The following is a 144,179-nucleotide window of genomic DNA, read 5'->3' as shown; positions in this document are numbered from 1 at the left end:
GGAATAACTTAATATTAGGGATATGATTTCCTGTATAAAAAGCAATATTTTTTGCAACCTCATCAAATAAAAGCAGTTTTATTTGAGTATATTTACATAATATATTAAGAACATTCTTCAGACATCAAATTATTTTTACGTAAAGCGTTTGAAAGTTTACAACTAGACAGACTCGGCGGTGGAGTTTAATTTAAAGAGAAAGACAAAAAAGAAAATAATGTCATAAATTCGCGTTTTAATTTGATAAAACATTTTTGTTAAAATGACCTGAATGACACTTCAACATATTTCATTATGTCAAAGTGTTTACGGTATGTTAGTTTTAACACTGAAATCCTACTAACTGTTAAATTTAGCCATTTAAAGGTTAGTAGGATTTTGCAACATTCTTCTTTTTAAAGAAATGACATCGTAACTATGGCAACAAATTACACTAATCCACGTTTTATTTAACGTATATTAAATGTATAATTCAGATAAAACCAATATTTACGCACTTAAAATTACCTACCCAGTTGCACAATACCTAAACCCATTCTAAAACATTTTCAAAAAGAATTCATTAATTTCTTTTAAATCCATTAGAAAATCTACATTCAAATAGCAAAAATATACACATCTAAAACAAATACATTGAATTGAATAAAAGTTTAAAATACATTTCTGGTTCCCTTTAGTACGAATTCAAACGTAAAAGTGGAATTTTTCCTTCAAGAAAAGAGTGTACAAATTCTTAAAAGGCCGGCAACGCACTCGCGAGCCCTCTATCATCGAGAGGGTCCATGGGCGGTGGTATCACTTAACATCAGGTGAGCCTCCTGCCCGTTTGCCCCCTGTAAAAAAAATTATACCCAACTTAAATCACACTGTCTACTAAACTGAGTAAACTATTTCTTTATATACTAGCAATGCCTTGCGGTTACACTCGCGTAGATACCGAGCTCGTGGAAGTAGAAAGTCGGAAAATAGATATTTTTCTTATCATTAAAAGTTTTATTTTACTTATTTTCCTTTTCAATATCAGTCCAGTACTTTTTGTGCGAAAACATTACTAATTTTTGTATATATATAAAAATATAAATATTTTTCACTGTTGGCAAGGTCCTGAAGCTTATGATTCTTATACCAGACGTCTTAGCCATATTTAAACATTATATATATGTGCGCATTAAACACTGGCTCTTACGGTGAACATCGTGAGGAAAGCGGAATGCTTTAACTAACTTTTACTTAAGTCAAGGACGTGTGTCAGGCATGGAAGGCTTACCTATTCAAAATAATAGCAGATACATAATTCTAGGCTAAGATCAATGGCTCTAGTGCCAGTGTTTTTCTTTAACAGTTTTTGCGCAAACATTATTTTTACATTATAAGCTTTCACCGGTAGCTTCGAGGAATAACTTAATATTAGGGATATGATTTCCTGTATAAAAAGCAATATTTTTTGCAACCTCATCAAATAAAAGCAGTTTTATTTGAGTATATTTACATAATATATTAAGAACATTCTTCAGACATCAAATTATTTTTACGTAAAGCGTTTGAAAGTTTACAACTAGACAGACTCGGCGGTGGAGTTTAATTTAAAGAGAAAGACAAAAAAGAAAATAATGTCATAAATTCGCGTTTTAATTTGATAAAACATTTTTGTTAAAATGACCTGAATGACACTTCAACATATTTCATTATGTCAAAGTGTTTACGGTATGTTAGTTTTAACACTGAAATCCTACTAACTGTTAAATTTAGCCATTTAAAGGTTAGTAGGATTTTGCAACATTCTTCTTTTTAAAGAAATGACATCGTAACTATGGCAACAAATTACACTAATCCACGTTTTATTTAACGTATATTAAATGTATAATTCAGATAAAACCAATATTTACGCACTTAAAATTACCTACCCAGTTGCACAATACCTAAACCCATTCTAAAACATTTTCAAAAAGAATTCATTAATTTCTTTTAAATCCATTAGAAAATCTACATTCAAATAGCAAAAATATACACATCTAAAACAAATACATTGAATTGAATAAAAGTTTAAAATACATTTCTGGTTCCCTTTAGTACGAATTCAAACGTAAAAGTGGAATTTTTCCTTCAAACTGCAAATTGGAATGTACATTGGTGCATTGTCTTTGCTCGCTCCACAAAAGATTACACAAAGGACAAAGGGATAACGAATACTTTTCTAATCTATGGAATTATAGGTTTCCTATTCTTTTGACTGCTGACTTTTCCATTTTTATTTACACGTTATTTAACCTTTATATTTATTTAATGTGACTACCACGCATTGTTTATTAAATATATACATTTAGTGATTATGTAGGGTAAATTAATTGATATATCGTTTGCATTTAAGATATTTAACAATCAGATTGATTTTCCCCCAACTTTTTAACTAAATTTAAATTTCGTGTACACTCTAGATACCATCCCATCATCCCATTGGTCCCGTTTGAACGCGTTTTCGCCAAAACTCGCCGATATTCAGATTGACCGTCTTGAAATCCCTCTGCTACCCTCACACTTTAAAATCAATTGTCCATTTTTTTTATCACTACGTGTCTACGTTTGCCTACACATTATATATATTGCTTGCTTGTCACATTTAGGGCCTGTTTCACAATGTCCGGATAAGTTCCAAATAAGCTGTTTATTACTTATTGCTAGGATAAACTCGTCTTTGTTGCGTTTCACGACTGTCAGGTAGCGCTATTCGTCATGAAACGCGAAGTATCTTATTCGGAACTTTTATCTTCCAAATAATTTATATGTTGCATAGCTATTTGGTACTTTATCCATACATTGTGAAACAGGCCCTAATAAATATTGTATTTTATTTATCTTGTACCAATATATCAGTACGCCCAGCGTTGGCAAGTTTTTATACTTAAATAAATATATAAATATTACAGGTTGGTTGGCAAGTCACTCGTTAAATACAGTTTATATTCCTTAGAGAATTGCTTCTGTAAAGTATAATAAAAATAAATCATAGATGCTGCCTTTGAAAATACTCCGACTTTATAAAGAGTTAACAGCTTCTTAAACCATTTATTACACATTTAAATAAGTTCTAGCTAGGTTGTAATATATTTAAATGTTTAGCTATTTGTGCATATAATTTTCGTAACTGGCACCGTACTTATAAATAATCAGTTAATAGAATATATCGGTTGACTCTGAAGGTAAGATTAGAAACTTCACTCTCGTAAGTCACACTTCAATACCTTTTTATCGTACTCGTACGTATCGTATTCTTAGCGTTAATTAAATCTCTCAACTCAGAAACAGTGACAGAATTTAGACACTAAAATATTCTGCTAAAAATATTATTAGTATCTTTTTGTGTGTCTAGAATCATTTCGTTTTGTATTCAACAGTTTGCGTTGTGTATGCATATCACACGATAGCGAAACGTTGTCATTAAAAGTAACATTTGATATTGTTGATGAAGTTTTTTCTAGAAGTGTGACAAGCGACTACCCGCGATGGCCGATGGTTCGACTCTTCCGAGGTGCCTTACTTCAAACTTCGCTTACTCCAGTGAGTTTACGTCCTACCTAGTACTACGGCTATGGCCACACTCTTGTTCTAGGAGTGGTAAAAAGCCGCCATTTCTGGCAGGGGTAAGCGTGATATACCTGCCTGAGCTGCCAACAGATCCGATTCAATATAGTAATATAACTAGTGTCTCTCTCACAATAAGGGCCAGTATATACTGATCTCGTGGTAGTGGAAAGTAGTTTCCTTCGTTTTTCATTACGTTCGTTTAGATTTTCAGATACACACTTACATTTGTAATCTTTTTTAGAAGTCCAACGAATTATGCCCGAGATACACGAGGAGCAAGCAGGTTCTGTCCTAGCTGGAACTTGCTAGTTCTGTTTACATGAGGCTTGGATTATTATAAGCTAGTACTATTGCAGTGACTGAGGCACGCAACAATACTGTCTATCCCACCAATAAGTAATAGATAGCCTATTTATCCGGACATTGTGAAACAGACCCTAAAATAATCCAGTCATTTTTAAACTAAAAAGTTAAATTTAACTAATGCATAAACACTCGAAGTTTCAAACGTACAAATTTAAAAAGCGTTTTGAATAAGTAAACGCGTCCTTTGAAATATCCATTCACGTCGTTAAAAATGTTCATATTGCTCAAAAGAGGAGGATTTAAACGGAATATGTGAATGTGTTTATTACATATTATTTATATAGTGGTATGCTATAATGGTAGTTATATCTGATATTGTTATGTATAATATTCTCAGCTGACTAAGCTGCTTTGGCTTATATGGGTGATATTAAGGGCCTGTTTCACAATGTATGGATAAAGTACCAAATAGCTATACAACACATAAACTATTCGAAAGATAAAAGTTTCTAATGACATACTTGGCGTTTCATGACGTATAGCGCTATCTGACAGTCGTGAAACGCAACAATACTGCATCCCACCAATAAGTAATACATAACTTATCCGGACATTGTGAAACAGGCCTTTATAGTCGAGACTTAACGCTAAGTGACTTATATATGTCATATATATAACATATTTATAACATAAGAAAGTCATACTTGGTGCTACGTGTCTCGATTCTAAATCTTGGAGCAGGAAAATGCCCATTATGCAGGAGATACTATTATACACAAATCATTTTTCTTTTCCCTAACTTTATACTGAACCATATGACAGTTATCACGACTATATATTTATAGCGAAATATAGTAAGGTTCTACCTGAGGTGAAATAATTCCACCCGTATCACCTCGACGTCCACCCGTTCCACAACTGCGCGTTTTTGCCACGCACCACCACCTTGTGGAACCAGCTGCCCAATTAAGTATTTCCGATCCAATTCGACTTAGGGTCCTTCGAGAAAAGAGCGTACCAATTCTTAAAAGGCCGGCAACGCACTCGCGAGCCCTCTGGCATCGAGAGTGTCCATGGGCGGCGGTATCACTTAACACCAGGCGAGCCTCCTGCCCGTTTGCTACCTGTTCTATAGAAAAAAACTTTTTGGGTCTCATGGCGATTTTCTCACGATGATTCATTTACCGGACCTGCGATTGTGCAATGCATACATATGTTTATGCATAGCCTGGGTTCATCTACGACATCCGGGATCCAACTGCTCAGCTAACATTACATTCAATCGCAAATTAATGATTCATTTGTAATTTTTATATAGAAATTCATATCGTTTACACACCGTGGAAGACGTAGATTGAACTTCACGTTCAAAAGTTCATGTTATTTCAGTTTCATTTTAATACTGGTGTATTTTTATACTCTTTTTAACACAAAGGCTCGTTTTCGTGTAATTTTTGACAGTTTTCGCTGTGCACACACCGAATACTTTGAAGTGAACTTTGCACGTGAAATAATATCAAACTGTAACATTCAAACACAGCTTAAAATACGTGCATTTTATAATAGGTTTTAATTAGATTTTGTTGTAATTGGGTTGTGTTTATAATTAACTATGTGTTAAACAGTACCTTCTCGTACGTTAAAGCAGTGAGCTAAATAAAAACTCTATTTGTTACGTGTTGGCTTCTGATTTCGATATAAATTAACTCAGACAATCTTAGTGTAGCAAAGATTGTAAGCTTGTAAACCCTTATTTTTCAAACAAATCACGTAGTCTGTACGTAAGCAGAAAACCACAACAAATAACATAGAACAAAAGGCAGAAATCGGAGATCCGATCCCAAATAAGCATTGATTGACTGCTAATTTATTTCAAATGAGAATCTGTTTCGAGATTTCTGTTAGAATTAAATATAATTTGGCTTCTATTGTTGCCCGATTTGGTTGGTGAACTATTTAATTAAATTAAAATAAAATAAATAAATCTGTGGTGCTACAACCTCTTTAGGTTTTGGCCTCAGATTTCTTTATCTGTTTCCTGATCATTTTTAAATCTAATATGCAAGTAGGTGATCAACCTCCAGTGCCTGACACCCACCGTCGACGTTTTGAGTCTAAGACAAGGTTCTTCACGATGTTTTCTTTCACCGTTCCAGCGAATGTTAAATGCGCACTTAGAAAGGTGCACAGCCAGGGATCAAACCTCACGACCTCAGGGTTGAGAGTCGCATGTTGAAGCCACTAGGTTAACACTGCTCACTGTTCCACTGTTATATTATTCAATAAACTTTTTAAAGTGCGTCAATAACATTAGTAAAGACGATAACATGCCGTTCTTCTACCATTTTCCATAGTGCATCATCAAGAAACGGCCTAAGGACCAAAAAATCGTTGTTGTGTGTCAGGCGTAAAAGGTTGATTCACTTGTTGCCCATTCTTCTTCTTAGAGTGCCGTCTTCTTTCGAATCTTCTTCTTTTTCCATCGTCATGGCTACTTTAATTTTGGATGCCGCGCTTTTACACACTTTGACTTTGGCCAGAGGCGGATTAGCAGACCTAGCCGCTCTAGGCCCCATGTGCCGCCACTTTCTCAACACCTTTAGACAAGGTACTATCGTATACTATGATATAGAAATCTTTAGAAATGGTATACTAGATCTTCATTAAACTGCGTATTGGTTGTCTAGTGTCGATAGGAAACAGTTTGTTGAAAGAACTACTAAGAGCAAAACAAAATTGTAGACATACATTTTACAAATATTAAAAAAAAATTGACATGTTTTGCCGTCCTAAGGCCCAGGTCAAAACCGTCTATGACTTTTGTGCCTTTCCTATTAGAAAAAACCAATGAACTGATACAGAAATCTGAGTAGCAGACCTAAAAGGAAGATTCGTCACTGGGTTCTTCTAGCTGCTGCCTAATATACTTCAACAATACGTTGAACGCATCTAAAACACACCTACAGTTAATTAAAAGTAAAAATCTAATCAATGTTTTGTTCTAAGTATGTCCATGAACCACTGTCCATACATTTATATACTGCGGAATATTGGATTGCAAGGGCTAATACTAATTAATTTCATTAATCTGAGAGTTTGACGATTCGTCACGCCTTTAGGATAAGATTAAAAGTCGAGACTTGCCCCCAAATAACACCCGTTTGCCAACGTATTGGATTATATTGAATATTAAGACTCTATAACCCAACTCTTATTGTTTGTATTTAATCCTAAATCAACCTAGGAGTTCAGGCACCTCTCATTCGAATAAACAGACTTATTCTCAATAAGTTCTTATAGAGAAAAATTAAAATGCGTTCTTAAAGAATTCCGCATTGTTAAAAACTAAACATTTTAGTTGGCACTATAATATTTTGACGTGACACTGTCTTATAATTCGATGGAGCCGGCTTCACCCACGAAAAAACATGACACATGCGGCGTTACCTCGCACTGAGGCGTTCCATTTAAGGCTTGCAGTGCAAGCGAGAGCGCGGAACGAGCGACAAATAGGCACAATCGCGTTCGTTTTCGCATTCATTAAAAAAAAATGATAAAATTGGATTTGTGCGTTGAAATAAATGTAACTTGAACAATTAATTGTGATTTCCATTTACCTCCTTCTCTATATCCATCCAAAATATCAACCATTTTTTTTTCTTATGACGTTATCACGTTCAACTATCGTAACAACCGACTTTACAGACAACCGATTTTTTTTATATAAAAATTATTACCAAAATTGTCATGTATATCTAGATTGTAACAAACTGTAGAGAATGCATTATATGCTGTGATGTAATAAATAATACGTAACCCAAATATTGAGAATGTACGTAACCTAAAAAATATGAAGAGTGGTGAAGAATTATAATTTGAAGTGGTATTAGATACAAACACTACAGGGCTTAGCAAAGTACACAATGTACACACAATCATAACTGTTTTTCGTAAGCATGTATGTACTTTAGTCGGCATATATGGAGGACAAACAAGTCGTTTACTCGTTTGTATTCGATCGTGTTTGCCGAGTCATTAGACCCGCTCTCGAGGCAAGACACTTCGAAGCCTTAACGACGGAAAACTGTATCGGTATTTTCGATACAAATTCACTGAGGCGTCTGAAATGTAATGAGCGTATAATCTAATTTCAAATTTGCAAATCGTTATACAAATAAGTATTTCCGACTTCGCCTTAATTAATTGCGTTTATTACGTGTTTAATTCACGCACAACGGACCTGCTAAGAGTCTAAGTGCGGAAAAGGAGTCTCTACATACATACGTGTTTAATTAGTAAGGTACTCCTTGTAAAACTGCTTAAAACACACAGAATTGGTGTGATCAGGGAAATATGGTTCGTTTTTTAAATACTTTTTGCCTTAATTAAGGGCCATTCGTATGTGTTTAATTACTAAGATACTATTTGAATTTTGCTAAAAACAGATACAGAATTGGTGTGAGCAATCAAATATGGTTCGTTTTTTGAATGTGAAGAGTGTAAGGTTATATATATTCAGTTATAAACATGAAAAGTTGCGTTTGGAAGTTCCTAGTTTCGAAGGTAAAGACACATCTTGACGCTAAACCAGCAGAATGAGTACTGAAAATGGAATAAATACAGAACACAAACGTGTGGTAAAACTGTTATGATGTATTAGTTAATTTTGTCTGTGAAATATTTTTTCATTATTTATTGTTGTATTCGAATTAATTTATTTAAACAAATACATTTTTCAGTTAGTAAAATTTAGGGTTATCAACATCATGTATTTATAAAAGACATTAGATTTTAAAGGTTACAAGTACAAAATGGAACTAGATTTATTCTTACTCCATTTTCTATTTCGAATTTTGCGGATCAATTCAGCGGGATTTGACAAAGCTCCTCTGTAGTAATGGAAAGCCCGTGACCGCTCACGACATTCATCAATTGTATTTTTTTCATTACAAAATATATATTTTTTCCTTTTGGACAGGGTTCGATAGTTCTTAACTATTGGCGTTGGCCCGGTGGGTTGTGGGTTTCCTCAAACTTATGGTCTGCGTTCAAAACTCGGCTGTGTGCAGTTTAAAGTTAATGTTAGGGTGATCCTAGTGATTGAGTTTTTTTATATTTTCATATATAATTTTTTTATTTGTTCAGGATACGTCTAAACTTTAATTAGCAATTGGGATTCACAGAATATAAACAAGCCAACAAATGTGTGTCCGCTAGGGAAGATAATTCGGAACTTCCTTATATGAATAAAAACTAATTAATCTCTTGATGGAAAATGCTGACTTCAGCAGAAAGTACAGGAAAATATTGTTAGCCCCAAGAATCAAGAGCTAATCGGACAGATAGATTTATTAAGAAAAAATATATCTAAGAACAGACAACAACAGAGAGGTTAGCATTATTTTTATACATGTATATACAATAATTTGATATTAATATTAAATCTATATTAAAATGTATGTCAATAAAACATATTGAATTTGAGAAAACAATGATTGTTTTATTATAAATAATATTTTTTGACTTTTAATGGAATCTATTTCTTTTTATCACAGCGTAAATGTATTAACCTGATAGTGTTATGATATACTTTGTGCCAAGAGAAGAAGAAAGCAAGAAAATCAATACTTTAAACATTATTTATTTGCAAAACTTACATAAGACTTATAAGGGTCATTGTAACCCTTACATTATAATAGGCTTAAGTCTTCTTTGATCTTTGATATCTTTAAGGAAATAAATGGAAGAATTAATGGCAGCATGTCTGGGTACACACATGCTTGTTCGAAACATGGTTTTAAAGTTAATAAAAAATATATTTTATATTGTGTCACGAAGAATTAATTGCTGAAAGTATTGCGTAAATACGCATATGATATATTTTTTAATTCTATCGTATAGTTAATAATATTAATATAGTAAACTAAAATTTGTCAGACTTAAGACATAAATAACATTTTTAAATGGTTTTTGTTGTTCAACTTGTGTATTAATATACATCAAATGCTTGCAAATTATAATATATATTATATTTATAACCTGAAAGAGATTTTTAAAATTCACCAATCAATATCGATTTCTGAGTCACATATATTTTAAGCATCATAGACAACTTGTATTGATTTATTGTCTATATTAGCTTTGGGCTCGGATAGAGCAAATTATAGCTAGATCTAATATTACACAGGTATTGCCACATCAAAGGTACAAAGGGCAGTTATGTCATATATGCAGATGTATGCATAATCTGTATAGATAACAATCCCTGTTTCATACATTTAATATATCGATGCTATACGAAAAATTTAAAATTGGAATACGAATTTTTGTGACACATATCATTCACTGTCTCAAATGTCAAGTACGAACAGTAAGGTTTTCATATTTCATCTCAATATTTTTTATTTCATTTTTCTTTAGAGAAATTTAATGTTTGATTATTAATATGTTTAATTATATCGATATGGATCTATAACGTTTTTAAGGAACTTGCTTTAATTTAAGCAATTTGAACTCTGACACTGCGGCAATAGAGTTTCCTATCCTACGGTCAAAGTCAACACCACGTGCCAGACCCAAAAATCGACGTTCGCTATATACAATAATTAAATAAAAACAAAAGAAATAGATACAATAGGTTAAGGCACATATTTGTAGAGCCAAAGGCTCTTTTTATTTTATAGTCACATTCCCGTTGATATGTTTTGTCACTATTGCTCCCGTGTCAATTAGAAAAATAAATAAAACATTTTTTATATATTCAAAGCATTTGAATGAAATCGTTATTTCTTCAACAGCCTAACTTTTAAACTTAAGTAATGACTCTCACAGTTATAAAATTTCGAGCTAGAAATTGAATATTTTATATGCCCCAATCAGCGACTCTGGTGACGACTAAAAGTTATTTTTTTATACAAATATTTGATGCCGACGAATTTTGCCTATGTTATAAATAAAAAATGTGCGTACGTACAAAGTACATGTCAGCTGTGAAACTTCTTTGTAAATTTATTATTACTGGTAAAAGTCCCAATAGATAATCACCTATTGAGACTGTTTACACAATGTATACGTACTAATGATAATATAATTAAATAAAATATCTACGTTTACCGCACAAGATGTTAGGCGACAGAATAACCATCAAAAGTTCTAATATGTAATTATGTAACTACTAATCGAATACATCAACAAATAGCGTGTTTTTCTCGTTCTCCCATTCTCAATCTCTCTCTCAGTCGGTCTCAATCGCTCTGTCCCTTTTCTTCGACAAAAACGCTGCACATATTCGTGACGTTTCATTGACAAATTACCCTATGCGCCTAAAGAAGTTTCACTTCAAAAATAAATAATAAAGAATTTAAGCTAGGCTTCAAGAAAGTTTCCTATTGTAAACAACAGGTAACAGATACAAACATTTCATTTGTGAATCATCGTTTAATATACATTAAAAGGCAGACAACGCGCTCGCGAGTCCTCTGGCTTTGAGAGTGTCCATGGGCGGTGGTATCACTTAACATCAGGTGAGCCTCCTGCCCGTTTGCCCCCTGTTCTATAAAAAAACTTCATTGGTTTAACGAGATAAAAATCTATAACGCATTATCTAGTTAAATAAAGTTTATGTAAATATCAAAAAACAACTAAAATGTATGGCTAACTTCAGGGTGTCGGATTTTTGTGAAATATTTTTTTTTATATAAGGCGTCTGACTGCCCAAAAAGGCAGTCATCGCAGCCCATAGACACCCATTTTTAGTGGGTGTGTTGCCGGCGTTTAAGGGAGGAGTACGCTGGAATTTAGTATTGCTGGAGGTCGTATCTCTCAGGGAGACCCCCGCCGGTAGTCGATTCCACAGTTCGCTAGTTCGCAAAAGAAAATGCCTTGTGAAACGAACTATGGAAGATTTCCAGCCATCAAGGTGATGTTGGTGAAATTTATTATTCTTACGGCTCGTACAATGCTGAAACGAGGCAGGTGGGATCATCCCAAACAATTCCTCAGAACACTCACCGTTGTACACTTTATAGAAAACGCAAAGAGACGCAGAGACATATCTATACGTAGAGACATGTGTGCACATCGTGATCATTTCCTCTCATCATTTTTCTCTAACGCGCCAAGAGAATATAAATATAAAATAAAATGCCCACCTAAGTAATATATCTCTTAGGAACAAAATTATCTAGCACCGCTACACGTAAACCTATTTATTTTAATTGGAACTAACAATATAATGAGGTCGTTAACGCGACGTTGAACTTTATTGATTTATATTTTACAGTTTCTTATTAGCGACAAATCGAATTATTTGACCTACGATGGTTGCACGTGTTAATGAAAACCACATTCAATTATAAATATTGAAATACAGAGGTATTATTTACATCCAGTTGCATAATATAAAATTTCTCTGATATATCATAGCAAGCAACTTGCTATAGAAGAGTTAGAAGATCTAGGTATATAAATATTTTAATGTATCGTTCTATCGTATTATCAGTATTTACTGTTAAGATAAAAACATTACCTGAAAGGTGGCGATAGGCAAATGGCTGGTAAGAAATGGTTGACGGTTTTTTTTTAAACGGATCCCCCAAGGCGTCTCTTTCAGATCTCCTCAAGCAACAAGACTAGCGCGGGCTTCGAGTTTCACCGAACATAATGTGAGATTTTTTTTTAATAAACTTGTTGAGGTAATGGATAGGTACAAATTTTAGCCAAAAGATGAATATGTATGATACAGAGGTGACCACAGTCCAAAATTTAGTAAGATTATACCTCAAAAAGGAACTAAACAGGTAGGTGCAGTAACTTCAGTAGAACGTAGAACATTAGTAACTGTTGCTATCGCGATTAATGCTCAAGGAGGACACATGCCAACTTTTTTCATATTAAACAAAGTTATATTAACATTTAATATTGTATTCATAACCAACCTCTTTTTTTAACTCTCTGTTATTGAAATTAAACACACCATAAAAATAAATTGAGCGACTAGTGTAAAGAACATAAACTGGATTTATATATGTTTATATTAATTTAATGTCCATCGATCCGACAGCTGGATCGATGGACATTAAATTACTAATTGGACATGAAACTGGACTGGACATATAATGAGAGCTAACACAGAAAAATGGACTAAGGATGTAATAAAGTGATATCCCAGGAACAGGAAAAGAAAACGAGAAGGTCAAATTAAAAGATGGGAGGACGATCTACCAAAAGGAAGGAGACGGTCTGCCAAGGATAGGGAGACATGGAAACAATTGGGGTAGGCTTATGTCGACAGACAACCTGACCAAAGCGGTCGAGAATAAATTATTATTTTCGCTATATAATTAGATTTAAGAATTTCTTTGATAAGAATACCATTTAAGCTAACATGGTCAGTGAATAAAGAGCTTTATTATTATTATTATATTAATTTAATGACAATATTAAAATCTAGCCAGAAATCAAGGTAAAAGTACAAAGTATTACTTTTAATCCTGTCTCCCCTACTATATGCTATGTGCCATCTATATGATATAAAGAATTATTAATGTATATATTATGTGGATTACCAATACCCTCTAATTAGGCTCCCATTCGCGCATTCATTAATTTCTTTATTCAATTAGGCCTCGTTCGGCTTGATTAATATTAATTTGCTCATTAATTCGTACAAGGCGTTAATGAAATGTGTGCGTGATCTTCCAGTGACCAATGTTAGTACATTTTTTATTAGAACCTTCATTATTACATACGTACTACATATACAATATATGGCTTCAATATACGTTTACAACAAAGGTCAAGGTCAAGAAGTTTAGCAATATATAAGACAAAACATCAACAGTAAGTAATACAACAAGTACATTTTTAGTTTGTTCAAGTTATTACATTTTTTATTAGAACCTTCATTATTACATACGTACTACATATACACTATATGGCTTCAGTATGCGTGTAAAACAAAGGTCAAGGTCAAGAAGTTTAGCAATATATAAGAGAAGACATTAACAGTTAGTAATACAACAAGATGTATTTCAAAGTCAAAGTCAAAAATAATTTATTCATACAGGTAACACAATGTACACTTATAATCGTCATAAAAAGAAATATACATTAAATGCTTCTAATTTTACATTTACTGCCAGTTCTCAAATTAAGGACGTATAACGGAAGAGAAGAACTGGCAATAAACTCTCCGCCACTCTTTTTAATCGCCAAGCTTTTGTTTCTCTTACACAACGTTTGTTTGAGCTGCAACCATTACATCATGTTCCACAGGACATTTTCAGTAATAATAATAATATAAATTGAAAACAAACATCTGTCCTCTATCAGCAGTAGGCATGGTGAAATAGGAGCACGCACTTACATTCTCGTTGGTACAACACGCAAATACATAGTCGGAATAACTAATATTTATATTTACATTTATAAACTCCTGTACCATTCAACAATTTTCTATTCTTTGCTATCTCCACCCATCTTTTTTCACCGTATATGCGAGTGTTAACTCCCCTAATGTGCACAGCCGGCGATTGAACCTACGACCTCCTCACGCTGCGACCATGAGTAGAGAGTTGCAATTTCATACATTTATTCAAATATAGCGTTTAAGGTACAGGCTAGGCCTAGTTTAAACGCTAGTGCTCATAGATGTATATTATATATAAGGTTGACCACAATGAATGTTGTAATATGTGCAATGTGGTATTTGTTTTGGGTCAAATAAAGAAACTTTTTATTTATTTATTTTATTTTTAAATGCCTTACGAATTGAACATAAGAAAGCGTTGAACGAAAGAATGAAACGCCTATCATTTCCTCGTGTGAGGGTTGTATTGTATTGACACCTCAATGGGTACCACTTACATACAGATGATAGCACCTGTATGAGAGGCATCAAACGAAAGGTGTTTGCATAATTTAATCTTCCCTAAACGGGGTCTATAGAAATCTCGCCACAATATAGTTGAACAACTTTGACAGGGAAATCACGGGGTTATCGAGTTTTGTACATATATAATAGGGATTCTATTTAGTTGCAATATTATCTAAATATATATATATATTATAATCTTATATGATTTTTAGAGAGCCTTTACAACATCCTACATCTTTCTTTCTTTAGAGCCATTATAATACAATCTAGAATCAAATGAAAGTTTGATTCATTTTAAATTATGTCGTATGACAGCATACAGAGTTAAAAGTACTAGTATTTTAGTATGCTAATAGTGCACAAATGTATAACATGAGTATTCATTTAGGACGTATACACGTAATATAATGAGTATTCATTTAGTAAGTAAATAAACAGAAATGAAAATTGCAAACGTTCGCCGCAAGCCTTAACATAACATTATTTATCTGTTTCTAAATGAACCTACGATTGTCCCCTCTTTGTTCGACACGTACAATGCGTGAGAATTGTATGGCGCGTGCGTATACTGTATTATTTTTAGAGCGGTCCGCACTCAGCTGGGCAAGAGTTTAGAATTGTATCATAAAGCAAGATTGACGTCAATGTTATTCACCTGAGTATAATAGAGGAAAATTTCTGTTTGATTATTATATTCTCAATAGCAGTGTTGGCCTAGTGGCTTCAGCGTGCGACTCTCATACCTGAGGTCGTAGGTTCGATCCTCGGCTGTGCACCAATGGACGTTCTCTCTATGTGCGCATTTAACATTTGCTCGAACGGTAAAGGAAAACATCGTGAGGAAACCGACATGTCTTAGACCCAAAAAGTCGACGACGTCTGTTAGGCACTGAAGGCTGATCACCTACTTGCCTATTAGAGTTAAAAATGATCATGAAACAGATTCAAAAATCTGGGGCCAAGAGCTAAAGAGGTTGTAGCACCACTGATTTTTTTAATATTCTCATAGAAATTCCATCATCTCATGGCGTTTCCGGTTTTGACGTTCGTGTTCTTTTTCTTTTTTGTGTTTAACGCCAAAACCGATATCCACCCTGATGGCTGGAAATCTTCCATAGTTCGTTTCACAAGGCATTTTCTTTTGCGAACTAGCGATCTGTGGAATCGACTACCGGTGGGGGTCTTCCCTGAGAGATACGACCTCCAACTATTCAAAATTCGATGTCTATGGACTGCGATGACTGCCCTTTTGGGCGTCCAGGCAAGCTCGTTTGCCCCCTACTGTATAAAAAATATCCAGATTGAGCATACAAATAAACGAGATCTGGTCCACAGTTGCTCACACGTTTATTTTCTCTTGGCGTTTATTATGCATTTAACAAGCACTTATAGGTGATTGTTACAATATTGTATTTTATTTTTCTTGTACCAATGTTTGAGTGTACTCGATGGCAAGCTTTCATAATTAATTAAGTTAATCATAGCAAATATTTGTAAATACATTTAATTTAATACATACAGTAAAATACAGTAATTATTGGTCCTAGTACACTCCACCCTTTTTTTTATTCGAGGTTTGCGCATCCCCTGCCATAGAAAGTTGGGTTGGTAGGGGACTGGGTGAACAACTCCCAGTTCTCATCACCTCTGCGCATTGTATGGCTGTGATAGCTGGAAAAAGCACTTATTTATATTTTTTTCGTGTGACTCTTCCTGAGGTCAAACCGCCCCCTAACCCGAAGAACAAAAGAGTTTTTTTCTATGTACTCATTAAACATTTGCTCAAACGGGAAGGAAAACATAGCGCAGAAACCGGCTTGCCTGAGACCGAAAAAGTAGACAGTGCGTGTCAGGCACAGGAGGCTGACATCCCAATTAGATTGACAAATAATCATGAAACAGATACAGATATCTGATTTTAATCTTGCATAAATACCTCATCAACAATCATCCATATAAAATTTTAAACTGATTTCGTTTGATTATACAAATACTCTCCAACAAATGAGCTACTGTGAAAATATTGATTCTTCATCGAACTCATTACATTGATTTTATATGTGTGTGCATTGAACAAAACTAATTATACTCGCACCTACATTTTCCTTACAAATGCGACTTTGCTATCGTTTAATTAATTTATGAATTTAAAATTGTTACTTGTTAGCGACGGACAGTAATTTTTTTTATAGAACAGGGAGCAAACGGGCAGGAGGCTCACTTGATGTTAAGACGCTAAGTTGAGTTGGTTCGGAAATACTTCAGCTGGTTCCACAAAGTGGTGGTGCGCGGCAAAAACTGCCTTGAAAAACGCGCAGTTGTGGAACGGCAGACGTCGAGGTGATATGTTTCTGGACGTTTTCTCTACATCCAGAAACATTAGGAAAAGTCTTGTCTCTGGTTGGAGAAGGGAACTAAACCTCTATTCACTGAACTGATCAAGTAAAGACCGTTTCAGGTTGAAACCTGAGAAGTAGCCCAATCTCTGAATCGGTGTACATAATCAGAAAAGAAGAGCGCGGCTCAAGAATTTCATAACCTTGATAGATTTACTTAATGTAACTCTTAGTTATAATTATTTACATTACAAACAATAAGAAAAGATAAATACATACAAATGCCCGGTGTTACTGTTAATTTCTCCAGACAACGCAGATGCATAAAAATAGATGAAAAACAATTTTAGTGGTACAATAATCTTAGTTAATTCTTATTTTATGTTATATATTATATATAATTAGTTAAAATATAAGTTTTAAATCTGTTCGACTCCTGGTCAACAGAATAACTGTGTATCTGTCGCAGCTTAATATTTACTACCATTTTTATTACCATACCATATTTATTACCATTCAATTAACCGCCTAGCCGTTTAACTAACGGCCTGAAAGATAGAAGAAAACCCGTAGCGTTTGTTACAACATTTAATAAACTGGCTGGCTATTGATTAGGCCATTCTTACGATAGACTCATTGATTGGCAGAAATAACAAAGACGTGACATATGACATACAAAATATTTATTTTAAATTAAATGGCGTGAGTCAAATTCATTCAGTAATATTGTCACAACACTCTTCCATTGTACCTGTTGTTTTTCATGAAACTTTGGAAATTTTCATCAAAGTTCTAGACGCCATTTTGAAGAATTTTGTTTCGAGTAAGAGTGGCAGAAAGTGGAATTATATTTAAATTAACAGTCGATCCAAGACATTTGCCTAGCTGTTTAATCAACTGGCTGAATTGAACGGCTAATTAAACTAGTTGGCTGCGTCATATCCACCACAATGTTGTATAGTTTTTTTTCTTATATTGTATACAATAAATAAATGTACACAATTAACACGCAAATTACAGACAGACGTCAGAGACGGCATGACCTTGATCCTGAAAATTACAAAAAAAATCAATAACCGATGAAGTACTAGTATTTTAGTAGCAGTTTTGACTGAAACCAGGCGTATGGGGAAAAGCAAACTAAACATCAGAAGTCTTATCTAATATATATATACAATTGTTTAGCATTTATGTTTTATTTTAAACTTCCTTTGTATAAAACCTGCCCCCGTTTAGTTCCGTTAAATATGTACAACGGATGAGTAAGTTCCTTGTTCATGCACTAGCCTATGTTCGAATAGCAACCATGTTGTTGTTTTCTATAATCTATAAACAAATAATTTTGGCAACCACTCGTGAGCCGACTGGCTTTTGCTTATCACTATCGGTTGAGCCATTTATGGATTGGTCGGTCCAATAACAATAATTGTATCTAGGCTGAGACTGATCTAGAGTTCTTATCAGAACTCTTCTCAGCCCAGTATCAGAATGCGCCGCCTTATTTTATTATTTTTAAAATTTAATAGTTTATAAAACATCACTTTCTCTTATGTATATTAGTAAGCAACGCTGCGAGTTTTTGCTGGCGGTGTGTGGAGCGCAAGTAACTTTTTACTCTTCTAAGTGCTGAAGACCTTTGCAGCTGCAGTTGGTATTATCCACATTCGGGAACATATGTATATGAAATATTAATACTATTCTATTAACTGCAACAAACCCCTTGGGCTTCTGGCACTCTTCTGCAAAGGTTTCTCCTAAATCAGAGGCATAAATTTGTTTTATTTTGGTCTCTTTACTTTGATTTTTTTCGAGGCTTTGGCAGATTTTTAATTCATTCCTCATCTAATTTGGATACTAAAATTTGCCATCTGCTTATAGGTCTAGTTCATCGTTCATTTAGTGTTTCGACTCGGTCTACTTGAAATATGCAGAGGATGATGCATAGCATCTGGCAAACACGCGATTTTAGCGCGCCCGCACCCCCCTAGGGCGTCACGCCCTAGGCTGCAGCCTAATTAGATAAAGGTTAATCAGGCCCTGTATCTAAGAGTAAATATTAGGGAGTTTCAATATATTATCGTTTGTAAGTGACTTTTAACCCATTCACAGCAGGCATGCATGGTGATGTAACTTTAATTAAAATACTAACTAATATTTAAGGTAATAACTCAGGTCTACTGGCAGTAAATGTAAAATAAGATTCATTTAATATATCTTTTTTTTTTGACGTTTATAAGTGTACATTATGTTACCTATATGAATAAATAATTTTTGACTTTGACTTTGACTACGATTTCGCCATATTCACACACATTATTGACAATTAACGTATGCCACTTGACATTGACAAGTTCGTTAAGAAATATTTCAACATCTGCTACGATAACTTAATCAAGATATATAAATAGCCTTCGAATTCCGGAAACAAATCCGTGTTAAACTCACTAAATAAACGTGTGTTACGCTATACACGCTTTTAAATGCTATTATTACCACGTATTGTAAACATTTCATAACTAGCGATTCAGTTTGAGGCATTTTGAATTGTGGTATCTGAATGTTTTGACACATGGCAGTTCAGTTAATGTTAATTAGCAGTCAATTGATTCACAGATTATATTCCATTTTCAGAGAAAACAGTTACTAAACGTGTTTATTATTACTAAATGAACTTGAAGATTGCCATATTTCAGATACAAGTAAGTTTCAATACTGAGATCGTGCGTCTGAACCCTGGTGCTTTTAATTACAACTTGCATACAGTAAAAAAGGCTTCTTCCAAACTAAACAGTTTCAAGAACTGTCAAACAAAATTATCTCATGTTTGACATATTTGACAGCGTTGAGGATGATTGTCACTTATGGATAGATATTGGATAAGAATAAACCTTAGATCCAAAATTTTACACACATACTGCTGATTAACTAATTAATAATAATTCCGAGAGCTTTGAGAGAGTTTATTGTACTCCTTAACTGTTTGAAAAACCACGTGACCAGCTAACACGATAATTCATACAAATAATATTTTTATTTGGTTTTTATATAACCCATTTCGTGCTTTCAACACTTTAAAAACGAGACAAAATACAATAATATTGTCGACTTTGGGGCAATTCCATATTATATAATATATAATTTATGTAATACAACGAAGTGTTAATAAATAAATAAAATAAATATATAATAAGACATAATTGCCGACACACAAAGGTAAACAAAAATACTACAAAAAAAGGTTGGTCCCTTTGGCAGTGTACATTAGCAGCAGTACATAGCTGTGTTGCTATACTTATTCGTTAAGCAAGCAAAACTCCAAGAGACCAGCTCTGGTGTCACCGGTCAACTACCAGGCGCCAACTTAAATCATTAATTAGCGCCAACCTCACAGCCTCTTGTCTCCTCTTGTAGTTCATTTATAAATAAAAAAAACATGGCTGTTCTAAATTGTATTTCATTTGTGTCTAGAGATTCATTTTATGTGTCAATAAAATCATATGATTTTAATAAAGGAATGTCTGTTCGCTATCAGCTCATATATGCAAAAGCGTATAATACACATCAACGCTTGGAGCACTGAAGCGATTTACATTACAACACTTTCCTTGCATATTCTACAATTACTATAATAATGTACTGAATTAAACTTCAAGTTTTAATAACTTCTTATGAAATTATCAAAACAAATCGATGTTTCGAGTACTTTAGCAATCGTATTCTTGTGTATTCCCTTTGGTGTTAAGGAGATATCTGGATGGTACTCTCGTAAACCAATGACAATTAACTTAATTGACTTAAGACTTAAGACTATTTTACTAGAATTCCACTGTTAATAAGATAAAATAAATAAAGCAATGAAATTCTTCCTAATCGAAATTCTTCCATTTGTCTCCCATCTTCTTTACTTTTCCAATATTTCCAAGCCACATTCTTTATTTCATGTTTCCAGGTGTCCCGTGGGCGTCCTCCCTTTTGTGTTCCCACTTAGCCATTCCAAGTAAAGGTCTTTTTGATAAACCTGTCATCACCAACGCGGGCGATGTGATCGACCCATTTTAAGTTTCACTTTCTTGAGTTGAACGACGTAAATTATCTTTGTAAGGCTTCGTATTATAATGTCTTATATACTATATGTGTCAATAAAATCATATGATTATAACTAGTATACATGAAAGAAGTAGTGTATTACTTTGTCTTTAATAATACAAGTTCTAGAAACAACTTTTTTTATCATATTGTAACATATAATAATATACTATTGTAAGGAAATATTTTTTTTAGATTGACATGCGGCATTTATTCCAGCATCTTTCTTTTTTACCAATAGATGGCGTGGTTAATGAAGTTGAAGAAAAAGTTACTATACTTTGGTTTTATGTAAAATAACTGAGGGTGCAATATCTTTCCGAAATACACGAAATCTTCGAAGGATGGCTTGTTAAAGAAACTCATACATATTATATAACAATGAAATTGAAGTAATAAACATATAATGTTAATTGTTAAGACTAGGAAGGAATTCAAGTATATTGCGAAATATTTGCACGCAACAATTATGCAGAAAATTTTCTTGGAAAATTTGTATTAAATATCTAACGTCCGTTTAAAGTAAAATGTAGCTGAAAGAATTCCTTAGGAAATTTTAAGTAAACATTAGTTAAATAAATGTAGTCATATTTTTGTATAATACTGATGCTACTTGAATCCTCTTAAAATAATATATCTGTATATATATAACACCAGCAAATTTGATGGCTCTGAGGAGTTATGTTTACAGAATTCTCTAGTTTTTATATTACAACTGATAATTGCACGACGCCATTGGACAATTTTATTATTTTTTAATTTTTATTCATTCTTAGGGTTGAAATGTGTACCTTTAAATGCCCTCTTAATATAAAATACGATAATGATTCGAATTTTTGGAGATTAGTTAATTGTACATTCACCGCACATACAAATAAACACTGAACTATTTAAATCAAACGGAAATATATTAAAGAGCATAGATCACAGAGTTTCGGAATATAAAGCCTATGTTATTATTATTAGTTAAACCACCACCACTCTCTCTACGTATAAAAAAACAAAATATACAATAGAGAAACATTTTCAGGCTGAGGTAAGCTCACCAAATCAGGCTGTGCTGAGCTCTAAAGGCCCTTAAGGCCAATAGCGAGATTCAATTTTAAAAAAATAGAGAAATGTTTCTATTTTTTAAATACCGTCATGGAGATAAATCAATGAAATAACATATTACTGCAACCATGTGTACCACCAACAATTTAATAAAGAATAAAATCAATTTAATTATCAATGTATATTTCTCCTTAACTTAATGAATGATGCCAAGTGTTAATTAATATGTATAAAAATAAGACAAATTTCCAATAATTGCTAACATTAGTTACCAGGGTTAATATATACATACTCCAGGAATGTATAGATATTAAAGACTACTGAATTAATTTTAAATAAATTTCCTGTTTTTTGAAGGGTTAATATATATAGACTACGACTATTTTAATCGATAAACGAACTTTTAGTCTGAGACATTTGTCTTCTAAATTACTGTAACTCAGTACTTGTACTAGGAATTCTAATTAGACTTGCTAAAATTCTAACACGTGTGGTAAACCCTATTTGTTGAAGACAAAAAAGACGTGTTATGGAACTGGCTATGTATGGCCTTCAACGTTCTTTGTAGTCGAACTTTTATCTCTAGACCTCATATTTGTCAACGATAAGGCAGAGTTCATGAGAAACTGTTTTTTAAACGGTTTTATTTGGCTCACTCCGTTTGTTTTATTCTTTCTTGGGTCAAATTTAGTAATTCAAATTTCACCCTCTTCCTGTCAACCGATTAATCTGAAATTTTATATACACTTTGGATTTTGGTGACAATACAATTGTTTATTCATTATCATTATAAATTCAAGATGGCCGCCGCTACAAAATGGCGGATAATTTATGTTTTATTAATCCCATCAATATGGGTATCAAATTAAAGGGCTCAACAAGCAGAATACAATATACTATAAGTAACGGGCAAGAAACCTTGCAATAATGAAGCACTAAATGAATTAAACAGAATGCGAAATAAAAACAAAACTAGAAAATAAAAATAGTTAAAAATCTTTTTAAGTTCAACGGTTTTATGTTAAACATACAAAAAAAGAATAAAGTCTGCGGGCCAACTGCCTATTTTAACGACGAATAAAACGATTCTTCTATCGCACATTAAGTCGATAATCTGTAGACAATTGACGTGCCCACGGTTTTAATTTATTATAGTCTATGCATATGTTTATAACTCCCACGACTGTATCTATTTTTTTATTTTGTGGTTTTTAGTACATTTATCTTAAACATTGCAATGTATGTTTAACATAAAACCGTTTAACTTAAAAAGTTTTTTTACCTATTTTTTGACCTACGGTTCATTTGCGGTTCGACAGGCACAAATAACGTGGCTTTGGTAATATTTCCAACATTGATTTATTAGATCCAGGGATTACACCATCACCGTACCAACTATACCGTTTTGTTACATTAGTATATACATTTATGTAGTATACATATATCCAATTATTTATAATATTAATGTTCCGATATTTTCTTTAAACCCTGTTATGTTTAGCAGTTGTACCCAGAGACTAAAATCCAATTGGTATTTATATGTAAAACTTATTTTGCTTCAGAGAATATCGGATGTAGACTGTCATACTGTCAATAGGCAAGTGGGGTAGGCTTTTATCTAGATTCTAGGGTACAACTACAAGGCCGAGAGCGTCGTGCCAATGCGAAATTATTTACCTACAGGAAAATAGAACGATTTTAAGGGCCTGTTTCACAATGTATGGATAAAGTGCCAAATAGCTATGCAACACATAAATTATTCGAAAGATAAAAGTTCCAAATAAGATACTTCGAATTTCATAACGTATAGCGAGCGCTATCTGACAGTCATGAAACGGAAAAATACTATTTATCCTACCAATAAGTAATAAATAGCTTATTTGGAACTTATCCGGACATTGTGAAACAGGCCCTTATATTTAAATAAATATTTTTATTTATTATTATTGATTTTTTTTATATTAGTTATAGTAACGTTTGTTATGAGTTTTTTGGTTTTTTTTGTGAATTGTTTTGTATTCTTTGTACTCTACCCTCTGTTGGTGTTTCTTTTTCGTTGTTTCTCATTAGGGTTGCCTAGAAGAAATCGCCTGTAAGCGATAAGACCGCCCTTTGCCTTATATCTTTTGTAAACTGTTTTTTATTTTTGTTATGCGATATAGGATAAATAAATAAATAGTAGCTTTTTACTAACCACCGGCACTGCCTTTTACGTATAGGCCTCTACTTTGTGTTTTTGTTTCGTGACCATATTTTTTTTAATAGTCAAGTGATCGGCCTCCTACGCCTGACCCGCGTTATCGCGGATAGATAGATAAGACATATCGGTTTTCTCACGGCTTTACGAGCTAAAGTAAAATGCGCTCAAAGACAGAAAGTCCATTGATGCACAGACGGGGTTCAAACCTCATGTCATGCAAAATCCGCTAGCACTGTTCATTACCCTTTTAAGCTTACCTCAAATTGCGTGTTTTTACAACAGTTTTCGCCCTCGCCGCTGAGCAATGTTGGCCTAGTGGTTTCAGCGTGCGACTCTCATACCTGAGGTGGTAGGTTCGATCCCCGGCTGTGCACCAATGGACTTTCTTTCTATGTGTGCATTTAACATTTGCTCGAACGGTGAAGGAAAACATCGTGAGGAAACCGACATGTCTTAGACCCAAAAAGTCGGTGACGTGTGTCAGGAACTGGAGGCTGATCATCTACTTGCCTATTAGATTTTAAAAAATGATCATGAAACAGATTCAAAAATCTGAGGCCAGGACCTAAAGAGGTTGTAGCGCCACTGTTTTTTTTAGCCCCCGCCACTATGTGGAATCAGTTTTCCACAGAAGTATTTTCGAACCAATTCGACATAGGCTACTTTAAAAAAACGTAACAGATGTTAAAAGGCCGCCAACGCACTAGCGCGCCCTTAAAAGTGTGCGAGCGGTATCAATTAATATCGTTAACCTCCTACGTGTTTTATAAAAAACCGTTTTCAACAAATATTTTCATTTCCATTGTCAAGTATAAAAAGCGAATTCATATTCACTGTTATTCCTTGGGTATTAAGAACTGACACCATAATATATTAGTTGCATGGAATATCCGACGTTCCTGTATGTAATCCTATTTTGCAGCGTTAAATTCTTGGATCAAACATCTGAATTTCCATGTTTTGCTATATATCTGACATTTATGAAATTCATTTGACTGTTGAATATATTATTTATTTTCTTTTAACTCTTACACATGCTTATCATTGCATCAGTCATTCGTAATATTTAAAGCTATGACCAAAGCAGCAGTGCGTTCCCTGGGGTTCCTCTCCCGGTTTGAGCAGCGATTGAATTTACTTTCTGCATACACTTTTAAGAAGAACTCGTACGCAAAAATGAAATGTCAAAACATGCTTTAGATGAAAAACTAATTTACGAGATAAATATCAGAAGATTGTTTCATTGGCACGATTTTCTTGAATATTAAGAAAGAAGAAATACATATTAAATGATTCTAATTTTACATTAACGCAAGTTCTGAAATCAAGGAGCAGAACCGCAGAACGGAAGAGAAGAACTGTGCAATAAACTCTCTGCCACTCTTTTTAATCGCCAAGTTTTTTGTTTTACATAATGTTTGTTAGGAGCGACAACCATTACACCATATTCAACATGTGGTATTAAGTAATTAATTATAAAAAAATTAAGAACAAAGATTTGTCCTCTATCAGCAGAAACTGATCGAGAGTTCTGACTGCCCTAGGCTATTTATCGGGATGCGCCCTCTTATCATTATTATTTTTTAAATTCAATAGTTTCTAAAAAATCAAATTCTATGCACATTAGCGAGGGCACCGTAAATTTTTGGCGGAGTGTGAAGTGCATGAACTTTTAACTCTTTTCGTGCTAAAAAAGACTTTTGAATATTGAGATGTCACAATGAGAAAAAGAAGAACGCTTGTAGTTTTTTTCTTATATTTTTCCCAAAATATTATGTATAAAGATTGATGCTTAAAATCAAAAATACGATTCATAATATCGCCACAGTACGACCGCGAACAAAGAGCCATAGAATATGAGTAGCAATATTGCAACGTGTCAACACTAACGAATGCGATACTGAGTGCTTGGGAAATGAAAAAAACATCTATTGAGGTTATTAAAACAGTACCGCAGCTTTGGTACCATAGACAATGATAGTCTTGAAGCACTATGGTATATTAATACCTGCAGCCGAGTTTCATCGGCGGACGTTGTTGAGGTAGAATACGAAATTCCACTATGACTTCGACATCTGTCGTTACACGACGTCTTTAAGGCAGTTTTTGCCTCTACGTGGCAGCTGCCCATGTATTTCCGAATCAATTTGACTTAGAGTTCGTCGAGGCCGGAAACGTACTCGCAAGACCTCTAGAGTGTCCATGGCAGTATCACTTAACATTGAATGAGTCTCCTGGTTTACCTCATGTTTTATAAAAACCCGTATAGATTGGCCTTAGAAATCTTTTGTTTTTGTTTTTCTGCTATAATAAACGTATCATCTTATTAAGCTCTTCATGCTTATCACTAATTTATTTATTATCACATCACCTCCTTTACACCACTCCCATAGATTTAAATAACGGAATGCGTTTATAGATTCCGCACGAACTGCAAGAAAAAGCAACGCGCGTCTTAAAACTATAATACATATTAAAACTTTTAAAATCAATGATTTTTTTGGATTTATACGAACGCAGCACCAGGATTCTGTATCTATAGCGATTAGAATGTCAAGTTTCATACGAACTCTTTGGTCTCCAAGATGACATCAATTGTTATGTTGAAAAAACTTAATCGATATTCCATACAAAACTTCGGAATTAATCACCATCGCTATTAAAAGGAAAGAGTATCAAAGGTAGTTCCCACGCATTTCTATTTCGAAGAGACCCATTCAAAATATTTTATAGATATTCATGTGATAAGTAATTGAGGCACCCACACTATATTCAACAAAAGACCGATATATCTCCATAGTTAGATATTCATACCTTAAATTAAATATCAATTTACATATAGAAAATCATAATTTTCCAGTAACACAATATCCAATTAACAAATAAATTTGCAATATGCTTTAAGCTTTTGCTACACATGATTGATATTACATTTATTTTATAATTTACTATTCCGTTATTTATATTTCTTAGAATAATATAATTAATTCTTACTAATGAAAACAACGTCACTGCTATAACTAAATAACTATTTCTTTTTCTGACAAATTATATTTACGCTCTAATGAGAACAGACATTTGTGTTATGTGGGAAAGGTGCAATTAAATACATTTATTGAAGTGAAACTTCTTTAGAATCGTTGTGATTTCAAACCGGATGCAACGAAAAAGCGACAGTAAAAAGAGACAGAAACATTAATTCATATGATTTAACGTGGGAGAAAATGAGATAGATAAACTTCTTTCGAATCGTCGTGATTTCAAACCGGATGCAGCGGTAAAGAGAGACAGAAACATCAATTCATCATATGATTTAACGTGGGAGAAAATGAGATAGGAGGCATTATACAGCCTCTATTTACTGCCGCTTTTTTTTTGATCGAATTTCAAACTTTCGTTGTTTTAGTTTTTGTCAAATTAAAGATTTATATTAAACTTATAAATTAAAATGTATAATTAAAATATACTGTTTTTAAAGAACACACACATTTAGATAGTGGAAAATGATTAATTTATATTTGTTTTTGAAGGTTTCACTTCTACCATGTGTGAATTGCACAAATGTTTTTTTTTATTAACAAGTATAATAGACCCTACATTAGCAAGAACCATATGAACAATTGATTTGTATAACAGATAATTAATGTAGGAACTAAAAAATAGAATCGGTGGTTAAGGTTCGTTTTCGAGTAGTTTTTGTATATTAAAAAAAAACATATGTGCAATTCACACGTGGTAGAAGTGAAACCTTCAAAAACAAAGTTTTTATAATTAATCATATATAAAACAAACATTTTTTACTTTCTAAATGTATTAAACTTTAAAAACGGTATATTTTCATGATAAACTTTAATTTATAGGTTTAATATAAAATTTGACAAAAACTAAAACAATGAAAGTTCGAAATTCGATTAAATGAAAAAGCGGCAGTAAAAAGAGGCTGTATAATGCCTCCTATCTCATTTTCTAAACGTTACATCTTATGAATATTCTTTTTCTGTCTCTTTTTACTGCCGCTTTTTCCATTAGGTACATCCGGTTTGAAATTACGATCCTAAAGAAGTTTCTCTATCTATCTCATTTTCCCCCACGTTAAATCTTATGAATATATGTTGCTGTCTCTTTTTACTGTCGCATTTTCCGTTGCATCTGGTTTGAAATCACATCGATTCTAAAGAGGGCTTTTTAAAGGTAAGGTAAGGACTCAATTTCCGCAACTAGACTCAAATTTGGTCCGTTTTGCGTAAAGTCCTGGCTAATTTAGCCAGCCTAGCTCCTTCCAGAAGCACAGAAGTCTCCCAGGCACTTTACAGGCTTCACGGAGTGACCTCACTGTTCCTAGGATTTCCGTTCGTGATGCTTAGACATTTGTATAACTCGTTTTGAGCGCTTTTCAGCAATCGTGGTCAGTCTTTAAAAAACGTGTTTCAATATCTGACTAACTCCCGTAAACCGAAAAATACTGTATACTATAACAAACTTCCGAGATGCATGGAGCTGATGTCCAAGTTAATGTCTTAAATAAAAATTAATCTTAGTTAAAATCCTAAACATTCGTACAGAATTGAAATTCTGATGTATATGTGGCAGCTTAGAGCCGAGTTGTTTTTAATTAAACTGATTAAGTTTTTTCTCTTCTTGTTTATGTTGCTATGATATATAATATCATGATCTTTCCTGTGTTCCTTAAAAAATTATATCTATTATAAGTTTTCGTCCTTAAGTATTCGTATTAAGGCAATATGTGATCGATTTCGTATTATTATTCCTTATTCTATATAAATTACTTATTGCAATTATATCATCTAAGTTGATGTGTAAAACAAAGACGGCTGGAACAATTCGAGTAGTTTTTAATCATTCCTTGAACTCTAAGGAAAGGTTTAATGGAGAAAAAAAATGGAAAAATAGTAAAAAATTACTACTTAGGTTTTTAATCCGCATAAGCGGATTTTCCGAATCCTAATAGTCTTTTGCAACAGGAAGATGTTCCATGTGTTAGTATGTCGCTACTAAAACGAAAGGCAAAGTAAAAAACCAGGCGAAACGAAATTCGTAGGAGCCGCTTATTTCATAATTATAAGTATATATATATATATATATACTATTTGAATGTATTGCAGCCTAGTTTGCCAGCCAAATGCGAAAACAGCACGCTTTCTATTAAAATGTATTACATAAAATATTTGATTCTTATATGATATAGTTTTTTGTTCTAAAGACTTCATAAATGTTTGTATTATACCTGGAAGAGACGAAGACTATGGTTAATGTATTAGAACCTGTTTCGCCGATATAACTTTTACTATTTACACGCTGTGGAAAAAGTAGTATAATTCTTTATTCTTGATTTTTATCTATTCCATAGAATGAAAACATATTTGTGCCTAAACACTCGGTTTATTTTAAAACAAAGTATTAGGATTTTCTTATTTGGTCTGTAGAATACATTCAGCGTTCATTCGACTGCAAAAGGATATGCAGACGTGTTGGGTGACAGTTTAGATATTACATTTCTGTGTCTGTACAAGATTATACAAAAGGAGTTCTTAAATACAAATCATAATAAGTTAAATAAAAGTACAGAATGGTAACTTATGACCACGTAAAAGAATGTGTATTCCAATTTTATGGTTTATTAAGTAAATTGTAAAGGTAAGCTAAATAAACTCGAGTTTAGATTATATAATATATATAGAATATACGGATTCTGTAAGCCTCTGTTCTAAATCAATCAATGCGTTTTCAAATAAAAGTTACTACAATAATTACTTAGAATAACTTAAGTAATTTTTACGATAAACCAAAATCCTTTGATTGATTTAATGGGTAAAAAATTACAATAACAATTTACAAAAGGTAATTAAAATGCGTATTTATTCTAAAACACTTTCAAATCATTTCCTAAGTACCTAGGTATTTTTAACAATGCATCATTATGTTTGTCACTAATAACATTAGTTGTCGTTACACTTAATAATGATAGATAAGATATTTAATCAGATATTTTGATTATTTCCCTGAATTTTCTAGACGTCATAAAAAAGTAAACAATAATTTAATATTAATAATAGTATTTGGCGTGATAACAGTGGCTTTACAAAACATAATAAGTACAATAACAGTTTAATAAAACCACTTACCAATGCAGAAAAAGCACAGAACTTTCAAAACATTTGGCAACGGTCACCCGGCGGCAGCGGCCGCATGGTGACCACCACACATTATACTCGAAAAAATACACCACTTTATTGTCTCAATAAAAACTATATTAACTTATCAAATTCAAATTTTAAACATTACGCGACGGGAATTTCACGCGGAACGGAAATAAGGTATTTCCAACGAGCGAGCTTTCACGAGGCCGAGCTCGACTGGCGCGCTTTGGGCGGGCGGCCGCGCCCCTTCCCTCCACCTCGCCCGCCTTCCACTGCCTTCGAATTTTTCGCATTCTTTCACACACTTTGAACGCTGTTTGAAGTGTTTATCGCAGCTTGAGCGACGCTGTTGACGTCTATCTAATCGCCGTCAATAATTTAGCATAATGCAAATTGTTCGAGCAATACCAAAATTGCCTGTGGGGTTTTTGGCTTTCGTTGCTATTTTCGGATAGTATTGGCTCGTCTTTATCATAAATTCATAGATCTTTACTAAGGAAACAATTGACGTCACAATCTAATAAACGCTAAATCAATGTTTTGATGTATTGAATTACTAGTGTTAAAATAGGACGATGTATTCTCAATAATAGGCAATCAAATTTGATAAAGAGTAAATCTTAAACACCTTCTTGACTGTAACTTCTGGGAGGTTCCACTTCCTAATAGCTTTCAAAAGCAGCTACCTCGGTCAAAGAATTAGTCTAGCTATTCAAAGAGGGAACGCTGCCAGTATCTTCAGAAGCTTTCCTAAAGGGACTCCTTTTAATAGTATATCTTAATTATTAAATTTTAAGGTCAGTTATTAGGAATATTACATAAATGTTTTATTGTAGATATAGCATATATGATATCTAAATAATATATTAGTTATATATTTTGTCATGCTATCTATTATGATTAACTGAAGTCATGTTACAGCTAACACAGACGTTAGACATTTTGACAGCTAATAGATTGTTTGAAGAAAAAATCAATTTCGGAAATATGAACTTTGGTGGATTGTGGAGCCATAATTTTTTTAAAGTTAGAAGTCATTGATGTTTTTACTCATAACTGTTTAGAGAGATGTGTTGACATAGCTGGTTAAGTGTGGTCTTAACCCTGAGATTCTGTGTTCGAATCACAGCTAGGCGATTAATCAATGCGCACTAAACACTAACTTATTAGGCGAAGCAAAAGATCGTGAGGAAACCGGCGTGCCTAGGACCCAAAAAGTTTACAGCGTCAGGCACAGAATGCAGATCACCTACTTGCTCATAGTAATATGTATGTACATACAAAAATCTGAAGCACTAAAAGAATTATCAGCACTATATTTATTTGGAACTCGGAAACACGTAATTTCCATTTAAGAAAAGAGCGTACCAATTCTTAAAAAGCCGGTAACGCACTGACGAGCCCTCTAGCATTGAGATTATCCAAGGGCGGTATCACATCAGGTGAGCCTCCTGCCCGCTTGTCCCCTGTTCTATAAGTAAAATCAATATTCAGACCCGTTTTTATAAAGGAATCCCTCAATTACTTGGAAATCTAATTTGCATAATTTTTACTTTACGAATTGTTAATTTTTCCGAAAACTTTTTGACGCTTCCCGTACCTTTATCTAATATTCTGCTTCGAACAGGTGTATTTGAATTTCCAACGAGCGTAACAAACTTCACGTTCAAAGTGTTTATGAAATCTCTTTACTCAAGCATTCACGCATCCTAGAAAATTTCATAACCTAATGCATAATACAATATGAACAAAATTGGTCTTGTGTCGACACCCTTTGGACTCATGTTCCTATGTAATAACAGTTTAACGTTAAGAAACCTGCTTACACGTTTCACATACGGAAGTCTTAACGTCTCTCTGCGTCGTATGTTCATAAGAAGTTATAAAGTAATTATACAAATTCCGGCTAGTACTGGAATAACTTTTTGTTTGGACACTTAGGAATGGCGTCAAGTTTTCCCCGTATATTTTGTTTCACAAATGTATAAAAACAATGCAAATTGCATTTCAAAATCTGTCCAATGCAGTGCTTGTAGAAGTTTTAAACGAATATGTCAAATAATCATAAATTTAGTGAAAAATAATTAATTTAATTAAGAATATGTTTTTAATCGTATTAAATAGAGCTTAATATTTGCAGGCCAAGATAGGTTGTATTATCCTGAACTATAAAACCATTATCTTTAAATGTAAAAAGAATCAGTGGAGCTACAACCTCTATAGGTCTTGGCCTCAGATTTCTGAATCTGTTTCATGATCATTTTTTAAATCTAATAGGTATGTAGGTTATTATCCTCCAGTGCCTGACACACGTCGTCGACTTTTTGGGTCTAAGACATGTCGGTTTCCTCACGATGTTTTCCTTCACCGTCCGAGCAAATGTTAAATGCGCACATAGAAGGAAAGTCCATTGGTGCACAGCCGGGGATCGAACCTACGACCTCAGGTATGGGATTCGCACGCTGAAGTGCTCTTTTATACATGCCTTCTGAAAAATTGTTTCATAGCTGCAGAGGTTATCTATGGTTTATATTGTATTAAGTTTTGACACAAATATAAGTAGGTGCTGCGAAGTTCGCTTAGTAATATATAGTAAGTGAAGACTCCATCATTTTATACGCCATACCGCTGTGAAAGATAACAAACTCTGACAAAATCCTCTTTATGGATTGGCGGGACATTTTTCTTAGTAAACACTTTACTGGTAGTTGTGAACTATTTGAAACCTGAAATGTTTGAGCTTCAGATGTACATTAATTCAATTTTCATTCTATAATCAATAATTACTTTCACGAAAAATGTTGCTGGTGAAATAATTATGTTGACTATGGCATCTATTATATATAGGGAAACCTTATCCAAACGGTATAGTTGACTTTATTAATAGTGAGTTTGATCATAAGTCTGGGAATATCAATGCCATGTGTCATTCTGCCAGGGTTCACCTGGACACATATGCCTTATAAACCGAGGTATTTACTTATTACAAACTAATACATAATCATAATATCTTATACATAGGCGTATGTAGAACCTATCAACTTTATAATAAATTTATTATATTTTAGCTGTGTTCTGCCATATCACACGCAGTACAAATTCGGTCGTAACACGATGGTCTATAGTCTAAAGATCCTCTTAATAATACATAATAATTATTATTTCTTGCAAGAATATGGTATAAAAATAATATGGTGGCACAATCGAAATTTCGCATATTCTGCCACACAGAATGGCATGCAAATTTGTCTTAATATGAATTTTACATTATGAGTCATATCAATTAATCAATTCATAAATTATTTGTATGATACATATCATATACGTTATCAAATTCAAATTAATTATAATGTTTCACGAAGTAATCATTTAGTGAGTAATAATATAATAAATATCTTATATCGATTTTTAAGTACTCTAGCCGGAAGATCTTTTAATGACTTTGGTAAATTATTATAAACCTTGATTGCCATACAAAAGGTGTTTTTCCTATACAGTTCCAAATTAATTTTTGGCATAGCGAATTTCTCCCCATGTCTACCTTGACAGATTTTAATCCCGTTGACCTTAAATATGCATGTTTTTGTACGAATAACGATATAATAGATGTAATATACATACAGGGAAGAGATAAAATTATGAGCTTCTTAAACAAAGGAACGCAAATATCAACTAGTTTACTCCACAAATTGCTCTAATACATTATTTAGCCTTGAATACCCTTTTAACTTCGACTGAATTTATCCAAACTTTTCTTGGTAAATATAATAAACAATAAAAAAATAAAAATAAAAAATTTGCAATGAAAATAGAAATATGTTTTAACTTAGATATTGGGGTCTTCTATAAAACTGCAGTACATCACTTTCCTCTTTTCTCAATAGATTCCACAGCGTATGCGATATAGGAATTTTAATTGGTTTTTTCACACCTTGTTATATTAAAACCTATGTTCAATAAGGATAACGAAGAGCTCTAATAGTGATAGAATTTTTAATAGAATTTATTTAAGTATTCCTACAGTTAATCACTAAACAATATCCAAACAATTACTTTACACACAAAAGCCAAAACGAAATACAACAGAAACATAAAGCACAGTTTTACGAAGCACAGTTGTAAGATTGATTGATGGGTATATTAAAATTAAATTAAAAAATATATATAATATGAAGGAACAAACAAAGCCATTATTAGTAAAAGATTCCTGAGTTTTTAAAATATTTTTTTAAAGATTTTTTTAGTCACATTAAATATATCGATTTACTGGTAATTTATCTTGTAATCTGTAGGTATGCGATACATAACCGAGTTTCATAAATAGTTGGTCTTAGAACAAGGAATTTTAATGTATTAGTATATATTATTTTACACATACACACATCACCCTGATGGGATACTCTTCTTTAATAAAATCCCATTGGCTCTTTTATCGCCGCCTTTTAATAAATTTAAAAAATTTATTAAAGAAAAGCTGTGCAAAAAGGCTTAGTATAAAGTTAGCGATTTTCTATTTTATTAAAGGGCCTGGATCTAGTTCTAGACAGGCTACTTCTAATTAACTTGCTATATTTGTTTTAAAATAAAAAGCTTTTATAAAAGAATACCGAGAGTTTTTTTCGCCGGCTTCTTCTCTCGGCCTACACCCTCTGTCTTCTTTGCCGATGAGTAGGGATGCCTACAGGTTCAAATTTAATGACGTAGAATAAGTGATACCTGTCTATCTAATGTTCCATAATAAACATATTATTTTTTACAAACAAACTCGGCCAATTACGAGCGTTTTTAGAGAACGTACATCATTAGTGTAGGGTGTCAATACAACTGTTACTAATTGCATTATATAATGTATAATATTGTCTATTTGATATAAAAAGAGCTTAAGTATTTCAAAAATACTAACAGCGGCGGTGGAGTCCAGAGGATAAGCTTAGATTATCAACATCGCTCATGCACCTGAAGCATACAAATTTAACGCAGAACACGGCCAGCTACTTTTATTAATGGAATCTAAGGACCTATCCGGTCGCCAAACTCCAAAAAAGTAAATGATTTTTTTTTCCATGTGTTGTCATCCTTTCTTAAAGTAGGTGAAGAAGGTAAGGTGGTAGGTTTATCGCAAGCCAAGTAATCCATTTCAGGAAGAGATAAAAATTGACAAAATTACATTTATTTAAATTTTTATATAACTAACTAGCGGATCCGACAGACGTTGTCCTGTCTACACGTCTTTAATTTAAAAATTTCAATTTTTAATAAGCCGTTTTGATGAAAATTATTATTCAAATGTTATGACAATATCTAACGATCCAGCACATGGTCACACACGATATAACACAATGATAACAAAACTTTTTTTAAATTTCGGGACAGACTAAAATTAAAATTCGAATATTATTTAAAATTTGACACTGCGATGGTAGCGTCGTCTGTCGGATTCATCAATATAATTGGTAGATATCAAATTCTAATTTATTATTCTAAATCATAGACCCAAAATTGTAATGAAAATAGGACCTTTTGACGCTAACTATTATGTGGAACCAGCCACTTATCAGAGTACATACGAGTCAACTAAGACTATTACAAGACAGCGTTCATGTGTTAAATCATATAACACTAGCAGACTCGGCCAAGCGTTGCTGTGGCTAAGGTTTTTGTTATATTACATAGTACATAGTTAACTATTCAAGGGAAACGGTGTTATTTTTGACACAGCGCCATCTGTTAGAATTGTATCAAATAATAAACAAATATTTGCAATAAAATAAAATTGCGACTATAATTAAAGATCTAAGCTATCCTATCTCTTAAGTTGGACCAGACTGCTCACGGTGTGCCAATTTAATTTAAAATCGGTTAAGTAGTTTAGGAGTCCATCGCGGACAAACATCGTGACAGGAGATTCTATATTAAGATGAGTCTTTTGTATGTCTCTCTTATGATAAACCTTCTTTGAATAAGGAAATCTCGGAAATGCAATCCGTCGGTCAAAGTTAGGAGCTGAGCGTCTCGTACAAACCTGAAGAGTTATTAGGAATCCGCAACGAGCAAATCTCCTTATCACAGAACTGCAAGCCTTTTCATAACCTTCACAATAGCAAGTTCTAACTAAAATACCATTTTAGTAGCCGATTTTTCAAGGAAATATGTATTTTGCATGCTATGTGTCTGTACATAATATTTCTTAATTGTATGTAAATACACGTTTTATACATTACTCGTACATATTTGTTAATTCAAGATATTAATTCAAGTTCCTATATGTTTATAATAACCTCTATAGAATAATCATTGCATTCAAGAATTATAAGGTAGCCTAGATTATAATTTAACTATATTTATGTTAGTGGAAATAAAATATTTTGCAATTATTTTTAGCTTGTAACATGTATCGTTTATTGATCTTTAGATTATTAAAAGTAAATTTTAAACTACTCTGTAGATTAATTAGATATTTGGAATATTGTTTGGGTTATATTTATGGTGTTAGTAAAACTGCGAGTGCCTTTTGTGATTATGATAACAACCAGAGGATGCACTTGTCCCCTGTCACCCGCCACGATCCATGCAAATCTAATTTGTATACAGTATAAAATATAAATATACAATTAAAAAAAATACTAACTTACCTGACAACATTACGAGCTTTTAAAACAGTTATCTTTGTTTCTTCCTGTACGCCGTTGCTGTTGTACTAAATATAGACTTACCTGTAAAAGAGAAAATATTGTATTGAAAAAGAAGAACATAATATGTTAAATAGTACTTTTGACAAATATTTAGACAGAATGTGTAATATATATCAGTATCAACATGCTGTTGTTAATATATTTAAAAAAATAGTGGTGCTACAACCTTTTTAGGTCTCGGCCTCAGATCTCGATATCTGATTCACAATCATTTGTCAATATAATAAGTCTGTGATCAGCTTATGCCTGACACACGACGTCGAGATTTTGTGTCTAATGCTTGCCTCACGATGTTTTCCTTCACCGTTCACAGCCGGGGATCGAACCTACGTTCTCATGAATGAGAGTCGCACGCTAAAGCCACCAGACCAACACAGCTCTCTCATAAAGAAGTACGCTAAAAAAGTATGAAAAAAACAAACACCAAAAATCATTATGAAGCACAATTCAAATTACGTTGAAAAATACTGCGTGAAATTAAACCGCCATAGCTATAATCGCCAATAATAAATTCGAGTAAACATTAAACACGCCTTCATTATTATCGTGTTCTATATAAAACTTCTTTTTATCACGTGTAAAGTAACTAAACCTTGGCACAAACAATAGAACGCTTGTATACTGCATAGGGTTACCATTTACATATTTATATTAGATTAAAGTGCAGTTATTTGGTAGAATTTTCGTGGATGCATTTTTTTATAGTTTTAACTTAATGCCAGTTTCAATTAAAAGATAGGAAAATTACTCGCGAGAAAAAATAAACAAACACTTTAAAAGTAAAATCTAGTTAAAAAAGAAGTATTTACATAAAAATTAAATCTTAATATTAATAATAATAAATTATTTTTATTCTTATCCTTAAATACTTCAGTATTTCCGAACCAATTCGACTTAGGGTCCTTCAAGAAAGAGCGTACCAATTCTTAAAAGACCAGCAACGTACTCGCGAGCCCTCTGGCAATGAGAGTGTCCATGGGCGGCGGTATCACTTGAAATCGGATAAGCCTCCTCCCCATTTGCCCCCAGTTCTATAAAAAAAATATTATTGATTATGAAAGAAGATAATACATAATAATACAAGCAATGACAAAGCAAAAGGCAGGAGATGTGGATACATATTGTGTCAGCTAAAGTCGGGATTTTATTCTGTATGCACAAGTTACTTTTTGAAAGACTGTTTTGTTTGTGCTCAAAATTAATACAACACAAAATTTAAGTTTCATTAGGGGGAATATAAATAAAAATGAATACTTTATTTACTCGAGACTCATAAATCATATAACTATGAAACATGATGCATGAGAAAAGGGTTATAATATTCATAAAATAAGCATAAAAAAACAAGTTCGCATCATACATTTATAACAATCTTATAAACCAAGTTACTTATAACTCTAAAGACGTACATTTGTATTTGTAACTAGCGGACCCGACAGACGTTGTCCTGTCTTAACTTTGAATATTGATTTCGAATTGGTATAATTAACATATTTATTTATTTGAAAAAATATTTCAGCAACAAAGTGTTCATTTTTCTAATGCTGTATGATAAACAATATTCTATGTTTGCTTTTCTGGCGCGTATTTAAATAGCTTTGTTGGTATTCCAACACTGAAACGGGAGACACATAACCGGTCATGTGAAAAGCCTGGATTTACAAGATTAATGGCACCAAGAGTTAGCGACTGAAATTATTTTATATGTATTTTGTCAATATAATAACTCCTATAAAGGCGTTTAGCACTAAAAAAAGTCAAGACTACTCAATATGACGTTTCAGTATTATTAAATATTTTTAATTTCCGTGCAATATTCTTATTTTTTCTTTTATATTAAACCTTCTGACAATTACAAATACAACAAAAAAAGAATAATCGAAATCGGTCAAGCCATTCACGCGTGATGCCGTGACCAACGGAAATAGGGATTCATGTATATATATAGATGTTTAATGACATCGTAGTTACAGGTATTACATTAAGGTCACATTTACATGCATATATTATCTGTGTTTCTCTATTTGATAGATGTGTTAACTGTCACCTCACAACATAAGAAACAAATTAAATTTATAGATGCATTACTTGTAACCTTACACGAATGTCTTTTGCAATATTAATGCGCTTAGGCAACTGAAAACTATATTTAGATGCAAAGCCGATTCAACAAGATTTGAGGTAAGCGTAGGTCTTGAAAAGCCTAATTGAGCAGCAGCCCTATAAGTGAGTGACAAGAGCTCGTGAACGTGCTGAGGAAAAATTTAGATACTCTGTCTATTTTTACATTACAAAAGAAATTATTATCTGTGTTTGTGATACATGCTCTGTGCATTACTTATGATTCTTACCTTATACCCTTTAGTTCCTTTTTTAAAACTTAGTAAATGTGAATAAAACTAAAATCTTGTCTAATTATCTATCAATCCAGTTCGTTCTATTTTTACAGCGATCAGGTTTTAAATCATTTAGCCCCAGCCGTAGAAATATCAAAATATTGATTTAGTTTTTTATATTAGATTAAAAAATGTAATATATTCAGTTTCGCGGTCGGTATTTGCATCTAAGAAGATGGTACTACCGATTGCAAGAGTAGATTGAAGGAGTACTGTTGTCCCCTCGGAGCGTGAGTTGCCTAGTACCAACTCCTTCCACTATTAGACGTTTTCTACGTAGATTCGAATCGGTGACAATCAGTCAGTTCACTCTTTCTAATTGGTTTAATTGGCTTTGGATAGATATGTGGGATATCTCTGCATCACCACAAAAAGTATTCAGAGGAGTTTCGATTAATAATTTATTATTTAGCAGCCTGCAGCTGATATTCATCATCGGACGTCGATCGTCGTCATTATAAATGCAGCAAAATTTAACGATTTCCTGAATAATAACATTCATTCATATCTGATAACCAATGATTAAATTCCATTATCTTTATTTATTATTGGTATTTATCATATGACACTTATTAAAAAAGATTATTAGAAGTAGTTCATAGTATACGTTTGATTATAAAATACCTTATCCATTATTTTATAAACAAAGGCCTATTCAAAATATAATCTGTATATAACTTTTAATTATATACTTGATATAGGAATGTACTAATTTTTTTTATTGATACGTCTCGTATTTTGTCTTGAAGTTCTGTCAGTCGATGCATTATAAGAGGTTAGGCATTTTTAGAAGGTTGCTCTTAGTATCTATCTATCTCTACGACTTCTATTGAAAATATAGAATGTAGGAAATCCCATTTAAAGATTTTTTTCCGTTAAGCTTTATTACATATCCTGCAAGCTTTCGTAACGTAACCTATCGGCATCCGACCAATAATGAAACTTGAAAGAACAAACCGAATGAGCACTTTACTTAAAAGATATAAGTTAGAGAATTAAAATTTAATTATAATTTTGAAGGCTCATCACAAACATATTTAAATTTAACACTATTATAATTGTTGAATCTCTAACATAATAATAATAAATAATCTTTATTTCTTCTATCACATATACATACAAAGTTATTATGATTAAACTAAGATTTTGGAAGTGTATCTTAGACACTGATCTCTGTATGTGTCTGGTGTGTGTAAGAGACCTGAGTGACAGATAGCCAACCTCTCCACCACCGGACCGGAACATGTGCAATCAGGTCATTGTCATAAGATAGAATAGAAGAAAATAAGTAAGTGCTAAAAGAAAACATTGCAACGGAGTCGTAGAAATAAATTTGGTGTGTGTTTGTGTGTGTGTGTATGGGCGTGGGCTACAGAGTTATTGAGACGTGAACTTAATAATAATACTAAAAGTGTTGTGTGTATAAGTGCATGTGCCATTTTACCACACTAACATAGTAACACAAATATTGACGGTAGTTTATTAATTAGTTGGTGTATAAATAATATCAATATGTGCTTTGCAATAAGTGGCAGTTATGTAGCAGGCGGAGTTAAAATCTTAGAAAGAATTCGATTTTTAAAATCCACATGCAACTGAAAAACATTCTATAACGTCTAAATTCCTCTACTAAAACAAAGAATATGCTGCATAAAAACGACTGCAGTACAACACAGAAGAGCATTAATAGAGAAAGTACTACCATCCAAAAAGTCCACGTGAAAAACAAGCGAAAACTAAAAGCAACAAGTACAAGAGCGAAAAAGGGCCTTGTGTTACAAAACTCTCAGAATTAGGGCCGTACAGTATTTTACGGCCGAATGGTTAGTGCCAATCAGCTTGCAAACAACGTCACAGAGTTAACGTCTGTGTGCTATATACATTGTAACTCACGTTTCTCGCATGACGTCACTGGGAAAATGAACTCGGCAGCCCAGTTTTGGATTTATGTCCAATCTACAAATAGAAAAAACCAATTGAACGACACACTTTTGAATTTCGAATAATTAAATTTAAAATTATAAAAACATTTCCGACCGTGACGGGAAACGTCGAAGGTTTTATTATTTTAAATAAATTTTGATAAATACCTATTAATGAGGTATAATAATTTTACAAAAATAAACAACCTAAATTTTTTGGAGGAAAATCGTTATATTGTAATATTATAGAAGATGAGTTTGTTAGACACGTTGAAATGCACATTTTGAAACTATGTATGTTGCGATATTTTGTTTTTGGCTATTTATCGATGAAAAAATACTATAAGCTCGTTCATTACATATATTATGTTACAAAGTATGTGTAGTTAATATTTGAAGCAATGTTTTAAGAATAATTTATATTTCTCTTAATACTATTAAATTAAATATAACCAACATTCTATGTTCTTAAAATTTTACATTGCATAGTTACATTTTTAATTCTATACGCGTACAAAGTAAACACAGTACCTATACATAAGCCGTATAAAAAAACAACCTTAAAAATATTTTTTTATAAGTGGAAAACGTTTTTGCGGTCTATTCAAACTTCGAATAGATTTAAAGAAAGAAAATTTATTCACAACAAACTTATTACTAACAAAAATATTGCATTATTCAGGTATAACAAAAAAAAAGCTACTATTGTTGGGGACTCCTTGATATACCCGGTATAACCTAGAGCCACTTATATGCTGGCATAAGTAGCAATATGTGAAAGTATAACAAATATAATATACAATGCGTATATAGTACACTTTATATTATTGAAAAGTATTATTATAAAAACATTGAAGAAAAAGATGTTATAAGATTTATATTATCTTTGTGAGTTGTCTTTTAGAAAATCATTTCCATTATTAATTCATTAATAAATAATATTTGATTCTCATATACGATAAAAAAGGAAACTATGAACTTTTTATAAGCAATTGTGTGTGAGAGAGGATTTTGTTTATGTCATGTGTATGTAATATTTAACTAAGTAATTAAAAATACGAAATATTTCAATTAAACGTTAAATAATCGTAAAATTATAACTAAGGTCAAATGAGGTGTCGGCCAATTAAGATCTTATTAATGATAAGAATAATTGAACCGTAGATATATGAATAAGTTTGAGTTTAATAAAGCCACCAGTTTTAAACAACCATTTTATTCAAAAACAAACTTTTATATAATTGTTATAAGTACCATGCTTGCGGTGCCTACCAGCTTCCATCGATTATATTCAAACCAAGATCGAATTCAATTCAATTAAAAATAGTAGTTTTTTTATTAAGTATTTATTTATATTGTAATCCTACAGCTAACATAAATTATATATAATTACAAACAAACACTGAAATATAGCCAAAGATGGAATACATGATACATCTTACTACAAAAAGATTTACAAAAGGGAACAAACAAAACAAAAGGTTTCAATACATTTAACTAATTGTGATTCAATTTATTTAACTAAGCCTAATTTGTTTGGGTTGTGTGATGGTGTAAAAGTGTAGGTATGTACGTGATGATGTGTATGCGGGGTGTGCTCATGATGTAGGTGACTTTGCGCTATGGATATTCTTAATATATTTTTTAACAACATTCCGCGATAGCCTAAACAAGTCAAGGCTTAAATAGTGGTCATTGTATGTCCGGGCTGCGCGATACAAAAATTTTAAATTTTAAATTTAGAAACGTTTTTTTACATGTTACCATTATCTATGTCATTTCCTTATAAGCAATAATCTTGTATTAATTTCGCCAACATTAAAAATCAGAATCTTTTAGGGAAGGCAGTTATTGACGAAAATATATGTCACATAAATTTATTTTCAGACTCATATGATGCGCACAGATATGCTCTTCGGGTGAAAATACAATTGTAATAGACATAATTATAGCGTTTTTATAAATAACGACGCAAATATATAGATAAATTTTTAAATATCTTTTAAATGATAAACGTAATGTCGAATATTAATTCCAATCATTGGTTTTAGATCTTTATAAAATTTAACGCAACTTGCACCAAATACTATTTAGTATAACACAATCACCGCTTCGCACATAAAGAATAATTGTCTATTACACAATAATAACCACCATCACAATATCCAATCACCAAAACATACCCCTCATCATCATCATCATCTTCAACACCATTGCAAGCTTCCACAACCACATCCGGTGGTGCACTCATTTCGGAAGATGCAAGACGGAACACCCGGCCAGTTCTTGCAAAACCAATATACTGTCTCCGATCGCCCTTGATATTTACGACCACTATGATATATATTATTAAATTAAGCGAACTTACTTGTATATAAGCATGCGCCGTCCATGCGGGTCATGAACGCACCGTTAAGGCTTCACGACATAATCCTTTTAAATGTCTTCCTATGTTTCATATAGCTTAACACCTATGCATTTATTTACACCTATAAGTGTCGATATTAGGTACCTAGCACTCATACCAAATGCAGTGAAGCGATTGGAGCAGTGATTCCCAAAGTGGTCTATATCGACCCCTAGGGATCTTTGACAACCAGCAAGGGGTCTACGTCAGCGAAAAAAAATTTGGGGGTCCATGAAATGGAAATTGGGATCCCCGATAGTGGATAGCAACACATACACTGATAGTACCTATTTACTTACATCATACTATCTTATAATATCAAAATATATACATTATTTATAAAAGTACCTATGAAGTAAAAAATTATTATATATGTTTATAAAATTGTGTAAGTTGTAGGATGTTGGTACTCACTCTGTGGTCGCAATACATTTTGAACTTGTAAAATCACTAAACTTCACTACAGTCAGAAATTTACAGGAAATGAATATCAGGTAAGTAGTGGGTCTACCGAACACGGAAAAAGATGGCAAGGGGTCTACGACACAAAAAAGCTTGGGGCACTCTGTATTAGACGCTTCTTGATTCATTAAATTGTTTGTAATGTACAAGATGTATCACCAAGAATAAACCTAGGCATTTTTTTATTTTACAGGATGCAAACAGGTAGAAGGCTGATGTTAAGTGATAGCATGGATATTCACACTCCCAGAAGGCAAAGTAAGCAAGTCCCCAAGCACGATGCCACCCTTTTTTAGAACTGGTACGCTCTTTTTTATAAAAGACCCTAAGTGGAATTGGTTCGGAAATACTTCAGTATGCAGGTTCCACATAAGGGTGATGCGCAGAAAAAATGGCGTCTAATTTTTTTTTGAACCCAAACAATTTGAATAATTACGTAAATATATGATTGAATACTTATATATTTTACCGCCCTGTTTGAATCTCTAAGGCATGTACGAGTAAGTCTTTTAACTATTGATTATAGAAAAGCTTTTAGTTAATTAAGTAATACGGATTGAACCGTGCCAGGAACGCATTATGTGCACAATTTATTAGCCAGTGTATTTGGTAAGCCGTCGTACGCTTTGGTTTAGTATTTTAGACATAATATAACTAAGAAAGATTCCTATTAATTTTGTAGTATGTAATATATGTAATATAACGTATCTTGGAAAAGATTACAAATTATATTTATAGTTTTCTAATCACAATATTAAAAACAAAATGTCAAGATCGATTCAAAACTTTATACATTCACTAACAGAGTGCAAACAGTCCAAAATAGCACGGATAGCAGTAAACCCGCTAGTGACAAAGTGACTTCTAAACATCAGTCATAATAATGATATGGGCAATTGCGGCCCCTTGGGTAGAGGTAGTTTCAGCTTTCCTTCTCCCAGGAAATCTTCGAAGAAGTGAGGTCGCTCCGTTAAGCCGGCGATGTGCCCAGGAAACAGAAAAATGAGAAATTCTGTAAGGTAGGCTGGCTTAATTAGCCAGAACATTACTACTGAAACTGACTCCACACTATATATGTAGATACATTCACAGGGATATGAAACATTGACGACTGTGATTCCTCAAAGAGCTTTCTAATAAAAAACAAAACATTTTTAATTTTATTATGTATTTTAATTCGACATTTTATTCTTTAAGCAGGTCAGGTTAAAAGACAAATTCCAGATAGTTATAATTGTATCATCAGATAGATAAGACTGGTGAAGGTATTAAAACAACATGATAAATGAATTTTTTATTTTGATACTGCGGACGACACTTGTATGAAAGTATAAAGGAAAGATGTAAGATGTTGTGCGTTTACTCTGACCTGAAGAAAGGACCTACTAGTCATCGCGAGGGCCCCACAGTCAGCAGTCCACACTATTTGTAAGCGTGATTAGTAGATCTTACAGTTGTAGAATGTAGATGTCGCTACAAGAGTGATAAAATAGAGATTGTGTTTTCACAATCTCCTGCGTACATAGCCAATCTCAATAAAGATAGCAGCTGTGCCGTATCAGCCAACATTGTTGTCTTTACAATACACCATTCTTTCTAAGAGTAGTTGATGTTTTTCAGTTGCGTTTTAATTTCGCCATAAATATTTTTGTCATTATACTTTCATGCAAACAAGGTCACGGGCTAGTGGGTATAGTTGATCTATGAATCAAGTTGATACATTTTGTTGACAAAGGGTACTTAATCAAGCCGAATGTATAAATAATGATATTGTATTAATAAATTAGCCATAGCACTCAAGAGATTGCTGGAATTGATTTTATGAAAACCTAATAGCGGCTACCTACTTTACTTACATGGCCATTTTCGACGTGCAATTTTCTAAAGAGTATTTGAGTATCGTATCATGTTACATCGGGGTTGAGCATACGTTATAAAGTAACAGTATTGAAAATAAGTTTTTGGCTCAGCTTATAATAATCGGAACGTGAATTTGTGTGTCTCTGGGCTATTACGGGGATGTCCCCCATAATAGACGCACACGCGAACATTGGCTGCTTAATAAGCTAATGCGAGTGTATTTGGAGATTTGGATAAACCATCTAACATATTTTTAAAAGAGTTGAAACAGGGTGCACTAATTACACTTTCCTGAAGCCTATACCACAACTCGGTTTGAATGAAAGATTTTTAAGGAATTTGTGTTAATATGGTCTTCAGTTTGAAATAACTACAACTGCTTAAAATAAACAGCTTCTCAATCAACGTTTCATTTGATTTTTTTGTTTTCTTTGGGACCTTTTGTATCAACGGGCCCTTGAGATATATTTTGGCCCCCACAAAGCCCATAAGTAGATCCGCCACTGCTGGAAAGGCGTACGAACGAGCTGAGTCAGCAGAAAGTCTTTCTAGTGAACAGCCGGAAGCGAACTCAGAGATCAGAGAGATACCAGCACTGTTTTATTATTAACTTATTGTTATCTCCGCTACTCCTTTCAAAATAAAAGTCTAACTAACATTTGCGTCTCTCGCTTACGATACATGGAATGTCCGATTTATGTAAATAATAAGTAGAGTTTATGCACGCACACATCTGACTCAATCCGTATTTTGCAATTCTTATGTAGACGCTATACATAGAAACGTGTATAAGATACATTTTAGATAGATAATTAAGCATGATAATAAATAACTTTGTTTATAGGTGGCATAGAGAACAAACGGCCTAAATGTTAAGTGTTATTACTTCTAACTAGATTAATTTATTATCTTTATTTATTAAAAATAATTATCATATTTTTAATCAGATTTTTACTCAACTGAACTAATTTAGAGAGTGAGAAAGTGAGAAGTTTGAACTACACAACAACAATGGACAAAGTGAAAATGATATCTGAGGAACTAAACACAATAAAAAGCATCAATCGGCAAAGCAAAAAAATATTTTTAGATCGATAGCGTTACAATGAACTTACAGTCCTTCAGGTTTTCATAAATAAAACAAACTAGGATTTGTAATCAATATTTATTATTCAATTATAATATTCACATGACTATTAGACTAGACATACATACCACAAAATAAGCAAACATTCATCCACACTTAATACTGTACATTTAATGTTGATAACAGGCAGATAATAATACACCTTGAATATGCAGGACTGCCATGAGTGTGACGGAGTAATTACTATAGAATATTTGCATGGACAATCATTAGCACGTACCTTGCCTTAGACAATAGCAACGCAATAGGCAAGACCCGCCATCTTTAATTTGATGGATTAGCACGCCCTTTAATGTGTTCCATACAAACTGTTGCTGTTATAGGTTTTTGACATAGTCATAGTGCTAAGCCTTGACTGTGAATCTTAGGGGCTCTGATTTGCATATCATTTAAAAAGTTATGGTATACCTACATAATATTATACTTCTAATTAATTTGCTATATTTGTTTTAAATATTGTAGAATTGTTTGATGATTTGCTTTTTTTTAAAGAGTACCGAGAGTTTTTCCGCGGGCTTTTTCTCTCGGCCAACACCCTCTGTCTTCTTTGCCGATGAATAGGGATGTGAACAGGTTTGAATTTAATGACGTGGAATAAGTGATGATGATCCTATGTTCCAAATAAACGTATTTTTTTACTTCTTTTTTCTTAAGTAATCGTTACCAAGACTTAGGATAGCAAAATTTACATTCCCTGTGAAACTACAGAGATAATACGAAATATTAAACATTGCAATAATTTAGAATCAAATAACAGACGTGTATTTCCTTTGAAATTATTACTGTTTAATCTTTACAAAATACTAATGTGCTCGCATGGAGTTTGTGTCAGGGATTTTTCTCTATATGAAACCTGTCTTATAAATAAGTAAAGTAACATTAATTTTCTTATAAAGCAGCATTCCATGGGCTTCTAAGCGGATGAACGACATACCATTCATGTAGTGCAAATAAATCTACCCGTTCTGTCATCTTATTGACAAAAACTTGACAATTAGTAAACATGGATGATTAGCATTCATGCGAAAACCATTAGTGTTGTGCGGATTACATGAATACGCCAAAGTATACTATCAAAAAGGCTAAATGCTAAACTACATTATACGCACAATGCGTTTTGTGCGTTCAAAATGGTCTACGTATGCAAAAAGACCCAGTGGTGACAACCACAGATTAAATATGATAATGTTTTTGATTCATAGTTTATCTATGTTTGAAATGGCAGTCAAAGCGGCTTTTTTATTTGCCTTTTGTGGAAAATAAAAAAAAATGTATTTGTCTATTCCGACATCAGGCGATAAGGCCCGATAATATCGCGCCTTATTAATCGACAATTGCGCGCGATACACTTAAATAATGTTCATTTGAAAAGAGAAATGCTGGTTTGTGTGGTTTGTCTATAGTCTAGAGATAACCAATCACATTCAAGCCTTCTTTAGTATTAAAAAGAGTAAGTTTCAGTAAATGAATGAACTTGAATGAACGTTAAACCGTATCAACACAAACAAAAAACATAATTTGTTCCTTAATTAATATGTACCATAGTCAACAATCAAATTTACTCTTGTGTTGCTGTTACAAGATTGCTGAACGGACCTAATGTACTAATATTACAGTAGTTTCGATGTTTTTGGGTGTGACGTACAATCGTCTAAACACGTTCATCTATATATTCACAACTTTTTCAAAGCTAACTTTTACCGTAAGCATTTACTATAATAAAAAAAGAAACTTTACAAATATTTGGTGGTAAAAAAATAGACAAATGACTAATGGTGTAGTTTTTTTCCATACAAGAAAGCGAGCTTACCTAGTTGTTTCAATTTCAATTCGTAATACCCAGATCGAAATTAACATGACGTCTTCATTTGAATCGGAACTTTTACTGTTATCTTGAGTCTCACTCAAGTATGTAACTATAATAGTAACATTGGTGGTTCTATATAAGATAACTTAATAGAGATTATATAGTTGTAGTAGTCTGGACAAAACTTTAACATTTAGGTAATGCATGTAAATTAATTTTAGTTTAAAATTACATAAAAACAACTGCGCATCTCATGACTAACATTTGCCGTAAATTTATTTTAATATATTATTGACTCGGTTGTTGGAAATATCGTAGTTCGACATCCATCCACGCGAGGAAAATTGTCAGCATTTAAATTCTAGCTAAGCTTTTTACTGGCCGAATAGCGCAGTTGTGGGCACAATATGTACATGAATTTTGATTTTAATGGGCCAAGTTCTAGCAAAATGCCTGCAATTCAATGCCTTTGTGGCTACAGTATGAATAATTGAGGAAGGTAGGTATAGCGATCGAGTCGCAAATGCTGGTAGTGTCGCTCTAAACGTTCATACTTCATAGATTTTGCATTAGCAGAGCGTAAAAAGTCAATTCAACCAAGTAAATGTATAACGGCTAATTAAAAAATAAAAGTGTTTATGGGCTTTAGATTTGCTGAGAGACAGTAAACCTTATTGCATTGGCTTAAGATTTATAAATAACAACACAAACGTCAAGTCGAAAGACAATAATTTCGTGGGATTTGTATTAAATATGTATTATAAAAATTTACATGACCATTGCTGTATTCAAAAACCCACCGTATTACAAAGAAATTAAGTTCAATTCACAACAATTCTAAGTACTGAGTCATAACAGATACCATTCATACCACGAGTGATAGTTAAATAAATAGTTCTTATCTAAAAATTGTACATAATTCTTGAATAACTAAATTGCTCACAAATTAAAATATATGCATTTAATTTACAATTTAAAAACCAGGATAAAACACAATTACAAATAAAAAAGATGTTTCTCTACATATCACAATTTTTATAAAATCTCGCAAAGTGCACAATAAACTAATCATGCACAATTTTTCTTCACACTTGTTTTACGGACTTTTATATATATATATTTTTATATAATAGTTAAAAATAATTTGCATAGGTTTTATTTAACCCACTTGAAGCATGATATTTGAACTATTCATTTGAACGCATGCTTGATCACCTACATGAATTTTTATTATACTAGACTGGTGTAAATTTTTTATCCAACGACACCCAGCAGGGTTTAAAATAGGTGGGTTTAACCTTATATACTTTTAATTTTTTTTACATGGTAACATTCTATTACGTAATTAAATGAAACTAAAAATTCACTTGCACTAATTTCCCAAATATACAAACTTCAAATAAGTACAAACATGTAAAAGCACTATTGATGACTTAAAATTATATTACAATCTCCTTAATACTATGAATAATTTAAGTCTTTGGTAGGTATAAAAATTGACTATATACTTGTTCATGTTAAAATACTTTCCAATACTCGGGTATAAAACATACTATAATCGTCTAGAAGGTCCTTACAATTGGAATATAAATAAATGTAACATATTTAAGCAACATATAGTTATAGAATGTATTTTCTCTTTCAAACAAGCCCTTGCATATAGCTTATTGATCATTACGACCAGAAGATGATCATTATTCTAGTAATATGATAATATTACTTCAGGAGGAACTGAATCCGGGACTACTACTACTACTACTATTGACATTACCAATACACAGTCTATGACTATATGAGGCTTTTAAAATGTTTACAAATACTATAGGTGTTTATCATTACCTTTATCAATGACTTATCAGTGTCGCAATCATTGGAATGCAACAAACAACTAATACTAATGTTGGTCATCACATAAACCATAAAAAAGCGAAGTATCACATGTTATCATACGCCCAAACCCAATAACCAATTGTGGATTAAATATTGGGTTCGGGCGTTAAACAGCAATCCAGCCCACAATTTGGGTGCTTTAAATAATTACTAAATGACAAAGATTGTGACAAAATTTGTACTAAAATGTTTAAAATTATGAATCAATGTTTTAACAGGGCGTACCACCAGTTAGTCCAAGATTTTACAGCTGATCAGGTCTTTAAAGTAAAAAGGTTATTTACATTAAAGTAATATTTGACATTTCTAGCGTAACATAGAATGCGGTTACACCCTGTATTAGATTGTTAATCAGACTAACCATTATCTACTATCATAAATTATGCATGTTACTATAACATCCTTACACTGTAATTGGTGTCTTTACCTCCTTATTTACAACATAGAACTTATGTTTCTTTCCCAATACACCCCAAATCACAGCTAAATTTTCTATTACAATATTAAAGGGAATTGTAGCCAAAGCCCCAGCGATACACATAACAAACTTTAATGGACCAAATCTATACATAGGAAAAGATTTCATGACTCCAAATATGTACATGTAAATATTGACTGCACCTATAAAGCCAATAATTAAGTCTAAAATATGAGGACATTGTATTGGACATAAAGCGGCTAAAAACATATTACTAGTTGAAAAGGGTAGTGTGACCCATGAATAACATGAAATACCCAAGAAAACTTTATAAAAAAAGGGGATTTCCTTTGAGTGAACTACTAAAAGTATACCTTGAATCCACCTTTTCCGCTGCTGCATAAAGTCCCATAAAGTAAATGGAGATTTTTCCCACATTTCACCTTCAACAAAATTAAATGAATAACCCTCTTTATAAGCTTTGATAGCAAAGAAACAGTCCTCGGCCACAGAACCATCTAACCCATTGTCAAATGAAACTGCTTTCTCTGCACTTACCTAGAATATAAAAAATAATAATTTAGTTACTATTATAGTCAATATTATTAATTTCATATTACAATTAGAATTAAAACCAAATATATATTTACACACTACTTTTCATTTTTAAATTGTACAAAAAGTTTGAAATTTTTTTTAAATTGTTTACTCTGTTATGAGAAGACAGACAAATAAGTACTTAGAATTTATTTGAAATTAGACTTAATGTTTAATTTACACTTACTTTAGTAACAACATATGATCCTTTCCAACTGAAAAGTGGTTTATGAAATGTATAAAACTGAAATCTAAGTTTTCCCATATCATCAGCCACTCTAAAACTGTCAGCCAATGTTGTGAGCCAGTTTACCACTTCTTCATTAGCATATGTAATAAGCCCTTGACCAAAGGGATGTTGACCATCAAAGACAAAATTTAAAATTCCTCGAACTGAATTCTCTGTAAGCAATGTCTCTTCATCCAAATGCACTATCCAATCAGAATCACTTAATATATTCACATTATCCTCCAAACAGTACTGTAATGCTCTTGATTTAAACAAGGCCCCAGTTTTAGTCTTATAATCTGCAGGTACAACTACTTCCCTGACACTTCTATGACTGGCCAGATTAATAGCTTTATCAGTTACTACTTCAATGATAAAATTTTCCAAGCCCACATCCAAACAAGTATTCATATTTCTTGTAACATTGTTGGTTACTAATTTAGGATAGTCTCCTCTTGTCACAACTCTTATGCAGATAAATGGTGCTAACAATGGAGAACCCTTTAATTTAATTTTACCAGGAAATGCATTAAACAATGTCAATCCAGCAAAATTACACAGTACTTGAGGTATAGTCAACAATGTAAGGAGTCTGAAAATATATAAAATTGCTGCTCCAAAAAACCCATAGGTTTCAATGGGATCAATATATGCTTTTTCATCTTCATTTAAATTAATAGCACCCGCAAAAACCAAAAAGGCAAATATGAATGCCAAAAAAAAGGAACAGTGCAGTAAATGTAAAATTTTTCCTCGTAACATTCTGTAAGAAATTTAAGTACAAATTAGAAATTTATTAGTACATTTCATTAATATAGTAATTATGTTGAATTCTAAGTTATCTTACCTCGTATTCGTTACTAGATAAGATGTTAGATTTCTAAGTTTTCCAAAAACGAGCCTATAAAATGATATAATCAATTACTAGTGAAACTTATAGCTTCTATAATTGAAGAACTTATGCAGGAATTCTTACTTATGTTCACATCACGTATTTAACATCCTTATAGTCTGAACTGTCTCATTTATAAAATGCCAATGATTCATTCAAAAAAATACAAATAAGTAATTCCTGCCTACTTCCGATCGGCAACCGCCAACCGCTGCTATTGAATAAAATTGTTAAATCAAAAATGTTAATTGTAATTCTGACAATGGCAGCTCGCATTTGCCGTGGTTGACAACTGTCTGCGACTGTAATCTACTAATCTGTGGTCTGATATCTAATAAACCTACAGCCTACTCCTTAAATCTGTTTTACGCATTAATTAGTCTAAAATTGTTTTCAATCTGAGATCTCCTCAATACTCCTCCGAAATAGCTCAACAATCGGTCAATTATTTGTATCAATCATTTATCAATTATTTATAGTACACGGGGTCTAGTCAAGACAGCTTAACAGTAGTGTATGTAGAAAGTCGAAAACTAAATTTGTATGAAAATGACAGCTAGTGTCGACAGTTGGTAGCCTAAGCTCAAAAAGCGTTAGTCGGGATACAATAAGCGACGCCATGACAGTGCTACGAAAAGTATCTGATGGTATCACTTAACGTCCATAATTTTCAAGCATCAAACCTATTTAAAGCATTAATCAAACACTAATTTCAGTGTTGACTAGTCTTTTTTTTTACATTTTTTTCATTACCTTGGTACAACTCAACTAAAAGAAAGAAAGCTTCTGCTTTCTTTTCACTCCTTATTTTTTATCCGTAGTACTATCTCAATTGTTGCTTTAAAGCAGTAAATGTTGCTTCTTCATTTTGCAGTTTGGTTGTTGAGAGACCAAATCCTAAAAATTTTAATTGACTAATTGTTATATACCGCGATTATGCAGGTTCAAAATATTTTATTTATTCATAACCATAATTTTTTGAGAGAAAATAAATCAAACCATTGTTAATTTGAACATACCATTTAAATTCATATATTATGTCACTTTACATCTTTCCATAACGTCTACGTACACTGAAAATTATTTCGATCTATCTATCTATCGTTCACATTTTAAGTCCATTTTGCACCTTCCTATTACCAATTTACAATAATTTATAATTAGGTTTATTTAAGTGACATTAGAAATACATTTCATCCAGAGACAATATGACGAAATATGGTTCTACGAACAGCAGCTCGGAGCTACGCTATCGACTTTGCGGTAGTGTATTGACATGCCGCTTGGCTCCGATCGAAGCGTTTTCGAAAGTACAATTACGCAAAAGCGGTAGTGTAAGTCGAAAACCGTTCGACGCCAATATGGCTAGACCCCCAAGGATGTTTATAGCTACACCTCTCAAACTACACTGCGTTCAATATTTTTAGTATTGGTAACCCTAGCTGCCACTCGATTAAAAAATTCGAGCTTGCGTGTTTTGCTGCAGACTGCAGAGTGCGAACTTCTGTGTGTCTGATATTTCACGTATACAGTGTTTAGGTTTTGAATAAAAAAATGAATATTTGAAGATAACAATTTAAGTAAAACAATTACCATTTACATACCCTAAACCTGTAAAGTATGATTTTTCTGCGCTCCACTTAATTCTAACAATGATAAAATTCTATGCAAGTTCGCAAGTGGAAGAGAAAGTATCTCACAATAGTAAATAACGGGTCGATATGAATATGTCTGTCAGCGATTTATCTGTAGGATGTCGATTTGCAGACTATTTTGCCATATGTGGTTTAGATTTTGATTCAGGCTTAGAGACGGACAGACTTTCAGGTAAATTGAATTTATTGATTTTATTCAAACAAGTGTCACAAGCAGAGTTTTTATTTTCTTCTTCTAACAACAATATAAATTAAATAATTTATTAAACAAACTAATATCAGTATTATGATTTTTCAGGTGATAACTTACATATATCTCCACTGGACCGTTCCTATAAAGGAAAAGTACTTGCACATTATCCTGATAATCTCCATAGCAATGCATTTGATGAGCATGCTGTATGTATGGTAAGTTATGTGTAAGAAATAAAAAAATAATGAAACTGCAATTTAGATGTAAATAATATTATCATCTATATTGTATTTATTTTATGCAAAATTCAAACCAAAAGGACTATGTCATGTTTAAAGGTGGAAAGATAGTTTAATTTGCACTTTGAAAAGTTTATCTAGGTAAATAGGAAACAAGAATGTAGGCATTAAGATTACATTAAAAATGTTATGAATATATAAAATAATTATTTATTTATTTAAGTGCAAAGATTTACTTAATTAACATACTAAACACATTTAAAATATTCATAGCTCTGCTTGCCAGCTGGACTCCAATTTCGCACTCAGAAGCACTCACTAGAACCAAAGTTTCACAGTTTTGTAGTAACTCGAGAAAATGCATCAAGATACTATGGCTGTAGCCTCATATTTTATGAAGAAGTTAGGAATCGTAATATATGTAGTGCCATGCATACATTGCAGGTAATTTAGAATACCAATTGACATTTGTATGATAAACATGTAATTATTTGTATAGCACTGTATTACTAACATAATTACCACCCTATTTTGTTTATATAATAGCCCTGATAATAGGCATTACATTTTCACTAATGTTGTTTTAAAGTAACAATAAAACAAATAAACTTAACAAATTATTATTCTTATGTCATTATTAATTTATTTTTAACAAAATATGGTTGAGCTTATAAAAGGGTTATATTATTATTTTAATATAATCATTGTCATTCTATTTTTGAAGCTTCCCTTGTTGCCGTTTCTAGATTAGCTTTGTTTGTTAATAGTATGTTATAAATAATATTGAAGCATGCAGATTTAATTTGCTTAGTTTGCATAACCCAATGGTTTATTTAATACCAAGTTTTTGTTATTTTTACATTTTTATTTATTATTTATATATATTTATTTAATTTCTATATTATTATTGCTTTTAATACATGGCAGGCAGTAAATAGGTTTTCATATTTTTCCAGGCTATGTACATTACAGAGTTATCAAGTGGTCAAACCCCACCAGGGCATAGAAAGAACTCAGGCAAGGAAAGCTCAAGATCACTGCCAAGATCATTTAAGCTATCACCTCATACAGGATCTGCTTTAACATACTATGATATAACCAAAGACAAGCTTTATGTAGCCAAAAGTATAGCTCTCATATGCCAATACCCGTTTATTCGGGTAGCACAGTTATTTTTAGAGAATTTATTTAGGTACGTAAATTTTCATATTACTGGTTTTTTTAAAGCAAAATATTTCATACACTGCTATATATATTATAGAGTTATACTCCGGCGGACTTGTTAGTCCCCATTCAATTCTCAATTTTTTTTTATAGAACAGGGGGCAAACTGTATGTAAACATTAATCAGCCAATTCCTTCACACCTTCCACCTTCACTTCCTTTCCATTCATCATCAAGATTCATAAATCGCTATTTAGTGTTACTGCAACTGTTATCTGTCCATTTGATGACCGACCCTTTGCTCAATATAAACAAAAAAAGATTAGAAATCCAGTTCAGCTTCAGTGTTTAGATTATTAATTTAATTTTTTTAAATATAAATTTAATTATAACTTTGTAACAATTGAGCGAATGCTATCGACATATAGCTTCTGCACTTCTCTTCATAATCCCTTGTGCAAGCATTGGTATGTCCTGCACCTTCAAAATCAATGCAATGTGTCAGTCACCGAAGACTAATCACCTTATTGTCTATCCGGAAAAAGTTACAGAAATAAAGACCAAATTACATGTTATAGTGGCAGTATTTTTGTAACACACTCCCCAAATTATAATTTCCAGGTCATTGCCTCGTCAGCCAGGACCAGGTCTAAGTCCTGAATCATATGTATATAATTTATTATATGAAGTGCCAGTACCTTTGCCGGGACAAGCCTTAAGGCTTTATGTCCCCCCGCCAGAGCCACATCTGGATCCTATACCAGTTGTAAGTGAGAATTATTATGTATTATATTATAAATATATAAAAAAATAACACTAAAAATTCAAGGAGAAGGTGATTTAATTTTTAAATGCAAGATGCTTGGGTAAATATTTAGACCATTAGTTTGACACCAATTCTAATTAAATTATTACTATTATGACATTATGTTAATGTTTTTAATATATGAATTTTTTCCATTCATTTTTATTATTATTATAATTTGTCATAATAAAAATCAATTTGACGTTTGCATGCATTGGCTGAGTAAAAATAAAAATCTTTAATTTGATTTGATTTTCAACTCAATTTTTTTCTTGATTCTCCCTCAATGAGAATTTTGATTAAATATTGCAATAATTATGTTTCATATATACAGTTAAATACATAACACCTTTGTTTATCTGTGTTCAATACGCAGTTTATTTAAATTAAACAGACTTAGTAAGCACGGAAGTATGAACCAGCCCAATTCCTTTAAAAAGCACAGAAGCCTTCTGCACACCTCCCTCCAAGGCTTCACGAAGTGACCTCACTGTTAGGAGAGTTCTGCACATCAGCACAGCTACCAGTCTCATGATTGATATGGCTGTTGCGACTAAGACATAAAGATTAATTTATTATTAAGTGCTTATGACCCGTGATTGTTTTTATCATTGTTTTGAGATAAGTTCTTTTTTTTTTTTTTTTTAATAGAACAGATAATGATGATGTCAAGTGATACCGCCGCCCATGGACACTCGCTTAGGTTTAGAAATCGATCTGTTATTAGTGTGTTTACTGCTGGTAGAGTCTTTCTGGACTGTCTGTTGTCTGCGCTTAGTGACCATAGTTGATGTAAGAGTTTTGCAGACAGAGTATATATACAATATTATAGTATACAAGATTTTATGTTTCAGGTAATAAGAATGCCAAATCCACCGGAAGAGCTACCGCTCCTAGATTATCCACTGCGTGTAATGTTCAATATTCTGGGTGTTGAATGTATTGTGCAATTGTTTACTTGTGTGTTATTGGAGCATCAAGTTTTACTTAGATCTACTGGTAAGAGTTTATACTGAAACTTTTATTTTCATGCTATTTTGATTTTTTCTTTTTGTTAATTAATTATGTACTTCTTGCACTTTTACGCTCTATAGGTGTTTCTTTTTTTATTGCTCCATATTGGGGTTCGCTGGAAGCAAATCGCTTGTTAGCGATAAAGCCGCCCGTTGCCTTATAACTTATGTAACATGCTTTTTTAAGTTTTTTATATGTATGATTTTGTATGTATTTGTATGGTAACGAAGTGAAAAGAAATAAAAAAATACTTAATTATCCTTACTTTAGAAAGAAAATAATATCTTCTGATAAGTGGTTTAATTATATAGGGGTTTTATAGATAAATCTCTTATTCGTAGAAAAAAGCGTTTTAAAGGCTGTCTTAGCTTTGTATCACCACTATTTGGAACCAGTAGCCCACTGAAGAATTTTCGAACCAATTAGATTTAGGGTCCATCAAAAGAGCTTACCAATTCTTAAAGCCTGCAACGCACGCAGTGAATGTATATGAGCGGCGGTATCACATAACAGATGACCCATCATCCTGCCCGTTTGCCCTCTGTTATTTCAAAAAAGTCTTAAAAAAATTAAGGTTTATCGTTAACTCACGATTCACGATGGATTTAGACAACAAAATGACGTATTACACATATAATAAGTTCATAGTATTATAAGATTTTGATATCCAGCTTTGAAAAATAAATCGGCCAAGTCTGAAATATAAATTGTATTGTCTTTTTCAGATTATAACAAGCTTATGCTAGTAGCCGAATGCATAGTGTCATTGTTGTTGCCATTTACGTGGGCTCACGTATACGTACCAATACTGCCAGCGCCACTTTACCATTTCCTCGATGCGCCGGTTCCATTCGTTATGGGTATGTAGGAGATTTTTTTAATTCGCGTACGTTAAAACGTACGTAAAATTCGAAATAAGAACACGTGAAGCAACGCCTAAATTTAAAAATACTAACACTAAAGTTTAAGCAGTTTATGATCGAATTTCAAAATAAGAATCGGCAAATTAATAAGGACTGTCCTAATTCGAAATTTAAAAAATAATGCACTAAGATAAGATTTAAATAAAGAACACGCAAATCTCATTATAAAAAATACCTTGCTGACAATTAACATAAGATACATAGATAACAAAAAAAAACTTGTGTTTACTTCGATTCTTTGACGTAACAAGATAAAAATATTTTTAATTTTTTTTATATTCCGCCGTTTTTAGAAAAAACGATACTAACAATAGAAAACAACTAAATTGTGTGCTAACTTCAGGGTGTCGGTTTTTAGTGACGATGTGCGCGCACATCGTAAAAATTTACTCTCATAATTTTTCCCAAAAATGTAACGCCCAAAAAAAGGATAATTTCAGAAAACAAAGTTACTGATAAAGACCCTTAAATTAGAAATTTAAAAAATTACACTTCCTCATATTTTATTACAATCCGGACCAAAAAAAAGGCTACAACAAAAAGTCATCGCTAAAAAACCACAACTTTCTAGGACTACACTCTGATGGTACAACCATAGTAGGATCAAATGGTCTCAGGAACATAGCTCTAAGCTCCGAAGCGGCCCTCTGTTTAGTCGATATCGATAAACCAGATATTCAGTTACCCGAAGAACTACCAATATTTCCTCATAGGACGCCTTTTATTGAAGAACTCAATCATGTATTGGATAAACACCAGGTAACATTTTTTATCCTTTTTCTGTACCTTTTTTTGGCTATCTTCATTTATTAATAATAATAAGCCTTTATTCTTACACACCCTATTTACATACAATTAATAAAAATAGATATTAATACAATTTTTCTAATTTATTTTGTGCCATCGTCATCCAATTTCTTCCAGCTCTCTCGATCTCGTCGGCCCATCGCTCTTTTGGTATTCCTTTGTTTCTTTTCCTTTTGGACCAGTCCATCCACTTAAAGTACAAACACATGTTAATTTAATTTACAATAAATTTAAAATACATTTATTAATTGAATGTAATTTTTTTTTGTTTTTACAAGTTCAAAATGTATTGCGACCACAAAGCGAATACCAACATCCTATAACTTACACAATTTTATAAACATATATAATATTTGTTTTACTTCATAGGTACTTTTATAAATAATGTATATGTTTTGATATTATAAGATAGTATGATGTAAGTAAATATCATTATATATATATATTTTTTTTTTTTTCTTACTAGGGTTGCCTGGAAGAGATCGCTTGTTAGCGATAAGGCCGCCCGTTGCATCCCTTGTAATTTATATATACTGTGTTATTTGTATTTCTTTAGCAACGAAGTGTAAATAAATAAATAAATAAATAGGTATATCAGTGTATGTATTGAGATCCACTATCGTGGACTCCCATTTTCATTTCATGGACCCCAAAATTTTTTTTTCGCTGACGTAGACCCCTTGAAGGTTGTCATAGACCCCTAGGAGTCGATATAGACCACTTTGGGAATCACTGGCTTAGACCATCGGTCATCTGTACAACGCGCAACTTGGCATGCCCACATCAATAATTTTGTTTTTTCTGGGAATATATTCACTTATGTTTGTCGCGTAATTGAATACCGAGAATACTCCTTTCTATCGCAATTTCTTCATTTATTGCTTCATTTATTTCTCCACGTAAATAATCTAATGAATTATTTATCAGATACAAAGACCAGAAACAGAGCCAACGAAGCTTGGAGTACCATTGAATGGGACATCGTACAAGCATACGAATGACGGGATGAGTAGCAGTTGTACTTTACCCTCAGGTTTGTAATAATATTAATAGCGTTGCGATAATAATAATAATAAATCATTTATTCCCAAGAATGTATATTTCATACAATCAACCACACATATCTATATGGAACATCAGTCATAATAATAACAAGCTAGTATTGTCTTTTATTAACATAACTTTTACACATTGAAATAAAACACTTACAATAATACATAACTTTAATTCGTTAAAAAGTGTTTTCTTTAAATAACAAGCTATGTACAATCAATTGTTGTCAAACTTATAGGCCAAATATTCGCTCAAGCTGCTTAAAAGATACTTGAAAGCCGGTAACGCGCCAGTGACTGTACGGGTTTTATTACTTATCTGTATTGATTGAAAAAGATTGATCTGTTTAGATATATTCCACAGATTAAAAAAGTTTCTGTAAAAGGCGGGAAACGGATTGATTTCCATAATTTCTTCTGGATCGCGGTTTAAATTACTCTGTAGTGATAAATTTTACGTCAGCAAGTTCGGGACGCAGCTGACGGGAATCAGCACCTTGAATATTAGGGTTACAGTCTAGTTTCATACTAATGCTATACTGTGTATTGAATATTATTTGAATTATCAGGCGGTCTTCGTCGCAAACACTCATTTCACGATGTGTTAGAGTGGGATGAAAGTAGACCGTTGAACGCGTCGCCGCCCGGTTCCCCTACGAGGCGACATCCTAGGAGATTAGACGCCCTGCAACGGATCGTTGATATTGTTAAGCGGACTGGTGAGTTATTAATATTTTAACTTTTTCATTTGATTAATATTTACACAACGATGGAATTGATAAAAAAATATTGAGTTAAATTTAGAAAGTCTGAAAATATTCCTAGAGCCAGCCTGTTCACACAAAGTAAAATTGTATGATTAGACTGTTACGACAATTATAAATGAATAAACTTATAGCAGTGAAAGTAAAATATTTAATCAATTGATTATTTTTTTTATTTAAATGACACCTCACATATAATTAGCTTTGTAACTGCCACGCCTTTCCCCACAAACTGTAACATCGTTGTTAAAGCTAGTTTCATACTTGTTGTTTAGGGAAATGCCGAGCCATTACTACCAAAACAAAAAAATATTAATGTAAGAAAGACAACCTTTGTGGGCAATTCATACTAGATCTATAATTAACTCCGCTAAACTGCCCCGTTTCCGCCTATTGCTGAGTTTCAATGACGGCAAGTCCTCCTTCTCTTCTCTTTCATTACCCAATTGGTCTCATTTTTCTCCGGTTCTAAAGGCAAAAAGCACATTTAAAGGCGAGGTAAATTCAAGTGTTATATGTTTTTTTAAATATATTTCAGGTGTCAATATAGACGATGTAGATTCAGAGACAGTGATGCCAACGACTAAGAAAGTAATACTCAACGACGAAGATCAATACAATGAAGACATTCGTTTTAATATAGCGATACGAGAAACGTTTCTTAATCGATTCGTTCACATGTTCCTAATGTATGAGAACTTCGTTATTATGCCAGATCAGGTAAGTCGAGCGTTAGTGGACTGAAGATTTTTGTTTACTCGGTTACCATGGTAACCATTTTATATGGAATAAGCTAGTAAACTGTCTGCAGTCCGAATTCTATAGGGACGGAGTCTCCGAATGAAACTTCAAAGGGTTTTCATTGCTAAAAGAACGATTTTTTTTATTGAAAAATGTGTCCCATGTTAAACTTTGGTGAATTCAGAATTAACAAAAGACGACACGATTTGGTGGATTGTGTTTGGTCTAAAAAATAACGTGCACTTATAATAATGCATATTGGGCGCACCTTTATTACGTCATAGTGTGTTAGGTTATTTTCGTTACGGAATATCTTGATTCGGTCGCCACGCTCAATGCCTGCGATAAAATCTATGCAATAGCTTAAAATCGTAATAATAATTAAAATTATATACAGGATCGGGATTCTTGGCTGTCTTCCCGTGAGTCTATGGTCAACTTTGATAAGGCATCATTTCTGTCCGACCAACCACAGAGGCATAGACCATTCCTTTCACGATTTTTGGAAACTCAGATGTTTGCGACCTTAATAGACAACAAAATTATGGCGAATTGGGGCGAGTTTGATGCGAATCTCCAAGTATTTGAGCACAGGATTAAAATTGTTAGGTAAGTACATCCTGGTAATCAAAAAAGGGGTTTAACAGGTTATAATATTGTATGAGTGGATTGATTTTAATAAGAGGATTTAATGTATGTGGAACATGGTGTAATGGTTGCAGCTCCTTACAAACGTTGTGTAAAACAAAAAACTTGACGATTGGAATGGCAAAGAGTTGCTAGTTCTTCTCTTCTACGCCCTTGATTCTAGAACTTGCTTAATGTAAAATTAGAAGCATTTAATACGTATTTCTTTACTCACGTTCAAATATTTATCGTGATACATATATGAATAAATGATTTTGATATTGATTCTATTGTTAGAAAGTAAAGTTTTCTGACGGCTTCTGACTTAAGAATTTGCATCCAGTCAGATTTCAAATTTTAGTCGTACGTCCACCATCACATCGTTAACACAATTATGGACTTTTAACATCCAAACCTTGATTATTGGAGATAGGTATTGGATATCTGACTCTGTTTCCCTTGTTTTTCCTGATAGACAAGTAGATAATCAGCCAATACCTGACCTCGTATACTCTTAGGTTAGGTGTCAGGCTTAGGCATTACACCAGTTTGTCAAATACAATAGGTTTTTGACATTTGACTTTGACTAGCGTCTCTGAGGGTTGATGGTTTCTGCACATTACGTACATTTGATGTGTAAAGTTTGCGTTGAATAATCTTAAAATTAATCTTTGCTCATCCTTGCATATCGCTGGAGCACTTACAAGCAATGCATACTAATGCTTTGATATTGCACAGTTGGGAGATTGTATGCAGTGAAATAATTTGCATGGATTCATAATTAACATTTCATGTGTGCTACTGACTTTATGTGGGAAACAAATTTAGAATTAGGTACTAAGAGAGCGGAAATTGGGTTTGTTTAATATATTTCTCGGCATGTAACTTTGCAAGTTGTGGTATACTGCGCGTATACTATATCTTTAATCGATAATACAATTTATACCCTTTTAATGGGTGCTGATTGGGGGAGGAATATGCTATCTTTTTAAATAATTAGAGGTCGTATCTCCAAGCAAAATAAAATAAAAAATTAAATACGTTTATTTTGGAACATAACATGATCGAGTTATCACTTATTCCACGTCATTAAATTTGAACCTGTAGGCATCCCTACTCATCGGCAAAGACAGAGGGTGTTGGCCGAGAGAAAAAGCCGGCGAAAAAACTACACACACCCACTAGTCCCAGGCCCTTTTATCAACTAGTTAATAGATAATCGCTAACTATAAGTAAGCCTTTTACACAGCTTTTCTTTAATACTTTTCTTAAATTTATTAAAAGGCAGAGAAAAAAGGGCCTGGGATTTTATTAAAGAAAAGTATCCCTTTTTCTAAAAAAGAATTATGAACTTTAGTTAGTCTAGTATGGGGACATTGCAGCCTGGAACTCTGTTCTGGTTCTAGTTCGCTAGTTCGCAAAAGATAATGCCTAGTGCAGCTGCCTATAGACGACTTCAACCATGAAGGTGGAAAATCTGGAATTACCACTACTCCTACTGCCAACTTACGTGTCGAGAACTATAGGTTTAGGCTGAATGATATGGGTATACAAGTGTTATAAGCGCGCAAAGCAAAACTACAAAAAAAATTGAGCGTATAACAAATTTAATGGTATCATTGGATATAAAAGAGCAGAATCTTATGGGTAAGGATATGTCAATGCTAGTGCTTAGGGGCCCGCGTTGTTGCAGACGTCGCCTGGGTGATGGGGGACTAGCTACACGCGGTTACAGCGTGTGGGCTGGCGCTGCCTGCGCTAATAATGTGTGGAGCCCCGCTGAATTGGAAGTTGGGGCCCCCGGGGAAAGGCTTCCGCATCGAGCTGCGTACTATCGAGCGTTTCCTGTCCGTTTAGACGCGAACGCACTCGCACCCCCGCCAACGTCCGACCGAAGGTGCGATCACTAGTCGCGCTTACTCGAGTCTGCTATTTCGATTGTTCCATTTTTGAATTCGTTTATATTAAACGTCAACGACAATGAACGGCTTGTTCTATACTCTATGCACAAAACTTCACGTCGCATAGCAAAGAATTAAAATAGCAAACTCGGTATTGGTGAATAGAGATGGAACGGTGACCGAGCAAATGCTTGCTTAGTTTGTCCTAAACGCAAGTTGAATGGGACACCTGTATATAACACACATTCGGGCTGCTAATAGCAGGTAGCAGTTGCTATTTGCTCATCACTGATTGAATTGTTGAATTGAAAGTCTTGAGGCCGCGGCTGTCAAATGTTTGTCTCCATTCACTTTAAAAGATCCTTAAGGTTCAATAGCGTCATCTTGCGCATGCGTGTTCATAGATGGATGGATAAATGGATTTGATACATCAGTATTTGATTAATAAAGATTAAATTAATGCATAATAAGAAAAATGTAATATAAGAATTTACTGATGAACTGAAGTATTTTGTTAAGACTATGAACGACAACATTTCGTCTACTTTAAAATCCATTTATCTTTAATTCCGATATAGCGTTATAATTTATTAAGACCATTCATGCATGTAAATAAACATCATCGCTTGTTCTGATGATAAAACTTCTTAAGTACAAATGGTAATTAAGTACATTTAATTACCATTTGTACTTAAGTACATTTAGAAATTGAACCATAGACAATATTATCGGCCTAATCTGTAAGGCATTTCAAGTAGAAACAATAAATGCTTATTTTCTTTTCAATGGTATTCGTATTTCGTCAGAACTGGCAATATTATTGTGTTCATTTGTTTTTGTGAAAAGTACTTGCTTCGGGTTAGAGCATGTATTTGTGTTTATATTTCAATTTATTAGATCACATTTGACTACTAAAAATTCAATAATATAATTTTTTTTAAGTTTACATTTTTTTTTTTGTTTTCATTTTCGATTGAATAGGTATTGTATAGGCAATGAAAGGTGATTTTACGATTTACTTACACTGATAACTCAAACTAGACGTGAACAATGACGGGTCTTAATAAAACAGAACATTAAAATTATTCTAAATCAACCTTTTTTCTTTTTAAACACAACTAGGAATGTGGCAAAAGTAGAAAGTTATGTTTGTATCGAATATAATTATTAACTATAAACTATAATTATTAATATAACTAAAAATATATAAACTATACTATAAAATATAAATTATAAAAAACAAGCAAAAAAGGAACAAAAATATAGGCAAAATAGTAAAAATAAAACCCAAATTTTAACTGAAATTATTTGTATACCATGCATTAACAACATTCTGAGTATAGCAAAAACATAGTTATATTTTTTTTTTATCTGTATCAATAATAATCAATTGTCAAATAAGGTGATAGTTCAAACACGAAGATGGCTGGACCGCTTCGAGTATTTTTTTTTATCTTTGAACTTTGAGGATGGTTTATGAAGAAAAATATTGAAAACATAAAAATTTAATACTTAGGTTTTTAATACGCTAAAGCTTATTGTTAAAGAAACAATAGCTTTGAGATATTGCAAGATTTGTGATATGTTAGTATGTAGCTACTAAAAAAAGAAGGCTAAGTAAAAAAACATATTAACGTAAAAGTAGGTTTGCGGGGCAGCTTTAAAATAAAAAAAAAATATTAAATCGAAATCTATAAATCTATTTTTATTAATATATTTTAAGTTTCTATCGCTACACTCAATCAATGTTTTAAGCAGATCACTAAGCTAAAACTGTCGGATGTCAAATGTTATCTATTAAATTGGCCCTATTGTAAGTGTTTATGATATATTTTACTTAAAGGCATAATATATATAGGTATGAAAACCCACTACATTTTATGAAACCAGTGATGGTCCATATCTTTGACATGACCAAGTCACATTTTTTATAAATACATATTTATTTGTTCCGCTAAAGGAATTTGTATGAGAATGACATTAGCACACGCTTTATCACGTGACCATTTGAATACACATTCGTTTGGCGTTAGTCGGTCACGCCTGTAGTAAAGATTCAAGTCCAATAGCCCTATCATGAATTTGACAAAGTATCTTCATAAAATGTTAAGATCACGTTTAAAATAACAAACGTTTACCTAATTAATCGTTAATCACTGTTTTAGTTATAAAAATGGTGTTAATGTATTCCTATAATAATAATACAGCATTTGTTTCCAATCTATACAAATCAACAATATACTTTTTTTCATGTTACTCTTTATCCTAAGTTCCTTCAGTAACTAAAAGAGAGAGAAAAGGTAAAAGACTTAGGTCCTTACCCTTCTTTCTCGATTCCTGCTAAGGCCTTTAAATCTTCTGTCCACATTTTCCTAGGGCGCTCTCTTCTCCTTCCCCTTGGTCCTTTCCACATAGTCTTTAAAATCTATCTTTCGTCTTTGTATCGTGTTAAAACAGTGGCAGTGTGCGAAAAGCGCACACTGCTACTGTTTTAGGGCCACTTTCCAATAATAAATCTAAAAAAAAACAAATTTTCTTTCTCTTTTTTTATTTTCTTTGTCTCAATTCGTATTTCGAAACCTGGCCTCTCAAAATCTTGTCTAAGGCCTCTCAAATTATTGTAAACTTGTAATAGTTAAATGCAGTTTAATTTAATGTATATTATTTCATCTCTTAAGACTATATAGATGACACGGCGATCTTCCTTGTCAAACTCGTGATAGAGCAAGTCATGATCCTTTTATATGCCTGATCTTTGTACCTACGACTTTCATTACTTATCTGTGATCCTTTACAAAGTTAAAGAATCTCATATTTATTATTAAGTAAATATCTTTATATAAAAGTTTATTAGCTACATAGCAATGCAGCTAGTTTTTTCTTATTTCGTAGTTCAAATTGTAATGTATTGTATGTTTTTATTGTGATATTGCATGTTATATATGCACGTGCAAAGCATGTGCTTGTTAAATGCTCATTGTAATTGGCATAGATCTTTAAGTATAATTTTAACGATATGGTCTTGAGTAGTATGTACGTACGTAGTCTACGTATAAGGCCCGTAACTTGGCAAGATTTTGTTGTGCGTGCACGTTTAAAAGCGATACTAAACGACTCATACGCTACGCTTACGATCTTGCAAATTAAGGGCTACCATACTGTTGAATGTTGATCTTATAGATATAAAAATAATATTAAATTTGTTTCGCGTTTAATATCATGAATTCGTAATAACAATGAAGTTCTATGTCTATTTACGACTTTATGATTTTGTATTTGTTTTTAAATTGTTTTTTTTATAGCAGCTAAGCTGAGCATAATATAGATTACTAAAATTTTATTTACAATATTTTATAATATACTCTTTTGTATGAAAATGTGTTTGTTAGTTGCATGCTTGACGCATTCGCATTTGTACCTTAATGCACAAATGTACCAAACTGGTTCTCGGCAATATATAATTTATAATGAGTTTTTGTTATCACTATCAAGTCCAACACGTTAGTAAGTGTCCAATTCATTGCTTGGCTTTCTGTGCTTTTTGGACAAGGTCTGATAGAAATTCGTTTTCAGAACAAATAGTTTGAAGAGAATCAAAAATGCCAAATGGCAGGTAAAAGATTGCCCCCCAGAGTTGCTACTCGGTGATATTGGAAGGCGTCTGTCGACTGATGTTACACCAGCGGCAATTGCACAAAATAATAGGACTTTTGTTGAGAAACTTCTTAAGGTACTGCAATCTTATGGTATCATGTACGCCTTATTTCAGGTTTATAGTAATATAAATTATAGTATAACCTTTGATTCACTACCGCTGTAAAAAGAGTGACGGGGAGTTAATTGTTCATCTCGTCTGTTCTACCCCCTTGATTTGAGAACTGGAGTAACGTTCATGCGTTTAACGTTCTCTTAGAGCGCGACCACACGATGCGAACATTATCTTACGTACAAATTACTATACCATGTCACACGACGCGTTGCGCCGCGCGTGACGCCGTTGGCGTCACACTGCAAGCGTGCCGTACGAGACGAGGCGGGGAGGGGTAAAATATATTGCTACGCCGCACCGCCCCTGTGGCATCCTAGAGCTCGAAATAATTGCGGTGCCGCGACGCACCGTTACCGCATAGTGTGGCCGCGCTCTTAATAATAATACCTTTATTCATGACAGAAATATGGTTGTGACAAAATGGATCTAGGAAGACCCTGTGCTGTGAGTAACTAGATAACTAGATATTCCGTGGTACATGGTGCATCTTGTGCGATTTACACAAACAAAAGACGTGGTAGACTTTAAGATATTATGATTTAACATGACTATGCGTTGTTTATAAAGAAACATTTCATAAATATCTATACCATATATTATAATGAGGTATTTTGAGGGATACTTACCAGGATTTGCCAGGACTTAAAAAAGAAGAAAATGAATATTTTTGAACCCATATTCTTAATGATTTTGGATAAGTATGGCTTAATATTATAGTTTAGTACCGCTGGAGATTGTAAGTAAAAAACGTTATTTTTAGGAGTGCAAGAGCAAAACAAAGCGAATGCTCCTAGAGAAGATGGGTACAGAAGAGAGTGACTTAGGTTTAGGTTCAGAAGTCTCAATTACAGGAATAGAAGAAAGTACAATGATAGCGTCACTATGTGATTTACTGGAACGACTCTGGTCTCATGGACTCCAGCATAAGATGGGGAAGTCAGCTCTGTGGATGCATTTAATGAATTATCAAGAGCTGGAACAGTGTAGTAATAATTCAAAAGCAATTGATCCAAATTATTTGACGCCAGGTAAATTATATTATTTATAATAATCGTTCGTCGAGTACACCTAACTTCATTACGCATCGCCATGATTTTCTAATATGTACAACTTTAATATAAACTTGAAAGCCAAAGAAACAATTTTTAAGTTAATTGAAGGCGTAGTTCCAATTTGAAAAACTCCAATTTGATTAATTTTTTATCAACTACACACACGCATTCATTTTTATTATGCCGTAATTATACTTTGAACAGTGTTGGCCTAGTGGCTTCAGCGTGCGACTCTCATACCTGAGGTCGTAGGTTCGATCCCTGGCCGTGCACCAATGGACTTTCTATGTTCGCATTTAACATTATACATATTTATTATTATATATAACATTGTGCATATTTAACATTTGCTCGAACGATGAAGGAAAACATCGTTAGGAAACCGACATGTCTTAGACCCAAAAAGTCGACGACGTGTGTCAGGCACTGGAGGCTGATCACCTACTTGCCTATTAGATTAAAAAAAATGATCATGAAACAGATTCAGAAATCTGAGGCCAAGACCTAAAGACGTTGTAGTGTCACTGATTATTATTATTAATTATACTTTGAACGTTCTTGGCCAGGCCTAGTATTAAGAAAAAAGCTTTATTAAGGGTCTGCCGTTGATCTTAATTATTTTCTTATACTAAATATGAATCTTCCTAAACACGCAGCTTTGGCTTGGTGTGTTTTACGAAAGCGATTGGATTGTAAGTATCCCAACTTTATTTAAAGAGCGTCCTTTCTGATAACTTAGCAATAACTCTGAATGGAATGAAAAAATAGTGCCGTTGTATTCAGTCATTCCTTATATTGTCTCTAACAGTAGATCATAGGGACCATTCAAGTATTACGTATGAAGATTTACTGCTATTGATTCCCCCCCTCCTTTAAGAAAAAGTAAGTGAAGCTCTCAAAAATTATAGTACATATACGTATTAATTTTTTGTAGGAATCCTCGGTAATGCATTTCGTTTCTAGTATAGACAATGTGTGTAATATGTCTAAAAAGGTAAATAATGACTGTTGACGTCATCACCAAATAAGAAAATCAAAGCCCCCCCACCTCTCACCCCTTTAGGGGTTAGTTAATAGTTGAATGGCCCTAATTAATTTCTAATAAGTTGATCGAACGTAAACTTTGCGTTCGGTCGCATAGGACAATGAAAGACTTATGACTGACGTTGTGGTTTATGACATTTTCTTTTGAATTATTGTATGTAAAGGGAGGATAAAACCTGCTGAGTTTCTTGCCCGTTCTTCTCAGAACAAGACCTCCTGGTAGTCTTGCGAACGGATGGCGTAGTTTTGCTCTTTCGCGAATTTTGTAAACGTTTTTGACATTCATAAGCATGCCTTAAGTCGCATCTAAACTGAATAAACAAATTTTGATTGATTGATTGATATGGTCTGCTATTATTTATTTCAGACCTTTCATCAGTGGGTGCTGAAGTGGAAGCCCAGCAATGCACAAGCACAAATCGATCCAGGGACAGCTCTAGGGGTGGATCCCGAGATAGCTCTCGTGACAGATTGAGTAACTCCAGCACATTGGAACGGAGGTCTTCCCAGCCTCATAATCCTTTACGAGCGTTACCGGAAAATCTCACTTTTGATATGAGGTTTGTGGCTGCATGCAATGTAGATCGTAACTATATGTATTGTGTATATTTTGTTCACTCTGGCGTTTTTAGTATGGTGTCAGTATAAAATACGTATATGTATGTATAGTATGAGAAAGTTACCTTAAGAGTGGTAATGACGTCTCAATGAGGCACTTGCTTCAGCACTAACATGATATTGTTTTAGCATTAAATAATTTCATATTCTTTGTTTAACGTGGGTCGATAGAAAATAATAGTATATAACTGTACACTACATTTTTACCGTGCCTTAAATTTTGGTCCTTCGAGCCGTACATAATACGATTATTATAAAGTTTGTTATAAGAGATTATATCTAGATCTAAACCGATTATATCTAGATCTAAATTATTTATAAGTTGTCGCAACTGTACGAGAATTAGATAGTAAAAAGCCTTGCAAGTACTGTTGCTTACTTGCAAAATATAAATAATGATTTAAATTATACAATGCCTATTAGTGCTGGCCTAGTGGCTCGTATATGAAATTGATTTAAAAACACCAAAATAATATTTATTTATTCACACTGTTTAATTGTACTGATACGAAACATGTTCTACATATAAAAATACTAGAATATACAACTTGAACATATTTATCGATTACCATAACTACTTAACATTACGATGTCGATTTTAAGTGGTGGTGTGCATGCGCATCGTAAAAATTCACTCACATCAAGTAGTAGTTTTTTTTTAAAGTAGTAGATATTAATAAATTCTTAGTATAATTTGTTGCTTTTTTTTAATTTTATTCTTTTGTTTTTCTTTTAAATGACACTTGGTCTTTTAATGCTTGTTTTCTGTTTTTTGTTTAATCTGTGTAATCTGTTTTGGCTTTGTGTATTGTATTTGTGTTTTGTATAATAATATGTGTTAAGTAGCTGTTGATTACTTATTATTAAATAAAAAAAAATCATTTTTCTCCATCGCGCAAAAAGAAGTATAAACTTCAATAAATTATTTTTGATTTGAGATGTGTTAGAAAACTTGGGACTGCGATGCCTCAGCCGATGTCCCATATAAAACCGGCATCTACTGCTGACTGAGATGCTCTTGCTCTAAGATGCACCACTCCCTAACAAGAGTTGCATTGTCCATTATCTCTCGTGATAATATTATTTTCTTGCTGCTGTAATTCGTAATGTCTTTTTCCAGAAACGTACAAGCCATGACAGATATAAAAACCGAAATAGGTTATGCCCGTGCGTGGGTGAGACTGTCGCTAGAAAAGAAGTTATTATCAAAACATTTACGAGAACTTCTCTCTGATACAACTCTACTGAGGTCTCAGTACAAAAGGACTGCGTTCTTGCGATGCGAAGAGGAGAGGGAACAATTCCTATATCACTTGTTAACGTTGAATGCGGTTGACTACCACTGTTTTACGAATACATATCCTACGACAAGTGAGTGAAAATTGTATAGTATTTCTAGCAATAATTATTTATAGAAGAAATTAGGATTTTAAAAAAGGTAATCTGAATGCCGTCATTCTTAATGGTGGCAAAACGAGATCGCGTTATGGGATGCATTTTCGCCTTTAAAATATATTTTTTTACATCACAATAATACAAAACAGGAAAAAATTAATGATAACAAAGGCTAAACAGGCAGTTTTACTGTTAAAAGTTGTTTCTACCAAACGTACAAAAACGTGTGTGTTCTTATAAGCAAGCGTTAGAAGATATACTGTGACGTAACAAGTTAAAATTTTTTTGAAGATTTTTATCTTTCGCCTTATTCTACGTTTGTAGAAAAAACGACACTAACGCGCCAAAAGAAGTATAACTTGAATAAACTAAAATGTTGACTATAGCTAAGTTGAGGGCGTCGGTTTTTTGTGACCGTGTGCGCGCGCATCGTAAAAACTTTACTCTCATATTTTTTCCCTAACGCACCAAAAGAAATATAACTTCTAAAATGATAACAATAATTTAAATACAATGCATTGTATAAAAACGTCCTAAAATTTAACCTAAGCAAAAGGTATCTCATAAAAATCCTCTACGATATCTCAATTCCCCCCTTAATTTGGAGTGAAAGCCCCCATGTTGGCATCACTGGACGCATTTCGGTCTATGCGTATCTAACGGTTACTTATGAATGCAATTTGTGATAGAACCTGAAATTGAACAATTTGTTTTTCAGAGTTACCATATAGAGTACTCATAGTGCCTTCGCGCAAGGCGAGTCAGACGACTGCCAACTGCTGGCTGTCCATATCTGGCGCTAATGGAGAATCGACGCCAAAGATACCGATCCCACGAAACACCAATGAATTTGTTTTTCATGTGAGTAAACTATACTCTGATTTTCAATTCCGTAGAATTCTGACAGCTGTCATTTTTTGACATGTTAGAGATTACAAACATTTTTGGCCGGGCATTTTTCAATTTAAATACGAGTCGGAACATCCGAGTCTATACATACATTTTATTTGTGATTGTATCCATTTTATTAACTGCGGTAATTTTTTCATCAGAAACAGTAAAAAACACAAGTTTTTAAACCTGGAATTAGTAGGCAGTGCTAGAGAGAAGAAAAAAGAAAACAATAAAGTAATTAAAATTAAAACGATATATTGTTCGCGATATTGAAATGTTTGTTATCTATGCATGTAAAACATAAATAATACGTAGCATTTTATTGTCCTCAAATGGGTCAAATACTTACTTAAAACCTACCTTGTTCTTTATTTTTAAAAATGATCTCTCATTCTTTGTTGTTTATTTTGTTGAAGTGAAAGTTCTTTCGTGACGTTTTCGTAAAAACTTTACTAAACGTCACGAAGATGTGCAGCGTTTTTGTCAAAGAAAAGGGAAAGAGCGATTGAGTCCGATTGAGAGAGAGCGGTTGCTGTATCCGTTTAGTAGTTAAATATAGAACTTTTGATGGTAATTCTGTCGCATGTCTTGTGCAGTATACGCATATTATCACGTATAGAGTGTATTAACAATGTTAATATAGATATACAAATGGAGTGACATATCCTGTTACATGATCATCAATTGGGGCTTTTACCTTATAGTCCGGTCATTTTAGACAATTGAAATAAAGAAAATTCCGACAGAGCCAAATTTTCGTAGAGACCTCAGGTTTACCACAAGAAATAAAGTATCAAAAGCGCAATATCTGGGAAATAAACCTAAGGTCTCTACGAAAATCTTTATTTGATCACTATTTTTATGTCTAAAATGACCGGACTACTAGTAATAATTAATTTAGAAAGATGTTTTAAATCTGATTTGTGTGCACTTTTTTTTAAATTAATTATTGTCAAAATCTTCATACAATTTCAGCATAAGAATCTCGGAGTCCTATCCACATTACGAATTGGTCACGACAATTCGGGTTTATCGCCACGATGGTTACTCGACCATATATACGGGAGAAACGAAGTCACCGGTCATACATATTTGTGAGTATTGATATGTATTTTATTATCTAATTATTATATTTTATTGATTCCCGTCCAAATGGTTTTTGTAGTAAAGGCATCAATGAACTACCTATGAGATGGCAAAAGTGCATAGAAAACAATTGTTCATACTTTGATTATTGAAATATATTATATTTAAAAATATTCGATTTTTTGTACCTCCCATACAAAACCTAATATATACAATAAAGTCGTGTTAGTTACACCACTTATAAACTTAAGATCGACTGGACCGATGTTGGTTATCTCTTTTTTGGATTCTTCTCCGCTCCGAATAACAGAATAAGAAATATAATAACGGATATTTTTGGAATCACAATAAATTAATTTTAAGAATGCACACAGCATGTGATGCCATCCATTGACAAAACTAGGCATCATTTTACATCTAATTCGTGTCAGTTCTAGAAAATTCCGATCTTGAGAGAATGTGGAGATACATAACCAGGCTTTGATCTTGATCGAAAACATGTGTTACCTAATCATGAATCGTCGTATATCAGAAAGTGTTTTAACATGAACCATTGCATTCTGTTCTGCAAAAAAAAGTTATATTAATGTTATTAATTAAAGAAATAAAAAAAAAATTATTAGGCTGTAATGTAGAACGAAATTAGCCGCGTCAGCTAGTATTGCATATTATTCGATATTATTGCATTGTTGTACGAGCCAAGGCTGTACAATTGTCTATATATATTTACTAGCTGACCTGGCAAACGTCGTTTTGTCATGTATATCATTTATTATAAAAAATAGGGGTTGATCGTAGAGGGTTGAAAGTTTCGGGTTGTATCTATTTTAGAATGCTGTTGATACAGTTGATAAAAAAATATCTAAAAATTAAAAAAAGTTAAGGACTACCCTTAACATTTAGGGGGATGAAAAATAGATGTTGTCCGATTCTCAGAAATACCCAATATGCACACAAAATTTCATGAGAATCGGTCAAGCCGTTTCGGAGGAGTTTAACTACAAACACCACGACACGAGAATTTTATACAAAAGATGTAAATAAAGGTTCATTGGTGTCGCTAAAACTCTGGAATGGCTGGACCGATTTGGCTAATCTTGTTCTAGAAATAGATATTGAAGTTTAAGGTTTTCAACGAGAGATTTAAAAAAAAAATAATCATGACGACAAATAATTTAATTTTTGAGATCTATTTAGACGTTTTACGTACACTAATTTATATATACGAGTATGTTTGTCGACAATTTTCTTGGAACAATAAATATAATTTGAATCAGATACATATTCCAAGTTTCATCAAAATTGGTTAAGTCGTTTTTGTATATAACAGACATAACAAAAGGTGTTTTAATAAGGCAAACATTTCATAATACCTTTTTCAATATAGTATAGAACCCATTATGTCCTTTTCTACCTCTCCATGGAATATATTATGACCCAATGCCCCTACCTTCCAGATTCCCATGCAATAGATGGCTAGGCACTGGCGTAGATGACGGGTCTACTGAAAGGGTGCTTGTAGCAGCCAGATCTCGGCAGCGTCAGTCTAGGCAAAGTGAACATGCGCAGACGGCCCTTTCCCCTACTACAACGCATTTATCAACCTCTACTATACAGCATATGATTGGTAAGTTTTTTACGATTTTGTGTTTTTTTAAATATTTGTAATTTTTTGCTTTTGTGTTCGTTGTAGTAATAATATTTTTTTTAATTAATACATTCGTAATATTATTTTACGTTCACATAGTACCGCTGGAAGTTACTCGAATGATAAAGAACGACCAGGTGTAATAAAAATCATTCATTTGTATGGTTTTAGTAATAAAAATTAATAGTAATATAAATAAATTTGTTCAATCCCCTAAATAAAAAAGAGACTGTGTGTACTTATGTACACGCGTTAGAAGTTACTTCTTTGGCGTATGAAAAATAATAATAAATATATATTATATTATATTATTCATTTAATTTAATAATAAATATTAAAAGTTAATATTTAAATTAGATGTTCGATTTTACTTTTTATCACAAACCCATAAAATTCCCACTTGTATAGTACGGACGCGGAGCACGAAGAATTTCGTACAATGACCTTTGGGCCTACTGCCAGTGGTTAAAAACATTTTTTTTATAAGTACGAATATTAAAAACGGTAGCTTTGATTTTTATTTAGACTAAACGGCTTGATGGATTTATAAAAAGGAAAAGTTATGATTGCGACTAAGATTTGGTAAAAAAAACAGAAATACTCTTAAAAAAAACATTTAATTTTAGTCAGAGGCATCTATTTCTAATGAACTATCAGACGTTTCGCCAGATACGTTACTACTTATATACTATACTATAACATATATACTACTTATAACAAAACAAACCAAAGTACATGTGCACCACCACATCTTTATGGTTATGACTAAAAGGTTTACAATCTCTGAATACGGCGGTCACTGCATCTGTGTGAGCGCAACGGCAATATGTTTATGCGCGAGCGACAAAGACATAAGATGAGGGGTCATTCTACGAAATTCTTCGTGCTCCGCGTCCGTACTATATAATGGAAACATATAAAAGATTTATTTACATCTACACTGATTCCAATGATCTATGATCGTTTTGTGTCACGTGACAGACGTAAATCAATATGTTTAATTTTGGCTATTTCAATTAAGTAATTTATAGTTATTTACAAGTTATTTTACTCCATATAGGTTCTTATTACACTATATTTTTCATACTCTCTCATCTATGACTGCAATCGAGGATGCAAAAATCGGCAATTTTGTCTATTTCATTGTTTGTTTTCTAGGTGACTGCGTTAATGCGATAGTTAAATGGCATTATCAAACGAAGCGGGAAAAAGACGCCAACTCGCTCAGCGTGTTATTGTGTGGCGAGAATGGCTTGGTCAAATGTTTGGAGCAAGCCTTTCTGTGTGGCTTCAAATCTGCAAGACTGTTTGGAAAGAATCTCTTTATCTGGGACTATTTTAGTAAGTTTGCAACAAAAAAAATATATTTTCTTCATTTTGTTGGGGATTTTAATAGAATTCATTCTTGAATATTTCTTTACCCTCGCAATATGTTTGTACAAACAGGATTTTCTTTGATTTATATGGATTGCGATATTACAATTACACAATTATTATTGAATCGGGACTAATTTAATGACGTGGAATAAGTGATACCTTGATAATCGTTCCAAAATAAACGTAATTTTTTTTAAATTTAATAATTAAAAAAATAATAATTATAAAAAGATTAATATCTTTTCCTTCTAATTCTATTCTTCCTAGAAAAGAGTCTAAATTCCTTAAAGGCCAGCAACGCACTACCGAGCTTTCTAGAAATGTGTCTATGATGCGGTATCACTTACCATCACTTGAGCTTTCTGCCCGTTTGCCCCCTGTTATATAATAACTGTAGGTCAATGTAAAATGGAAATACGCTTTAAAATCTGTTGCATAAAGAAATTTCTAGAATAAATACAGATAATACAACTTTCTACAGCTGTGATACTTTTTTGACATTTAACACCTTTGTCTTCAGTCATCGTGACCACACACGCTGTCGCGAAACGTCGGATAAATTTAAAATTATGTTAAATCATTATAAGTTTATAAATACATTTTTTTTTTTTTGAAATTCCTTCAAGTTTTGAATTTACTTTTACAGTGAGAGTGAAGGACGAATTCAAGATGAGCTTGTGTGATGAGGGGAATTTACAAGGGAACAAGAGTTGTGGCGTTGCGTACAATTGCCGACAGGACCAGGAGCACAGAGCTATATGGAGGTGTTATTGCCACTTAATGGATGAGATCAATTCCGTTGGAAGGACTTTGGGAAAGGATGGAAAGTTCCAGCTATTCGTTTGTCTCAGCTTGCGGTATGTTTTTTTTTTTTTTTTTTTATAGAACAGGGGGCAAACGGGCAGGAGGCTCACCTGATGTTAAGTGATACCGCCGCCCATGGACACTCTCGAAGCCAGAGGGCTCGCGAGTGCGTTGCCGGCCTATGTATTTGATTTCCAAATTTAATAATTGTGATACAATAGATCTTTTCATTTAGACCTATTTAACATATTAAAAAGTCTTCTACTTTGGCAATTCTCTATCATATCTAATCAATTGTTACTTTTGTGATGTATTTAGTTTGTATTGATTGTATTGAATAGAAATTAGCATTTAATTTATTTGTACGTAACTACGTAAAAAAGGATTCTAATTAAACGTTGTATTTGGTTTTATCTGTCCTGTCATGGTATTGGCAGTGTTACCATCGCTATTAAAATTAACGCCTGCATTATTATCGCCGTCAATAAAAAAAGTGCGTGCGTACAATGTACACATGTCAGATGTAAAACTTTGTAAATTAATTATTACTAAGGTAAAAGTCCCAAAAGATGATCATGTACCAGCATATGATCACTCCATGTATATCTATTGTATATCCTATTTGTATATCTATATTTATATAAAAATAAGTAAAAAATCTGTGTTTACGGCACAAGACGTTTTGCGTCAGAATTTCTATCTAAAGTTCTAATAAGTAACTACTAAACGAATACATCAACCAATAGCGTGTATTTTTTATCTCCCTTTCTCACTCTCTCTCAATGGTTCTAAATCGCACTCCCCCCTTTCCTCGACAAAAACGCCGCACACTTCGTGACGTTCCGTGAAAAATTTACCCTCATTTGCTTAAAGAAGTTTCACTTCAAAAAGTTCAAAGTCCAAGCGAAGTAATTATATTATTATAGTTATATTATTTTTAAAAATTCTACTTTTCAGTGAACATTGGCTTCATCGAATGCTTGTACCGATGTCAATGACCCGCGTGACCACAGAAATGTATGAAGAACAAAGCTTCCTTCGCAAGCGTGGTTTACTCACGTTTTTGAGGCAAATACTTGAACCGCTTGATGAATTTGATATTGTTCTAGAAAACTCTTTAACTCAAGGTATTTAAGTTTAAAGGTACCTATCGTTTTCAGTGAAATATCACATTTAGAAGATTGCTTTAATTGCAGATGAACAATTTCTTACGTTATCTGATAGCTCTTAGATAATGGTTGTCGCAGTGCGCTAACTCAAAATCGCTGCGGTACTAGACTTGACAAATGACAAACGGTATTGACAGTTGACACTTGATGTTCGTTCGCGGGTTATCGTGAATTGGTTTTCGTGGTCGGTAACATACTAACAGTCTGTTTAGAAATAGTTTGTGTTACAATGTATGTCATTACAAAATGAATTGTCAAACTGATATGTCATCTGTCAAGGATTACGAGTTGATACACCAGCGCATTTAAGATAATGCAATGGCGCAACACATAACATCCATATCCAATTGCAATAGCGATTTCTTATCAAATTGTTTAATACTTTTTCGTTCTGGAATTTGTTAGTTTAGTCATACAATAATTGTGATACATGATTTCCACTCTGTGCATTTTTTGCTTATTATTTCAAAGATATGATTCATTGATTAATTTTTTTATAATTTTTTTTGTTTTTTATTTGTGAGATTGATAAAGACAAAGCATTGAACTATTTCAGGTGTATAGCTTAGTTTTAGACAGAAATTATGATAATTAAATTTTCTCGACGTTGTTTACCTCAAATTAGAAATTTTAAGAGAAATATGTCCGACTTTACATATTATTTATATTTTCTTATTTTAATAGTAGATTTAGTCTAATCAAATGTAAGGGCTGCTCAAATTAGGGAGCGTTCTAGTTTTTGTTTTCCTCTTGAAAACATTATGATCATCCGTGTCAAAGAAATTTAAGTAGCTGTTATATGTTCAATTGCATGAAAAGAATCTTAAATACTCTTAAGAAAACGATATTATATTCGATACTCATAAAAGATTTTAGATTTATTAGGATAAGATCTTTAAACATTGGTGTTTTAGTTTTTATTTTTGTTATTTGAAAAAAACCAAAGATATTTTAAGGATTGAGAATACAAAAGACGAAAGGAAAGTGTTTTGCCTGAATGTGATTGGTCAGTGACGTGTCTGTGACATACGTCATCTGTCATGTTTGACATATCACATATCAAGCTATTGTGTTATTTCGTTTAATCTGTTCATTAAAGTAACGAACTTTAATTACTGTTTGTTCGCTTATTTTTAGTCTTCTATTAATTTTTCACACAATACTGGTGAGGCGAGGCGAGCTATAAAACATATCGTCCATATGTTAAAATAATTAAAGCAATCATAAATAAAAGACTAGTCTCCAGTTGTATGGGTGGTGTACTTATATAAACTAATAAATTACTAAGCCTTGTTTACATTAACATTTTTAGTTTCGTTTCTTTAATGAACGTAATAGCATCTCAATTTTTTATAAGTGATATTTTAATTGCTTGCCAGAGTATGGGAACCAAGACTCAAAATGAATATATTTTTTATATATAGAATCAATTTATTTCGTTTTAAATTGTTAAACAAATCTCTCATTAGTGTGGCTGAGGCACTTTTTGACATTGAGTTGTCTTTGGTATGGAAATATACGTCACACAGCACAGATAAGAAACAAAGTGGAGTAATGTAGTTTCGAGTTATTACTTATGTGTGTTTTGAAGTTTACACTAAACTTAAAGTTACGGAAATGACAACGGGATTTACTTTATATTTTTATTATTTCAGTAATAAAGCTCTCTTATGATCGATTTTATATATTTAACCAACGACTGTTTTGTCTCTTAATACAATAGAGAACGCACAATACATTATACAATATAAAGGGAGTGCACAAAAATGACAATGTATACAAAAAAATGCTGTTTATGAATTTATTAATTATTGTTATTTTTTTAGTTTTTTTTAATCGTTTAATATTGAATAATGTAATTTTAAGTGCCGTCCTGCACAATAATTGTAAACAATTTGTGCTGTTTTCATTATATCCGTCTAGTTACGTTTTCATGTGCCAAAATGAAATACAATTTCTAATTCCACGATTTTGTAGCTCATAATTATTTAATTAAAATAAGGTTTATTAAGTTCATTATCTGGACATTGTATTCAGCTATTTCGTATAGGTTTCAACAGATGGCGCGGTTTTGAAGTGACTGACAAAAAGTATGTGTAACATTGCAGTGAAAGCCGTTTAAATGAATTGTATGTACTTTATTATATTACTGTCCACTAGATGGCGCGGTTTAACATTGATCCGTGGGTTAATATTTGTTTCTTTTCTATTGTTAAAAATCCACCATCTTGAAATCCAAAAAAATATGTTAAGAGGATGGGTCACTTGAACTGTCATTCGTCATTAATTGTCGTCGTCACAATTTTTGAGACAAACGTGATTTTTTATAACATATTTTAAATAAACAGCCTGTATATATATGTAATTCAAGCATAAATATCTTAACAACGTTTCATATTCTGATAAATAGTTGTAAAAAAAATCCTTATGCTTACATTTAAAAATCCATTTCATTTTGTATTCTTGACGGCACAGATCTCAAGGAACTCGATTATATTGTGTAAAAATAAAAAATAATTGTTGTATGTAGTTTAGGTTAATTAACAGCCTATATTCGCGGTTATCAGTTATGAGAGAGACAATGTATTTTATATAAAGAGTGTACCAATTCTTAAAAGGTCGGCAACGCACTCGCGAGCCCTCTGGCATTGAGAGTGTCCACGGGCGGCGGTATCACTTAACATCAGGTGAGCCTCCTGCCTGTTTGCCCTTTGTTGTATGAAAAAAAAATATACGAAATATTGTACAATGACGTTGACAAAAAATTACTGTAACAATATTGACTACATTCTTTGGACGTGTCATAGATAACATTTGACAGATACTCTTTCTACTCGGCTTCTAGAGAATGATTTATAGCAGACGAAGTAAGTTTGGTCGGCTTGGCTGGCATAGTTAATAGAATACTCTGGATCTATTTTTCTTGATTACTTGTGTGTTATCGTATATTTATATAAATCATTTCAAAGGAAAAAATAATTCATAAGAAAATCTTAAATATTTTTGAAATTTCCATTATTTTATCTAAGTCTTCCTAAAATCATTTTATGTATCTTATCGGAACCAAAGAGCATACCTAGTGGCTAAAAAGAATAGTTAGAAAGCATTATTTTGCTGTAACATAAACTTATAACCTGTAATAAATGTGTTAATTAGGTACTTTTTGTTTTATTTTAAACAGTCTTTGAAGACTTGAACTCTTAGCGATAAGATTTTAAAAAACTATTCAACTCTCACACAAGAAGAAGAGAAGAAGAAGGCCACAAATTTTTCTATTAAATAATAAAATGTAATTCGTGTTTGAACTTCTTACACAGTAAAGTTTAGTTTGTAACGAGTTACGCTTATTGTACTATCCAACTAGTGACTTCAATAGAATCGAATACTTAAAGGATCCTAATCCTTGGGATTGATTTGCTCCAGTTTAAACAATTTGTATTTAAAACTTGGCGATTTAAAAAAGTGGCGGAAAGTTTCTTGCCAGTTCTTCTTACAGCCCGTTCTACGCCCTTGACTTGCGAACTGGTTGTAAAAATCTAAATTTACAATTAGTTTAATTTGTTCTTTTTTGACGTTCATAAGTGTACAAGTTTACCTATATGAATAAATATATTTTTGAGTTTGAGTATTATATAACTCGAACGCTACAAAAACCGCGGAACATACGTGGTTGTTTCGTACACGCCTAGGTGTGAGAATTCAAAAAAAAATATTAATGTCACTAGTTGGACCATTCTGTATATAAATTTGAAACTGGTGGACATTCTTTATTTTAATATATAATTAAAATCCCCCGTGTTTCCTATTAACAATGAATATACAGCTGTAATATCATTTTTATATAATATAGGTTTATTATATAATATTATTTTTATTCTATACCAAAGTTATTAATCTTTAGACATATACTCATTTTCACAATCTGTGATATGATACTTCATACTTCTCTGTTTCTATAGAAGAAATCTGTAGAATATTTTATATCAGTCTATCTGTAATATTACCACAGATAAAAGTAAAATGTGTCAAAGAAATAAAAGAAAATCGCCATTGCCATGTAGAGGGCGCTGGACGGCTTGTTGTCCGGTTTTTCATTCGACATAAGACAAGTAAGATGGCGGCGATTAATGTGAAAGGCGAAACGTTGTAATTTTTCTGCTTGTAAATAAAAGTAGCAGCAGTTTAGAAACGTTAAATAACAATAAGAACCGAGACGTTTATTTATTTCGCAGTATAGATAATACGTGACAGTTTTGTGACTAATTTATGACGGTTCAAGTGCTTCTCCGTTTCACAATAGACAAAACCCGTCGTCACGAGCACAAGAAGAGTCTAGTCGAGGCCATATTTACGATGTTATCTGTTTTGTGAGCGTCCACTGAAACCACATTGACATTATTTATAACAAAACTAAAGAGATGGTACGTGTCCTCAAGTTTCAGTCTTTAAATTTGTAACAAACGATCCATAACCTGGGTGTAAGTATGTTGTAGCGCATTGACGCTACTGTATGAGCGGCAAATTATCATCATCTTTCGATTCATCGTCTACTGACTTCGTCATAGCAGATATGTTGTATAAACAGTTTTATTTTCTATAAAAGTTTTTGAAGAATAAGCACCGAAATATATATAACAATTTGTCTCTTATAAGATGCCCATCATTGTTATTGTTTATTAATGACATGTTGTTTCTTTTCAGGGGTGCATTTCAAGTACATAGAAGCAATATCTAAAAAGATGATAACAAGTGCTGCATTTAGTGGTATTTGATAATTTACATTTGTAATTTAAATTATGGATGAAAGTGTGGACTTATATTGATATTATAAAAAAAACAATAACAAGACGGAGGTGGTAATGGATCCAGTAGGACCATGGTCAGCATATGCTTCATACAATCGGCTAGCTGGTGTTCAGGCTGGTGCTGCAAGTGGAGATTTTCATCACCACCTGACAAGCAGTGGAACAGGTTTAGGCAGCCAATCGGTGCCCTCAACCACAAGCCAATTGTTACTGCAGGCAGCTCATACAACTGCATCACTTGCAGGCCAATTGGGCTCTACCACTGCATCTCCATTTAATCCTAGTAGTTTTTTGTCTCCACCAGCTGTAAGTTATGATGCTGTTTTCTCGCCATTATTTCACCACGCAAATCCTAAACCAGCACACTACAGTTCTTCTTTACAACACCGCCAAGTCATAGCACAAGCTCAAGCTGCCGTGGCTTCTAAGCAGTCATCTGTAGAAACTGAATTATCCTCATTAAGAGAGAACTATTCTCATCAGGCAATAGCCGCACAAGGGACTTCATTTTTTGATCAGCCTACAACTCCTGGTGGTACAGCAGGCCTTAGTTGGCAGGGCAATAATCAACTACCAAGTCCATTTGGAATTCTACCTCATGAAAGTGTTGTGCCGTCATCACCCAGCCCAGCTACAACAAAATCAGGGGCGACTTATGAAAATTTTAATGCCCATTTTGCTGCAGCCCAGACTTTAAATAATCACATAAACTCACAAATTACCAATGCTGGTAAGCAAACAAACAGGTCGGGCTCCCCAGCGACTGCAGCTAAACAACCTGTTTCTTCAGCACCTTCAACATTTTTCCAATCTCCTTCAAGTTACGGAAATCAAAGTGACAATTCATATAGTACAAGTGGTTCTAAAAGTGGACTTTCTACTCAACAGGATTATGCGGGAAGTAAGTCATATTCAAGTTCTGCAAGTTCAAGTGCTCATTCCCAACAAACTTGTATTGTGTCAACTCCACCTGTGACCTCTTCCTCAACCCCTCCAACTAAAGACTTCCGTTCCTCATCTTCCAGTTCAACTCGCCCCTCATCCATTTATAATTCCCAGTCCCCCAAAAGTGCCAGTAGTGAAAAATCATCCCGACCAACCAATAGTAGTAGTGGTTTTGTATCTCCCACACCTAAGCCTCCCCAGGTTCAAACTAAAGCTCAAAGTAAAGTTTATCCTGAGATTAACAGTGAACAAAGAAAGAGTTGTGAATCCATTGATAAACTTCAGCCACAATCTTCTCCTATTAGTTATTCAATTATGGATGCTCCCGGTAGGTTAAGTTATAACAGTACTAATGGAAATTCTAAGTCAAATAGAATAGGTAACTCTCCTTACTCATCATCCCAAACTTCCAGTTTCAGACATTACCAAAGTGGTAATAATGTTGAAACTGATTATCATGTAAGAGCTAAGAGCAGTTCTAGCACCGACACTGGTTATTCCAGTAGCAGCTCTCAAAATGGTCCCGATTGTAGTATAGCTGCAGGCAAACGACAGAGTCCTTTGCAAGTGGCCCCACAAACCTCACCGTTAGGTCATAGGTCTAGTCCTGCTTATCCCATTTATCACAGTCCTATGAACTCTATTCATTCACCACAACACGGAGATCATTATGGTAAAGTAAATAATGCTGCACCAAGATCTCCATTAGATGCATCTATATCCAGGCCCCCATCTCAAAATAGTCAAGTTGCCTATCCTTCAGTTATCACAAGGGCATTAGGTATTGAACAAGCTAAGTCGTTTAATGATAATAGGTATGATCGTAACCAAAATTCTGCACCCAATTGCTGGGAGTCTGAACGGCAAAGAAAATTTGCTGGTAATAGTAATACCGGTGGAAGCTCTACTAATTATAGTAATATATCGGAAAATAATACTCATAACGAAAAGCCAACCTCTCAATCTCAAAATTCTATGGATAGGACTCTAGGCTTAAGTGAAAAACCCAATTGCTTTGATAGTAATAATGTAGCTTTACAGGATTTATCAAGTTGTCGCGGTGATCCTATGAGTATAGTTAAGAATTTACAAAGCCAACAAAGTTGTCAAGTACAAGAATCAAAACCTAGTAAAACTGTAACACCTGTAGTTAGTGCTCCTGCAGTAGCTAAAGTTACAAGAAGGAAAAGTACTGAAAAATCTTTAGCACATTCAAATGAACTCACCAATGCTGCAGTTATGGCTGACTACTTAGCTAGTAGAATACCGCCACCAGCACATAGTTCAACAAATAACCAACAGCAAAACGGCAGCTTTTTTGACTTTGAGAGATGGAACCTTCCTCCACCACCTCCAAAAATGTTCCCCGGAACTTCAGCCTTTGGTTCTCAGGCCCCTTTACATGCTAGTAATTTTAACCAACATCAAGCCTTGGCAATGCAGCACAGTCATGCATTAACATACTTCCCACCGTTTCACTTAGGACCCCATCCTGACTTCCAATCCTCTGTGGAGTTAACACCTTTATCATCATTCAGTGAAACTCCACCTTCGGCTTCCTCGTCATCGTTTTCAACACCTGAAACTCGTGAGGAGGAACAGCCCAAGGTGGTAGTACCCAATATAGAGGAAGAACTCGGTTTCCTTGCAGAACAACGCGCTAACACTTCGTCGACGGTAGCACCCACTTCACAGCAGCAGAACCTTAACAGTGCCTCGCAAGACGCTACTTCGAAAGTAATGGAAAAAAAATTCAACGTTCCCGTCACGGGTCCGGGGTCGGGCTTTATGGCTTCTTATTTAAAGTTTTTACAAGGAGAACGCGACACTTCTCCTCCGCCGGCCGGCCGAGGCGCTAGAAAGTCCACGTGGTCAAGAACAAACACAAACAGTAATACCGTCAATAACAAGCCATTCAATCCCAACGAAGTGGCAAAAAACCCATGCGAGGCAAACCCAACCCAAAGTGCGAATGGCGCCATGGCCTCCTCGAGCGTGCTTAACGCCGGGATGGCTCTGAACAACCCGGTGATGAGTCCCGGTCTATTGGGTGCTAATCAGCTGCACGCATCACAGTCGAACCTGTTGGGTTCGCAGGCGAAAGGCGTCGAGTTGGACGACCCGAGATATTACCACTTGAATAAGGACAGAAAGAGAAAGTACGACGGCACCGAGGAGGCCGCCTACGACGCCGAGGAGGAAGCGAGACGGATGAACAAGCCCGTGCTGAATGTACCCAGTACGCCCCTGAACGACAAGGCGAAGAAAGGGCGCGCGGCGCTGAGCAAAGGGCCTCCGTCGGCGGCCGTAGCCCCTCAGCCCGCCTCGACCAAGAAACCCCGGGCCCCGGGCCCCGCGCCTTCGCTGCAGCCGGTGCCGCAGCAGCAGTACTATTACCAGCACCAGCCCGACGAAGGTGCGTTCAATTTACTTGATTTCCATTTGAGAAGTAGAGCGCGATGGTGAAGAACTAGCCCTGAGGCTTGTATGACAGGAGCAAGCTAACTGCCTCGGCAGCCAAACGTGAAAACTTGTTACACTTTAACTGTGATATTGTAAATTTTTATTAGATGAAATCTATTATTATTATTGCCTGTAAATAGTTTCTATGATAAAATGTGATGTATCTATCTTAGAGTTCGATATTTTAGGGTTACTCTGTAACAAGATTTCACAATTATTGTTGTTTATGACACGTTATTAGTGCCATTTAATTGTAAATTGTAGAAATTGTGACTCTTGTCATACTCGCTTTTGAAGGGGTGCTACCATGAATAATTCCAAAAAATGTGGTATATTTTTCTATGGGTTTGATACCAGTGGGTGTCTTGTAAATATAAATTGTATTGTATTTACAGTATTCGGTTTAGTTTGTACTTATGATAGTGTATTCATATTTCGCTGTTAGCAAAGTGATTTTATATTATAAGGTTGATGAACTGCATAATACTTTGACAGTTAAGCTGAGAAAATATGTATTTAGAAGGACATGCCCGGAAGATACGTTTTGTATTTCTATTTGTTATTTGTTTATGCACAATTCTCAATATTTTATGTAAATACTTTTGTATAATAGGAGGAAAAATCATAAAATAAATGCGAGTATATTACTGATTATTGTGTTACATAATTTTAGTTTGTAATTATTCCTGGTAGCACCCTTCGATTCGCCGATTTAGGATAACATGTCCATAGTTAATGCGTTATTTATTAGTGAATAAACTTTGTAATTTCCAAACATGGTATAACGTGCACATGTTATCCGCATTGGTGAAGTTCGTCACCATCCCTTCCTTTCCCATCCCGCCATATTTTAATATAAAAATTAAGGTTAATAACTTGGATTGCAGGTAATATATTTTTATTAATGTTAATTGTGAAATACTTTATATTTTATAATAAGTTTCTGTGTTAGTAGGTGCTCATTCTGGTGCGTTGGGATATGGTTATGGAACGGAAAATGATGCCAACTCAAACCGGAAGTTGCATAATATTAAAACTCATCAACAAATTCCCAATGCCGGTCAAATAGATAATTCGCGGCCCATTGAAGAAATGCCTTATCAGGTAATTGCTTATTATCTCTAGTTTTTTATTATTTGTGTGTAACCCGTTTTGATTTCCAAAGTGGAAATACCATCGTATGTGGAGTGTTGGAACTCATATAGATTTCCTCTGCTAATCCAACCGTTATCAAAACAACCTTCGGTGAATCCGAATGCTTTATGGAACATTCACACATGAAACAACTATTTTAATTATTAGAGAAACAAAATAGTATATTTATAAAAAAAAAACAAAAATCATTTATTCATATAGGTAACATAATGTACACTTATGAACGTCAAAAACAAAGAAATATACATTAAATTTTACATTTACTGCCAGTTCTCAAATCAAGGGCGTAGAACGGTAGAGAAGAACTGGCAATTTACTCTCCGCCACTCTTAATCGCCAAGTTTATATAGCATAGACAAGCCAAGTTAGACATTTTAATTAGACTTAATCAGGTCTTGACAAATAAAATTATTTAAAAGCCCCATTTAGCAGCCAAAGCAGTGTTGGCCAAGTGGCATTGCACTGTTCTCTTGCAAGGTCGTAGATTCGTCTCCTGGGTGTGCACCAATGGACAGACGGCTGCCTAGTCAATGAAAAGGAAGCAAAATGATGCCAAGTGTATAGGGATATAGGTTGTAGCGCCGCTACTGGTATATTACCAAAGGCCCATTTATTTCTAAGAGGAGATTATAAGTTTTTATGCACGCTTCAATCGAATTTTTGGTAGATTTTTATAGATATCTATTAGAAATTATCTGAAATCATTTTGCGTTTTAAGGTTACATTCATGAAATCATTTTTTGAGTTAATTTTGTGCGTTTTATTTATTTTTAAACATAAATAGTTCAATTTTCTAGTATTTTTAAATACACCTTAAATTACTAAATCTATTTATCGTATAAAATATGTAGCGGAGTTTAATCCAGGTGATGTACGTGAGAGCGGTTAACTTAAAGGCCAAAAATGCATGTGTGGAGTACTCCTATTGTTGTTCTACGACCAACGTTTTGGTCATTCAAATATTTATTAAATTTTAATTTGCTATTAATAAATCGTGATTTCCGTCATGGTGTTTCAAATTTATCGATTTAGAGGTAAATATGTAATTTATATTTTCAGTCCGGAGAGTTCGTAGCGTTAAAAAATGAATTGGCAGAAATGTGGCCTACGATATGGAGGGTAGACGGAAAAACGCTATTGCAAAAGTACGAGCCCTTCGAAGATAACGGAAAAGTTTTGTATAGGAATATATCAACGGTAATTTGGTTTTTTCTTAGAACGAGAGCGTTCGAGTATTAAGTAACGCATTCTCCCCCTCTCGCTTCCTCTCTCCTCCTCATTCTCTCTCCCTCTCTCTCTCTCCCCTCCTCTTCCCCTCTCCCACGTTACGTAACACATTAACGCTTCCTGATTAATTTGAGCTGCAGCTTCCTTAAAAAACCACATTATTTTTTTATATTAATAATTATCATATCATAGGATAATTTTATGCAGTAATCGGTCCATCATATTACCTTTTCAGTATACAGTATGGAATCCGGAAAATAAGAAATTATACACACAAGTGCAAGTGAAAATTCGGTCCCAAACTCACCTCGAAACGATAGTCGAGTTGGTGAGAAGTGAACTCCAAGGAGACGACTGCCATTTCATAGAGAAGCGGATGCTTGAAACCCAAATGTATCAAGAGAACTTCGAAGTGTATATACAAACGTTAATATCACACGCCTTGGACCCTAATTTCCTTACGGAAATATTTCAGGAGCAGGGTGAGTTTTTATTTATTTATACCACTACATTATTCAACCTTAACAGTTACAACTAATTCAATAGAACGCCAAAATAATACCCACACCAATTATCCTACATAAAAACATTAAATTAAACTTATATGCCTAAATCTTATAACTAAATAGTAGGCAACTCTTGTGAACTCAGCCAGTCTAAAAACAAATAGGTCTACCTCAATAGAATTTTTTTTGGTTGGAGTTGGATACATCCAAAAGCGCGGTACATCCAAAAGTTTAGACGTAAGCCTCAGGTTTCTACTTGTTAACTATCTACCCTCGTGAACATCGTTTCACCTAATAGTATAATTTAGCCTGCATTATAGTACATACCCACATATGAACACTTTGATATGCTTAAGACTGTTCGCTTTTCCGAAATTAAGAAAAATCCATTTTTTTTAAACCCCATTTGCCCCCTGTTCTATAAAAAATCTGTTTTTGAGGCATACGGCAGATATTCTGTGTTTAGTTATATATAAATAAATATATAAAGACATGGTTTACTTCCCAACCAGTTTTATCTTTAAGTTAGCATAGTTTCCAGAGAACCTAGATATCATGACGTATGTATATAGTCCGCTAAACCAAGGCTAAAGATGTTTCTAATATTTTCATATGTAAATATCATCCACCTACATTGAGTTTTCATACGCACTTGTGTACACTTAATTACCTATTTACCGAACATTTCTCTTTGAATTAAATTGTTTTGCGATATTGCGATGTTAACAGATACAAAATATTTTTGAGAAGAAAAAACAATTGCACTCATATTTCACCAGTGACTGTTTGAGTGAATTGGTAGACATTAAAAAGTATATACCTAAACTTCACATTCAAATATTTACCTCATGATTAGTGAAGACCACGACAAATTCCGTGCAGTGGTTTTGGATAATCACCAACAGACAGACATATATAACCGTCGTATGCCTTTTTCTATATTATAAAAGTCTATATTGCCGTTGATTTCTTTATTTATTTATTTGGAAACAAATAGATATAATGAAAATAAAAAGTTAAAAATAAAACAAAATTAACACATTGGATGTATCCACAAAAGGTTTCACTAATAAAAATATGATACAGAGCAAAATATGACAAATCTTTGTAGGGATTATCAAGTTCTACAAGCTTTCTTTAGAACTAAATTATTATTTTCTCATCGATAAGGCAGCATTCGTGAGAAACGTTTATATAAATATATATATATATATATATATATACGAGCGAGATACACGTCGCCATAAGCCGTCTTAATTCTAGTCTGCTATATTCACACTAACATGTTTAATGCCTTTTTGAATTTGTCAAACACTCCAATATTGCGAATTTGAGATGGTAATTGATTAAATAATTGTACACCCTCATACCTAGTAGATTTCTTCAAATAATTTCTCATCGATAAGGCAGCGTTCGTGAGTAACGTTTTCGTTCGACCGATTTTTCCTCAGATTTACGTTTACGCCTATCACTAGAAAATCTATTTTTTCTTGGGTTAATCAAACTATGACACTACCGTGGCTTTCTATTAATAACAAGATTTGTATCGCAATACTGTTTGGAATATAATTTCAAGCCAATAAATATTACCACGAATACATATTTTATCATCATCAACCCAGAGTATAAATATTTTGTCTCGTTCTTTCACACGAGTGTGACAAGGACAACACAATCAAGTATTTACACGTCCGCTAATATTTACAGACGAGTACTTCCTATCGAACGTAAAAACGGTAGACGAGGTCACAGAGACCATGAGAACACGCGTGTCAAGTGGGGTCTGTGGTGGTGGTAATGGATCCCGGTCTTTGGATGCGGCTGTAGCCACATGGCCAGGGTTGAGTGTGGCAGCTGGAAATGGTGTTTGTAGAGCGTGTGTGCGGCCGGCAGTTGCAAGACTACTGCTCTATGGACAACCCTATAACCCTGCTACGTTGGAACCGGTCCAGCCAGATGCAAGACTAGCGTATGAGAAGGTATGATTCTCTTTACAGGTCATCAGTCAGTACGATGATGTCGTACCCTGAAACGTACACTTACGCCCAAACCCAATAATCTATCTCAATCCATTTTTGACCATCTGAGATAGACCTTTATTGACGTTTTACGGTTTTATTTACTTTATATAAATAATCAAATATGAGTGTAAAGAGTCACCAAAACTAGATTGTCTTCGTATCTATCGATCAGCTGGTATGGTCTGACAATCCACAATCTCAGATTGTTTTATATCTGAGATTGTAGATTAATTATTGGGTTCGGGCGTTAGACAATATACAAAGCCAAAACAGATTGCATAGATAAATAATATATATTAAACAGAAAACAAGTAAGTACATTAGATAGACAAAAATATCTTTAAAAAATCTTTTAATTGAAATTTAACATTTAATACTTAATATTTCAAATTACTACTTAAACAAGATCTAAGTTTTCCCGGCTTTTCAAATATTTCCATACTCTTCTTTGATAAGGTGGAAAATATCAAATATCCTTACATTACTTCTCGATATTCGGGGCTGGCTTAACTGGTTGAGGCTCCATTAGGTAGGAGAAAGAGCGTTAGAGAAGATGGAAGGTTCTGCCTCTAATAATACATAAATATTTTATCGACTTTCTCATCTGCAATAGAATGGAATTTATTGTAGTTTCAATAAATGTAGCAGATTCCTCTATTATATAACAAAATGTTTCTATAATCTATCTATCTATACATGAAATGATGGAAAATTTATTTGGTCACACGTAACAAAAAATACTTGTCTATTTTATTAGTTCAGGCCAAAAAAATATTTTATTTTTCCATGGGAGCGCTTAAATATTCTCGAATATTTATTATTACATACCTAATTACACACTTAACAACATGCATACACTCCAACACACACAGCATACAACACATGCGCACACACACTCAAACACGCATGCATAGAATAAGTTTATAGATATTATTTTTAGAATTTGTATAAATAGTAGTAGTTAACACCAACACAAATGTCTCTTGACTACTTAGGGAGGTTGTCTCATACTCATTTATTAATATAAAAATTTGAGAAATAATAAAAAAAAATGTATTTAAAGAAAAACACTTTTTAACGGATTATAGTTATGTATTATTGTATTTAAACTTATAATTATTTGTTAAAATTATGTTTAAATAATTATAAGTTTAAATACAATAATACATAACTATAATCCGTTAAAAAGTGTTTTTCTTTAAATGTGTAAAAGTTATGTTAATAAAAGACAATAAAATGTATTTATATGAGCCGAATTAAGTGAGTTTTGTTAGGAATAAAATAGATTTCTAACACAAATTCCAGGAGTTCCTAGTGTGTGCGGCCTGCTGTGGCAGAGTTCAATTGTACTCGAAGATATCTCACCAGAAGTACCTGATGTACACTGAATGCAGCAAACGTGTTGCTGAGAAGCGAATGCAGAACCCCAGCAAAGATACCACTGCCATACTCAATGAGCTGTTGGCTGATGAGCCATGGCTCTCCCAGGTGAGTACACTGATTGACAATTCAAATAACATATTATAAAAATAAAATAAATAATAATACAAATAATAATAAAAAAAAAACAAAAAAAAAATAACATATATATTTACAAATAAATTATAAGAATTTGTACGCTCTTAAAATCCAAGCCAATCTAATAGGCAAGTAGTTGATCAGCCTCCTGTGCCTGACACACGCCGACTTTTTGGGTGTAAGATTCACCGGTTTTATCACGATGTTTTCCTTCTCTGCATATCTATATTCACACTTTTACCCTCTGTATACTATGTGCTAATGATAATATAAATTGCTACGCCATGGCCGTAAGAATATTTAATCACTTTCCTAGAAGCTATAGATCGCTGCCATGTAATGTTTTCAAGGGGAAGGTGATTGGGTTCTTAAAGGCTTGCTTTTATAGCGTGGGCGACTACCTAGATCATAAGTTTGAAATTAACCCGGGGAACATCACTTCAGATGTTATTAAATACAAGAAAAACAACCCTAACGTTTAAATCGTTGTATTTTTTAGATAAGAATTTTTACAAATATTGGTGTCTAACTGACTCTGCGCTGTCATTTTTCTAAATTTAATAACTAGTCTTGTTTATGCAATAGATCAAATAAATAAAATATAAGATGACATTTGCATGCCTATTCATATGTGGCGGATTTTTGTAATAAAAATAAATAAATATGAATAATAATAATAATCATATTTAAACGTTTATTTTCAGTTATTCCGTGACGTGCGGCATTCATGGGCGGAGGCAGAGTCATGGGAAAGAAAAATGCGGCACGCGATGTCCAGACAAATGATTTAACATACGATGTAACATGGACAATTTATATGTGATTTGTGACATCGCTAGCATTTAATTAGATTAATATACAGTTGAATATAAACGCCATTTAACCTCCATAGTTTATTCCATGTTCGATTGTAGAGGAAATTTTTTTTTTTTTTTAATTTCAGAACTTCACGAACTATCGAATAGTTAAAGAAAAACACTTTTAACGGATTGAAGTTATGTATTATTATAAGTTTACAATAATACATAACTTTAATCCGTTAAAAGAGTGTTTTTCTTTAAATGTGTAAATGTTAATAAGACAATACTATATCGAATAGTTTCTATGAAAATTTTGTATGAACGGAAGTCCGAATAGTATTCGTGTAGTTATTAACGATCGTATTTCAAAACTATAGTTAAACTTCGGTGCTTTATTCACTTCTGAGCCTGACATTTGAATAATAATTTGAATATGTTTGTCTGTCTGTTTTTGTTTGGGGTGAAATTGACGTGGAATAAATTATTGGTTTGGTCCATATTTGACTTATCACATACCAACATCACTTTAGGCTGTTACTTATGTTAGTTGGTGCCAATTTTGCTGACTGTACCTCAAAATTAAATAAATACTTGCATTAAAATCACTGGAAAGACTGCAAATGGGCTAAACCTATTTTGATGAATTTTAAGTGAGTTTGACAAAGTATTAAACGCTTCACATACAGGAGACGTTAGGTAGCGTTGTAGTATTACAATTTTTAAGAGATTTTTCAATTCTTCAGTAGATTATTTTTATTGAAATGAAACCAAATCTTACTCATTGAATCCAATCATTAAATCTGATATTGAAACAAATAGTAGCTTCTTTTTAAAATATTTGCGTGAATCATAAAAACTTCTGTGATTTTTTTTAGTAAAAACTTCATGGTTAGTTTTTTCTTTTTAATATTTTTTTTTGATATGAAATAAAATAAACCTAACCTAACTTATTGAATCCAATTCTTAGTAAACCTTTTAAAAATACGTATTTGCATATATTATAAAATTCTTTTTAATATATTTTTAATTGATATGAAATGAAAAGAAACCTAACCGAACTTATTGAATCCAATTATTATATTATTTAGAATATCATATATCATTAAAATTCTATGAATCTTTTTAATAAAACCTTCGTGGTTGGTTTTTTCTTTTTAATACACGTTGTTTTGACAGTTGGCAAAGAAAAAGCACGAGTGTGTAATAGCCCTCTTTCCGAACGCTATACGTCCCTGCAATATGCCACTTTATGAGCAACTGTATTAAAAAAACCTTTGGGTTTTAAACTCATTAAACCTAAAAGTTGCCATGTGGTGCAAAGTATCGGAAAGTCGATAATAATATTAACAATAATGCATAGTTCAATCCCCGTATCGTAACGTTTACGTCCGAACCCAATAATCTATCTACAAACTCAGATTGAAAACAATCTGAGACTCTCCTATCTGCATACCAATAACCAAACTCTACGAACACGGATTTTTGGCGACGGATAGAATGCAATCTCTTCGCTCTTTACACTCATATTTCATAATCAATGTAAACCAAATAAACTAAATAAAACCTTACAAATAATAATAAAATACACATGTCTTTATTAAAACATATCAAATAGCTTTTTAATTATTTTAAAAACTGATGTTAGTTAAAATCTTAAGATAGAATATTGGCACAGTTGAATTGTCATTTTCATACAAAAGTCCATAGCACCGATCAGACCTATAGATAGCTTGTATCGACAGATAGCTAATACAATCCGTTGACTTAATATTTGGATTAAGATGTCTATCTTAGATGGTCAAAAAAGAGATGTGAAAAAACAGGGAGTGGATTGAGATAGGTTATTGGGTTTAAGGATTAGAAGACGCACCTAACTGTAAATCTAGATAATTTCCAATAATTAATATTTGCGTTTAATACTTTGTCAAAGCCACAATAATGCAGGTGAAAATAGCAATACTTTATTGTTTGTGGTACAGGGATCTTTTAAAGTGCGCAATTTTGTATAATTGTTTTGCACAAATACCTAATACAGTAGGTTTGTTAGTGTGATTTAAAAATAAAAACTATACAAACCGTATTAATGGCCGATTAAATACAATACAATACTCGGAAAACGCGTAAAATCAATTTTTTTTTGTTCAAAGATTAAGTAATCCTTCGTGAGGCAACCGGCATGCCGTCAAAAAGTCAACATGTGTCAGGCACAGAAGGCTGATCACGATTCAGATACAGAAATCTGAGCCCTAGACCTAAAATGTTATAAATACAGCATTTAAAAAACGTGGAAAATTTATTTTTCTAATTATAATTCAAGTATCGCGTTACCAACATAGGGGGGAGGGCGCATCTTTCATTTTCTTATTTCGTGATTACTTCATCAGTATTTTTTTTCTTTTTCATATCTATGTTTGAAAACGAAACGCATTTTCGAGGATTCTTAAAATTAATACTTTCGTGTACTATTATTTTTCTGAGCTTTGCTTACTTTTTCTGACAAAAAGGGGGGGGGGGGGATGGCAGTAAATCTGCTTACGTACTTGTATGGCCCCAAACGAATTACAAAATTTAATTTCTTATACAAAAGTAAAATATACGAAATATTCAGTCATATACATCACATAAATCTATCACACATATATCACATATAGCATAGTAAGGCCCTGTTTATATAGATTGCATTTGACGATTAAAATGTTACGACTCAACAAAAATAACTTTACACGATTTAAATAATACTAAAAGATATAAACGCGATTTAATTTACATTAAAAAGTAAATGAAAAAGTAAAATAAAAGTAAAGTAAATAAATTTAAGTTTAAACTTACATAAAAATAAGCTGTGTTGGCCTATTGACTTTAGCGTGCGACTATCATCCCCGATGTCGTAGGTTCGATCCCCGGCTGAACCCCAAAGGCATTCTGCAATCTGCGCATTTAACATTCTCTCCAACGTTTTAAGGAACGGCTTGCCCAAACAAGTAGGCGTATGTCAGGCACAGGTGACTGATCACCTACTTGCCCTGATCATGAAACAGATACAAAAATCTGAGGCCCAGACCTAAAAAGCTTTTAATAGATTCGCGTTTATTCGATAAAAATAATAATAATATTGAGATGTGTCATAGTGATACTAAACAACCTACTGTATTTTCGGTCTACTATTAGGTCTAAACAAAAGCCTTATAAAATACGTATTAAACAGCAATAAGTGTAAATATTGATGTTTGTGTGCAATGCTGATATGAATCTAGACGTACTATGATGACACACGACCTTTGGTTTCGTCTTCGTTGCTATGGTTACCGTTATAAAGTATGGTGTGATCGTTGCTATGGTTACCAATAAACCATGGATCCATTTTATACCGAAAATAAATACTTTGGTAATATTTATCATTCAGTTAAAAAAAACCTTTTTAGTATGTGCGGTACAAAATATAAAATTAGTCATACTATAATAATTTAATATATGTCACACCCAACTAGCTTATTCGGCCATTCAATTAAGTGCCTAGCCGTTTAACTAACGGCCTGAAAGATATTCTACGGTAGCGTTTGCTCCAACATTTAATAAACTGGCTGGCTAATGCTTAGGCCTTTCGTACGATAGAGTCATTGTTTGGCAGACGTAACAAAGATTTAACATACGACATACAAAATATTTCTTTTAAATTAAATTGCTGGAGTCAAATTGGAGTGGAAAACACTATGAAAGTTGTGGTTTCCCGACGCCATATTGACTATTTGAAGAGTTGCTGTTCGAGTTTGAGAGTGGCTGAAAGTGAAAGTAAATTTAAATTAACAGACTAGGCAAGTAATGAAACGTCATCGATCCAAGTCATTCTCCTAGCTGTTTAATCAACTGGCTGAATATCTTTCAGGCCGTTAGTGAAACGGCTAGGCTGTTAATTGAACGCCTAAGTAAACTAGGTGGCTGCGACATATACATTTCAATACAAAAGTTCTTATAAACAGAATTTATATCGGACAACTGAATAAACAAATTTTAATAAATTAAATTTCTTTTATATAAATCGACATGATTAGTGTTAACATGTCGCGTGTGCCTTCATAGTAGTCGCTGTACAATACAATAATTATGTTGTACAAAAAAATCATTATATTTATAATCTTTATTTAAGACCATAATGTAAAAAAGTTATTTGGAATGGTCCATTTCGTCCCTTTTCCATCATTCCAAACTTTCGTTAATCATCCATCTGAATTCTACATTCCTAGCGCTAATCAACAAGTGATTTCTGTATGCAATAAATTTTTGGTGTACCCTCTTTTCTAATACCCTCAATTTGAGGAAAATGGTCGAACAAACGAATGCGATATTACCCTTATATTAAAAGCTAGATAAGTAGATGATATTTTGTATAATTGCATTGGGTTGTATAGGTTAACGCTATCTACACTGATTACTGTAAGCATATATAGGTTCTACATTTACAGAGTTTATTGTTTAAGATTGTATGATATCAGCTGGTCGAAATAAAATAATTTATTTTGGTCGAAATTTTTCTGATTTGTATGACTATTTTTACAACACACTAGTTGGACATAGGAATACTTTGAATTAAATATATTACTTTATAAACTGATTTTTATTAATGAACATCCTATTATAAATGACCATAGCCTTCTAAACCTCAGTGGTCCCCTCATATTAACGGATTGTCAAAAAGACTTACTTCTGCAGCTTACGCGGTAAAAAAAATCTCTCCTAACTGATTTCTATACAGCTAAGAGTAGTAATATTAATGTTGATGTCGAAACTATTTTCATCCTGCAGAAGAGAACTATTTGTGCTTTATTATTTAAAATGTAGGGATTCTGAGACATAAACTAATATAATTAAATTCCCCTCGCAATATTTATGAAAATTGTATGTGTGCATACAAAAATAGTGATGAGTTTACTAGAAAAAGACACGCATAATGTTGATACTCGGAATAAACGCAGGCTGTAATTTCCGCGTACTAGACTATTTTATCTCTGCCTTTTAATAAATTTAAGAAATGTGTTAAAGAAAAGCTGTGTAAAACGTCTTACTATAAAGTTAACGGTTATTTAGTTCATATAGGTATGGGCAACCAGCCACCGGCCACAGTTCCGGCCCGCCAGACAGTTTGAAAAATCCCAATTAATAAAAAAAAATATTACATTAGATACTTATTAAACTATAATACTTAGTTGTCTATAAAAAAATACCTAGAAAAAGACCGCACGTCGTCGACTTTTTGGTTCTAAGACATGTTGATTTCCTCACGATTCTTTCCTTCACCGTTCGAGCAAATGTTAAATACGCCCATAGAGAGTCCATTGGTGCACAGCCGGGGATCGAACCCACGACCTCAGGGATGAGAGTCGCTCGCTGAAGCCAACACTGCTCTTATTTCATGTCTAAAATCTATCGCAATAAATATAATCACTACTTTACTACGCGAACGCAAATAGGATGATAAAGTTTGGCCCACAACAATTCAAACGTTGCCCATAGGTACCTGATCTAGTTGATGAAAGGGCCTGGGACAAACCTAGTCAGGCTACTAATTAATTTGCGATATTTGTTTTAAAATAAGTGTTGTTTGTCATAGTCATTTTGTATGATGATTTGCTATTTTAGGAGAGTGCAGAGACATTTTTACGCCATCTTTTTCTCTCGGCCTACACCCTCTGTCTTCTTTGCCGTATGAGTAGGGACCGATTCAAATTTAATGACGTGGACTGTGATACCTGTATCTTATATTCCATTATAAATATATTTTTTTATTAATTTGAATGGATTGTCTAGGTACTATCAATTGTTTATAAAAGGACTCATGTATTCAAAGCAGTTATTAAGATAAATACCGATATGAGGCGTAATACAAAAATCTTCACATTCGACAGCGTATCAGCCTCTGACATTTTCTGCTGCCTTCTCGCCTGAACACTTTCAAGGGACATCACTATATAACCCCAAAATCCAAATAGCTAACTTCAATGATATTTAGAAATACCTATGACTTTTTGTACGCGATCTATGACTCCCTTTTGTAAAAATCCAATATGTTTTTTGACGTACGGGAGTCATTACTATACGGCGTAAAATTGATAGAATTATATTTTATGCTTAATATTATGTTTTGGGATTTCCCCGTAATAGACACCGCGAAAAACACGCAATGAAAAAAATAGATCCTAAGGTGCTTGCGTTAATTTTCAATTGCAAAATCTTTTTAATATGTAATAAATGTAAACTTTTATATATTATAACTATGTTGTTATTATTATAACTCTATTTTTTGATGAAACAGTACAGTAGTAAAATGTCCATAGACGAAGTTTATTCATCAAAATATTTTTTCTTGTCAATAAATTGTAAAGAATCGAATAAAATTCAGTTGTATCAGAAATTAATAATTGATAGTAATGCAAATAGAGTAGGATATATAATAGATAGTCTGAATTAAGTACGGTCGCTTTACTCCTGGTGATATGAAGTAGAGATGTCTAGATACCAGTAACAATCCAGATCATAAAAGATCGACAACGGATAAGTGTCACCGTAAAATTATATAAATATTAGAGGAAAACTACTAGGTGCTACTGTTTTTCTACTATACTACGTTGTGAACCGAGCTTTCATTCCATTTTAAGGCTTTTATTTTTTATAGAACAGGGGGCAAACGGGCAGGAGGCTCTTCTGATGTTAAGTGAAACCGCCGCCCATGGATACTCTCAATGCCAGAGGGCTCGCGAGTGCGTTACCAGCCTTTTAAGAATTGGTACGCTCTTTTCTTGAAGGACCCTAAGTTGAATTGGTTCGGAAATACTTCAGTGGGCAGCTGGTTCCACAAAGTGGTGGTGCGCGGCAAAATCTGCCTGCTTGCCATGTCAGGATTTGAATAAAGAAAATTGTTCATAGAATACTTTATTTGCTTGCACACAGCCTAACAGGTCAAATAAATTTAAGGAAACATTTGTCGCTTCAATAAGTCTTGATTTAAAAACCCATTACCTCCCGTTTTTTATATATACTTTAATGAACTTTTAACAGTTAAAACACTAAACCATTTTATTAATTTATTTTACAATAATACTCAATGAGACTATATTCCCATAAAATATTCTCTACTTCATAGTTCATAACAAGATTCTTGTGCCGTCTATAACTTGATTCCAACATTTAGTTATATAATTAAAAATTATATTTCCGTTATATGTATAGGTTCAAATAGCTAAGAGTAACATTTTATTTCCATGTATTAAACATTTAAAACTAGACTTGTAAAACATTTATTGGGAAGTAATGGGGGCAAAATAAAAAAAAAGATTATCAGTATGTACAAAAATTATAGAAATGAAATAAATATAAAAGCCAAACTCAGCAAGGGTTATACTGTATAATTCAAAATAATCGATCAAGGGAATATCCGAAAGCGAACTTATGTGCATTATCCTGTACTTATTTCGAGGATACACGAGTGACTGACCGAAGACGGCTCGGGGCTCCATCGGGCCTCCAGCTAGGGCCTTCGGGAATTTCCGGGTCACGTGACAATTGCCTTACACGAATCTAGAGTTAACGTAACTTACAATAACGCATATATCATACATCTAAATTCAAGGTAGCTTATTTTTTATTTAGTTTCGAGTTTTATTATTTTACTTTTTTTTTGTTGAGATTTTTATTTTTTTTATTATCTTAATCTCTTGTTGTTACCACAGCGCGTTGTTGCCGGTGAAATTTGCCTTTCACGAATGATTTAGTCCGATAGTGAGTCGCTTATGTGAAGCCGAGTTCGCCATGGGGCTTATTCGACGTTCTCCTGCTTCCGGTTGTAGTGCGATCTCGATGGCCGAGGGGCTCCCCGCCCCGAACCCCGCGCCCCTCCCCTGCCCCTGCTCTTGAAGCCACCCTGGTACCCCTGAGAGTCTCCATATCTGTCTCGACCGTTCTCCGTCTGGTGGGTGTCCGTGTCGCCGTTGCCATAGTAACCGTCGTTTCCTCTGCTCTGGTAGTCCTTGTGTCTGTTCTGATAGTTGTCGTTGTATTGCCGATTGTGGAACCCCTCTTTGGGCCTATTCTGGTATTCTCCGTGTCTGTTGTAGTATCCATCGCTGTTTTGCCTGTTTTGGAAGTTGCCGCGCCCACGGTAACCGTTGGGGGCACCCCTGCCGCCACCGCGGAATCGCCTGAATCTGTTCTGTCCGTCGCCCTGGCCTTGGGTCTTGCGATCGCCATCCTCTCGATCGGGACTTCTGCTCTCTTTCTCTTCTGTTTCGTTTTTGTCTTCTACCGGCGTTTGCGCCTCGTGCTCGTCGGCCGGAGCCTGTTCGACTGAGTTTTGTTGGACGGGCTCCGGATGAATGATCGGCGCCGGTATCCCTTGAGGGGGAAGATGCTGAGCATGCATCGCCTGTGGGTGCGCTTGTTGAGGGATGATGTGAGCCTGGGGATGGGGCTGCGGATGGCCAGGAATGGGCAAGGGCACACCCGCGAAGTGCTCGGGGTGCGGTGGGTAGTGGGGCTGCGGCGGCATCGTCATGTTACCTTCTGGAATGTGATTTGGGGGAAGTTGCACAAAGTGTTGATTCGTGAACGTCTGACTGGGGATCGGTGCCGGTGGTGAAGCCTGATTCATCATGGGAGGTTGTGGTGTTCCGACGGGGCTGTCAATTTCAGATTCCTGTAGAAAGAAGAAGTTTTGGGAGCCTATGACTTCAGAGATGGGCCTCTGTTGAGGATACTGTTGAGCGAAGTAGGCGTGTTCAACTTCTTGGAGTGTGATGGGGGGGAGTCGACTCATGGGATATCCAGGTGTCGGTACCACATTTGGAGCGGGTGCTGTGGGGATACCCATGTGAGGAGGATACATAGGTGCCGGCTGTTCTACTTCATCCGAAGGCTCTGGTGGTTGCGGTGCTGGGGCTAGCACTTCTTCAGGAATGTGATTCTCAACAGCCTCTATTTCTTGTACAGGTGCTTCAGGTGTTTTGTCAAAGTATCCACATTCATGAATTAATGTCACAATTTCCTTTATATGAGCATAAGTTGTACCCAGTATTTCTTTTGGTTTACCATCAATAATAGAGTATAAATGTTCTGCTGCTTTGACAGTTTGGGCATGAAATCCAGATTGACCTTCTTCATGCTTGGGAGTCACTTCAGGGTATCTAAAAATAAGTGTGGGTGAGAATTGAGATTGATGTGGTTGACAGGTTGAGATTGCTATTGTAAACAAATGCATACTATACTATTCAGCTTATAAAATTAGGTCAATTTTTATAGTTCAAATAAATTGTAAATATATTATAAGAATTAATATTAAAGACTTATTCCTATTTTTTACATAATTAAGGATTATAAAAAATTTAATATTAAAAGTCATTATTTACTTACAAGTCGTCCAGAATTCTCAAATCATCTTCTGTAAGCTTTGCCGCTCCATTGGTGCCATTTAGAAAATCATTTCGCACTTCAGCACTGCCCATTTGCATAATACAGTCCAAAACCAGAAGAACTTCCCGAATTTTATTGGTATCTACAGTATAGCGAACCCAAGCTTCCTATAGTAAAACAAATTAAATTAATCCACTGTTGTGATTTCATGTTAAGAATATGGGTCTTATCTTATAATTGAAAATTGAATGAGAAATGGATCAACATATATCTATATAAAGAAAGAAGGTATAAACCTTACCCGCTTTGCTTGCTTTTTGGCTTCCCTTTCAGCTGAAAGGGCAATGGTACCCACATGTTTTGAAAGGTCCCTTGCAAACTCCAAAGTTTGAGCTACTTCATCATACTTTGCAACAGCAACCTTTTGATCACCATTTAATTCTTTTCCAGCCTTCTGCAGTTCACGGTAAGATGATAGCTTACTCTGAAAATCAGCAAATATATTACTGTAGGATATGCTAAATACATCCTTAAATATCAACGCCTATATGAGATCAACAAAGCAGGGTTAGAGACATTGTATCTAAACCAGTTTCTAATATGTAAAGAATATGTAAATGTCAAAAGGCGTTGCAAAAGTTCATTGTTGCAAATACAAATTTAAGAGGATCCAAAAAAGTATACTCTGAATAATATAAATAGACATTTTAGACAATACATAAATTACAAGTCATACATACTAAGCATCTTAATTAGTAAAGTCAAAACATTTAAATTTGTATAATACAGATATCAGTTTAGATAATAAATGTTTTCGCAAAAAATTCTATAACAGAATTGTATATTTTCATGGTGATTTTGGGCGTCAGTTTGCGGCAACATCAATGAAGCACATGTATAAAAATGGCGTCGGCTAATACAGCGACGTTTATTTACATGCTATATATGAGTTATGTACATAAAATTAAGGATTTATCCTATGTTTTTATGATAGTAATGTTACTAATTACATTGGATACATATATAAATGATTTATCTGTTCTATAATCTACGTTATTGTATGCTGTATTATTTGTTATTGTGAAGAAGGTACATACCTTTCTTTTCTCCAAGTTTCGTATCTTGTGCTCGATAAGCGTCATTATCTGTTTTATTGGTGAATTATCCACTACTTCCGAAGAAGCAGGTTTTTCAGACTTTGCATTCGCAGCTGAAGGCATCCTTCACAGGCAACAACTTCTTTTGGATTGGATATGGTGGTAGCTGAATAGACAAATTCTATCTACAAAAATGTCCGTTTAATTATTGTCTATGTATGATAAACCATAGAATAAAAATACAAATGCGATGCAGAATGAAAAGGTCTCTTATCTATGATGCAGATAAAAGGAAATTAAACAATGTTTTATAAGAAATATAATTAAATCATCTATCATATTAATTAGTTATGAATTACATATGTGAAAAGGTTTTAGATTTCATACAACTTATTATTTCCAAGTTTGGTTAATTTTTCTAACATTCAATCAATACCAGCGATTTAAAAAATTAAGATGTACCTAGTAAAAATCAAATAGATTTTTACCATATAAGAAAAACCAAGAGATTACATAGGAAAATAGATTAAAATATTTTTATGTTGAACTAGGTAGAGGTTAATTGATTTCAAAAATTATATAGTTTTTTAGTATAAGCAAGAATGTTAATCACTACTAGTCAGAAAACTTCAGCCGGCCCTCTGTTTAATATTTATATGGGCTGTTCTTGAGATTTTAGGTTATGTTTATAGTTTAAACTTTACTATGTATTTCAGGCTTTCATAATTCTTTCAAATAAGAATAATTAAATCTAAATATTAAACTCAGCTCAGTTTAAGTAGACTGCAATTCATTTTTAGCAGTTATGCAGGGCAATATAAGCAGATTTGTAAGTTCTATTACATTAAATACATCACATTAAAAGTTTTGGTTTCATATTAAAAATTATGTTTGATATTTAATAGGTGAGAAATGGCGTTCGACCGCTTTTGGCTAAGAGTAATTTACATACCACAACCGTTTACTATGATTCACAAGTATCTGAAAAAAGTAAGTATCTTATTGCATTTAAATTGATCACCGCGTCTTTGTTTGCCGCAAAACGCTTAAATGTAACCTATAATAGGTGGTTGTACAAAAGATGCAATTAACCATTGGTAGAGGATTAACAATGTTAAGGATACTTAATTATATCAGTATTATTCATTGGCCAATATACGTTTTATTAAATTAATATTAGCGTAGCTTTCTCATCGAAGATAAAATACACTATTATGGGGTTAAAACATGTATCAATAGTGGCCATGCTTCCAATGCTTACTAAATACCAGGGCAAACTTGAAATTGAAAACTAAAAATAATGGTTAAAATATAAAATTTTGTCTATAACTCAATTCATTGTTTTTCAGCCTTAAATCAAGTTACACTTTTGGGCAGAGTTGGTGCTGATCCACAGAAGAGAGGCACTGAAGACCATCCTGTAATAAACTTTCCTCTTGCAACTCATTTCAGCTATAAATATGAATCTGGTGATGTTTTGCAAAAGACAGACTGGCACAGAATCAGTGTTTTTAGACCAGGATTAAGAGATACAGTATACAAATTTCTAAAAAAAGGTCAAAGAGTGTATGTAACTGGTAAATTGTCATATGGAGAAATTAAATTAGATGATGGTCAAGTTAGATCAGCGTCAACAGTAATTGCCGATGATATCATATTTTTCCAACCTCAAGGTGAAAAAATTTAAGAAATGTTAAGTATAAATATTTTTAAAAGTATTTAGTGATGTTTAATTAAACATAAGCTGTGATTATTATAGGTGTTTGTCTTTGAAAAATAAAAGCTTCAGAAAACTATTGAATAATGTTTTTGTCACCTCAAATATGTGAGCGTCAGAATGGATGGTCACCAGTCGTGTTGAATGTTAAAATGTAGTTTAAAGATAAGGTACCAATTGCTTCTATTTAATTCCTACTATATATAAGATAATTGCTTCCTTAGTATCTTGGGAGAACCAAAACAAGTGAGCGTCTATTCTGATGTGTGAATGGCTAGTCACCTATCCTAGTGACTGACTATATTGAATTATCAATTATTTTATAATTCATATTTTGCTTCCTATTTGCTTCTTTCTAGGTTTTTTTGATGCTGTTCCTATCATGGAATTAAGATTTTGAACTATGTTATTACAATTCCCCCAACGCCTGGTATATTTATACAGGAAAAAAATATTTTGATAAAAAGAGTTAAGGTTTATTTATATGTATAAATAATGGTAGGTAGGTAGTAATAGAACGCCTAACTACTACTTTATGAACATTAACAGTAAAAACTTTCACAAAGTATAGTTAGTTTTTTTATATTGAATACAAGAGAAAAGTTATTTTTCATTTAAGATTATTTGCAACTGTTTTCTAGGTAGGTATGATAATTCCGAGGTAATTTTAAATGACGGTAGTTTTTTGTTTTGTATTCACTTGTAATATTGTCGTTATTTGCGGTCAAGCTGAGAGTTTTTTTATTTTGAAAAAACCATTTATTTCATAATGAAAACAGGAATAAAATTTTCTAATTCGTACAGGATCAAAAAAAACCTTTTTTCACCAGAAAACAGTAACATCGTACAGGATGACTATAGCGACCCTATACTGACGACTGTTAAAAACTCAAGTCCAGAAACTGATTTTAAAATTTATCTGTACAAATGGAAAAAAATACAGCCAATTAGTAATCAATCAAAACGAGTTCTAGTGAGGCATAACGCAAAATCTGTTCTCAAATTAAATACATATAGCTATTCGTTGTTTATGGAATATTGCTTAAAAAACCAAGAACATCCTCCTTCCATATTTCTTCTCGTAAAAACTGGCCCACATGTGTTTTGGTAAACTAGGAAAAACGTTCTGTTACTACCTACTTTTATAAATAAACCTTTTTTATCAGAATATTTTTGCCTGTATATTTATACCAGGCGCTGGGGGGAATTGTAATTGCATTGTTCGATGTCTTAATTTCATAGGATGATGTTTCATTGTTCGAAGTTTGAAAACCTAGTAAGAAGCAAATAGAAAACAAAATAAGAACTTTATAAGAATCGATAATTCAATATAGTGAGTACACTAGGATAGGTGACCAGACATCAGAATAGACGCTTACCCAAATTGTTATGGTTCTCCCAAGATAGGAAGCAATTTTCTTATACGTAGTAGGAATTAAATAGAAGCAATTGGGACGTAATTTAAAAACTAGATTTTGACTTCAACGGTCCTAGTGACCGTCCATTCTGACGCTCACTCAAATATAAGTTATTGTTCTTGCAGATAATTATTATATTAAAAAATCTTTTAATTTTCCTCAAAACAAAAAATTGTTTTGGGGAAAATTAGGAATCTCTATTTCACATGAAGAGGTCAAAATGTATGCACCATGTTGCATTTAATCTCCTTAACAAGAGGGTCTTTGTTTCTATTTCTAATAAAACAATAAAGGTCTCTTATCTGTAAAGAAAAATAGTCTATTCCATTTTGACTATCCTAAGTGACTAGTTTTGTAACAATAACTATCTCCTACTAAGCAATACTGTTCTACACTGGAGATGTATTAATTGCTAAGTACTTTGTATAAGGCATAAAATGAAGTTAACAATTTGCTTTATGGGAAATGTTGATTTTATACCAAAGTACTTGTAACTCAAGGTCAATATCAGTAATCTTGATATTCTGCCGATACTCTTGATTGCTATATTTTTATAATAGGTTATATTTGGTCTGTTTTTGTTAGTCATCAAAATTTGTGCAGAATAAATGTCACTTTAAGTTCCTTTTTGCGAATAATATCGCAATTTGGACTATGATAATGACATTTATTAGGACCAGGCTATGAAAATATAACACTAAAAAAGTAATGGTTTTTTGCCTCAAAGAATGCCAGGTCTAAGTACTTACAATAGAGTGAGATGCCTTTAATATACAACATCGCAATTCCCTTTAAATCGCTTTGGTAACAGCGGAAATTATTTGTGTAGCGTGAACTAATCTTTGAGAAAAAGTAATTTGTTGTTTCAGTACTTGTTTAAGAACTTTAGTACTATTAAAATATTATTTTCAAACATAGTGAAAGGAATGGGAAAAAGAGGGGTTTGTCAGACTTCATTTTATTTTTAACAAATTTAACACAATATTTTTTCTTGAAACATTATATTTATACTCTTTACAAGTTGGAAGTTTTGGCATGCATGCCACATAGAAATAAATGTAAAAATACAAACTCAATTGTAATCATACTTATTAATACCTAGGTACTTTGATAAAGCTCCACATTTTGTTTGACAAACCATACATCATACACTCTTTAGTTCTCTTCAGTTAACCTAACTTATAATTTACAATACTATTTACAAACAATAATTTTAGTCTCTATGACAATATTTACCTATATTGATAAGAGATCACAGAAAATTGTAGCTGGAAATAATTGAGTAAAGCCTAGCATATACTAAGTCTACCACTTTACAACTTTATCACAGAGGAATTTTAGATTGGTTTCAAGGCATTATGTTGTCAATTTATTGTCCCTATAATATTTTTATGTAAATATAAACATTTTCTATATCTGTGGTAGCTTTAATGAAACAGATTTCACACACTACAATTATGAAGTTTGCCTAAAAGAACCAATGGAAGACACAACATGTGTATGATATATTTTATTATTTGTAAGACCTATTTATTTCTACTTTAGAAAGAATATTTTTACTCTTACTTTTAATGACAATATTAATACCTTATTGAATAAACAAAATGCATTACACGTACAAACTGTGATTATACGCTATACTAAATGTAACTCTTTTGGCAATATTGTTTCATGTGTAACTGCCAGAAATCAGTCTGCAGCACATATATATGGTCCATTGCACAATATATTCAAAGTCTCTATGAAATAACACAAATAATCTCTGTCCCCTTTTTCTAACTAAATTACACCTAAATATAAAATATGTAATTGACACTATCAGATAAAAATCACGTGGCACAAAGGCATTACTTAAGGTCCATACCCTGTTTTACTCCGTTCCGTATAATGTCTGTCAAAGCACTCTCAGTTAATTTAATGAACATTTGTAAATGTAGGTATAATGGGAAGACTGAAATTAACTGTACCGAGAGAAATTTGACTAGAAATATATCGGGTGGAGTTGTTTCACTTTATAATCACTTCACACCGTGTCCATTTTTTTGTCACAAGTCATTGTTCGCATTTTTCACTTTTAAGATTAAGCGCATAGTATTCTGAGTTATAATCAGATTCTTGTTTCATCATCATATTATCGCCAATAAGGGTACTAATATAATGTTTGTCATGTGATGGGATGACAGGTGCCGGGTCGGACCGCGGCCGTTTCCGCCAAGGTTCTGTTGCGCTCATACTCAGATCTGTGGGCATATCTTCTTCGACATGGTCGTCATCACAACGTTCTTCTTTCATTTCAGCCTTTACCACAGACTGTTGTTGTGGCTGCTGCTGTTGCGCCACACGTGTCGGGCTCATTTGTTGGCGTAGTAAAGATATGTTTTTGATGTTCTTAAGTTCTGTAGGATTCCTGAGAAACCTGCAAATAAAAAATATAATTAGTCTCTTTATTATATCTGAAATTATTTTTCTAATTATAACAAAACACCATAAACAGAAACACACAAAATAACAATATCTATGAAAATCAAAGAAAAAATAAAATAAAAAGAATGAATTTTTTTTAAAGAACACCGTACGTTTGAAATATGTAATGCGTGTGTGTTTTAGGTTGGCTATCCTCAGCAGAGTGTTCTACATTTAATATGACTCATATTCAAATATCATTATTATGTCACATATGTTTCTATACCATAATTTTAAGTTAATAAATGTTCTGTTAATAATACTTACTGGTAACAATGTCGCTCTCCTTGCACTTTGCGTAAGATATTGACACGATAGTAGTAGCGCAGTGCTCGAGACATCTTGTCGTAGTTCATTGACAAGTGATTCTTCTGAATTCCCCAAAGTTTAGCAAGTCCAGCAGGATCGACAATTTTGAACACACCAGTGTCTCTGTTTTTCCATGCTATGTAGTTTGTGTATCTTTGTGTTGGATCATTCAGTAGTTGCTGAAGGAAATCCCATAAAAGTCTTCCATCTGCAAAAAAAATTTATATTAACTTCTAAATTCTGAATTGCAGGTCCTAAGCCGATTATACTCGTTACTGTTATAAATTGTTTTAAAACTGATATGTAATTGTATGAATTTGTATTGTGTTGAAAATAATTTTTTCGAGTTACTTACTTGTATTAGATTCAGGCATATCGTTGGGGAAGAATTCTCGGTGTTGAGTCCGGAAATGAGAATGTTGCGGCGCCGCATGATTTTGCGGTGCAGGGCTGGGTAAAGCGTCCTTCGGCGAATGGGGAGGCGGTGCGAACTTCGCATCTTCATCGGAATCCGATGGGTTACTCCCAGAACTTCCGTTTTGCGTGGGAACCGGAGGTGCGTAGGATGGTGCATAACTGATGGTTTCGCCACGTTGCGGGCTTCCTGAGCTATCAACGGATGGCGCTGGACTTAAGGTAACAGAGTTTGGTTGTGCGGCCGCCGCAGCAGCAGCGCTATGGAAGTGGTGGAAGCTGTCAGCAACTGCCCACGTTGGAGTTGGTGGGTGAGAGTGTGGAGAAGGTGGATATGGGGCATTACGAGCTGTCGGTGTGACAGGGGATGAGGGAACTCTGCCTAAAATAGCGGCATCTCTGACAAGCATTTGCAGTACATTATGCAAAACATCTCCGGCTCCAGGGCAACGTTCTCCTAAATCTGTTTTGGTTAATAAGCACAATGCTTTACCTGAAACCAAAGAAAACAATTGCTTTTTCAAACTGTTTTATCTTCAGTATTATTTAAAATATATTTGCTATTAATTAAAATACAATTTGATCAAATTATGTTCTTACCATTCATTTGGAAGAGATCCATGTCGAAATTTGGTAAATCAAATTCCCTTTCACACCATTTCAAGAAGACTGCTACGTCTTCTCTTGTCCATAATCTGGGTTCTGGAGGGAGCCCAGCAGGCAATTGAGCCTTGGCGTCACCGAGAGGAGAAAGAGGTGGGGGTGCCCATGGTAATGGGTATCGCCATAGGAGTTCCGTTGGACTAAATGGTAGCGGGAGCCGCTCCATACTAGGTCCCGATGGCAATTGCAAACTAACAACTTTCATTACGACAATCTGAAACAACAAAAAACTAAAATAAATAATTTTGAAATATATAATAGATGCTATTCGACGGTAGATGGCGCCGTTTATTTGTTTACGTCTTGAATCTTTTAAATGAAATTAAATTTATTTAGACCAGGCCAGAACAATAAATTAATTAAAGTTAAATTAGGTAATTACATATAAAATTTAAGGGCCAAATATTTAGGCGCATTAAATCTTTTAAGTCGGATCGTAACTTTATAACAAAGTTTAAGGCTATGATAGTAGGTACCTACTTTGCAATAAAAGTTAAAATTTTCTTTTACAGAGTTTTGAAAAAGACTTTTTATCGGCAACCCCATGCATTTATGCAACAATTTAGGGTAACATTTGTTTGATAATAAAGTCCCAATTATTTACGGGAATAAAGAGATTGTTCCGGAGAAGGGGAAAGCGTATCATTGTATAAATTTTTTCGCGGCAAAACTTGACCCTTAGGGTGAGATGCACGTGTTCCATCCAAATTCAATACTTCATTGTTATTAATTGCAAAACTTTTCTGCCAGCTGCTACTTTAAGTACACATTTTAAGTACTAGAAAGTAATATATATACATATTATTCTTAGGCCCTTTTTTTGTAAACTCAAAATTGTTAAGATCCAAAACTTGGAATATTTTATTTGTTTTCGACACATAATTATTTCCTTATCGGGTGGGGTCGGAAATGCGTGCGGTCGAGATAGCGCGGCCTGTGATAAGCACCGCTACTTACCGGCTGAGCTGATCCGGAACTGGTTGCGTCGTCAAAAAATCCTAAGAGGCGCTTGGCAACAATTAGTAGTTTTAGCACGTACGCATTATCACCACACAGAAAATCACAATATCCAATGTTCACAAGAGCACAGCACACGCGTAGCAGCGGTAGTCCCTCCAAACGTGTCGTGTTACGGCACTCCGTAAACCAGCAGCGTATCTGAGGGAACGACTTCGCAGACAAGCGTCACGATCAAGTCTTCGACGCGAACTGATGATGCGGTGGCGGCGCGGGCGGACGGACGCGAGCTCCCACCTCCCCACGCCTCTCGCCCTTTACCACATCGCGCGCCACACATTGTGGAAAATGAGATAAAACTTCGGGAGCCAGACGATCCGAGTCCCATTTTTATCATACTTGTTATGAAGTATATCCGGAATCGTTGATATACAAGTTATAATAGACGTAAATATATTCGAGGGAGACACAGACGATTGCTGCAAGACTACAATCTACTCGATACAGAAACAATTGCGTATGCTTAGGGCATGCGGAAGTGCTAGTTGTGCTATAGGATTACGTCAGCGCGCCAGTTTTTAATAACTCGTAATGTTTCCTTGTTTAAATACTAAACTAAGCATGCAAATATACGTAGTCGCCAAGTGATAATTAATATTCAGTATTAGTATTATTATAATTTGATTTCCGCTGTTATGTGATAAGAGGTATTTCTAATCTTGTTGTATGTATTACTCTTTTTAAGATTTTAGGTTGATTTAACATTCATAGTTAGTTAGTTAGTATGTTATTAGGAATTGTATTGATTTGATAAGTATATTAGTAACCTATATTTATATTTTTAATCCTTAAATTCCACTCAAGTTATCAGAAATAACATAATAGGTCAAAATCAAAGTAGTGAACAATTTATATCTTGCGAATGCCAAGACTTGTTTTTGGCAGAGAGGATCATTTCGAAGTTATTCATACGTAATATGTAGACATAAAACTTATAAGATCCCTGGCTGCCGTCCCACTACCGGTTCGAGACAGAAATATTCGGCAGCCAAGGCGGAAGTGGCCTCGGAATCTTTACCTGTTGCTCCCTTACCCCACCTCATTCCATTTGGACGTCTCACTCTCTCCCATGCGATATGTCGTTTGAAAGTGAAATGCAGAATATACGTTGAATCTGTGCATCTTGTACAGTAATTTAGGGAATAAACGCTGGTTTGTTTGTGACCATGACCGCGCATTTTATCTTAACAATCCTTTCTGTTCTTCTATCTATGGCTGTCAATCGAATTCTATGCTACAAGTAATAATTTTGTAACTTTGTTTCTATTTACTAGTAAAATCATAAAAAGTCCTGTAAGTATACGAATGATGACTAGTTTGATTATTTATCTCTTTCTCTTACTTTATTCTCAGAAAACCATGTTGTCTTATGTCATAGAGAACACAATTTTCCGTGCGCATATATACAAAATAATGTAAATTAATTATTTATCAATAATGTGTTTAGAATTTATGTTTGTTACATTTTTACAAAAGACGTCACGAAGATACTAGGAAATTAGGTTTTTTCAGTTTCAAGTACACGTGAAAAATGTAATTGGGTACTAATCATACAAATGTTGTCATTACCGTCCCTGAAGTGTAAAAAACTTAATCATAGACTAAGGAAATGAAAAAGTAAAGAAGATAATACAATACATACAATAATTATTTTTGAGCATAATAAACATGTGTACAGAAGTTAAATGCGTAGTACTTTTGCTAATAACTAGTTTAAGCAAAAATGAATTTACAGATAAACATTATGACATCTTTAGTGAGATGAGATAAAAATAACCAATATTATTTTGACAGCGACTGTATTCAAATATCGCACTTAAAATTTAAAAATGGAATGTGTACATATTCTACATCCTGGTTTGTAAAAAAAAAATCTTGTGTTTGGTAAACAAATTTTAAACATGGAATATATGCTAATTAAAATCCTGGATCTCTATCGAAAGTGGTTATAGAATGTAGAAATCAGCGTAACGGTGCGGAAGTCTAGACCGGATATGCTCCATTTGAAATTGCAATCATATGGAAATGGCACTTCCTGCGGAGTGACCCGCATCACATGTTTTTACATTCTCGATCTTGTACTGCTTTCTGTTCGAGTTTTAAAATAATTTATCCCACGTCTTGGTCTTCATTAATACTTATTTTCCTTTTTTATATTTCTCTATAGATAACAATTTAAAAGGTTTTACTACATAGTAAATATGATTTCCAATAGAGCTGCATACTACAGTTATTCTTCACGCATTTCCGAACCTCCGTTCGCAGTCCGCGACCTCAATTCGTGGCGTTGTTTCTGTCGTTACATAATTAGGTGCCAGTCAAAACTAGGCAACGATGTCATGCCAAAACGTTGCGACATTTACTTTTGAACAAGACTATGGCAATAGAATTGAAGATATGGTTTTATAAATATATAGATGACGTTATGATTTGTAATGTTATACGTCCCGGGTTTGATTCACCGCGAATTTTGGATTAAGCAACAGAAGGCCTCTTAACATACATAAAGAAACGTGTCTCCGTCTAAACACAGAAACAAAGCCTTATCACTAACCAGCGAATTCTTTCCGGCAAGTAATATTTGTAACGTCTAAGTACCTATATAATCTCGCCTTTGGCCGTTTGGTTCTTTGATAATGATACCTTAAAGACATAGTTATCAAAAAGTCACGATAATATAATTTCATGCAAGCCAATATGAATACTAAATTTCTTGTGCCTTTACAGTCTGTCATTATCCTGTCCAACAAAGAAATCGTTCACTTCCGATGTCGAGACGATTGCTTGAGAGCCATGGTCACGCAATCAGTTATATACACTTATGGAAGCCGTACAATATATTGAACTGTCTGCAAACACCAACATTCAGGCACCTCTCATTAGAATTCTTCGCAAACGTAACAGAATAAACACTACATCCAGAGCTTGATATAATCGGTAGTGGGCTGATTAAGTTAAAAATCATTGTTAAGGGCCTATCTGATACATACTAATACAATGTTTTGGTAGTGCAATGCTTGAAATAACCAAAAAAATACTAATAAAATTAATACAAAGTGCAAGTGTGTTTTGTTTCTTACCAAAATGTCATATATTTTAGATTATACAGCTTATACTGTAGATATTTAAATATGTGTTGAATTTTAATAAATAAATAGTTATCGTATCTAATAGTAAAGAGATACATTATATTATGATAAACGCGTGGATAAGAAATGGATAAGAAATGCAAAAGTTGTAAGTAAAGTTGTACTTTAGAGTTGAAATTGATATTACTGCGAAATTGCGCATAAAAAAACGCTTTACTAGTAGTAAACATTAACGGTTTAGATCATAAGACTTATTTAAAACAAATTATGGTTATTACAGCATAGTTCACAGGCTTCCCATTCAAGGGAACGCGTTTTATCGAATCTGTAGAAGTTTTAATTCCTGTCAATTGACAAAAACTTCTTCGAAATAAAACAAACAACATTCGGTTTTTATTCCCTTATTAATTATTCTGATTTTTGTGTACATTTAATGCGCTTTCAATTATTTATGTTTTGTCGCGATTGGTTTCCTTAGTTTTTTATCATGCATAAACTGTAAATAATTAAAACAACGAATTATAAAAATCCCATACTTGATGCTGGCTAATGCACAAACTGTGTTAGAGCCAAAAAAAAACATTCGGTATTACATCCAAAAGATTAATGATTTACCTCTCAAAGCGAACAATCAAATCTAGTCAAATTGAGCCTTAATAAATAAAATATTAAATAACCTCAAAATATCGAATAATTTACGGTAACTTATAAATCTACCAGAATTTATCACATCATGTGAAAATGACGTCAACTATCCTAAATAGCTAAACTAAACATAAGCTTTGCACAAGTTACTTCCTTGTTTCTGCTAAATGAAATTTATAAACTCAAATTTTCGAGCTACACAAAATATTATCAAATAAGTCATCTGTTTTATTATATATTTATTAGTTTTTGCGTCATCGTAAGTAATACGTTTTTTGCTGAGAATTAGATTACAAATTATTAGTTAAATATTTAAATAAATTCTTTGTTATCAGTAATGTCGCTTAAAATAAAATTATTGTGAAATTCTTTTGAGGCTTACGTTTATCAATAAGGTAATTCTAAGCTAAACGTGAATAAATAATCAAGGTTATATGTGAGAAATTATATTATGTAAGAAGATAAAATGATCGTACCGACTGTTCAAATAATGCGTACTCCGTAAGTGTAATGGAGATAACATATCTATTACCAAAACGTTCTTCAAACAGCTCATACACCTGTTAAATTATATGTTCAGTCGGATTTGTAGTTTTTCCTGTTAAGATTGACAAAGCATGTAGAGAAAACGGTGGTCATATTTTTATTAAACATATATTTATCGCCATTTTGTTTTGTTGTATTCGTGTGGGCTTTTGTTGAAGCGATCAGTTCTTGCTAAGTCTATATAATTTCTAATAGATAACGAATTATCTATTACAACTTATCTTACTTTTATTAAATTCGAATATTTATCAATAATAAAAATAAACTATTAATTTTAAGTACCAACAAAGTCTTTTAAAACATTCTGACTTAGAATTAATATCATTTAGTATATTATACAAAGTCTATATAATTTCTAATAGATAACGAATTATCTATTACAATTTATGTACTTATCTTACTTTTATTAAATTCGAATATTTATTAATAATAAAAATAAATTTTAAGTAACAAAGTCTTTTAAAAACATTCTGACTTAGAATTAATACCATTTAGCGGCAATCTATTGATTCGCTTTTCTATTTATGTATTTGGGAATAAAGGATTATTTTCAAACTAAAATAGAATAGATAATTATAGGATTTTGATGAGCAACCCCAGGCGAGCTTAGCGCAGTGGAGTGTCACATGACAAAGCAACCCTTGGATTGATAAAAAACTCGGTTTAAAAATGCACCCGCTTACGCGTTGGGTTCACATGCTTAACCTTATGAAACCTGTGCAAGGAATGTTCAACGAATTGTAGGTAATTAACAAAAAACTAACACAAAAACTGTGGAAATTGGATCATGTGAAGACGCGAAACCTTATCTTTTGATTTTACTCGTAGTCATTAAGCAATATTGTTTTAATTAATTCTTATTAAAAACTAAATACGTAACAACACCATCTTCACTTCCTATTCAAAAAAACATTTATATTTTTTTAGCATTTCTGAGTTCTGACGACACCAAAGATGATCTCATAGGTTATTTTCATATCATAACCGGCCGTCATTTTGAATATTGTGACATGTTATACCAAATACCTACTGGCGTCGTAAAAAGTGTATCGTCAAGGGGCTCGCTTGGTATGTCCCAATCGGGCCATGTGCGCTCGCTCCCACGCGTAGACGACACACTAGTGTGCGCCAGCGCAACGACAGTCAACAAACTACGTATAACGCCACCGAATGTCGGTGTGTGAGTGAACTGCTACTTCCTGGTACAACGCGAGATGCTTTATTTAAATCTTCCCTTTGTGTGCGTATATATTATTTATATCTACAAGAATATTATTACATTAACGACATGTGTGCGTCTTTTAATCTTCATTGTACTTCCTGATTATGTGCGAGTGTGTGTTGGCCACTTGTTTGAATGTTAGGGCGACTATCTCAGCGAGCGACGTGTGGCGTCCGATTACTTGCGTTTGATGGGGTTGCATTTTTATTTTTTTCATGTCGATAAATTGTATTCCTGAGTCGGGATAGCTCGGTGTCGACCTCAGTTGTAAAACAAAGAGCTCGTGTTTACATTCTCACTGGCAACAGGAAACGTCAACCGTTATATGTATCAAGCATAGTGTTCTTGGTAAGAAACAATACCAGTTCCGCTGTTGTTTGCAAAACTGGCAATTTCAGGAAGTGAACGCACTTTGATCGATTCGTTTTACTTTTAAATTTCGAACAGTGTTTGCCAATTGTCATTGCGCTTCTGCGGTTTTCTTACAGATAATGCAAATCAATTTATAGAATTATCCAAAATGAAATTTAAATTGTAGCTTGTGAATTGTGATATTTAAGGTCTGTACTTATTTATAGTTCTAAGCTTCTAGATGACAAACATCGTCCCTGCTTTGCACAGCTGGATTTTTATTTTATTAAATAGATGTCAATAGATGTATATTACGGACTTTTTGCAGATACTGTTGTCTTCTATTAAGTTCTATTACATCACTTTGGTCTATTGTCAATAGTTTCCACAACGTTCGAGATATCATTTTCACACCAAGGTTGACTCTATGGAAGTTTTCAAATTATATGATTCATTTTTGAAAATATTCTATAGCTTATGTTCATCAGGGAAAATGTAGGATTCTAATAGTGATAATATGTACGGTTTAGTAGTTTTTGAGTCTTTTCAAAGCATCAAAATACTTTCGTCTTTATAATATTAGTTAAATTCATACTTTTACTGAACACAAACGCTCTCTGTATCTAATCTAAAATCGACAAACTCCCTGCCCCAATCACGACAAGTGGACAGATGCGGCTATAAGCAGTAGTTTGCACAATTCAGAATTGGGAGGGTCTCTCTCGGAGGGAGGCATATGAATTTCCAGTGAAAATCCCTCCTGTCGTTCACATCTGTCGCCATCGTGGATTAGATACAAGCGTCATTAATTGATTTGTATGAAGGGGTAGTGAATAGCGATTTCTTTTATCGAGCCGCGCATATGTCCGTATAAAATTTTACTGTAAGTAATAATCGAACTCTCAGTCAAGTATCTTATAATTTGTAACTTTCAACTGACCTTGTGATGCTCAATTCTGAAGACGAGCGAACCCAAAACAGGATTTGCACCATTATTCTTTCCATGACCACAATTTACTCTTGGATAGAAATATGAATTGACTAAGCCGGTAAGCTTTAGACGCCAACACACATAATTATATTAATATTAATAGCTAAGAAACGTTACGCTAACATTTAGTTAAGTAACTTAAATGATACGTTGCAGGAAGTAATTACTAGGAAATTCTCAACGAAAAACACTAAGTAAATATACAAAACATATAATTAAAAAGATCCAAATAATTTAAATAAATATTCGAATAGCCACAAAAATCAAATCAATAATCATTTATTCATGTAGGTAACACAATGTACACTTTTGAACGTCAAAAAAGAAATATAGCTTGAATGTTTCTAATTTTACATTTACTGCCAGTTCTCAAATCAAGGGCGTAGAACGGAAAAGAAGAACTAGGAATAAACTCTCCGCCATTTCTTTTAATCGCCAAGTTTTTTCTTTTACACAACGTTTGTAAGGAGCTGCAACCATTACACCATGTTCCATATGATATCTTAAGTAATAAAGAAAATTTAAATAAATAAAAAAAACAAAGATTTGTCCTATCTCAGCAGGAGGCATGGTGAAATAGGAGCACGCACTTAAATTTACGTATTATAAGTATGTAGCACTCAAATTGCCCCTCGTGCGGGGCCTGGGCCCCACGTGAGATAGCACTGCCTTAGATCCAAAAATCTACTTTCTCAGGCACGAGCTGAACAGTTTTTAAGAATGTAACAAATGCAAAAATCAGGCTGACACTGGATCAAACACAATTCAAGGTTTGAAGTTTTCTCTACGTTCGTGAAAAAAAAAACAGGAAATATAGTGTTATGTATAAAATATAAGTAAATAGGGAAGTAAAAAATACTGTAACAAGTTGTAATTATCTATGTTATGTAATCGTATTGTTTGTATTGAACACATTGTATTGGATAGAGATGTAGCGTTTTTACAGTTTCGCAGTCCATTGGTCGTTACAATGCTGTAATCGTCGACGTAAATAATAGTATAATGCAATTACGTGTCGGTTACGCAGTGTTCTCGACAGGATCTCAACGTTATGCGGCTTCGCATAGATTATGGATTTGCAGCATCTAAAAAGGTACATAAAAGTAATTACCTATCCGTAAGGAACATTTTCAAACAATTCAATTTTTTTTATAGAACAGGGGTCAAACAGGCAGGAGGCTCACCCGATGTTAAGTGATACCGCCGCCCATGGACACAATTAAAAATAATAAATTGGGACGCAATGTTTACAAAACTAAAAATTTATATCACAAAATATTGTTTACAACCTGCAGATGGTGTCTCGCAGAGCTTAAGAGTATGTATGTATTGTGGACGCAGCTTCTGCTTTTAGATGTGCGTTGTCTAAGCACAGGTGACCTCACTGCTGCGAGGATTTCCGAGGAAACCGCTGATAAAGTCTACGAGGGTGACTGATTCCTAATCGCCGAAACAGCCTCTAAGGAAGGGACTGTCTGTAGCGCCAAGGATACTGAGATGTTTGAATGTTCATTAAGAAGTGGCTCGTCGCCCAATCATTATTTTGAGATTAATTCTGTTAAGGGGAAGGAGAGGCTTTGTCACGAGGGGTTTTAGCGCTAGCAGTGCCGTTCTGCGACCATCGCTGATGTTGGTGTTCTGTGGATTCCGCAACTCTGAGTTAAAGATAACTTAATCAAAAATTATTTATTAAATATTTGCAGTAGGAAAACAAATATTTTTCCAGGGCATTTTAATGGTTGGAATTATGTTCAAATTATGTATTATGACCGTTATTGAAGAGAAATCCGTAGTGACCGTCGCATCGCTTGCCAGCCAAGGAGGTCCCATCTGGTCACAGATAGCGACGTAAAATTAATTGTTCTGTGTCTTGCCCAAACTATATAATTTATTTCGATTAATTCATAACATACTATTCGAGGATACTTTCTTCTCGAAGCTGTCTATATACCTGTGAAAGGAACATTTAATTTCTCTGCGATGATCCTGAGATGCGTGGGAATCGCTACCCCCTCATTAAAATACCGATACAGGTGTAGAATCACTTCAAACTTTTTCCCTTTACAAGGTCAGGTAGGGGAATCTTTAAGCTTTCTATTTTTATTATAACTTAATATATCGGTGTTAATAAATTTTTAAATAAATTATATATATTCCAAATACATGTATCATCACAATACAACACCAATTTTTGACACATTTCGGAAATAAAGGGACGTAGTAATAGGAACATTTGAATTGTTTACAGTACTTATCTTCCACCCAAATATAAGGTCGACTACTTTTGTGATTGGGGTTTGGGAAAGTAGAATTATAATTGATGAATGTGAATATAAAACACTCAGAAGCGTATTGGGAAAAATAGTGCAGACATTTTCAAGAAGCTTAAAGCACCTGCTCGCACCAGGGTGCGTCATTGAATATGGCTGTTACGTAGAATCCTTAGGGGGCACTCATAAAACCAATAATTTTATTAATATGAGTTACGGATCACCCATCGGTTTAGTAGCCAGAACTAGTGTTACTTTACCTAATCGATCGGGGTTTAATAATAATAATAAAACCGTTTAATTTCCAATAATGACAATAAAAGATTATATACAGCTAACATTTTTTACATTTTATACATTATATTATTTATCTCGTTATATATACTATATCTTAGCTCAATTCAGTAGCGTCTATGGGATCCCCTTCGCGGTAAATGGTTTCCTCCAGCTTTTCTCCATTCATTCTTCTTTTCTTTCTCCATTCGCTTCATTGGTTCTTGATACCGCTTCTATTCCTTCCTTCTTCTTCCTTCTTCCCCTGGGTCCTTTCCATACAGTTGTTTTATATTGTGGGTTATATTATAGTTAAAAATTTCATGAATAACCGACTTTGTTTACTTTTCTAAGATTAATTATGATATTTGTCTTATCAAAGTAATTAATGATAGGTCCCATTAGTGTCAATGTTTCCGGTAACGTTTCCAACAATAATGTATAAAATTAACGTGGTTTTTAGATTTTTAATAACAATAAACGATGTGAATACATCTCACATCATCCGTAAAACCTTTAATGTGAAAGGGTTCAGTCATTAGGAAGATTGCGAGGGCGCATGGTTCGCGTTGATACATTGTCATTCCGTCACCTCCAAACCAAAAGCTTTATGCTTTTGCATAACAGGAAGTTACAAAGCAACGGGGTTAAACAAAAGTCCAACATGCAAGGTAACCATTACTGTGATTACTATCGTGTTTGCTACATCTTTTTTGATATCTTCTCAAATCCTTTGTGAGGAAGATATTATTGAATGGTCTCGTAATACGGAATTGTACGTATCTAAATACGATAAATATGCTTACGAAATGACAAATTGTCGGTTCCGCGGTTTTTGTTGCGTTCCTCGTTCCTGATTACGTCAATTGAATGAAAAGAAAAAACAAAAATAACCTCTGGTTATTTGTATTTAACTGAGATTTATCTTATTTTTGGTTTCACACATTTAAATGCTTTTTTACATTCACATAAACGATTCTAGATATTGCAGAAAAGGTCGAACACTTGAGTAATGTAAATAATAACTTTCTCATATCTTTATATTTAGTAGCTAAACAAATTGGTCTAATATTTGTTTATATATAGGCCGGCAACGCACTCGCGAACCCTCTGGCATTGAGAGTGTCCATGGGTGGTATCACTTAACATCAGGTGAGCCTCCTGCCCGTTTGCCCCTTGTTCTATAAAAAAAATACACCAACATATTCGTACACAAAAACTCCATTGTATACATTTAGCATTAAAACTACGTATAATATACAAGAGACTGTTTTACAATAGTACCTACTGTAAAGTACCGCTTAACTGGTTGTTACACAGGTCAAGCCGAGCCAAGATGGTACGAACAGGAAGTGAAGTGAGGAAAACGATCTGGCGTAACTCAAGGTCGACAACGTGACGAGTTCTGTCCATCCAGCAAACACATACAAACATCGCTCGTAATTACTCAAGTATATTTAGCATTGTGCACACACACACACACGTACACAAGATGCATTTAAGGGTCTACGTAGTGTAGACACTTTTTGGACTTGGACTTAATTTTCAAATTCAGAAACAAATAAAACGTTGCACAGATAGAGGTTTAGAAACAATTTAGTTCCACAGATGGCAACATAAATTGGATACATTACATTTTAGATGTCCCTTGCAGATATGCTCAGCTATTGCTGATCACTTATGATGATGCTGATGATGAGGTTTACAGCCCCCCAGGCACAATGTTACAGAATCAGGTACCTACAATAAATATCAAAGAGAAGGAATAGAAAAATAATTATTTTCTTACGCTAAAAAAGTTTAGGGTAAATCAGAAGAACAATACTCAAAGATCACTAATGGATAATGGATGTTAAAATTTTAAAGCAAAGAAGTACCACGCAAGCCATGTAAGTTTCCACGGTAATTTTTTTTCAATTAGTAAATTTTTCTAATGCGTCCATTTTTATACTACACTATTCTATATTATACTGTACATACAGTAATGTACTATAGGTACTATAGTTACTATTTTTGCGATGTAGTTAACGTGAAGATTTGATCACTATGGTATTTAAACAACAATGTTACAAGAGACACACAAATGATATATCGGTACTATGCAATTATATGCCGGAAATGAATATACACTTTTTGATCAGTCGGCTTAAAACCTTTTAAATCGAGTGACGTATATGATAATTAAAATTAATAGTCGTTTAACAAATAAATTACAACTAACGAAAAAAAGTTTTTGCAATAAGTTTTATAGCCAGATTATTTTCTGAAATAGGCCTCCCCTAGTGATCTATGTTCCGGGCCAGACTCCATCTCTTCGGCAGATCATTTGACCATATTTTGACTTGCTGTACCTTCTTTCTTTTCTCTTCCCTTGGATCCTATTCCAAAACATATTAAAGTAATAGAAATAGGTAATTTCTATTTCTTTAATTTTTTTTTCTATATGTGTGTTTTATGAAAACAATTTATTTTCCACTGGAATCAAGTCTCGTTTTATAGATAAAACCATGCACAATCCGCAACACAGAGCCAAGTTTGTGGGTTTAAATATACAAAAGAAAAATATCTGAACGTTTCATTAAAAATGCGGTTTAAAGATTATAATTTATCACATTCTTTGAACATCTCTTTGTATGGGGATTTTTTCGCATCGATCAATTACAACGGCCAGCCCACTTATAAAATGCATTACCAGTTCTGATATCTTCTACTTAACATAAAAGTGTGCAATCCGCACGCTTATTCTATTGAAGAGCAGGTAACGTTCGCTAATAATAGAAGTGAATTTCATTCGGTCTAAAATATTAACTTTCGCACAAAAGGAAACATTATATTTCCAGGATAAAGCACATCTTCACTTCCGAACAATAGGTTGAATGAAAAACGAAGTGGTAAACAGTGGTCCCCTCACTGAGACCGAGGTGCTATTGTGATCCGCAAAAACAACCTTTCTGTTTGCATCTGAAACACCTTATGGAAAGTATAACTTAAAATTTAATTGCACATATGTGAACTATAAACACCATAGACAAATACACAGTCGTTTTATCATAACATAAAATCTTGTCTAGTCAATATTATTATATAAAATAAAAGAAAAAGACCATGGCGTTATATTAAAAATAACCTATTGAGGCTACCTTTTTTGGATTTGAACTTCAGACTTATGTAACTCTTTTGTCGTCATTTGTTTTATAGCCAGGGTTTCAGCCTTTTGTGTCTGACATCGACGTTTTGGGTCTAAGGCGTGCCAGATTCTTAATCCGAACGAACGAATGCTCGGAACCAGAAGACCTGTGCGAATCGTACCCTGATGCCACTAGGCTAACACTACTGTCGTTATATAATAAATACAATGCAAATAAAAGTAAACTGAATAATATAAAAAATAAACTAGTCCATTTTATCAAAAATACTCTTTTCTATCTCTGATGTATTTTTACCTATTTAATCAAAGAATCAGGCAGATTTAATTTCATCAGAAACCTACCGTGCATAGTATTGATGTATTTAATGTGACTAAAAAATGCTTAAAAAAACTCTGGTATCTTTTATTAATAATGGCTTTGTTACTCCTTTATATTAAATATTTATTAAAATGATCAATGAATCTTATATCTTATAATTTAGAATTTAGTATAAATTTGTGCTTTGTTATAGTTTTTGTATAAATAGGTAAAACTGTGCTTTAAATGTGTTTTTGTGTATAATATCATTGTTTTAATATTGTTTAATGACTAAGTGTAGGAATACTTTAATAAAATAAATAAATACTAATTGTCAAACTATCGGGACAAACAAAATAAATATCTTTAGCACTTCCTTAGAATTACGTAAACAAGTATTTCATTTAAATCAACAAAGCCTACTTATTTTCAAACCCCGAAAGATTACGTTGAAAGATATTCGTAGAAATTACCCAAACTGTACTCTAATAGGATATTACCATTCATTTTTCGAGAGCAATTGTGAAAAGAGGAAATAAAAGACTCAAGTACCTTTGTGGGAATTTCATTATTTGTAACACAAAGTGCGTTAGCTTTTTGTTTATTGTCCTATGTAGACGCCGGCGTCTTATATACAAAGAATATGGCTTAAATACGGCGCGAACTGCAAATGGGTAGTATTCCTGATTGCAATACCTAGACAAAAAAAAATTATGCAGTTTAATTTTCGCAAATTTTCATCTTTTCTTAAAACATACAGTAGTACTAGATAGAATAATACTGATGCCTTTACCTACCACATCATTATCAAAAACAGCGTAACATAACCTAATCAGAAACGGAAATATCGCGGACTGCAAATGGGTATTATTAATAATTGCAATAGACAAAACATTTACGCAGCGACTTTTTTTTTAATAGAACATGGGGCAAACAGGCAGGAGGCTCACCTGATGTTAAGTGATACCGCCGCCCATGCACACTCTCAATGCCAGAGGGCTCGCGAGTGCGTTGCCGGCCTTTTAAGAATTGGTACGCTATTTTCTTGAAGGACCCTAAGTCGAATTGGTTCGGAAATATTTCAATCTGTCTGTCTTGTTTGCCTAATATAGTGATTATTTTCATATTTTCTTAACTAAACATAGTAGTACTAGCATTACCTACCATTATCAACAGCGTAACAGAACCTAATCAGAAACGGAAATAGAATATCCTCGAGATAATCAATTGCAATCAACGAATACTGATATTTTTTGGAGATAACTGACTAAACGATTACAAGGCGATATATCATCCATCAGATATGAGAGAATGCCTCCTTTAAGTTAACATTTGCCGACGTATTGTCTGCTCGCTCCACCTCATCCCAAAGGATTCCTGATCATTATAATTCCGGGCACATTTCCATAAAAATCATTCCCGATCGTTATCTCATGAACAGGTCGGATATTTTTTCAAGTGCATCATTTATTATCTTTAGAGGAACAAAAAAATGTAAGGGTCCAAAGCGCCGCGCGGTCCTTTCTAGGAATGAGTCTCGGAATTGTTTGACACTCGTCTGTGAGATATAGAGCGAGTGGACGTCCCATTTCGACGAATCCGGACTTCCACTTAGGTAAGGACAGTGAGGTGTGAATCTATAATAATTATCAAGATACGACCACTATACTCTATATACATATTTAAGCGAATCGAAGCGTAAAGAAAAAAGTCGCAGACAATAGATCTGATAAAGAGTGATGCACCCTTTGATAATCTAAACCGTGGAATGGAAGGATTGCAAAGGCTTTTCGCCAACTGAGCGACGTTAATCGATCTATAACCGTCATTGCACAATTTCCCACAGAGTCTCAAAGGTAAACTTTTGTGTTAGAATACAATGCCAGGGCAAGAGTCAGGTAGAGCGCCTCGCGCCGCGGGGGTCCATCGCAGAAGTTTTATATTTCCGTTTCTTTGTTAGGGCCCAATTAATAATTTTCCTGACTGACCGGGCTCATTGTCGCGTCATCTCTTGCTCCAAGCTGTCTGACAAGATTGACTCTCGTCAATTGTTCACTTTTATGAACTTCTTTTAGTCTTGAATGGAGTTACGGTTAATTCAGGATCATTACTGGCTCTATTGTATGCAATTGTCAGATATCTTTGTGTGCAGTTCATGTTTGTAGTGAGAAAACAGGAATAAACAAAAGATAATCAGCCAATAGCAGTTATGTTTTTGTTTTTTTTTGTGGAGTTGATTTTCCGGCGCTTGTTTTCTGGCGTCGGTACTTCCTGCTTGGAAATAAATCTAATATATGCATAGTTTTTGTTGAGTCATTTACGAGTTGGCGGTCTGACGATTCGTGTTACAAGAAAAAAATCTAATTACACTAAAACTTATCAGTATTTTAGTTGAAACAGTTAAAGGCGAATATATACACATATAATTTACGTTAGTTAACTTTTATACATTACAGCAACAAGGACTGATCATTTGAGGGTTTATTAAAGAATTACATTCTTTGATTTTTAACAGTATGTCATCGCCAATTTAAATAACTCTCAACTATTTAATACATCACTAAAGCTAATATGACATGTTTAAAGATAATAAAAATGTATTTCCTTATATTGTTTGACGAAGTTGACCATAGATTCTATAAGAATGAATATACAATTTAGTTAAACAATTAAACATAACAGAGTGAAATATCGTTGCAAAATTGCATCATCTGATTATTATGCTAAATTATTTAGGTATTTATTAACAAGAGCACATTTTCTGGACTTGCTCTTCATAGACTGCATTTGCATGAATGACTCTTTTTTCAAGGTTATAGCGGTGGTTTCTGAATTGATTCGGCCGGGAAACAAACCCAGGACTTTGTCCTTGACTTGTGTTGAGATTTTGCTTGCTTTTCTTATGTTACGAACACAGTGTAGACGGTTTATCGTTAACTTTCGCTAGCTTCGTTAGCTTTTTAAAACCAATTTCGCATTCAATTAGATTAATTGTTTTCTATCGAATATATATATCATAAGATACCTTTAAAGATAAAATTTTTGTAATATAAGGTATTATTTATATATCTTGTGATTAATTACCTTGTAAACTAAGTACAGTCAAAACCGTTTACGACGAGATCGTTTAGAACAACATACCAGTTATATCGACCAAAATCCTCGCTGAATTCTATTGTATAAGGTTCTTAAAAATAACCTCATTAGCTGTTAACAAGGTCGGTTTTTACGACCAAATATGAGTAGTCCGTTCGATGTCGTTATGACAGATTTTGACTGTATTGTTAATGCACTTACGAGGCATTTTGTTTTAATTCACTTAACTGTAATCAGTCAATGGCTTTTATCAGATGATTTAGATTAGATGATTTTGAGGCAATTAGGGAATGCAAATTTATTGATTGGTTTTCCCTCCGCAACTTGCAAACTATCAAACTGCTGCAACTCTCGCCCTTCTCAGCCGAAACACTGTATCGAAGAGCATAGTTGCAAATCTATCTAATCATAATGTTTAAATATCCATAATAGTTTTTACTTTACTGTATATTAGTTACGATCATGTAAATAATTTAAGTTTATATATGAAAGTTTTGTTTGTATAATATTTTCCTGACATTAGTTGGCACAAAGATAGTCTGCTATGCGCGGATTGCGGAGTTCTAGTGCGTGGGCGCACTTCCTGGCGCGACGATTGTATGCTACATGTCGACTACGCCCGCGTATCACGACTGATGAATATAAATATAAAACGACACGTGCGCATAATTGTTTATATTTAATTTTCCATGTAGTAAAGTTTATGAACGAGTTAATTGCATTATTATTAGTATATTATTACTTTGAGTATAACATTTTCTATAAGACCTAAGAATTTTTAAATTAAGTAGTACATTCGACTCTCGTTAATTCCAACCTGCGATAATTCGAACTTCTCTGTAATTCAAAGTTATCACGAGTGCCGTACAAAATCTCTTTATATTTCGAACTAAATCAATACATATTTATGCACTTGGTAATTCGAACGAAAAAATCATTGCTATATAATAAAACGACGCGTTAATTCGTATTCATCGGCGTCCAACACTCGACAATTCAAAGTTGCAGAGAGAAAGAGGTCGAATGATTGTTGATTGAAGTTATTGAGCAGTCTGAGCAGCAGAAATGTGTTTTGAAGCAAACCAGTATAACAGAGTTCTTTCGAAACATTAATTAATTCACATTATGAATAGACTTATGTATGTACACTCTAAACTTTTTTCATTGTTATAGAATAGCAGTTTATAAATAATTATTGATCAATACTTGGTCATTCGAAGTTTTATTGATTTTCTCTCACAAATTTCGAACCATTTGATAATTCAGACATTCGATAATTCGAAATATTTTAAGAGTCCCTCGAGTTTCAAATTAACGAGAGACAGGATTTTAGTTATAGTTTTGGATTTTGGTAATAGATTTTGTTTTAAAAAACTAGGTGTATATGTTACAGTTAAAACCGGTTTTTAGATAGAACGCGTTATTCCTAGTTAGAACGCGTTTTTTACTAAACGCCTTTGTTAAAACTAGAATTAACTAATGCTCACAATTGAATAACAGTTAAAACTATTTATTACTAGACAAAACGCATTTTTTCGAAGTTAGTCAGTTAAAACTGTTCCGACCAAGGCTACTTTATTCTGACATTAGCTTCAGATGCAATACACGTTCCTGTAGAAATCGGTGATAATGTAATTATACAAATCCCAGATGTCGACAGAGCAAAAGCAAATCTACGTAACATAGTCGGAGTGGTTCTTCAAAAGGATGATCAGGGTTTTCACAAGATTGCAACGAAATATGGAATGCTCGACAAATTATATTGCAGGTATGTACCTACCTATGTGTTGCTTAATTGTTTTATCATATAATTATATTGCCTTTAGGTAAAAGCTAACTATTTAAATATTGCTTTTCAGGTCAGAATTCGACAAGTGCAAAGAAAAATTTTTGCATGAAGAAGACGTTCCGAATACAAATTAAGCTTTGAGAACTGTTGCTAAGGAAGCATTCATAGGAACAGGCCAGGGATTTATGCGCTGCGTATGTAAGAAAGGATGTATGTCAAAAAGGTGTGTGTCTCTGCAAGAAAAATGGCTACCTTTGTAATTCAAAATGCCACAATAGTTTGTCTTGCAATAACAAGTAGATCGTCATCTTTTTTAATTTTAAGGTTGTTTGATTATTTTTTTATTGTATGTTTACCAATATCCCTTAAAAATATTATTATAATGTTCCTTTTTTAAATTTTATGGTTGTATTCTGTTGATTTGTTTGATTATTTGCTTTACTTTTAATTAATGTTGTCACCTTGGCAACTTCTTTATGCTGATGTTCCCTAAAATGTTCCTTTAGTGTAAGTTTTTTTACTAGGTACGGTACTATGTTTCTATACCCTAGATCTTTTTAATAAATATTTTTAAAACTTTATCTTGTTTTCAATCCCAAAATTCAAATTAGTTTCTCTAGTGCTAGTTGTAACTAAAGCTCGGAGTGACAACTAGTTTTATCAGAAAATGAATTATATCAGTGGTAAATTCTAGTTTTCACTTGTTATTTCTAGTTTTGACAAAGGCATTTAGTAAAAACTATTTTTAACTAGGGAAAACGAGTTTTAACTAAAAACTAGTGTTAACTGTAACATATATAAACAGAACATTATGGAGAACTTGTAAAATGTGCACGTGGCGCCACCATCGAATTAGTAACCAGTTGAGCTTTCTTCGGAACTCCGATATACTTTAATATAGCGGATATTCTCTTATACCGTGAAACGTCGTAAGGAAACCAGTACATGTGTGTGTATGTAATCTTTGGTTTGAATTTCGCGTTAGCAAAGCGTCCGCTTCAAAAGTACGGGAGTAGTTCCTAGCGCCAAGTATTTTTAAATTACTCTGAATTAGTTTCAGAATCGACACTTGTCGCTATGATATTAAATTTTTACATATAGAAGTCATGATAATTGATTATGAGATGTTTGTACTAGCTAGTTATTTACTATGAATATATTTTTATTACCTCCTAATGTTAGAATTTAGTTTGAGCCGATACAGTATTTTTGCAGAGTCACTCAACCCTCGAATCCCGATTACAATGAACCGATCATTATCACATGACAGGTAATCCAAACACGGGTTAGAAATTTTAAATTGGTGGACGTTATCAGTTTATCACATTTTTTTTTATCTCATAAAACGAGTAGGCCTGTTATTTTGATAACTCAGTGATTAGTTAATAACTGGCGTTCTAATGATAGTAATTAGGATATAGTTCTTCGAATTAGATAAAACCTTACTATTTAGAAAACTTTATATTAAAATCGAAATTTATTTTTCCATATTGTAAAAATTACACATCAAATGTTAGTTTTGTTATTATACTTAGTGTATCAAGTAAATCAAGTGTTATTTTGATTACACATAATGAAAATACACACATATAACACTCATAATACACAATAATTTTTATCTAGTTCCGCCAAAAAAGCGCCACATCTAACGCGTGTACTTAAATACATGTTTTTTTTAATGGACTATGTTTTAATATAGTGCTCGGTACCTATACAAAAGCGTATACCCATCGTACGTTGATTTTTCTTGGTTTCAATTACAATATCTAGGTAAATTTAATCTATGTTCTATTATTATTGATGTATCCTATTTTTAATGCTTGTTGTTTTCTGAAAAAAACTACATTCCATGTTGGGTTGACTTTACTATAACATTAAAAGGTACATCACTATCGCAATTATACACTGTTTTTGCTGATTAATATATAATTAGATGCGGTATTCACCCAGTTAGCTTTTATCTTGAGCATGGAGCCGCGACATTTTTCACGGAAAATTGCCTTCCAGCCTGCTTGCTAAGTGTCACCGACATAGCGGTACCACTTGCACTCCACTTGCGATTTTAATTATGTCTATTGCGGTTGTTATACTTATACTTTATATAGTTAATCTTATTAAGATTTGTAAGAACAAAAACACAGACGACTTAGCTAATATGATCAATTTTTGTATCACTTCTCTAAATTATTCATAATCAGATATTATATAAGACGTATATTTTATTATGAATAATATATCATTATGTTTTATGAACATGGAACGATTCTAAAAGAAATGATCCGCAAATATCTACGGGCTATTAAAAGCCATAATCACTCGTTTGTAATATTTTCGTTAATATTGTTGTAACTCCTACGCATTAAACGAAATTATAAGCCCAGATTTGTGGTGGTTATATTTTGATAATATTTTCGATATTTACGTAACACAATTTGATAGCACCGTCCAGAACGACCTGGAGCAAAAAAGCAGATGACAGTAGACCGTAATGGCTAATAGGTCATGTCAACAAAGCAGAGACCATGCCTGAAACAGTTCTGCGAAAAAATATTAAACCTCTGAAAGAGGCAAGCATAAATGAAAGAAATTGCGTCCCGGATCGCCCGTGAATTGTTAATACATAATAATATGTAGCCGGGAATATTTATTGGACACGTAACACGAATGAGTATGATTTTAATTTATATCTTTTTAGTAAAATATAAGAGACCGAAGGCCCTGGACATAATCACAGGGGAATGGATCGAGAAAAATAATTTATGATTAGTTAATTGTTTAATATGTGCAGTGTTGGTCTAGTGGCTTCAGCGTGCGACTCTTTTACCCGAGATCGTATGGAGCTTCTTTCTATGTGCGCATTTAACATTTGCTGAAACGGTGAAGGAAAACATCATGAGGAAACCGACATGTCTTAAACCCAAAAAGTGGACGACGTGTGTCAGGCACTGAAGGCTGATCACCTACTTGCCTATTAGATTTAAAAATGATCATGAAACAGATTCAGAAATCTGAGGCCAAGGCCTAAAGAGGTTGTAGCTACTGATTTTTTTTAAATTGTTTAATATATAGTGTATATACATATACATTTAAATCTCTGTTATGTGCAGAATATCCTAAATCCGTATCAATATTTTCCGCTATTTCTCTGAATGCAGTACATGGATGAGACATGCGTTTTTCTTGTGTGTGCGTCGCCTCGGATCCGGGTCAGGTGCGTCACGTAACGGGCTCGTTGATAACGGGAGGCCAGGTCGCGCAGCGGGATGAGCACCCGGAAGTAGGATTCTGAGCCTAAATTCTAAACATTCGTCTACGTTTCTAGTAATTGCTCAAATGGTGGCGAAACATTTTTTTTTTTTTTTTTCAAGAGCGCATCGTGCAATCAGTCTTCTGACTATGAGCAGATAAGTTGTAGGAGGACTGACGGGTGGAGACATTCCTCAATAGGAATATCTACCATAATAATATTAGCTCAGACAATGTTGCCGAGCTCAAGGGTTCTTCGTCTTTTGAGACGGCTTATACACTCGGGTAGGGTGAGTTGAACAGCTGATTAGGATGATTTTCCAGCCTAGTCTTGTACTTCTGGGCGTACAATTTTATTTCCGCTTTAACTGTAGGTATGCCCAGGTGTTCAGGCGAAACATTTGATAAAGTATCAAATAAAATGTACTGAGAAACCAAAATTATGACGATTAAGCAACTATATGTTTATAGCACTTAATTAAACAAAATTTAAATAGTATTCAATAGTAGTTTATCATTAAAAAAAATCAAATTCACAACTATACGCAATACCCGTTGAGCGAGTTTGCTTATCTTGCCGAAGCCGCGTACAAATTATTTGAAGAAGTCTACTAGGTATGAGGTTGTGCAATTATTTAATCAATTACCATCTAAAATTCGCAATATTGGTGCGTTTGACAAATTCAAAAAGGCATTAAAGATGCATGTTTGAGTGAACATAGTAGACTAAAATTGGCACAGCTAATGGCGACGTGTATCTCGCTCGTATATACATTATACATATTAATATTTAGTTTCTCATGTAAATAAAATATTTTTTTGTAATGAGAAATAAAGTTCTTTAAACATAAAGCCATCACAAGAGCTATCGGTTGTACCAGGCATAGAAAAAACAAAAGCAAATATCAGTGAACAGAAATTTGAAGCTAAAATCGTGGCGCCACTAATTCTTCTAATAACTGTGTGATGAAGAAGTCATAAAAGAATCAACTCTTTTTCCATACGTAATTATCTAGCTTGTTATGTTGGTGATTACGATACGTTATGTTATTACATCACACTACATATTACGAGTATAATGTTGTTGGGCTTAATTGTTCTATGTAAACAGCAATTACTATGAATATTTTTTTATTTTAAGACAACAATTTACAAGTGTGCATAACATTTAAAAGAAACATTACAATAATAAGTGACCAGAAATAATAAGAAAAAAACTAGAGTAAAAATACTAACTAATCAAATATGTAATTCATAATTTAATACAGGAGAGAGAGAGGTGCCTGAATACCTAGGTTAGTTTTTCCAGACGGAATTTGGAAAATTCTACTGATTTTAAACTTTGGGAATGTACAAGGGACGATAATCTTGAGTACTCACCACGTCATAATAATAATAATTTATTTATTGCAAGAATATAGCACAAAATGTTAAGGTGGTACAATCGTAAATCGTTTGTATATTCTGCCACACACAGTGGCGCGCAAATTTATCTTAATTTACACTTTACATTATTAGTCAATGTCAATTCTTATATCATCTGTATCGTACATATCATACTTTATTAAATTTGTATCAATTACAATGTCTCACGCAAATAATCATTTATTGAATAGTAAATTTTTTACAAAAGTAATGCACTAGTCGCTTTTTAAAGACTCTAGCCGGAAGATCTTTTAATTCTTTTGGTAATTTATTGTAAACTTATGCCAAGGTTATTTAGAAATTACAAAAAATACGCAATAAGTCGTAATTGAGAGACTTACACCCAAACCCAATAACTTATGTCAATCTATATTTGACCATCTGAGATAGACATCTTAATCCAAATATTGATTAAAGTGTGTCAATAACCAATCGACGGATTGTAATAGCCCTCTGTCGATACAAGCTATCAATGGTCGGAACGGTGTATGTTTTTCATACCTTTGTATGAAAATGACAGTTCAACTGCGCCAATATCCTATCTTAAGATTTTAACTTACACCAGTTTTTAATATAATTAAAAAGCTATTTGATATGTTTTAACCATAGACATGTATATATTATTTGTACGGTTTTATTTAGTTAATATTGATTATCAAATATGTAAAGAGCGAAGAGATTGCATTCTATCCATCGCCAAAAATGGATTGTCTTCGTAGGGTTTGATTATTGGGGATGCAGAATGCAGATATGCAGAAGACTGTCACGGTCTGACAATCCACAATCTCAGATTATTCTCTATCTGAGATTGTGGATTAATTATTGGGTCGGGCGTTACCGGGCAGTACGTATATTTTGTTGCTTGATGAATTTAACATTAATTTGGATGTAAATCATTTAAATGTAGATTTTAATATGTAGATCGCTTAAACCTTGTAATAAAGCGACCTTTGTTGTTGTAATACGCGTCATTGAGTAATTACGGTTTCAATACATTTAAATATATCCGCTCTGAAAGCGATAATTAAAATAAAATGTAGGTTTAAAAATCAATTGAATTGAATTTTATCAAATTAAAAGTGTTAGGCATTTATGAAACTTATAAATATTTAAATGGTTTTTATTTTAATTAGAAAAATTTGGACAAAAACTCATTTTTGCAAATCTTATCTTAAATTGTCTTTTAATCTTTATATAACGATATAATAATAATAATTGAATGTAACTCTATTCTACTTTATTATCGAGTTTACTACTCATTTATTTATCTCTCGAGTTTAGTAATCATATAATTTATGTGTGTATTTTACTATAATGTTCTACTCTCGCATCGATTAATTTAAACTTTTCCTTTATCAAGATTTTTCAAGTTCATATTTTTAGTAAGAAAGAGATATAATCAATATATTATAATCAATAATTAAACATTTGTTATATATGAGAGAAATATTAATCATTAAAAATAGTAAAAAATAAATAACATAAAAATTTATAAAATGTATTTAAAATTAACTTAACTTACACAATCCATGACCCCTTCTTGCGCGATTGTACATTATGTTATCTGTGAAACTTCCGGTTCCGGTTAGTTCCATGTCCGGAGTACATTTTGTATCAACAGAGATTTCCGGTTTTTCGCTGTTTCCGCTGTATAGTAAATTGTCAGTAACAAGATCTACTGTAACTTTATAATTCAGTATGTAACAGTATTAATAGTTTATTATATAGTTAGTATAAACCTAGTTTTATTATATAACATGATCCTTGATGTAATTTATTTCTAACTAAAGAAAGACTAGACTTATGCAGTGAAATAAAAAAAATCACTTCATTTTATAAATATTACTATGCAAGAATGTGTTCACTTGTGATAACCCTGGTATTATGCTTTCACTCCAGGGTGCAATTGTGGGGTTTTCTTGCGTAGCGTGAGGAAACTGGAATGTTTTAGACACAAATGGTCGACATTCGACTGTCATTTTTTTTTAAACATTGGTATTATGTGTGTCCATGGGTTGCGATGACCAACATTTTTGGGCGTCCCAGTGGGTCGTTTGCGGCCCTATTCTATAGAAAAGCTACTGAAAAGTCAGCCGATATTTGTTTATTTATGAAATGGTCTGTTTAAAACCCAACTTAAGTGACTGACGTCGTAGATTCGATCCCCAGTTGTACCAATTGACTTTTCATCTAATCTAAGACTCTCGTATGGTAAAGGAATAGATTGCAAAGAAACCAGTATGCCATACACCTAAAAAAGTCGACAGCGTTTCAGGCACACAGATCCCCTATCTGTTAATATAATCAGATATCAGATACAGAAATAAGGGACCCAGACTCAGAAGATTGTAATGCCACGGTTTTTTATGGTAGAAGTTGTCATTTAACAATTGACATGTTCTGACGCAAATATTTAGTTCCGAAAAAGTTAAGGCATGAGTGTTTGTTGTTAAATTAAATTAATAGTAATAATTATTAAGTAATTCGTATCTGTGGCGTTATATTGATGAAACGGTTTCACAGGCGCGGGGCGAGGGCCGTGGCAGTCGAAGAAAGAAAGTTCACTGCCACGGCCGGCGGTGCGACAACCTTACCTGCTTACCTTCGCGGCGATGTCATTAAAAATCTAGCGTCGGGTAAAATGTATACATCAATTAGGTGTTGTCCGTCCGCGTAAGATCACGTCTCAAGAACGGAACAAAATGCTACTGTTAGGAACTAAATTACATTTAAAATCGTTAAATAAAATTAAGTGTTGCATCTTTATACGGTTAATGGTTATGGAAGATTTCTATTAGAAATATTGATTGAACTCTTTCTTAAACGATACCACGTAAACTATTGAATCTGAAAAACAGTACATTAGTCTAATTCTGAAAACATTAATTCCTGTTATATTTATTTTTCCTGTAGCGTTCGGAAAACTTTTGACGTTTGTATAAACAAATGTTAACAGTCTGATAGTTTCGGGCAGACTAGCAGCCGACAGAGTATCCTTGAGTTCTTGCCAGACAAATTCCGAAGCGATTTGGATCGTGGACGTCCTACGTGTTGCGTAAGACTGAATCATTGGTCAGTAATGCAATGAGCAAACCAAAGTCATCGCAGTCATGTGAATCATCGCGACCGGAAGCAGCGCCATGTTGTTTCGACGCCATGTTTACTTGCGAACCGGAAGTTGCGCGCGCGCCGATCGTCTTTAAGTTTCCATCGGAACACGAGACGGAAACATTTAGTTATTTTCAGTTACGTTTTTCCGCTTGGCGATGCAGACGATGTTAATCATACGGCGGCATGGTTTTATTTTTGGCTTCGCCTCGAAACATTTGTAAAATTATAAATTTGAACATAGATGCTTGCGTAATTTTCTCTTGGCTAAGGAAATTTCCTTTATTTATTTATTTATTTAGTACTCCTACAGCTAACATAAATTATATATAATTACAAACAAATACACTGAGAATATAGCCAAAGATGGAATACAAGATACATTTCACAGCAACAATTTTTGCTTGTAATTTTTATTTTATAACAACGACTAAATATGACAATTGACATATATTTTATTAATTATACATTATTACATTATTATAAAAAGAGAATATCAGGATTTAATTAATACAGGGTCAATTAGGTTGCTTGAAGTGTGGACAGTTACGTTTAGTTATTTTTTGGCTCAGCTGCTAAGTTCTTGCTCGATTATCACCAAGTGACAATGGTGACTTGAGTGATATAGTTTGTATAGTATGGTAAATACATGTCGGTGTTACATGTGTGAATTACTTAAATAATCGTGATCAAACGGATCTGTAATGTCAAAAGGGAATCCACGATTAAACGGCCGAATGATTATGGAATTATATAATCGCTTGCAAAATATTTTGCGAAATTATACATGAATTTCTAAACATATTATTGTTACTGTTTTAACAAATTTTGTTATCAGTAATGATTTCAATATTTATTGTCAACGTTAACAAAATGCATGTTGAGTAATATTTTTGTCTGGGTATAATTTTTATTAATATCCTCACCTATCTCTTTTCAACATAACCAAACACAATTTGCCAGAAAGAAAGAACCGTACTTTTGTTTAAAAAATTACATTCTATTAATCCTTTGTTTTTCAGTTTTCAGTATGTATCAGGGGAGGGTCAGGCAAAGGCTTCCTCCAAGGCTTGCCATCTTTATATTATTATGAAGCCCACACCATATTGGCCAACAAAGAAACAAACAAAGTTTCATATCTCTCTTTCATATACTATTGTCCGAGGCGTCTTCGATATATACTTAGTCTGGCCATAAATACTGATATAATAAAAAATAAACTAAATATTATATTTGAATTTGGAATCTGTCATTTTTATATAATTGTTCATTGAGTTTTCTCATTTTGGCGCCAATACCTTGTTTATTATTTTGCGATATTATAAATGGAGTGTCGTGATAAAGAGAACCGAATCGCTGTTTTAAATGGAGCTAATTTAAATGGAGCAATTTTTAAACTCTCCATACGCTTAGTATTAGTAAAAAAACTAGAACGTGTCGGACTTCATCAGAACTGAAGACTGGCCGTTCTCTAGGCCCGATCTTAATCCGCTAGGTACTGTAAAACTGACCATAATCATATGGTCAGTTATTGAGACGGCTTGATAATTTGGAGGCCCTAAAACTATCAGTACGATTGGCCTTAACGTTTTAAGGACTGTATCGCAGCCGTTGGAGACCACTTCGAATAAGATTTTTATATTACGAATCGGTTTTTATTTATGTATTAAACTAACACACTGTAATAGTAATAAATGTTATAGAATAAAAAAAAATTTCTTTGTTTCATTATTTATGGCAAGGATAGGTATATTTCATGTCGTCTAGCTTCTTAATAAAGATGATTATTTTCCTTGGTTTCATCTATTGCTTATTCTGTGTGGTATGACGATGATGATGGGAAAGAAAAAAATAACGCACATTTCCGTTTTTTTCTTTTGTCTTACGATACATCATTCTAATATGTAATTCTGAAACATTAAAATAAACCTGTCTGTCTGTTAGTATTAGTTAAAAAAGAAAGAAAACAACGCTAACAATGAAAAAAAATTCATTGAAAGTTTTATTATAACGCATTATCTAGTTTATTTAAATATCACAAAGAAACTAAAATGTTGACTTCAGGGTGTCGGTTTTTTGTGATCATTTTTCCTTAACGCGCCGAAAGAAGTATGACTCAATAAATTGCTTCCGTTCTAAAACTCGAAAATGGCTGGACAGATTTGGCTAAGGTTTATCTTGAAATATTTGTGGAAATTTAGGGAAGGTTTTTTTTTTATAGAACAGGGGGCAAACGGGCAGGAGGCTCACCTGATGTTAAGTGATACCGCCGTCCATGGACAAAAAGTTTAAGCTGTGGGAAACAGAGACAAGCATATATTATTAAATTTTCCGTAATACAACAATTCGTATCTAGCTTCAAATCATTTGGTGTCTTTTGTTTTAAAGAAATAAATATATATACAGTACTAGTGGCCGACATTTATTTTTTTAAACATATTGATTTAGATTTTAGTATTGTGGAACCTATTTTTGTTTCTATAATTAACAGTTTTTTCAGCGCATGCGATAGAATACATATATTCTACAGTCATGTTTTTACAACTTGGGTAATATTATATATTGTAGTAGCATTAAAATGGTGAAAGAATTTTTAAAATCGGTCCAGTACTTTTTGAGCCAATTCGACAAAATACAAATCATTCCTCTTTATAATATTAGTATAGATCTTCAGCTCCATATCTGTAATGTAGTTCCTCCTTAAGAAGGCAACGCAAAGACCGATTTAGTTTTTTTACAGTTTATTCGAGAATGATTTCCAAACAATTAGACGATATTTTTGAATTTAAGAGTCCACATCTGTCAGATCCGCTAGAAATATAAAGATGACATCATACGCTCAGCAATCATAGAGAATTTGACGTCGTTGATTTTAAGCCCAGAGTGGTGGAATGTTGTCGGACGGGGTCGATGTGGCGGGAGTTGGACAAAGCCTTTGGAACTGGTTTCGCTTCCTGTACGTCTCGGATGTCCTGCGGCTTCCTGCCCGCACGACGCCTCGCAACGGGTTAAATGTAGATAGGGCTGCTCAGATTTTAAATCTTAAGATATTTTTTTTATAGAACAGGAGGCAAACGGGCAAATAAGTTAATAATATGAGCATTGAACATTATTAACAATAGTATTATAAGATATCGTTTGGAGGTATATGCACATAGTAAGACTTATTACAGCTTTGAAAATAGTTTTTCTTATAAAACAAATGAGCAGATGGCTCACGTGATACTGCCGCCGTATGGACGCGGTTTTTTTTAAATGTTTTTGTGTTTTGCAATAAAGTGTGAATAATAAAAATAATTTACAACTGGAGGAAAGTACTCTGTCCGATTATCTCTTAAATATGTCTGATATTGTCGTATATTACGTGCGATAGAGGCCTGTTAAATTTGTGAGACACAAAAATCTCTAGTCATTAAGTATTTCCGAACCAATTCAGACAGAACCAAAAACCTGATATTCTAAATATTCTAGAAATTTGAATGTCCATGGGCGGCGGTATCTACAAAATCGGTGACCTGCCGAATCCACATTGTTTATAATATTAGTTGTTCTTTATATATTCCCTTTTATGTATAAACATATTATTACTTGTGCCAGGGCCCAGCTCTACCGTAATATATACGTGTATTGTGCGAATAGTATATGTGTGCATTTGTGTGTGTAATGTTAATAATTAAATATTTCTTTATAACTTTATCTTACAATATAACTATCAATTTAAGTTACATAATCGTCTTGTATTTTATGTGAAAAAAGTGTAAATACAAAAGTTTTCGATCTTTTTATTACCTACTTTGCGATTTTACGTTTTTCGATCTTGTATTTGTGCCGGAAATCGAGAAAACCCGTTTTCTTACCCTTAAAAACTCACCCCCATCCCCTTCCCGACTATTCTAATGGGTTTTATCAATTATTTATTTTGGTTTTAAAAATTATCGACCCTGTTCTATTGAGCACTGTCAAATCTAAAACTATAGAAAAGTGACATTCATCTTGATTCAATACGCATTATGTAATAGAGAAGATTTCTATTACACGTTCCAAAACTAAGTTATATTTTTTATTCAAAGTTGTAAACCCTATAACAGGACACGCACGATTGAGGACATTCTCTCATTTTGTTTTTGTTGTGCTGCGGTCAGTGTAATATAAGATGGGACGTTCGATGTCTTAAGTCTCCACTATTATATTATTTACAAACTGATATGTGTAGTTTCATATAAACAATGACAGCCATTTTGTACGAACTTATTTCTTCTTTAAATACCGTAAGAAAAATGTATAATTCAAATTTTTGCTTTATAAAAAAATTCTTAATCTTTATTCATATATTAATCTTTATTTATAAAAAAATTGCATAAAGATGCAACAGTAACTTTTTTTTACATGAAATAGAATTCTTTCACATACGTTTAATTCCTAATACCTATAGAGATAGATTATGATCGAGATCGAGAATGATTGGAGAAATCAAAGAACAAAGCCAAATCCAATCCAGATTTAAGAAGAGCGTACCAATTCTTAAAAAGCCGGCAACGCACTCGCGAGCCCTCTGGCATTGAGAGTGGCCATGGTATCACTTAACATAAGGTGAGCCTCCTGCCCGTTTGCCCCCTGTTCTATAAAAAAAATTGAAAGTTCAGAAGGGGACATCTACCCAAAAAGGATACAATAACTAACGTAGAGTTATG

The 144,179-nt window shown here is 33.4% G+C and overlaps 6 protein-coding genes across 10 annotated transcripts; 3 read left to right on the top strand and 3 right to left on the bottom strand.

The window, feature by feature from the left end:
* Positions 1–50,002: 50,002 nt before the first annotated feature.
* On the bottom strand, positions 50,003–53,524 carry LOC110997016 (beta-1,4-mannosyltransferase egh). The gene is made up of 4 exons (XM_022264947.2): positions 53,401–53,524; positions 53,272–53,325; positions 52,383–53,187; positions 50,003–52,156 (listed from the first exon to the last, which is right to left on the bottom strand). The coding sequence occupies exons 3-4, from the start codon at positions 53,184–53,186 to the stop codon at positions 51,584–51,586; spliced, it is 1,377 nt and encodes a 458-aa protein (XP_022120639.2). The 5' UTR covers position 53,187; positions 53,272–53,325; positions 53,401–53,524; the 3' UTR covers positions 50,003–51,583.
* Positions 53,525–54,778: 1,254 nt separating this feature from the next.
* LOC110997030 (DENN domain-containing protein 5B) lies at positions 54,779–83,216 on the top strand. 3 transcript variants are annotated; one of them, XM_045633093.1, is made up of 24 exons: positions 54,779–55,143; positions 55,270–55,379; positions 55,677–55,847; positions 56,360–56,595; positions 57,189–57,333; positions 58,227–58,371; positions 59,112–59,246; positions 59,881–60,068; positions 61,044–61,149; positions 61,738–61,887; positions 62,471–62,652; positions 63,071–63,282; positions 64,994–65,197; positions 68,775–68,931; positions 69,731–69,998; positions 70,679–70,714; positions 71,434–71,626; positions 72,805–73,055; positions 73,798–73,940; positions 74,949–75,067; positions 76,517–76,686; positions 77,866–78,048; positions 78,731–78,941; positions 79,846–83,216. In XM_045633093.1, exons 1-24 carry the CDS (start codon positions 55,038–55,040, stop codon positions 80,021–80,023), a joined length of 3,999 nt encoding a protein of 1,332 aa, XP_045489049.1. In that variant the 5' UTR covers positions 54,779–55,037; the 3' UTR covers positions 80,024–83,216. The 3 variants fall into 3 exon arrangements, with proteins under 3 accessions (XP_045489049.1, XP_045489050.1, XP_022120667.2); XM_045633094.1 differs by lacking the exon at positions 64,994–65,197; XM_022264975.2 differs by lacking the exon at positions 70,679–70,714.
* A 910-nt stretch (positions 83,217–84,126) lies between these two features.
* Positions 84,127–95,513, top strand: LOC110997010 (mucin-5AC). Of its 3 annotated transcripts, XM_045633048.1 has the most exons (9): positions 84,129–84,478; positions 84,759–85,763; positions 87,459–88,223; positions 89,223–89,374; positions 90,485–90,622; positions 90,888–91,134; positions 92,866–93,137; positions 94,485–94,667; positions 95,402–95,513. In XM_045633048.1, the coding sequence occupies exons 2-9, from the start codon at positions 84,917–84,919 to the stop codon at positions 95,486–95,488; spliced, it is 2,691 nt and encodes an 896-aa protein (XP_045489004.1). In that variant the 5' UTR covers positions 84,129–84,478; positions 84,759–84,916; the 3' UTR covers positions 95,489–95,513. The 3 variants fall into 3 exon arrangements, with proteins under 3 accessions (XP_022120631.2, XP_022120630.2, XP_045489004.1); XM_022264939.2 differs by having other exon boundaries at positions 84,127–84,478; positions 84,759–88,223; positions 89,226–89,374; XM_022264938.2 differs by having other exon boundaries at positions 84,127–84,478; positions 84,759–88,223.
* Positions 95,514–102,405: 6,892 nt separating this feature from the next.
* Positions 102,406–106,180, bottom strand: LOC110997014 (caprin homolog). The gene is made up of 4 exons (XM_022264943.2): positions 105,991–106,180; positions 105,195–105,377; positions 104,894–105,060; positions 102,406–104,667 (listed from the first exon to the last, which is right to left on the bottom strand). The coding sequence occupies exons 1-4, from the start codon at positions 106,111–106,113 to the stop codon at positions 103,305–103,307; spliced, it is 1,836 nt and encodes a 611-aa protein (XP_022120635.2). The 5' UTR covers positions 106,114–106,180; the 3' UTR covers positions 102,406–103,304.
* A 440-nt stretch (positions 106,181–106,620) lies between these two features.
* On the top strand, positions 106,621–107,786 carry LOC110997018 (single-stranded DNA-binding protein, mitochondrial). Its single transcript, XM_022264952.2, has 3 exons — positions 106,621–106,819; positions 106,896–106,980; positions 107,340–107,786. Exons 1-3 carry the CDS (start codon positions 106,796–106,798, stop codon positions 107,675–107,677), a joined length of 447 nt encoding a protein of 148 aa, XP_022120644.1. The 5' UTR covers positions 106,621–106,795; the 3' UTR covers positions 107,678–107,786.
* Positions 107,787–111,021: 3,235 nt separating this feature from the next.
* LOC110997015 (ets DNA-binding protein pokkuri) lies at positions 111,022–114,203 on the bottom strand. Its single transcript, XM_022264944.2, has 5 exons — positions 113,932–114,203; positions 112,912–113,188; positions 112,253–112,804; positions 111,856–112,105; positions 111,022–111,541 (listed from the first exon to the last, which is right to left on the bottom strand). The coding sequence occupies exons 2-5, from the start codon at positions 113,177–113,179 to the stop codon at positions 111,178–111,180; spliced, it is 1,434 nt and encodes a 477-aa protein (XP_022120636.1). The 5' UTR covers positions 113,180–113,188; positions 113,932–114,203; the 3' UTR covers positions 111,022–111,177.
* Positions 114,204–144,179: the final 29,976 nt, after the last annotated feature.

The sequence above is a fragment of the Pieris rapae genome, chromosome 22 (genome assembly GCF_905147795.1).
Source record: "Pieris rapae chromosome 22, ilPieRapa1.1, whole genome shotgun sequence".
Taxonomy (NCBI): Eukaryota; Metazoa; Arthropoda; class Insecta; order Lepidoptera; family Pieridae; genus Pieris; species Pieris rapae.
Note: the sequence above shows the minus strand (reverse complement) of the source record. Positions and strands in the feature narration are given on the sequence as shown.

Excerpts from the sequence above, each read along its gene's own strand:
- LOC110997016 (XM_022264947.2), bottom strand. The coding sequence starts at position 53,186 with ATGTTACGAGGAAAAATTTTACATTTACTGCACTGTTCCTTTTTTTTG. Across the intron at positions 52,157-52,382 it reads GATCATATGTTGTTACTAAA|GTAAGTGCAGAGAAAGCAGT; the intron begins GTAAGTGTAAAT and ends TTTATATTCTAG.
- LOC110997030 (XM_045633093.1), top strand. The coding sequence starts at position 55,038 with ATGAATATGTCTGTCAGCGATTTATCTGTAGGATGTCGATTTGCAGAC. Across the intron at positions 55,144-55,269 it reads AGAGACGGACAGACTTTCAG|GTGATAACTTACATATATCT; the intron begins GTAAATTGAATT and ends ATGATTTTTCAG. Across the intron at positions 75,068-76,516 it reads GTCACCGGTCATACATATTT|ATTCCCATGCAATAGATGGC; the intron begins GTGAGTATTGAT and ends CCTACCTTCCAG.
- LOC110997010 (XM_022264938.2), top strand. The coding sequence starts at position 84,917 with ATGGATCCAGTAGGACCATGGTCAGCATATGCTTCATACAATCGGCTA. Across the intron at positions 93,138-94,484 it reads CAAGACTAGCGTATGAGAAG|GAGTTCCTAGTGTGTGCGGC; the intron begins GTATGATTCTCT and ends CACAAATTCCAG. Across the intron at positions 94,668-95,401 it reads ATGAGCCATGGCTCTCCCAG|TTATTCCGTGACGTGCGGCA; the intron begins GTGAGTACACTG and ends GTTTATTTTCAG.
- LOC110997014 (XM_022264943.2), bottom strand. The coding sequence starts at position 106,113 with ATGCCTTCAGCTGCGAATGCAAAGTCTGAAAAACCTGCTTCTTCGGAA. Across the intron at positions 105,378-105,990 it reads GAAACTTGGAGAAAAGAAAG|AGTAAGCTATCATCTTACCG; the intron begins GTATGTACCTTC and ends GCTGATTTTCAG. Across the intron at positions 104,668-104,893 it reads TTGAGAATTCTGGACGACTT|ATACCCTGAAGTGACTCCCA; the intron begins GTAAGTAAATAA and ends ACTTATTTTTAG.
- LOC110997018 (XM_022264952.2), top strand. The coding sequence starts at position 106,796 with ATGCAGGGCAATATAAGCAGATTT. Across the intron at positions 106,820-106,895 it reads AGGGCAATATAAGCAGATTT|GTGAGAAATGGCGTTCGACC; the intron begins GTAAGTTCTATT and ends GATATTTAATAG. Across the intron at positions 106,981-107,339 it reads TTCACAAGTATCTGAAAAAA|CCTTAAATCAAGTTACACTT; the intron begins GTAAGTATCTTA and ends ATTGTTTTTCAG.
- LOC110997015 (XM_022264944.2), bottom strand. The coding sequence starts at position 113,179 with ATGAAAGTTGTTAGTTTGCAATTGCCATCGGGACCTAGTATGGAGCGG. Across the intron at positions 112,805-112,911 it reads GGATCTCTTCCAAATGAATG|GTAAAGCATTGTGCTTATTA; the intron begins GTAAGAACATAA and ends CTTTGGTTTCAG. Across the intron at positions 111,542-111,855 it reads GGAGAGCGACATTGTTACCA|GTTTCTCAGGAATCCTACAG; the intron begins GTAAGTATTATT and ends TTTTATTTGCAG.